This window comes from Euleptes europaea, chromosome 5 (assembly GCF_029931775.1).
Source record: "Euleptes europaea isolate rEulEur1 chromosome 5, rEulEur1.hap1, whole genome shotgun sequence".
Lineage (NCBI taxonomy): Eukaryota > Metazoa > Chordata > Lepidosauria > Squamata > Sphaerodactylidae > Euleptes > Euleptes europaea.
In genome coordinates, this window is record NC_079316.1 from 80,319,178 (window position 1) to 80,463,356 (window position 144,179).

At 43.7% G+C, this 144,179-nt stretch overlaps 2 protein-coding genes across 3 annotated transcripts; one reads left to right on the plus strand and one right to left on the minus strand.

Moving 5' to 3' along the window:
• Positions 1-2,485: 2,485 nt before the first annotated feature.
• On the minus strand, positions 2,486-93,234 carry IDE (insulin degrading enzyme). 2 transcript variants are annotated; one of them, XM_056849649.1, is made up of 25 exons: positions 93,215-93,234; positions 74,140-74,324; positions 72,952-73,159; positions 71,578-71,747; positions 68,054-68,176; positions 65,582-65,694; positions 64,767-64,929; positions 59,270-59,362; positions 57,021-57,112; positions 55,585-55,665; positions 54,359-54,462; positions 43,463-43,565; positions 39,942-40,064; positions 38,394-38,476; positions 29,765-29,909; positions 27,929-28,039; positions 26,769-26,889; positions 21,127-21,218; positions 16,857-16,968; positions 14,924-15,091; positions 12,588-12,860; positions 11,977-12,038; positions 6,045-6,117; positions 5,633-5,700; positions 2,486-3,357 (listed from the first exon to the last, which is right to left on the minus strand). In XM_056849649.1, the coding sequence occupies exons 2-25, from the start codon at positions 74,297-74,299 to the stop codon at positions 3,262-3,264; spliced, it is 2,937 nt and encodes a 978-aa protein (XP_056705627.1). In that variant the 5' UTR covers positions 74,300-74,324; positions 93,215-93,234; the 3' UTR covers positions 2,486-3,261. The 2 variants fall into 2 exon arrangements, with proteins under 2 accessions (XP_056705627.1, XP_056705626.1); XM_056849648.1 differs by lacking the exon at positions 29,765-29,909 and adding an exon at positions 30,395-30,539.
• Positions 93,235-107,756: 14,522 nt separating this feature from the next.
• Positions 107,757-132,327, plus strand: KIF11 (kinesin family member 11). Its single transcript, XM_056849838.1, has 22 exons — positions 107,757-107,830; positions 108,997-109,129; positions 109,712-109,809; positions 109,886-109,964; positions 111,081-111,266; positions 111,346-111,470; positions 113,199-113,289; positions 114,381-114,623; positions 115,197-115,292; positions 117,115-117,203; positions 118,618-118,705; positions 122,074-122,262; positions 123,627-123,834; positions 123,982-124,154; positions 124,614-124,736; positions 124,953-125,111; positions 127,461-127,576; positions 129,091-129,370; positions 129,979-130,201; positions 130,317-130,471; positions 130,670-130,780; positions 132,217-132,327. Exons 1-22 carry the CDS (start codon positions 107,757-107,759, stop codon positions 132,325-132,327), a joined length of 3,150 nt encoding a protein of 1,049 aa, XP_056705816.1.
• Positions 132,328-144,179: the final 11,852 nt, after the last annotated feature.

Here is a 144,179-nt window from a genome sequence, read left to right on the forward strand (position 1 = left end):
AGCAGTTTTAATTTTAAAAAAATGCCATCCACACCTGCCTGATTGTCTTTGGGTCAAGCAGGGAATCCCACAATGGATGTCATCCTGAACACTAATCCTTCAAATCCATGAATGCTCAACCTGCGTTTTAAAACCCCATTGAAGCCCCTCCCATAACTCCCATCTTGTTAACTAAGCTACATGGACATCTAAGAATCAAGGTGTGTTGCCATGAGTGAATACAGAGTTGAACGTACATAGTCACTGAGTGCATGACCAAGTTCAACACATTACAGCACACTGTGGGCAAAAGTCATCAGACTGCTCAACATACAAACCAGATCAATTTTCAACCATGCGATGAGAAGAGTAAAAAAAAAAAAAGCTACCGTCTTCCCCATATGTTTGAAAAAAGACATATTGTTGTATGATGAAACAAACCCATCCAGCTTTAACACACAGTGAACGTGGGAGGCACTAAGGATTGACCTTCAGAACACAAACGCAACCTGGGAGATTATGTCTTAGGCCTTTTATGCAGGGATGTTTCCCCGCGGTCACCCCCGTTGAATGCTTTGGGGCTTCCTTTTGATTATGCATGCCTTTTTCTGCCCGTCAGAGGCTGCCTCACTCTCCCCGCATGTTCTGCCCACATTTTCCAGATTCTGACAGCATCCGGAAAACATGGGCAAAACACGTGGGGAGAGCGAGGCGACCTCTGATGGGCGAAAAATGCATGCATAATCAAAAGGAAGCTGCAAAGCAGTCGGTGGGGGTGACTGTGGGGAAACGTCCCTGCATAAAAGGCCTTCGTTCTCTCCGTAAACCGACTGGTCTTCCTACATGTGGGGAGATGGGTTTTGTCAATTTTAACTCAGTGAAATACAGCAACGATGCCATACAAATACCTTGACAAGATATAGAAGAGAAGTTCACTCAGTGGCCCAAGGTTAACAGTTTATTTCCTAGTTTATTAATGTAAACAACATATGGTTATATACTTTGCTCTCCAGGTAGATGCGACACGCAATTTTATTCGGGCAATCAACAAGACAATCACATCAGATGGCATCAATCATAACAAACAACATGGAGGGTGGGATGACGAAAGCACCCAGATGGCAAACTTCAGCCACCAATGCTCTGAATAAGATTAGCATTTTGCAGATTCAATTTCTCAGTTAAAAGGCACCATTTCTCTTTGAAAATTGTTGTTGTTGTTATTGGGGTTTTCATATATCTGGGTTCTTTTACAGAGCAAACCAAAGGAGAGTTACATCCTAAGTCCACTGAAAGCCAGTGAGCTTAGAAGGATGTAACTTTGCTTAGGATTTCAGTGGTAGTGTCTGAACTCTCCATTTTAAATATTCAGTACTTCGAATCTGTCTAATGAAAATAAGAAAGCAAAATAAATATCTGAAAGGCATGCTTGTTTAATATATATATCTATATGAATGCCTTTCACTTCAAGATACCCAATAAAATACACTTTTGTGTTTGTCTTCGAACACCTGGTCTCTCTCTCTCTCTGTGCTTTTAGTGGCAGAAGCCCACTAAAACCAATAGGCTGAAGACCAAATAGTTAAACCAACGTATAAGCGTTTTATATTTTCTGTCTTTTTAATATTACATATACATGTCTCCCCTTTGTGCTGTTCTTCCTAGAAATCAGTTGGTGTTAAGTTTGTTGCATTTTCTCCTGAATGGAGTAACCCATTGTGCTATTACAGCATGTTGAATACCTGAAAATGCTAAAAACGATACAAGATTAATGTGTGAAGGACAAACGTTTAGACAGTGCGCAAAATGTCGCATGTGAACTTTTTAGGCATCCAGGATTGTGCCCTGGCCATGCCCAGTTTGATGCTTCACTGTGAAATGGTTGAGTAAACATTACGTTTGACCTAACCACGATGCTGGAGAGACAAAAGTCCTTTCCTGTGCGACTTTGCATCATGTAGCCACTTTGCACGAGTAACAGCCCAGTTGAAATAACGGGCAAGAGCAAAGACTCTCATGAGGGTGCTTCTGCCTAACAGCATCTCTTAGTTTAAAAGTGTAGCATCAAGTTGCTTTTTTTTTTTGCCACTTCAACATCTGAACCTTGAGGAAGAACTCTGAAATTCTGCATCTAGGCCTTTAAACACTGGTAGGGGCTGGTTAACACACAGCTGCTAAGACTGATGGATGTCAGCTATGCCAGCCAATCTTGGACATTCAAATGGTGCGTTAGAGAGATCCAGACATATTTTGGCTGGGCATTCCCCACCCCCAGACTAAGGATGAAATCCAATGCACACTTGCTTGAGAATATGTCTCACTGAACTCAGAAACTCATTTTTCAGCAAAATATATGTAAGGAACTTGGATGCACAAATCAGTTTCATTTTCCCACACTTGGAATGCCTTTTAGTGGTCACCAATAGCCTTTTGTACAGTCATATCATAATCAGATTTGCTGCACCATCTAAAACATTGCATAAACAACTGGAAGAAATTGAAAGTGCCAAAATTATTTAATTTATGCAGATGAAAGGAAACATTTTTAGGGCAACCCTGAGAAAATGAAAGGTTTATAAACAATCAAACTAATACTCTTGATAAGAAAAAGATGGCTACTCAAGTGTTTCCAGCATTTTACTAGTCTGAATATAAAATGTCTTCAAATGTGTATAAAGATTAAAACCATCTCAATATACCTAACAAACTCTCCTTCTGTTAGCCACATTTGTTGCCAAATTCTTTTGTTTCCACTGATCTACCCAAAACCTAGATGTTTGGTTTCACTGATAATCAATTTTTTGACGATATCATTCAACAGCTTTCCTGCAAAAAGGTCAACATGTTCCTCTTAATAACGTTTTGTTCCTCCACATCGAATAAAACATCTACCCAAAGGCTTAATCTTAATTACCTCTCATAAGGAAAACATTTTAAGTAACGCCAGTTTGTTCCGAAAGCTTCTTCATATTCCATTATGCAAAACAAAACCTTTAAAAAGGACACACTATTGTAAAATATACCACACCTACAAGGACCTTTGAATATACCACTTGATTCTGATTTCCAAGAGTGGCTCTATAATAAAAACGACGCATGTCTACAGCCTATTTGCCTAATTGCTGTATCCCTACCACACCATTAATGTTGAATGGACCTAGAAGGAATCAGAGACCCTCATAATGGAAGGGACTGTTTGTCCTCGGAAGATGTTTGTTCATTTCAAAACCCACTGAAGTCACACAAGCACTGATCCACTTCTAGTTCTTCGCCCCAGAGTCTTCACAGTTTTGCAGCCATGAAATTGATATGTGGCTTCACCAGAGGAAAGAGGGGAAGGCTGCGCTTGAACTCTGTCATATTTTGAATCACGTCTGGCTGCAAATAAGCATTTTAGAAGGGGGAAAAAAGAGAGACACTGAGATTCTGGCACATACACGAGTATTTACACGCTGTGGTGAAGTCAGTGTTAAATTATAAACTGGAAGACGGACAGATTCCTTAGTCTGGGTTACAAAACAGATACAAAAAAAAAAAAAAAACCCTTAGAACCTGGTACAAATTTAAGACCTTCCTTGAAAGACTGAAGTGATGCTGGTTGAAGAAGCTGATGTCCTAGACGAGACTGATCTTCTGACCTTGATGGGGTGATTTTATCTTTGCCAGGTGATGTAACGAGTTTGGGAATATTTTTGGACCTTGGCCCTGCTAATACAGAAGCAGGCTGGTACCTTTGCTAAGAGCACCTTCTTTCACAGTGATGCTTGTAATTTGTCTCCCTACCTAGACTTCTCTGACATTCGTGGGTCTGCTCTTTAAGATCAATCAAAAGCCTCAATTACTACAGAAAGTCAGTGTTTTTAATTTGCTCTGCTCTGCTTCCGAATGGCCAGTGGGCCATAATAAAGACTGACCAACTACAGAATGACACAGCCCATCTTTTAAACAAGAGCGAGGTACTTTGAACATGCAACACCAACAGGCCTGGGGAAGGACTGTGGCTCAGTGGTAGAGCCTCTGCTTGGCATGCAGAAGGTCCCAGGTTCAGTCCCCTGCATCTCCAGTTAAAGGGACTAGGCAAGTAGGTGATGTGAAAGACCCCTGCCTGAGACCCTGGAGAGCCGCTGCTGGTCCGAGTAGACAAAACTGACTCTGATGGACCAAGGGTCTGATGCAGTATAAGGCAGCTTCATGTGCTCATGTGTTCAACACTGGAATAAGTACCTTAGCTGCCTAGCTGCTTCCAGACTCAATCCAAGGTGCTTACCTTTAAAGCCCTTTGTGACATGAGACCCACATATCTAAAAGGATCACATCTCTCCCTGTATTAACCCATGTGTGAGCTGCATTCTCCCAGTCAGCTTTTTCTCATGGTGCCCTCTCATAAAATTGCTCACTCTGCTTCCATTCCTCTTAAGCCTTCCTTGGTCATTTAACTGAATCTTCGGAAAGGCCCATTAGAAGAGGTTCAGAAGAAGAAAAAGAGTTGGTTTTTATATGCCGACTTTCTCTTCCACTTTAGGCAGAATCAAACCGGCTTACAATCACCTCCCCTTCCCCTCTCCACAACAGACACCTTGTGAGGTAGGTGAGGCTGAGAGTGTGTGACCAGCCCAAGGTCACCCAGCTGACTTCATGTGTGGGAGTGGGGAAACTAACGCGGTTCACCAGATTAGCCTCCGCCGCTCATATGGAGGAGTGGGGAATCAAACCCGGCTCCCAAGTCAGAGTCCTCCGCTCCAATCCACTGCTCTTAGCCACTACACCACGCTGGCTCTCTCAGAAGGTGCCTTCATTGTCCAACTTGAGGACGGTGCGCAAGGCCAGCCTCTTCCAGAGGGCTTTTAGGCTGAGGCTGCTTCTTGTGAATAATGTTGAGTATATCAGTAAGATGGAGACAGAGTTATTACTTGTCAGGCCTGTATCTGTACTAATGTTGTTCATTTTCTGATTTTGTGTTTTTTTAATTGTACGTTTTGCTATTCTGGGCAGGATACAAATATTGTAATAAATAAATAAATAAATGCACATTCAGCTAAATGAAAGCTTCCTGGAAGATTGTTTCCTCCAAAGTTATGTATCAAATAGATCAGGGGTGTCAAACTCAATTGTTACGAGGATATGACATAAATGTTACTTGGTTGGGCTGGGCCATGCCTTGCTGCCCCAGATCAAGAGTGGGGAGGAGGGTGGCTGCCTCAGCTGCCTCGCGGGCCGGATAAGTGTTCCCAAGGGGCCAGATCCAGCCCGCGGCGCTTGTTTTGCACCCCGAAATAGATGCTTAGAAAGCCATTTTCTGCTAAAGGAATTTACATTACTGAATCCTGTTTTTTTTTTTTTTTTGCCATCAAGCCGCAGCTGACTTATGGCGAAGCTGGGCTAAGAGCGGGATATAAGAATGATAATAAATAAATAAATCTGAGACAGCCCTTACAATTTCATTGATCTGCATATGAATCAAAAGGCCAACTAAGCAATATCAAAAGATTCTGAAAGAAAAGTTAAAATGCAACTTTGCAGACCTGTCCCTAACTTTAGACTTGTCTCTCATAGGTAACTGTGACCCAATGTGGTAATTATGTTGGATGGTGTCATATGTTGGATGGTCTCCATTCTTTTAAAAATGGTTATGAAAAGACTTTTTTTTTTTTACCTGTGGCAGTGGTGGTGCTGGTGCCAGATTGACATCATTTTGGCATGGAAATTCTCCCACCACTGGGCCTGTCAAATTTAAAACAAACAAACACTTGTTAAAAACATCCCATTATGAACATAAAAACTCCAAAGAGACCATTCCAAGCCAAGGATTAAGATTCACAATGAAAATGCCAGGTTGTTTCTTGCACTACCTAGAAATCTACAAATTCCCAATCTTCTCAAACTTTACTTCTTTTTTAGCTCTTGTCTGCGTGCAAATACTTCCACCCATCCACCAGAGGTCATAAAAATCCTACCAGAACTGAGATTTGCAGGACAAGTATCTATGGTGCAATTTTTTTTTTTTTACTGTGCTTACTTGGACAATTTTTTTTGTTTTTGGAGAAATAAATACACTCAATACTTACAGGAGTCCATTTCCCTTGCTAGTACATGTACGGATACTTTATGTCTTCTTGAGGCATCTACAGCCAACATTCTCTACAGAAAAAAAAATCAAAGCCAGTTATTCCAGCAGAGACCAATGCAATGTTTTACTGAGGACTTCAAAGAATGAAGAAATTGGCCTTCCCTGATAGACATGAGCAAGCCAGAGCATCTATCAAGTAGAGTGGAATATCCAGATCTGCCACCACGAATATGTAGCCTATATCCTATGCATTATGCAGACACTGCTACTTCTCTCCAGGATCATGAAAACCCTTCCACATCAGCTATAAATGAACTGCTTCTGTAGATTGATTCTCAAATATAGGAAAGCACCTGCTGGTCGCCCCCCCCCCCCCCCACGACCCTTGGTAATAGTGACCTACCAACGCTTTGGTGCATCAATGAGCCCGTTCCCCCTACTTCAGGTCAGCTGCTATGTAATGGGTGTGGCCAGGCAGAGAAAACTGCAGCAGACTCTCCCCAAAGCCCCCTTATAAAGTATCAAGAGAAACGAAACTACAGTGCGGGAAGTTAAAAGTATATGATAAAAATGAAATGACTAGAACGAAAATTCGACTTGAAATGTTAATACAAAAAATACTGAGCAATATTTAAGGCAATATTAAATGTATTAAATCAGTAAATACAATAAAATCTAGAATTAGTTGTTTTCATCTCATTGCAGGCGTCATTAACTGAATCAGTTGGGTAGGGAATAAATCAAAGCTCTCGGACACTAGACAGTTTAACCACAACATTTATGTCAGTAATTAACATTTTCTGGATCTGTTGTAACAAGAGGTCTATCAAAACGAACGCAATACATTGTCACGTTCTGTTAGTAGTGCCATGAAAGCAACGAGCTTTCCTAAAGAATCTTAGAGCAGTTCTTACAAAAAGCATCTTCCAAAGGTAACAAGAAAGTTAATTACAAGTTCCTACTTGCAGCTATTTTTGCACATATTGTAGTACTGAGTTTTTAGAATTTTACTTTTGATACGACAGAAAGGCAATTGCCCTTCTAATGGTCCTCTTCTTCTTCTTAATAATAATGATTGATTTTATTGTTTTAATGAAGACGTATTATTATTATGACTGTAGGATGGTTAGGGTTAGGATGGTTTTACTGTTGTTACCTGCCCTGAGCCTGGCTTCGGCTGGAGAGGGCGGGATAGACATTTAAAATAGTAAACTTTTTTTAAAAAGCAACTACTTTTATTATGTTTATTTTAATCACATGATGTTACTTAGTAAAATAATTTTCTGCATGTATAAGATCTAAACCATGCGTCACTGACCATAAGTGAGGATCTCTTTGTGGAAATGCTATTAGCAGAACACAGACTAGATCTGGAAGAGCTGTAGAACAAGTCTGCTTTAAAGAATTGGAAAGGGCCCCGGCTCAGTGATAGAGCATCTACTTGCCATGCAGTAGGTCCCCAGCTCAGTCCCTTGCATCTCCAGTTAAAAGGGCCAGTTAGTAGGTGATGTGAAAGACTGTGGCCTGAGACCCTGGAGAGCTTTTGCCAATCAGAGTAGATAATGCTGGACTCGATGGACCAATTCTGTACAGGGCAGCTTTATGAATATGAGTAATTTGCCTGAAATTCTTTTTCATAGTGTTGAATTCGTCTTTTTTTTTTTAATGTGGTTTGCTAGTCAGGCAACTCTGTGTTCCTCGAAGATTATTTATTTATTGTTATATTTTAGATTTATATCCTGCCCCTCCCTCACTACAGCAGGGCTCTGGGTAACAACAAATCGAATGAATTTAAAAATCAGAAACAATTAAAATAGATTAAAATACATAATATGCAAATAAGATGGCACCCTAAATTTGCAGCAGAGCAGACTCCCGAGAATATCAAACCCTCCACAAAGTAAATGAGGAGGGGGACTGAGGGGAGCATGTAGAAGGGGGGGGCGCTCTGCCCGTTTACCGGTAGATGTGATAGAGCAGCCGAAAGTTCTCAACCATGTGCCTGGCAAAACATCTCCATATTACAGGCTCTGTGGAACTCAGACAGGTCCTGCAGGGCCCAGGTCTCCTAAGACAGAGAGCTCCAGCAGGCAGGGGCCCTGGCCCTTTTCAAGGACACCCGGACTTTGGGAACTAGCGTGAAGCATCCATGGGGGACATAGTGGGTGAGGCGGTCCCGCAAGTATTAGGGTCCCAGACCGTTAAGGGTTTTAAAGGTTAAAACCAGCATCTTGAACCTGGTCCGGAAGCATATCAGCAAACAATGCAGCTGGAGGAGAATAGGGTGAACAGAAACTCTTCAAGGGGTCCTTGTTAGGACCCTCGCAGCTGCATTCTGTACCAATTGAAACTTCCGGAGTAGTCTCAGGGGCAGCCCTACGTACAGCGAGTTACAGTAATCCAGCCTGGAGGTGACCATTGCATGGATCACTGTGGCCAAGTTGGAGCAAGACAGGTAGGAGGCTAACTGCTGAACACTGCAAAGATGATAAAAAAAAACTGTCCTTAATTTTTCAAGGAAGTTTGTTTTTATTTCTGTGGCAACTGTGGATTCTGATTCCAAGCAGCACAGGCCATCTGGCTGAATATGGCTTGCTGCAACATCAGTATTTGCCAAATACCTTTATTATTTGAAATGCAAGAGACACACACTGTTCCGTATAAAATTCACAAAAACCTACTACAAGGCTGCCCTCTGCCCTAGATAATGTCAGCAGAAAATACACGAAAGGACTCAGAAGGCCTCTGGTATGGTGTTTCTACTCAGCAGAGTTTACTGTGTATATAATATAAAAACTGACCCTAAATTATCTGGTTTCAAGAATGTGAGTTCACTTCAATGGTCAGCAAGGCAATGGTAGAAAACAAGATTCTACTCAAAGGTGTCTTTAAGCAAGTTCTGCCAATTTTGAGGGGTAAAGAGGAGGCAATAAACGCTGTTCTTAAGTATAGATTGGTTTTAGTAATATCCAGAATGTTTCATAGTACTTAAATCTGAAAAAAAAATCTGCTCAGTAAGTTTTAAGCGGACAACTCAAGTCATTTTGCAAAATTCATGGGGATGGATCTTGTGCCTCTGTTCCACTAATGGTGGTACCTTCCCATAGTGCAAGTTGCCTTCCCGTGGGAAGGGATTCCCCAAGTGGGCACACTTGGAATTCTGAGATCAGGGAGTTGATATGACCAGAAAATCACTGCAATGGGGAACATGGACAACCCCAAAATGGCTGCCCTGAGGTGTTGGGCTTATCGCAAAGAGTTAGGAGGTTGCAAGCCAAGCCTCCTCCTATGAAGGAAGCAACTGTTTCTGAACAGCTGCTGCACCCTGTGTTGCCTCCTGGATTGTTCCGAAACACCTGCTTCAATTACACCTGGTATACTCCCCAGAGAAGGTTAAGATCATCTAACACTAATTTACTGGTGGTCCCTGGCCCAAGAAGTGTCCGGCTGGCCTTGTCCATGGCTTTTTCTGCCCCGGCCTGGTGGAATAGTCTTTCTAGTGAGACCTGGCCCCTGCAGGACCTTATGGAGTTCTGCAGGGCCTGTAAAACAGAACTGTTCCACCAGGCCTATGGTTGAGGTCAGCTACGGTTCTACTGTACATGCTGGCTACCCTACTTTACCTGCCGCTGCCGAATACCCACCTGCAGGCCAAATACTTTGGCCTTACATGACAATTCTATGCCCCATTTGTAATTCTAATCTTAATATGTTAGGGTAGCTTTAATTTATTGTTTTACATGATTTTATAGTTCTGTTGTATTTTTATGTGAGCCGCTCAGAGCCCAGCCTGCCAGGGGAGAGTGGGTGACAAGAATGATAAATAAATAAATAAATTAGGTGGCGGTAAGCCTGGACTGGTTATTTTGTTTTGGGGAAGAAGCAAATGGGCACCGAGAAACCCACTTGCAGGCACCAGGTTGAGGAAATCAATGCCCTAGGAAGAAGAAGAGTTGGTTTTTATATGCTGACTTTCTCTGCCACTTAAGGGAGAATCAAACCGGCTTACAATAACCTTCCCTTCCCCTCCCCACAACAGACACCCTGTGAGGTGTGTGACAGGGAGAGAGAATGACTTGCCCAAGGTCACCCAGCTGGCTTCATGTGTAGGAGTGGGGAAACAAATCCAGTTCACCAGATTAGCCTCCGCAGCTCATGTGGAGGAGTGGGGAATCAAACTCGGTTCTCCAGATCAGACTCCACCACTCCAAACCACCGTTCTTAACCACTACACCATGCTGGCTCTCCAAAGGTTCTCACGCTAAAGGCCCGTTGCATCCACGGAAGATGCTTTGGCCCGGGGAAAAGCACCACCATTTGCAAAACAGATCCACAGGAGACAGCCCCAGAACTAACATCGCTCCCAGAGCTGAGTGCAAGCCACAACAAGCTATTATTATAGCTTCTTATGCAGTACAAACACTGTGCAGGTGTTACAGCTAACTTTATGACAATGACAGCTGCAGTATCCAGTGATGCCTACAAGGTCACTGTGTGCCTTGCATAATTCAGCAAAGAACAGAGGAAGAGGCGGAGGTTCTTCCCCCCTCCCACACTATACTGTAAAGCCTTTAGAAGGTTAGTGCTGCAATTCTAACCCACAACGGACAAGGACTGGATTATATGAGTGCTTCCCTAAAGAACTTCTATTTCTTTAAAAACCACAACAACAAAAATGCACTCACCAAAAATGAATAAAACACCACCACTCTTTCATCAGATTTTAATCTTGCTGGCTGTGGGAACACAAGCTTATTTTCCCAAAGCCAACTACCTATAGTGCCAACCAGAGAATATAATTCTCTAGAGAAATGGTACCCACTCTGCAGCTTGTGGAAAGCCACATCTGCAATTCCCATCAACCCAAACAGCTGCATTTACTTCTATCCCTGGTATGAGGCCTGCACCTCAGGAAGCCTTGCAGCGTGCCTTACGTTAGACAGAGCTCGTGTTCGTCTGAGTGGGTCATCTTTGTGCAACATTTTGAATGCTTTTTTGAAAAGAGCCCTCGGGGGCATCGTGTGCTCCTCCAAGACCGCGAGAACGAATGGAGGGCAGAGTAAATAAATAGTTAAATTGTGGAACTCCCTGCCCCAGGATGTGGTGATGGCTGCTAACCTAGAAGGCTTTAAGAGGGGAGTGGACATGTTCATGGAGAATAGGGCTATTCTTGGCTACTAGTCAAAATGGATACTCGTCATGATGCATACCTATTATCTCTAGTATCAGAGGAGAATGCCTATTATATTAGGTGCTGTGGAACACAGGCAGGATAATGCTGCAGTTGTCTTTTTTATGGGCTTCCAAGAGGCACCTGGTTGGCCACTGTGTGAACAGATTGCTGGACTTGATGGGCCTTGGTCTGATCCAGCAGGGCCTTTCTGATGTTCTTATGTTCTTAATATGTTGTGGCTAGACCAGGATGTGAAGTCTCAGCCTAAGAGGTACAACGACTCGCGGTAGAAGAGCAGCGACAATGAAGAAAAATACGAGAAAGAGCTGGAAGCATCCAATCTCAGCAATGGCAGAGAAGGAACTGAGGGGTGAGGGGATACCCTGCCCAGAAGCATGTGACTGTTTTGGCAGGAGGCCGTCCTGCTCGCTTCTAAGGGGAGGGGCATCCCCCTGAGTGAGCTAGAAAAAAATCCTCTGGGGCAGGCGCAGTCCCAATGCACAGCTGCACCAGAAGACTGAAGATGAACAGTACATTTACCTTGGCCAAAAAACAAAATTCAGAATAAGGGGGAGGGGAGACTGAGAATACTCTCCTAGACTCTGCTGGAATGCTGCCAGTTAGGGAGTTATGCAAACCATCAGGATTTACATTTGGTTTATCTGAGCTCTAACTCGATCCAACCATTCCAAATATACATTATCACACTGCCTACCCCAAAATATTAACTAAAATATATATATTATGATCAACTTACCTTGTAAAAGTGCATGATATCATCCTTAGTGAGAGTTTTAAGGTACGCCACTTCAATGTTATCTGGATAGCAATGTTTATAATTAAAGTCAGCAAATGATACTTATTTTAAACTTTTAACGCCAATATGTTAGCTTCGCAAGCTACTGATAGTCTTAAGAAATGAGAGCATTTCTCTGAGTCTGTGCATATAAAACAAACCCAATCCTTAAGGTTAAGAAACCAGTAACGTTACACCTGCATCAACCTTCATTTTTTTCTTAGCCAGATTGAAAGGAAGAGGTAAGGAATTTATTCCAGTGCTGAGATTTCCAGAATGCACACCTCTTTTTTTCACAGACATAAAGTATTATGTTATAGCATCCAATCACTATGTAACAGATTATAAAAATCCACAGTAGGCATATTTCAGTCACAAAGAACTGTCCTGAATTGGTGAAAAAAAATCACTGAAACTGCTATGCATTATATTTCATTGCTGAGATCAGTATCAATAAATCTGATGAGTATATTATAGAATTAAATATGCTGGGCCTGTGAATCAAACTTTTTAGGCTTTAATCCACAAGTGTTTATATTTTCAGTTTTGAAAGGGGTTTCAGCTTTTCTTACCTCTGTCAAAGTTGTACTGTTGGGAAATTATTTCCCCCCAGTATTTGTCACACTCAGCAGATAGCTTCTTTGGTTTGTCAAGGCGGCGAATGGCTAGGGCCTGGATGTGCTTCTGGAAGGCTTCCTCCGACATTTCCTCTAGGCCCTTCTCCATCGTTTTTAAAAAAGCTTCAACCCTGCTCTCCAAGTAGTGCGGGGGCTTTTCTGACTGGATGATAAATCGCAGTCCCTGGATACCATTTGCCCTGCGTGGACCACTGAACACAATGTAACCTTGAAAGAAAGAGAGACAAAACCCCAAACCAATTCAACTGACGAGAGACTGCAATTTCATATCAATTACATCCCCCCTCCCAAAAAGGAGATTTATATTTCTTTTGTTGAATTCTAGCTTTTCTTATTAAGCTAATAAGAACATAAGAAAGGCCATGCTGGATCAGACTGAGGTCCATCGAGTCCAGCAGTCTGTTCACACAGTGGCCAACCATGCGCCTCTAAGAAGCCCACAAACAAGACACATGAACACACGAAGCTGCCTTATACTGAATCAGACCCTTGGTCCATCAAAGTCAGTATTGTCTACTCAGACCAGAGTGGCTCTCCAAGGTCTCAGGTGGGGGTCTTTTACACCACCTACTTGTCTAGTCCCTTTAACTGGAGATGCCAGGGACTGAACCTGGGACCTTCTGTATGCAAAGCAGAGACTCTGCCACTGAGCCCCAGCCCCTCCCCACACAACTGCAGCAGCATTGTCCTGCCTGTGTTCCAAAGCACTTAATAGGCATGCTCCTCTGATCCTGGAGAGAATAGGTATACATCATGACTAGTATCCATTTTTACTAGTAGCCATGAATACCCCTCTCCTCCAAGAACATGGCCACTCCCCTCTTAAAGCCTTCCAAGTTGGCAGCCATCACCACATCCTGGGGCAGGGATGATGACCACTAGTCCCATAATGGTGTCATATCAAGCAAATAGAAGTCATAACCAAGCTAACTTTCAGGCTACTGGAGGGATTTTATATTATGTGTTTTTGACTATGGGGGGAAAGAACACAGTTTTAAAAAATCTAAATAATTGCATTCACAATTCTCCTGCATCTCTCTGAAGCAGTGACTACTAAAACAATTTGATTTGTCACTATTTGTAAAGGAATACAAATAGTGAATCACAGCCACCATGATTACATTCAGGTGGCTTGTCCAAACCATAATGTCAGCAGCTTCCTCCCACACGATGGCTAAAAAATACAAAAAGCAATGGGAAAAGAGGGTTTGAACCTCCCACCCACATTAATACAGTAGTTAATGCAATTGTTTTTTAAAAACTTTATTACACAAGGATGTCACCTGTGCTGAGGGATACAAATTTAATCATACTTTGTGTGTGTGTTAAAGCGCCGTCAAGTCACTTCTGACTCATGGCAACCCTATTAATCAATGTCCTCCAAAACGTCCTATCCTTAACAGCCTTGCTCAGGTCTTGCAAACTGAGGGCCGTGGTTTCCTTTATAGAGTCAATTCATCTCTTGTTGGGTCTTCCTCTTTTCCTGCTGCCCTCAAGTTTTCCTAGCATTATTGTCTTTTCCTAGCATTACTGTCTTTTCCAGTGACTCTTGTCTTCTCATAATGTAACCAAAGTATGACAGCCTCAGTTTTAGCTTCTTGGGTCAGTTCAGGCTTGATTTGATCTATAACCCACTGATTTGTTTTTTTGGCAGTCCACGATATGCATAACACTGTCCTCCAACACCACATTTAAAAAGAATCTACTTTCTTCCTATCAGCTTTTTTCATTGTCCAGCTTTCACACCCATACATAGTAATAGGGAATACGATGACATTAATTAACTTGATCTTGGTTGCCAGTGACACAGACCTACTTACTTTAGATGACACATCATACTTTAGGTGCACATAAGTGACTTACAGCTCTTCATTTGCTGTGTTAACTTTGAAGGTATGTCCAACAATGCAAACCCTAAACAGAGTCACATCCTTCTAAGTCCATTGAAGTCAGTGGGCTCAGAAGGGTACAAATCTGCTTAGGACTGCACTGCAAAACACCTATTATTCAATAAAGTAAGCCACCTTGAGTTCCTATAAGGTAGAAAGGCAGCTAATAAATGTTTTAAACAAACGAACGAGCAAACAGTGTTGAGTGACTGCCAACAGACAGGCAACCATACTGCAGCTTACCATTTGTCATCTGTCCGTGAACTGTATCAGTGGGCTTCTCGGTAAAATTTAGAAATGAGACGCCTGCCAATCCCAATAATGTGAGGATCTATCCTGTTCTGTGCAAGCATGGGGAAGGGGAGTCAAGCCAAAGCTTACCTAACTGTTCCTTAGTGCGCAGGGTGTTGAAGCAAGGCTCTGAGATAATCTGACAGAAGAGCTCCAGAAACATGTTCTCCGAGGTGCTTTGCATATCTGTTTGATAATATATTTCTATGCCGCAATTATTATGAACGTCGTTCCTCTGCTGATAGACAAACCAACCCCCTGCAAGACAAAGATAAGCCAAGTGTGATTTTTAAAAGACGGCAAGCAAACAGCCTTCTATTACAAACATAATTTGTATTGAAGGAGGAACCTACACTGTCTGCTCAATGCAGAAAGCTAAACAGCCAGCTCCCTTTTCGTGCACATAGACAACCGAGTGAAAAGCCAGTTGGGTGGAGCGGGGAGGGTGTTGCACTAGGAATGGGCAGATCTAGGGCTAAATCCCCACACAGCCACGAAGTTCACTGGGTGACCTTGGGCCAATCACAGACACACTCAGCCTAACCAACTTCACGGGACTGTGGTGAGGATGAAAGAAAAGAGTTACCCTGAACTGTTTTGGAGTACAACTGGGATGAAATTTTTTTGCAATATAACAAATCCCATGGACTAGGATGATGTGAGGAGCATGATTTCCGTCTTCCAAGAGTTTCTAGTCACATCAGTTCAGCTGCATAAATATCTCAAACAGCGTTCTGATAAAGTGTGACGGGAGATTTACAAATTAACAACCAGTCGCCCATGCTATGTTATTTCTCAAGCTGCACTTCTACGTTTTACTATCAGCGTTACTGTTCTGCATTGCAGAACTATTTGTGTGCTTCATACGAATCCCCGGACATGCATTTTTAAGGTAAATACTGGAAATTACAAGGTTTCATTTTTGTAGCTACTCTGCACTGTATTCAATGAGGCATAGTCTTTTCCTCCAATACTGCACACAGAGAATCACCACAGATTTAGAGACAAGATTCTTCTGGCAAGAAAAACCACTTAGCCATTTTATTCTGCAAGTTCCATGATACAAAATGGAATACCAAGTCAGAGTCAGTAAAAACAAATTAGAGATGATGGAACAAATTATGGATTTTAAACTGAATTTAAACTAAATTTAAAATCAAATCATAGATTTTAAACTAGGGTTTTTAATGTATTTTATTGTGTCTTGTTGTTGTTTACACTGTAAGCTGCCTTGAGTTCCTGTAGGGTAGAAAGGTAGCTAATAGATGTTTTAAATAAAATAAGGAGATAAAAAATAAGGCCAAGGTCATTGGAGCAAAATAAGGTTAAAATATATTTTATTACTCAGTTAAAACAGTTAGAGCAGTTCCTCAGTGGAACAGGCTTCCTTGGGAGGTGGTGAGCTCTCCTTCCCTGGATGTTTTGAAGCAGAGGCGAGATGGTCATCTGTCAGCAATGCTGATTCTATGACCTTAGGCAGATCATGAGAGGGAGGGCATCTTGGCCATCTTCTGGCCCATGGAATAAGGGTCACTGGGGTGTGTGTGGGGGGAGGTAGTTGTGAATTTCCTGCATTGTGCAGGGGGTTGGACTAGATGACCCTGGTGGTCCCTTCCTACTCTATGAGTCTATGATTCTAAAATTCCCTATGCATTTTGCCCAAGGGGCTTCTTCAGTGGAATGTTAGTCCTGCAGTGGGTTTAAAAAAAAAACTTATACTTTTCTTTGAAAAAAACATTGCAAGACTAACAGATTCCACTGAAGAAGCCCCTTGGCCTAAACACATAGGGAATTTATAAATATAAAATACATTTTTTATACAAAATATATTTTACCTTATTTTGCACCATCACCCTTGGCCTTATTCTTAATCTCCCATGACTGGTGGGGGCCCTGTTATTTCTCCTTAAGTAAAATAAACAAATTAAACAAAACCCCTTTCTGAGTCCAACTCTTGGGCACTACAAATCTCAGCTTTAAATGTGATGTTTTACAGCTTCCCCCATCCAGAAGGACAACTTACTGTCGGGCAGCTGTACTTCTCTGTATCTCACTAGCTGGCTGGGAAGCAGAGGCTTTGTATGAGCGTGCTCAATGAGAGTGTCTTCTACCATCTGCATAATTCCTAATGCAGCCTGGGAGAGAAGAAATCCATTACAGTTGCCGCAACAATTCTCCACTTGGTAGTACACAGAGAGATAACAGGTTATTAAGGAAATGGCAAACAAGAAAAGAAAGGGAGATGATTAATTGAAACAGATTAATTGCAGGTGTGAACAACAGGGAAGGCGAGATATATTTCATGCAACGGCTATGCAGAGTAACAAAACTGATGACAGAATCCCCAGATGGTTTCTACTTTACATTTAAAATACTAAAACAACCAAAGGGAGCTTGAAATTGTATACTGCATGCATACATACGTTTGTTAGAGTTTACATGCTATGACTTCTGTGGAATTATAACTGACACAAGTTAATGTTGCAATAATTCTTATAAGTTTGTTCTACCTATAATTGTAGGGGGCTAACAGTGAATGCAGCAGGAGGAACCATCATCCAAAGGCTGCCCTAAAACCTTAAGTAGAAATTATCTTCAGATTTCTTATGATTAGCAAGCAAAAGCTCAGGAACCAAAGGCTTAAGAACGGTTCACTACTAGCCAGCCTCTCCTAAAGAGAAAAATCATCTTTAGGGTTTTGATAAAGGATAGAGAAGCTCTTTCAGACCGTCTGGCTACAGAAAATCTGTAAATTTCTATCATGTATTGGCCAAGAAGGAGGGTGACCAGGAAAAAAAATCCTGTCACAGGCTGTTGTGCAAAGAATCCAGATGTCACTTCTTTTCTATAACCTCCATCTCCTACATGTTAGGACATACTTGGGACCGAATGGTCTTTCAAGCCCCTTTCCTCTTCATTTATTGGAAATTTTTCAAGTCACTTCCTCCTTCCACACCTTTACCAATTACCTATGGCAGAAAGACTCTAAACCACCCCCAGTCACTTGTAGACGGGTCTCTGGAAACCTATCAGAATTGTCCCCACCCTCACTATATTCTACAATGGCTTAGTCCTCTTGAACCTGCAAGCAGCAAAGACTCATTTTGCGTCATGTTCATGGGGTGTTATAGTACAGATGTACTAGCAGCAAAATTGTGCTCACTCCCTCAATACGGTAAATGCCTTTTACCATTTCTGCAGAGAGAAATCTTAATTTCTGGTCTGGATAGCCAGCTCTCTTTGAATGACTTTCTACTTCAAATAAAACTTCACAAGAATCAGCAACAAACTTACAGGATGTTTGAAGTTACTGTAGCAAAAATTCTTTTTAAATAGAAACCAATCACCACCAGGTTACACTCAAATGATGTACGCAAAGAATCCAGGCCTTTAAAACTCAGCTGCGATTACAGAAATACAAAATCCCCAAAACATCTGAGTGGCTGACTGCAATTAGAGGTACAGCTTCAAATGGAATATCCGTGAGAATGATCAATTTTTACATGCAAGAAAAATCTTTATGGTGTACTTGAAAATTTTCCAGTTTAGAACTTCTTTATCTGTACTCTAAATTTCATTTAAAATAGGTCTGCAAAAAATACACACAACTTCTAACCTGCAAAGCAGGATGAGGTTTGATCACACAGATAATGCCAAACAAAGCCACTTCCTCTCCGCCCCCTCACCAAACTACCACAGAAACAGTTTTACCACTGCGGCTAGAATGCAACTCCAGCTCTTGGCTAGCATGTTAACAATCATGTCTGTTCAAATAAATGCAATTATCTGCATGCTTAAATGCTTCTTAGCCTAAAGTTTTCAAACTGGGAGATGCGACAAGCACCTGGAACCTAATGAAGACACAAGCTCTTTTTCCCCCACTTTAGGTCGGAGTCTCTCACCTCATTAGACTTAGAAGAAGAGTTGGTTTTTATATGCCGACTTTCTCTACCACTTAAGGAAGAATCAAACCGGCTTACACCTTCTCTTCCCCTCCCCACAACAGACACCCTGTGAGGTAGGTGGGGCTGAGAGAGCTGTGACTAGCCCAAGGTCACCCAGTTGGCTTCAGTTGTAGGAGTGGGGAAACAAATCCAGTTCACCAGATTAGCGTCTGCTGCTCATGTAGAGGAGTGGGGAATCAAACCCGGTTCTCCAGATCAGAGTCCACTGCTCCAAACCACCACTCTTAACCACTACACCACGCTGGCTCTCTGTCCTAGGCACAGAGCCTGTGTATTTCAAGTATCATACTGGGCCTAATGACATACCCTCATGTGTTATTCCCCCCCTTTTTTCTGCCTTTCTGTAATCTCCCTTAGTAACTATTATAAGAGTGTCAAGAGAGTGGTTATGAGTCACCCTCTCTTTTGCTCTTAGGATCTAATTTGGATGGTCACAAATGGGGCTGTTTTTCAATCTATACAAAGGTTTCCCCCTCCCTGGAACAAAAAGTGGCATGAGGCAATCGTTACAGCTCTGCCACCGTGTACACAAATTGCCCGTTACTGCACTGAACCCTACCAGCTCAGCTGGGCCAGTGTGGTGTCGTGGTTAGAGTACTGGTCCATGCTTGGGGAGTCCCAGGTTCGAATCCCCTCTGTGCCACAAAGCTTATTAGGTGACCGTCTCTCAGCACAGTCCCGCTTAGAACATAAGAAAAGCCCTGCTGGATCAGACCCATCAAGTCCAGCAGTCTGCTCACACAGTAGCCAACCAGGTGTTGGGGTTGTTGCAAGATAAAAAAGAGGGGGAGTCACATATACCACCTCAGACTCCTTGGAGGAGTGTCAGGATAAAAGTCTCAGATGCAAAACTAAAACAAATAAATACTTTGCAATTGCTAAGCATGGGGAGGCCCCAGCAGTTTCACTTAAACACTCAGAAGCCTCCCTTTAAGGTTGCCCTTCAGTTAAGAAGAAGAAGAGTTGGTTTTTATATGCTGCCTTTTTCTACCACTTAAGGGAGAAGCAAACTGGCTTACAATCACCTTCCCTTCCCCTCCCCACAACAGACACCCTGTGAGGTAGGTGAGGCTGAGAGAGCTCTAAGAGAGCTGTGTCTAGCCCAAGGTCACTCAGCTGGCTTCATGTGAAGGAGTGGGGAAACCAACCCAGTCCACCAGATTAGCCTCCGCTGCTCGTGAGGAGTGGGGAATCCAATCAGGTTCTCCAGATTAGAGTCCACCGTCCCAAACCGCCGCTTTTAACCACTGCACCATGCTGGCCACTTTTGAAGGGATCCATCACTTATAACTGTAAGTACTGCTGGATTCTCAGAAGAAACTGGTTGCATGTTTATCCACCGCTGTTCCCTAACCAACAGTTGCACAACGGCAGCAGAAATGCAGACACAGACATGTCTTGCATTTACAAAACCTGGAGATTTTTCTATACTCGTTGCTGTCGGCTTCTTTCACTTATATGTGGAGGGCCTCTACTCCCCAAGTGTGCGCAGCAAAGATTTCAGAAAATACACAGAGCTAACCTAATTTCACAGGTTGGATATGGAAGCAAACTACTTCTGCCACAGCATCAAGATTACGGTTATCTTTGCTGCATTAAAAAACCGCGGCCAAGTTAATATTCAAATCTCACACAAAGCTGTCGCATGCCTATTACCACCAAATCTTCTTATGCTATAAAAAGAAAGTAAAGTCTATTATTCCCAGCTCATACACTGCCATTTTAATTTTGGACACGTACTTCACTGCCAGCTATTCTCAGTTCCTGCTCTCTGTTCGAGTCGTATGCCATTAGCTTGTGAACTTAAACGGGAGCTCTAGCACAGAGTTATTTTTACAGACTTGTTTTGCCATTGCAATGGCGCGTATAAGATATTATACAGCATAAAACTGCCTCCAAGGGAATTATCACAGCCAAACGATTCTAGGGTGTGAAAAGTAAGAATACTTAAGATGAAACACAGAAACGGCTGAGTGTCCATTTTGCCCAAACTCTCTCTTACACACACGAACACATACATATATATAAGGAATCAGAGACCCTACTGATATATGCATCTTCTGCTGCTTTGACTTTAGATTAGAAATGATCTCCAGTACATGCATCTGACATTATATATTACATATATTTTAAAACAGAGATATTAATAGACAAATTGCAAAAAAAAAAAAGCATTCTGAAAAATTTGTTGACAATAAAACTGATGAAAAACTACCTGGATTTTTAAAACATAAAATCCTCATTGTTAAAGAGAGAACTGTGGGCCGTTGATTTTAAGTACAGTTATCAATATAAATCTGCCTCAAATGAAAAACATATCAAACCAACCTGTTTTGTTATATTGCCATGGAGAAGGGCTTCAATGTGTAACCGTGACAACAGCTGAGATATAAAGGCCTTGAGGCGGGGAAGAGTGACATCTACAATAGATATTTAGACATTTAAAAATCGATTGCATTATTATTTTTTTCTTTTAGGGAAAAAACGGCAATTATTGTAAGAATATAAAAGCAATTCTTGGAAGAAAATTATGATAATCAAAAAAAGGCAGTGGGGTTCTTTTCTGCTTCAGAAATATTCATGTTTGGGAAAGTTTCCAGGTCTAAACTGCTGTGCTCATTGCACATTTTGCCTTGCTTAGAATTCACATGCCGTTTGACCCAGATTCCAAGATGGGGTGGGGGGAGAACCCTACTCTGCGCTGCAATCAAGCTAAACACCCCCCCCCCAAAAGTAACCGTCATTCAGGTGCTGGCTGAAAAGATAAAGCTTAAGCTTTTAAGACTTAAAGAATATACAGTTTATAGTTCTTCTAAATTTACCTTTATGATCGTCACTGCATTTTTTCTGAATAGCAGTTTTGAAAAATTGGGGATAATTCTGAACTCAATTAACTTCTAATGTGAACGTGCATTATTGGTTGCCACAAACAGTGTGGATACCTTTTATCCGTGCTGCATTGCTTTCAGTGACATATTAATTCAAACGTAATATATAAATGAGCAACCCTATCCTGGAGTAATTAGTCACATGCAAATACCTGGGAGAGGAGGGGCTATGGCTCAGTGGTAGAGCATCTGCTTGGCATGCAGAAGATCCCAGGTTCAATCCCCAGCATCTCCAGTTAAAGAGACTAGGCAGGTAGGTGATGTGAAAGACCCCTGCCTGAGACCCTGGAGAGCCTGAGTAGACAATATTGAGTAGACAATATTGACTTTGATGGTCCAAGGATCTGATTCAGTATAAGGCAGCTTCATGTGTTCATGCATACCTTTCTAAATGCATCTAAGTAGATCAGGTCCACCAAAGGTAACCATAGCTATGGGATTGGGTTCCAAGTACCATCGCCAACACTGAGATCTGGGGTACAGCCCTCCAAAGGCTGTGCTCCTTTTTCCATGGTTGAAGACAGAAGGTAGCGCATGGGGAGAAGGTATCACCGCGTCACCCCTTTGGTGTGTGGGGTTCCGCAGGGAGCAATCTTCTCCCCTATGTTGTTTAACATCTATATGCATCTCCTCTCCCAGCTAGTCCGGAGTTTTGGGCTAGGCTGTGATCAGTATGCTGATGACACCCAGCTTTACCTGTTGATGGGCTGCCAACCGGATGCCACCCTGGACACACTGGCCAGATGTTTAGAGGTTGTGATGAAATGGTTGAAACAGAGCCAATTGAAATTAAATCAATGGAAGACAGAGGTCCTGTGGCTTGGTCGTGGAGGACTGGAGATGGTGCACCAGGTCCTGTTTCTTGACAGTGTGAAATTGACACCTGCGCCCACCATCACGAGTCTAAGTGTGATTCTGGATGCCTCCTTGTCAGTGGGGTCACAGGCATAGCCATTTTTACCATTTCCTCCAGGCTAAGCAGCTGGTGCCTTTCTTTCCCTGCCCTGACCTAGCCACAAAGATCCATGTGATGGTCACCTCCAGGCTAGATTACTGTAACTCGCTCTACGTGGGGCTTCCCTTGAGACCGAACCAGAAGCTCCAGCTGATCCAGAATGCAGCAGCGAGGGTCCTTACTGGAGCCCTGCTGAGAGCACATATCTAGCTCCAGATGGAGTATGGGATCAGGTTCAAAGTGCTGGTATTAACTTTCAAAGTCCAGTATACCCCCAAAGAGCATTATGCTCAGCAAATAACCTGCTGGTTGTCCCCGGCCAGAGAAGCATCCAGCTGTCCTCAACCAGGATCAGGGCTTTTTCGGTGGTGGAACTCTCTATCTAGTGAGATCAGGGCCCTGTGGGATCTGGTGCAGTTCCGCAGGGCCTGTAAGACCGAGATGTTCCACCAGGCCTATGGTTGAGGGCATCAACAGTTTCCATCACAGCTGGCCTCCCTTCTCCTTCCTTCCACCTCATCTGAGCTGACTTAACTTGGGACCCTGACTGCTGTTCCTCGGGCTGGCTGCGAACCTGTGTGCCAATGAATGGGCGCCAGCTGGATTTCAGCGTCAGAGAACGTTAGTTTTAAATTGAAACTGAAATTATTTTTGTATATTATATTGTTGATTATTGCATGATGTTTTTAAGTGTTAGCCGCTCTGAGCCTGGCCTTGGCTGGGATGGAGGGGCGGGATATAAGTCTAAAAATAAAATAAATTTTACAAATCACTGGAACTTCTAACCAAACAAAGCTTTCCTCCTCCTCCTTGCAGCCCACCCCCCCTCACAAGCAACTTGAAATGCTGCTCCTGGGGGGATCCTGTGAAATGGCAGGAGAGGCTAATTGGAGATGCTGTGGGAGGAGGAGGAGGGAATACATGAAAGTCTTCCTTTCTCTGTTCTATTTGGCAGAAGGGTCCTCTGCCAGTGGAAAATGACCTCCGCCCACAATCCAAGTTCATGCATCCAACCCCATACTTGGAGGGGGGCATGCAGAAAACAGGAAATCACAGGAGAGGAGGAGGAGGAGAAGAGTTGGTTTTTTATATGCCAACTTTTTCTCCCACTTAAAGAAGAATCAAACCAGCTTACAATTACCTTCCCTTCCCCTCCCCGCAACAGACACCCTGTGAGGTAGGTGAGGCTGAGAGAGTGTGACTAGCCCAAGGTCACCCAGATGGCTTCATGTGTAGCAGTAGGGAAACCAACCCAGTTCACCAGATTAGCGTCTGCCACTCATGTGGAGGAGCGGGGAATCAAACCTAGTTCTCCAGATCAGACTTCACCACTCCAAACCACCGCTCTTATCCACTACACCACGCTGGCTCTCAAATACAAGGAGCAAATACAAGCAAGGACAAAGCAAGAATATTTGAAAGAAAAGGGCCTGGCCAAGGCAGGAAATGGCTTCTGACCTCCTGCCTGTCAAGTGTGCAGATCAGTAGAAGAAGGGACTCACAATAGGTGGAGTGGAGGTAGGGAGAAGAGCCTTTTTTTGCACTGGAAATCCTTTTTCTTTTTTAACTTTCTCCCTTCTCCACTCGACAGTACAAAATAAAGTAAAAATGTAATTTATTACTCAGTTAAAATTTTCAAAATTCCCTACGTATTTCACCAAAAGGCTTCTTTGGGGGAATCTGTTAGTCTTGCAGTGATTTTCCCAAAAGAAAATCTTTTTGGCCCAGATCTTGTACTCTTTTTGGAAAATCACTGCAAGACCAACAGATTCCCCCGAAGAAGCATTTTAGAGAAAAATGTAGGGAATTTTAACTGAGTAACAAAACATATTTTTACTTGATTTTGCACCATTGGCCTTGGTCTTATTTTTTATTTCCTAGTTTATTTCTCCCTTCACCACCCAATTACTCCTCCAATTTTTAATATGTGAGTGTTTTTTAAATTAAAAGCACCAAGTTACACGATTTCATAATCACCCTCTACACTTTTTCTATTTGAATTTACATATATGCTTAATAAAGCTGCCTGAAGTTTCTGGATTAAGGAGTTATAAGAAATCACTACCAATCTTGTCAAAATGTAGTTTCCACTGACGCTTTGCTGCATTAAGACAATTTCATTCATTTATCTAAATGCCGCAGAGAACACCTGCACCGTACAGATAGCAGGAATGGAGACTGCATACTGCAGAAACGTGTAAAAATGTGGCTCAGAACCACCTCCATGTTTTCCCAAACAGCAGCTTCCTCCACATGAATTTGCAGTTGTGGCTATCAAGGACATCCTTTTTCAAAAAAACAACAGAAAAAACTCTAAATTTAGAAATGTGTGCGGAATATTCGTTCCAGTTTCATCAGTGCCAAGAGGAAGTTTGGCCTTGACCCCACAGCAGTAGAAGCAAATTCAGAAGCAGAGGAATTCTTATGGTGTAGATCCCCTTTGGAGAAGAGGGGTGCTGGAGGGCTCTCTTTGGAAGAAGGGCACATTTCGATGCGACAGTGGTCTCTTGTCTAGACATCCATAAAAGCCTAGTTGGTTGGCTTAAAGGAAAGGAACTGGAGAAATTCATAGAGCAGGGCCCCCCAATGTGGTGCCCTTGGGCACCATGGCACCCACTAATACCTTTCCTGGTGCCCGCCAAGTGCTTTTAGAAAGTGGGTGGGGCCAGATGGAGCTTCTGCCCAGCAAGGCTTCTGATTGGCTGCGCAGATACTTTAAAATGTTGACTTTGGCCACAGCTGCCACCACAGCACAAGGATCTTCACTGTGTGATTGAAGTTAAGTTCTGACAGCCATTTTGTGACTGGGCTGAATTTCCTGCGGCAGCCATTTTGTGGCTGCACCCACCATATGGTGCCAGAATTCCAAAGATACACATGAACACACGAAGCTGCATTCTACTGAATCAGACCCTTCATCCATCAAAGTCAGAATTGTCTACTCAGACTGGCAGCGGCTCTCCAGGGTCTCAGGCAGAGGTCTTTCACATTACCTACTTGCCTAATCCCTTTAACGGGAGATGCCGGGGATTGACCTGGCACCTTCTGCATGCTAAGGAGATGCTCTTACCACTGAGCCACGCCCCCTCCCCTGCAGGCTCAAAAAGACTGGGGATACCTGTCACACAGAATAGGTCTATCAACAGGTAGTTCTGGGCTGGGAAATACCTGGAGATTTTGGAAGTGAAGCCTGAGGAGGGTGGGGTTTGGAGAGGGGAGGGACTTCAATGCCAATTGCCAAAGCAGCCATTTTCTCCAGGGGAACTGATCTGTCGCCTGGAGATCAGTTGTAATGGTGGGAAATCTCCAGCCACGACCTAGAAGTTGGCAACCCTAGCCATGATAGCAAGATTAAACCTCCACATACTTCTGAATAGAAGAAGGTGCAGACAAAGAACAGGGAAGGGCTACTGCTCCATTCATGCCCCGCTTGCAACCTTCCCAGAAGCAACTGATTGGCTCCAGTGTCCAAATCCATACAGTCACGTGGCTTGGGAAGTTACAAGATTCTATTTCCCGCTTCACTGTGATCTCCTCAGCTGGCGCGTGACATAATCACACTGTCACCAACACATATGCCCCAGAAGGGCGTGATTCTGCTCTGCTTGGAAGCTTTAGGAAGGGCAGAGGTGACTGGGGGGAAAAGATACCATGCGCCTCACCCATTCTGGTTATCACTTGACAGCTGTAGATTACAGACATAATAAGAAGAGGATACCTAGTCCTACAGAAGGAGCCGCGACTCTGAATGACATGCTAAAACAAGGGTCCCTAATGTGGTGTCTGTGGGCACCAAGGGGCCCGCTGACACCTTTTCTGGTACCCATCAAGCGTTTTTAGAAAGCAGGCAGGGATTTAGCCCAGCAGGACTTCTGTTTGGCTGTGCGGATTTTTTTTTATAAGCATTGCTTTGGCAGCAGCTATCCCCACAGCACAAGGATCCTCACGGAGGCAGCCATTTTGTGGCTAGCTCCACCTCCTGCGGCAACGGTTTGGCGGCTGCGCCCACTATGCTGCGTTAGGATTTCAAAGGAGCCCTCGGGCTCAAAAAGGTTGGGGACTCCTGTGTTAGAACAAGATAACGTATCGAATTGGACTGAGGAAAGGGTCAACTGGCAAACACTTACCATCTAAAGCTTCCTTTAATTCATCTTTGGTCCAGGCAACTTCTGTCATTAACAGTCGGAGGTAATACATGGCATGCTGGTGTGGCTGTTCAGCTCGAAAGTTGTTAAGTGATCGCATGTACTATTAAGATTAAAACAAATCAATGGTATAATAGTTAAGTGAAACTTCTGTTGTATAATTAATTATCTTCCATTTCTGTATTCAAATAAGAACAACAATAATAATTTTTAAAAGACCTTCAAGAATTGGAACTACATTTTGTTGCCTTGGCCAACAGTGTCTCTCAACCCTGAGTTTTTGGGTTAAAATATGTCCTCCAGGTTGTGTGTACAAGTGGGAGTGCTTATAGCTAGAATTTGAGCGCATAATTACATTTCAATGCTGCCTCTGTCATTCAGTCTGAGGAAGCTTGCAATGAATGCAATGCAAAAATCATCACGGGATCTGTACTGGTATGGGCCAGGGTTCCCCAACATGGTGTCATGGTGCCTGAGATTCTGAGAAAGTGGGCAGGACCATTGTACCGCACAACTTGTTACTGGCTGTCTTCATTCAAATGAAAGGGCTTTCCATGGCTGCCATAGCAGCCACAGGGAGTGGAGGATCAAGAGACTGGTAAGCTCTTGGGCCTTCCTTAGTGTGTGGTTCCATTCCCCCTCCAGCCTGTGTTTCCTTTTACGCCCTTACAGCTATAGCCTTGAGCAGAAAATAGAGGAATAAAAATGCCTTAAAAAGGTAAAGGAGACCCATTACTGACCCATGGGGTGACGTCATATCCCAACATTTACTAGGCAGACTGTTTTATGGGGTGGTTTGCCATTGCCTTCCCCAGTTGCTACACTTTACCCCCAGCAAACTGGGTACTCATTTTACCAACCTTGGAAAGATGGAAGGCTGAGTCAACCTTGAGCTGGCTACCTGAAACCGACTTCCGTTGGGATCGAACTCAGGTCATGAGCAGAGCTTTTGACAGCAGCACTGCAGCTTACCATTCTGTGCCATGGGGCTCTTCTAAAAATGCCTTAGTAATAGTTTGGCTTATGCAATGTCTTTATTATCTGACTTGTATATTTTATGCCATTAAAGGTTTTGGTATTGGTGAGATGTCTACAGTTCTGATTTACAAAGATCAGGGTCCCATCCATCCCAGATGCCTTACCGCTTCCTTGATAATTTCAAATCTTTTCTCATCAATCTCAAAGGTGGCCATTTTCTCAATAATCTTCTTTAGCAAAATATGCTGCTTGTCATTGTAACCTTTAACAGAAAGCTATACAGAAAGGATAGATAAGCCATTTTAAAACTTTGCATACACAATTGTTTTAAACTTATAAACAGCCTTCACACGAATATAGTAAAATCTAAAAACACACAGCATGCTTCATGCGAATCTTAAATCCAGTTTCCCCATTAGTTTAAGAGATTCCAGCTACAAAAAACAAACAGCAAAGTCCTGTAATGGGATTGAACACTATTGCTTAAAGACTGCTAGATTATAATACTGTGGAGTTTAAAATACTCCTTCAGTTAAATTCAAGATTTTCCATCTGAGCAGTCAAGGGCAATTGCATAACGCCGGGGGAACAGTCTCCCTCTTTTCAATAAAAAATCCTGACACAAAGGCAAAAAGAGAGGGGTGAGTGGAAGCCTATACGTATAGGATTTAAATGTTTACTAGGCAAGGACAGCAGTAGGGAACAGAAGTCACAGTGGAAAACTAATCTTTTTCCCAGGTATCAAAGCGAAAGAGGAAAGGCTGGCTACAAATGTTAGATAACAAAAAGAAACTGCAAAATCTCATTATGGTTTTCGGAGTTTCTCATAGAAACATAGTGTAATCATCTGGAGAGGGGAGGTGACTGTTTTTGTTTCTAAAGAAAAAATAGAAGTATTCTGGAGAACCAAAACAATTAGAGCAGATCTTGACAGTTAAAAAAATAGAACAGAGTACCATATTCTTGTTAAAAAAAAGTAGGGGGTATCAAGCCACAGGAACAGGTACATAAAAACTGTTGCAAAACTGGGCAGATCATACATATCATAAGCACTTCTACTACACTAGTGCTTTAGGTATTCTTTTCCTATATTATCTGATTTACACCATTATTCACTTATCCCATGATATTTTATGATGTGGACAATATTTTACGAACTGGTGTAAACTCCATTTAACAGCGCGAAGCTGAAATCCCTGAAAAACTAACAGAATAGGTTTCCACAGTAACTTTGACTGTTGATAAAGAGAAACAAAACAGAAATGTTCACATTTCATAATCAGGGAGAATAGAAAAAACTTTGACCTAGGTGTTTAAAGAAGCAAACAAGATTTTAATATTAAAACAGTGCTTGCACTTCCAGCCAATTTTAGCCCAAGTCATCCTATACCACACATGCCAAACATTTATCAGAACTCTATCAAATATCTTCTATCTATGACAGAATGTCTAAGAAAGAAGAGCCAAGTAGTAGAGGACACAATTTAGAATGTCTGTCTGTCTGTCTCTATCTCGAAGAATTCGTAACTATCATCATCTCTTCTTCACCTGCCATATTTTCAAAGTTAATAATGAAAAGTTAGAAGTATTTAGTTAATTTTACTTCTGATGACGTAAGCTGACAAAAGTTCACACCTCAACAAAATTAGTCTAAGGTGCCAGTGAATAATACTGGTTTTAGTACACTGAATCTAAATGACTGACAAAAATGTTTTAAAAATAAACATGGTCTCTTTCTCAAGATTAACTTGACAGATGAGCAAGAAATGCAGATTAGAGATGCAGTCTCAACACACCAGTCACAAAAACAGACCAATCATAGCCAAACCATTCACTCATGGTTATAAAACAGCATGGTTTCCCCTCACTTTTGATATAGATGCAAGGAAATGCAAAGACGGTAACCATTTTGTTTAGAATGGAAGCCACAATTTCCCAAGCTGCAAATTAACTTTCAAGCCATCTCATTTCTTCCTGTACTTTCCCCCGATCTTACTTACAAGGATTGCATTCATTCCTGATGCAATGGCATAGGCCAAACCTGAGAGGCGTGCTGCATATGTATACTCTTTTAAATCATCCTTCAATAACCTGAGTAACAGGTAGGTCATGTTGCAATGGAGAGGGTCAGCATAAAGGTAGCGACTAACAAAAAGGGGAAAAAAAAGGATGCTTTGATACTTCAAGCCCCGACATGGTAACCGATGAAGAAACATGACTGAAGAGTATGCATATGCAGCCTCATATTCTTGGGAATGAAACACTGAAAGCATATTTTTCTGCATTAGAAAGTGACAGAATAGAAGAAAATCTTTATTCTGATTGAGATTTTTTTTGGGGGGGAAAGAAAATCTTGCAACTAATTTCATGAATGATGTAAAATGAATGAGCAAAATTTGCTGAATGTGAGTGGAAATGCTGAAGACTGGGGAAAAAAGATTTAACTTAAAATTCAAATTAAGAGAAAGTATAATTAGAAATCAAGATTTTTAAATGGAACCAAAAAAACAAATTAGACCCTCGGCGGGAAAAGCCATTTAAAAATTGCTTCCATCAAATCAAACAAAAATTTGTTGATTAGAGGAAGAAAATTCAAGGCTTTTGAGATTCTCCTTCATTTGGGTACTTACATACATCCCATAGATGGTATTTTGGAGATCATAGTTCAAGCCAGCTAGTTCTGCTGCATATGCATACTCGTTGAGGGAGTCTTTGAGTAGCTCAAGGTACAAATAGGCCATGTTACAATGCAAAGGATCCACGTAAGCAAATGGGCTGGAAGAAAATTTTGAAAGTGAAAAACCCTGATATAATTCCTTTCCAATTCTGTTAGGTCCACTGATGTTGGCTCTCAAGAATGCAATTAAATATGCCATTTTAACGATTCCTGTTACAAGTATATTAAGACAGTGAACAACATGTGTACACGCATACCGACTTACACAAAGATGAAGGGAAAGTTAAATTAAGTAATTCCAGACAACGACAAATATTATGCTGATTAGGCCTACTGCTTAGACTTTTTAATCCACTCCGTTCTCAGTTTGGTGATGATAATGCTGAAGGATAATTACAAAACATACCGTATATACTCGAGTATAATTGGCTTATACTCGGGTCAATACGGTAATTCGCCTGCTGGGCCCTCTCCCAGCGCGCTCCCGCTGGCCAGCTGATGGGCGGGCTGTCTCGCCTTCTCCCCCCCACCCAATCGTGCCTTCTGCGCAGTGGCGGTGGCGGCTTCTCCCCCCCACCCGATCGCGCCTTCTGCGCGGCGGCTTCTTCCCCCACCCCACCCGATCGCGCCTTTTGCGCGATTGCGCCTTCTGCGCGGCGGCGACAGTTTCTTCACCCCCCACCCCGCCTTTTGCTGGGCGGCGGCAATTTCTTCCCCCCCCCCTCACCCAGGCCGGTCCTCCCGCTTGCCAGCTGACCCTGTGGGGCCTCTTGCGCGCAGGGAGGGGGCCGCCGCCTGCCTGCGCGCCTGGAGCCCAGTCAGGTAAGCCTGCGGGGGGGTGCATTTCCCCCTTGGCTTATACGTGGGTGCCTAATTTTCCCCCATTTTTGGGGTGAAATCAGGCACCTCGGCTTATACTCGGGTCGGCTTATACCCGAATATATACGGTATATTTTTTAAAAACAGGCCCAAAAAGTCTGGACAGAGAGGGTTTTAGTTCCCTAAACAAGGACAGCTTTGCAACTTGGAGTGGTGTTAGAGCTTGGACTAAAGATGGAAATGTGGGTCTCTTTGGGGATGTATAGCACCTTCAGGCAGTTTTGGCTGATCCACCAGCTGTGGGCCCATCCTTGCGTAATTTGGCCAGATTTATTCATGCACTGGTCACATACTGTAGTAAAAAAGAGCAAGAGTCCAATAGCACCAGTCCAGTAGTCTTTAAGGTGCTACTGGACTCTTGCTCTTTTCTACCGCTAGTGACAGACTAACACGGCTACCCATCGTGATCACATCCTGGTTAGATTACTGTAACGTTCTGCATGAGTGGCTGCCTATCTAATTTGGAAGCTTCAGCTGGCATAAAACACAGCAGGTAACAAGGATTACATCTTGCCAGTTTAAAGAGTGCTGCGGTGGTCGCTGATCGACTTTTGGGCATCACATTTGTGAGTTTCCAGCACCAGATACAAACACATTTATTTCTACAAGGATTGCTCTTGATTGTTTTATGGGCACCCAGTTTCATGGGAGAGACAGCATGGTTTTGTGGGTAAGAGAAGTGGACTCTGCTCTGGAGAATCGGGTTTGATTCCCCACTCCTCCACATGAGTGGTGGACGCTAATCTGGTGAACTGGATTTGTTTCCCCACTCCAGCTGGGGAAAGTCAGCTGGGTGACCTTGGGCTAGTCACAGCTCTTAGAGCTCTCTCAGCCCCACCTACCTCACAGGGGTCTGTTGTGGGGAGGAGAAGGGAAGGTGATAGTAATCCAGTTTGATGTTTTCTTAAGTGGTAGAGAAAGTCAGCATATAAAAACCAACTCTTCTTTTTCTTCTTCTTACCTTTGTTAGGATTTCTTGCCATTTTACCTCACTGATTTTATTGGCCCTCATTAAGATTCTAGGTTGCCTGTTGTTGAATTATATATAGTGCTTTTAATTCCATTGATCTGGCTGCTATTTTTCTGAGCTCTTCCGTGGTCTTATGTTGTTCATTGCTTTAGGTTATGAACATTATTTACTCTGTGGTGATGCTTCAATATATGGTGAAGTTTTAAAACATAAACAGATCATTAAGAAAACTGTGGAACACCCCCTGGTCACATTACTGGCAGGATGCATTCAGAAGTGGCATTAACAACTTGATTTACTATTGTGTAGGTGAGAGTGTCCTAAAAAGAAAATGTCCTTCAAATACAGGCACTTACAATTTTCCTTCTGTAAACAGCAAGATACCTGGGGGCATGAAACAACTTCTCAATAAAACGACTAGTTTTGACTTTGGCTGGGTGGGGGAAGCACTTCAATGTAGCACATTGTAGTCAAACCTGTTGTTCCATACGTTTTTGCCAAACAAAATTGATCAAGATGTATTACAGTTGAAGATTAGTGCAAACAACTAGTCACTGGAGAACGTTTACCTTAGTATAGACCAGTGGTTCCCAAAGTAGGCAGTACCAAGCCCTGGGGGGCGGTGGGATTACCTAGGGGGGCACTAAGATGCAAGGGGGCAGCAGAGGGGCACTAGAGGTGGGCCCCTTCAACTGTGTTGTTGGATAGGGTAGGGGGGCGCTGGGGATGAGTTTGTGGCGCCAAGGGGGCGGTGGCCCGAAAAGTTTGGGAACCACTGGTATAGACAGATATATGCTTGGGGTGAACGCCCCCCCTGCCAACTGCAAAAAGTGCGATTTATAATAAGATATGTTTGAAACAGGCACTGGGTATTTCAAACCAACTCCGAAACACGCTGACCTGTGCCACCAACAACACAGGGTTGGAGCCTGACTAAAATTTCCACACATACATGGGAGGGGCAATTTACACACACACACACACACACCCCTTGACAGACTGCTGACCGCCTTCCCCCCCCCCCCCCCCCCGCCAAGTTATTCCTGGGGATCCATTAACACCCAGGAGCAGCATTTCGGGAGCATTTTGGATTGTAATGATAGGGTGCAAACAGAGAAGTTCTGCTTCTGCAGACAGAATCCTTCCATTGGTGGAAATTGTGGGTGGGATCCAAGCCAAAGATTTTGTTTGGTGACATTCTACTATCCCAAGATACATTGGAATTTGACTAGAGGTAAGGACCATACCATACCTCTCATACAATCTGTATAATTTTTTTCCACACTGAATGGTTATTGTATTGCTGAGTTGTTAGCCACCGTGTGGATTTTCAGATTGCAAAGCGTGGATATAAATATTTTAAATAAATACCATTAAATATGAAATGCATATTAAAATACAAAAAAAATAAGTTAAAATCACTATGTTCTAGGATTAATGCAAGCTGCTAAGAGCTAGTCCAAACAAGACGATCTCTCACTTGCTCGATCTCTCTCATCAAGATGAAACTTCATTGAACACAGCTGCTGGTTTCACAGAGTCAGAAAACGGTGCAGCTGTTGGTTTTATTTTGTTACCCAGCCATTATTTTCTAAACTCGAGAGCCCAAAAATATCAAGCCAAGTTTCATACCCAAAGCAATATAGATTTTTGAAAAGGTAGACAACTCAAAGACTCAAGCCATGTTTCAACAATACGGCTTAATACCAGTACAATCAAGAATGACAAACCAGGTTAAAATTGGAAACAAAGTGTGTACAGCCTTGGTCCGGTATCTATGAAAGGAATATGTGATTACTGCAAATGTAGCTGATGAAAATATTGGTTTTACTCAAGTATCCCTCTGTCAACAGTAAATAAAAGGTACATTTATCACATTCAAGGCAGGGGGAAAGCATTATTCGGAGTATACATTGAGCAGCATGAACGATATAAACCTGTTTCTATAACCTCTTTGGTAAGACGTGTTTTAAGTTCTAAAAACAGTGTTAAAAATAAGGCAGGACCACTACCCAAAGCTGTTCATACTACGGCCATTTATGCATAGGAAGTTTGTCTCGGAGTTGCCGCTCTATAGAAGCACAGTTCCCCCATCTAAATTCTCACAACTCAACAATAAGCCCCCATGCAGAGTTTTGAGAATTCGGATGGGGAAAATGTGCATCTAGAGAGCGGCAAATCCAAGGCAAAACCTCCCATGCATAAATGCCCTATGATATCCGATTTAACAGTTTTACTACCCAATGGACAACGCTGAAATATAATTTCACTTAGCTCTTACTTCACTGTTCTCATGTACCTACAGTGGGAGATAAATTTCACCTATGCATCTCCTGGAGTCATCCTCTAGCAATGGAACCATTTTTATAATGGGTTCCTTGGCAGCCAGACTCATATAAGCCAACTATTTACCTGGGGTAAACAAATTATCCTCCCTGCCAAGGCTCTTCCCTGACCTTTCAGCTCTCTGCGGCTGCAGCTTTACGGCGGCTCAACCAACCGCCTTGGGTATGTGTTTCCAAGGGCAAAGGGCCCACAGATTTGCACAGGTCACTGAATCTAAATTGCCCAAATACACCAACCATGCTACGCCTCTTACTGAAATCAAGCCTCTTCTTCACTACCAGGTCCCATACATGAACCTTATTTCTTGATTACTACTCCTGACTTTATGACTACTTCTTGACTATGAGATATTGATAACTGTACTTATGGCTGCAATATTACACCCCCTTATTTAAGAGGGAAAAGCACACAAGAGGATTAGCTTTCCTTGCGGATGGAAGCCTAAAGCAGAGGAAGAGGTTTTGCCATTATATTTTAATTGTTATCTTGCAAATCTACACACACATAGTCACAGATTTTTTTAATAGACCTGTGTATATCTTTGAGTCTGAAATGTTGATTGCTTAGACCACTGAAGGAGACTGTATGGCCAAAACGCGTATGGTCAGAGTCTAATGGTGTGATTTTATGTCTTATTGCGTTATATGAGCGTGTCAATTTGGTAGGCTTTTACAGGGCCCTGCATGTGTTATTAGATGTGGTATTAGATTTTATCCTGAAATAAATATATGCATATTTTGTACTTACATCATTTTTAGACTGTATAACCTTTGGCCCTGGATGTTTCTTTATTTTTTCTTGACCTTTTGGGTACTTAATCCCATACATGGAGGACAAGACAAGGAGGTACCAGCAAGAGGTACTGGGGAAACGGGTAAGCACTCCTAGTAACACCCGCATTCACCACCAAAACAGCGTGAGCTTGGAGCTCCCCCAGCTATGCAACAGTCATCTTACCTCTATTTATCTACTTATCTATGTGGCAGGCCCCCATACACCCCAGTGTATCATTCCAACTGGCATAACCCTGTAATCTCTACAGCTTTCTCCACTTTTATCCACTATTGCTTTGCAAGCACAAGAGGGGGACCAATGTAAGCTGAAAGCAATAAACAAGAGACCCAGAAAAGGGACAGAGCTTGTTTCTAGAATGTTGTCTCCTTCAAAATATGTCAAATCAGTGAGGCATGAAATTATCTGTATTTTTTTCTTAATACAGGATTGATCATTAGGGAAACTTCCAGCGATTAATTTTTTCCTCTATGCATTTCTTCAAAATGAACACAACAAAATAAGGAATAAAATTAAATGCAGATGTTTCTTGCTCTTATTTTACATGCATGCCTTTTGACAGCAAACATGTATACCAATATGAAGAATGCTGTCTAGCAGGGGATACTGGTATTATAGACATATACCTAAGTTATCTATTTTCTGCTAAAGTTCATCTTTAAAGCTGTACATTTAAGAAACATTTGTCTATAGGACAGTCTATTATTTCTGTGAAACAAAGGTGGCAATTTCCACCTTCTTTGCTACAGGGGCACTAGCATTAATTCTGCTTCAGCAGCCTGATAACCATTTGAATGGAATAAAACACGGGGAGGAGGATATTCTGGGGGGGGGGGCAGATCCCTGTCTTTTCCTTTAAAAAGGTAAAAGCAAAAATGAGAGACATTTGCTCTTATGTTAGAAGCAGGGAGTGTACTATCCAAAGAAAAACAGATTAAAAAGTAACGGTCCTACAATGGCAGATGGAGGGAAAAGGTAACCAGGTACTTAAAAAACAGAACACAGAATTACAGGATTGTTCCAACTGATGGACCAATGTTTCCTAAACTTCCAATAGCTGAGACATACTTCTGTTCGCAGCTAAAACTGGAGACATGCTGGTTTTCCCAGTAACTATGCATCCTCATACATGTGGAACAGGCTTCCTCGGGAGGTGGTAAGTGCTCCTTCCCTGGAGGTTTTTAAGCAGAGGCTAGATGGCCATCTGTCAGCAATGCAGGCTCTATGACAGGCAGATCATGAGAGGGAGGGCATCTTGGCCATCTTCTGGGCATGGAGTAGGGGTCACTGGGGGTGTGGGGGGGAGGTAGTTGTGAATTTCCTGCATTGTGCAGGGGGTTGGACTAGATGACCCTGGTGGTCCCTTACAACTCTGATTCTATGTTCACATGAGTCACCATTTTGAAACGGGTCTCCTGACTCGTGTACAGCATCCATGGAGGGGGGGGGGCACAATTCTGCTGGATCTCTGCACCAGGAGTGACTGGATCATCTATCTGCACTCAATACAGACGCGCAACAGAAATCACCCAGTGCTAGCAAAGCAGTAAGCTGATGGTGTGGGGAGCTGGCATTGTGGCTGGGTACTTTTGAGTTCATGAAAATGCGTCATCTTAAATACTGACATTTCCCTGGGAGTTATTTTTGGCTTTTCCCACGACAGACCCTAAAATGCCGTAGGATTTAAAAAAACGGTCAGGACACACAAAAAGTCTGTGTGTACAGCTGGCAAGGCTGGCTCTACAATATTCCCACAGACTTCTGAAAACCTACTGCCTATACAGTCAGTAAGGAAGAAGTTAGTTTTTGACCTGATAATTATAATTGCAAGGGTATTATTTCCCCCAGATACAAGAGTCCTGCATTCTACCAACTGGTGAGTCCTCAACCCCTAAATAACTTTAGCATTTAAAGAAGGGCAATGACCGAACTGCATATACCAATCATTATTGCACCAATGATGTGGCATGTTAAGTTTAATCTATCAGGACTACAATTGTATTCGAGCAGATTTGTCTAAAGTCAAGGCAGGCACATTCATCGAGATGACACTGTCTGACTGAAGAAACTAAAAGATTTGAGGATGGAAAAACCCCAGGATAGAAACCTCAGGGAACGTGTCAACCAGAGCTGCAAAGGCTGCATATGAATAAGTAATACACAGGTGAACACACACAAAGCTGCCTTATAGTGAATTAGAGCATCAGTCCATCAAGTTGAGTACTGTCTACTCAGACTGGCAGCATCTCTCCAGGGTCTCAGGCCGAGGTCTTTCACATCACCCACTTCCAGACACTTTAACTGGAGGTGCCGGGGACTGAACCCGGGACCTTCTGCATGCCAAGCAGATGCTCTGTCACAGAGCCACGGCCCCTTCTCTTGGATCCAATTATGGCCAAGGGTGTATAGAAGGCCACCTATGCCGACATGTTCCCCCCCCCCCCAGCTGAATATTTCTTGTGCTGAAAGGGGGTACGCAATACAGCCCACCTCTATACATTATTTTTTTTTGCCATCAAGTCACAGCCGACCTCTGGTGACCCTGTAGGGTTTTCAAAGCAAGACAAGTTCAGAGGTGGTTTGACATTGCCTGTCTCCACATCACACTCCTGGTATTCCTTGGAGGTCTCCCATCCAAATGCTTGCCAGGGTCGAGGCTGAGAGCGTGTGACTAGCCCAAAGTCACCCAGCAAGTTTCCATGGTAGAGTGGGGATTCAAACCAGGGTTTCCCAGATCCTAGCCCAACACCTTAACCACTCCACTACGCTGGCTCTCTCTATACATGCCGGATTGAGGCAAAAGGAAATCAGGTACAGAATGAAGCTTCTGGGTGAAAATGAAGTGGGGGTGGATAATCTTGATATACATTATTCATACATATATATCAATAAAATGTTTCCTTACATTAAAAAAAACCCTGCCATATTCAGCACGATACATTTGGAGGCAAAAATAATTGCATACCTGAAAAATTCAAAGTTGAGACAAGCTTTAGGTAGGAAAAATTTGTCATCTTGCTTGAACCACAACTTGCTCATAGCAGTGTCCTGCGTTTAAGAAAACACATCTGTTACATGACATTACTGACTGTTATCATTTTGTCAATATTCCCTGGAGCTGCTACGCTTGAGCCGGTTGAGCCTGGGCAGTTCCCACACTGGCAGAGGACTCGTTGCCAACCTGTCTTCCGGCGCCTTCCACAGTTGAGCGCACGGCTGTATGAGTGGGAGTGCTAGACGACAATGCAGAAAATAGGCCCCCTGTGTACACCTCCCATATCCCAATCAGGGAGAAGAGATGGAGGATGGGACTGGAGTGCACACGGACCTCCCATTCCCTGCATTTCCCGAAGACCTCTACATGCATTCTTATGCCGTGAATCTTACGGCAAGGAAGACAGGCCCTGTGTTCAACTGGATCATGCCTCAAATACTTAGGTGATATTTACATAGCATACCATAAATGTTAGCCAATTAAAACAACCTTTCTGCAAATGAAAAAGGCAGCAGGGAGTATTACTCAAAATTAAATGTTTATGTAATCTGAATACAGGTTAAAAAGTCAGGAGTTAATCATCTTTAAAGTCAAACAGATCTAGCCAAAACATCAAATTTCATTATTAGCGAATCCTGCAGGTACCTTACTACTCCCAGGGATTATCTAAGCAAACTTGAAATTCCAAAACATCGAAGAGCTTTCACCTTGGCCAGATGCCAAGCCCTCCCCTCAGCCATCCAGGAAGGCCGCTACAGGAAGATGCCATATGAGAGGAGAAAATGCCCCCATGGTTCTGGATACATAGAAACCTTTGAACATGTTCTTCTCCACTGCCAATATTATACAGCTATCAGAGAAAGGTTCATCCTATCGTTAATTCATAAATTTTCCAGCCATATGGGACAATTACATATTCCATCTCTGCTACAAGATGTAAACTCTGATACAATGTATTCAGTTGCTAGATTCTGTGACGCTGCAACTGATTTACGACGGAGGAGGATCTGTGCTACTCAGCAGTCTTGAAAATGAAGGGATACAGTTTAATTATATGTGCTCCCCTTTCTCACCAAGTGGTAAATCTATATTAACAAATGAACCAGCATGTTTTATTCAGATGTATATTTTAGACGTATGTAAATTGGTATCTTACCTGTTTTACCTGTGCTGGTCATTGGCCGTAATAAAGAATTGTATTGTAATCATCTTTTAAAATGCTACTTAGGTGTATAATTTAATTCTTTATCATCTAAAAACACTGCTCAAGCAGTGTTATAGATCAAAGTTAGTAAAAAGCTTTATCTTTGAGTGTGTGTGTGTGTTAAGTGCTGTCAAGTCGCTTCTGACTCATGGCGACCCTATGAACCAAAGTCCTCCAAATGTCCTATCTTTGACAGCCTTGCTCAGGCTTTGACTAAATAACCTTAATCTTTCAAACAGCACTTCTCAAAATAACGGGAACAGATTCCAGAAATTCCAACACAGTATTATTAAACAGAGAAGACGTTTACTTACCTTAATGAGAGTAGGGCACTGTGGTGCATCCTTTTCTAGTGGCACAATCTCAAAGTTCGTAGGAATAAATTCATTCTTCAGTGGGAGCTTGAATTTCCCATTAAGGTCAGCATTTTGCCATTTCTACATGAACAGTGTAAGCAAGAAGAATGCCTGTGTTATTGTCTGGGGGTGGGATTCGCTAAAAAGAAACGCGGCAATTCGGTCTTGCTGAGAACTTCTATCTTAACTGTTTAAAAAGCAAAGTCATGTTTCTCCAAAAGTCGCGTCAAAACTGCAAGGGGCATCTCAGCCCTGGAAGCAGATTCTCGTATGTGTAATTCTAGCCAGATGGATAACTTCTTGTGCAACGAGGAGTTTGTGCATGGCCTCCCTCTAACCCAGCAACAGGAGCTGCACATGTAGAGTCCTTTACTGAAAAACTAAAAGTACCGTAAACTGCTGCTTGGGAGAAGGAACTGGGCACAGGACTGAGCTGTTCCTGCTCCCCTTTCCTGGCCAAACAGATGATATGAGTATTTTTTTTAAAGCTCCACATATACAGCCCCAGCTGCTCCATGTGTGTTCTCTTTGATGTGAATCTGAAAGGTTGAATAATCAAAAGCCAAAATAAATATTTTAAATCAATGCTCAAATCACAGAGAGAACAACGGTGCAATTTTAAAAATCTTGGTATAATTTTGATAGGCGGTGATTTGCCCAGGATTACGCCAAATCCAGAGGGATGCTTCCATCTCACTTGGCAAGTTAAAATACTTCCATGGGTTTGGCAGACCTGTTTTACTGACTTCAATGGCTTGGATCAAGAATGGAGTCTGTGCAATCAATCACTAATTGTTCCCCCTGGCTACTGATGCCCCCTACACCAGTGGTTCCCAACCTGGGGTACACGTACCCTTGGGAATACGAACCAGGACATTTAGGGGTATGCAAAAAAAAAAAAAAAAAAAAAAAAACCCTGAACAATGGCAGGAAAAGGAATTTAAAATAACAGCAACTATATTAATTACAAACATTTTGGTAACATGAGGGGTACAATTTATGGAAATAGGCTGCCAAGGGGTACACAACCACTGCCCTACACCATCAAAAGTCATTACAGAGGATTAGGAAGCCCTCATGAGCTTTTTGGGAAGAGGTGGGTGGAGTGCACCGTGTAGGGGAAATTGGAAGAAGTGGCCCACCCCTCTCATATTAGTTGTTACACAAACAGAGCAGGGGGTTTAACTAAGGAGGGAAAGAAAATATAATTTCCACCAATTCCACCTCCCCAGTGAAGCCTCCTACCCATTAATAAAGGTTCCTCAGAGACAGGAGTGGTTTGGGAGGTGGTGGGGACAGAGGGAATTGTCAAGCATCCCATTTATGGGTCTTTCAACTCAAGTTTCTGTTTTACCTTTTTTACCTGGCATGTGTGTGTGTTAAGTGTTGTGAAGTCGCTTCCGACTCATGGCGACCCTATGAATGAAAGTCCTCCAAAATGTCCTATCTTTGACAGCCTTGCTCAGATCTTGCAAATTGAAGGCTGTGGCTTCCTTTATTGAGTCAATCCATCTCTTGTTGGGTCTTCCTCTTTTCCTGCTGCCCTCAACTTTTCCTATCATGACGGTCTTTTCCAGTGACTCTTGTCGTCTCATGACGTGACCAAAATACGACAGCCTCAGTTTAGTCATTTTAGCTTCTAGGGTCAGTTCAGGCTTGATTTGATCTATAACCCACTGATTTGTTTTTTTGGCTGTCCACGGAATCCGCAACACTCTCCTCCAACACCACATTTCAAAGGAACCTATTTTTTTCCTATCAGCTTTCTTCATTGTCCAGCTTTCACACCCATACATAGTAATAGGGAATATGATGGCATGAATTAATCTAGTCTTGGTGGCCAGAGTCACATCCTTACACTTCAAAATCTTTTCTAGCTCCTTCATGGCTGCCCTTCCCAGTCTCAATCTCCTAATTTCTTGGCTGCAGTCTCCCTTTTGGTTGATGGTGGAGCCAAGGAATAGAAAGTCTTGAACAATTTCAATTTCCTCATTGTCAACCTTAAAGTTGTGTAATTCTCCTGTAGTCATTACTTTTGTTTTCTTGATGTTCAGCTGCAGTCCTGCTTTGGCACTTTCTCTTTTAACTTTCAGCAGTAGTTGTTTCAAATCTTCACTATTTTCTGCCAATAATGTAGTGTCATCAGCATATCTCAAATTATTAATGTTCCTCCCTCCAATTTTCACTCTACCTTCATCTAAATCTAATCCTGCTTTCCTAATTATATGTTCTGCATATAGATTGAAGAGATAGGGAGATAAAATACATCCTTGTCTGACACCTTTTCCAATTGGGCCATTCCGTTTCTCCATATTCTGTTCTAACTGTGGCCTCTTGTCCAGAGTACAGGTTGCGCATCAAAACAATCAGATGTAGTGGCACACCCATTTCCTTTAAAACCAGCCATAGCTTGTCATGATCCACACAGTCAAAAGCTTTGCTGTAATCTATGAAACACAAGCTGATTTTCTTCTGAAATTCTCTCGTACACTCCAGTAACCAGCGTATATTTGCAATATGATCTCTAGTGCCTCTTCCTTTTCTGAAACCAGCTTGAACATCAGGCATTTCTCGTTCCATATATGGTAACAGCCTTTGCTGTAAGATTTTGAGCATCACTTTACTTGCATGAGAAATTAATGCAATGGTCCGATAGTTGTTGCAATCTTTGATGTCTCCTTTCTTGGGAATTGGAATGTAAATGGATCGTTTCCAGTCTGTGGGCCATTGTTTTGTTTTCCATATCTGTTGGCATATTCTTGTCAAGATTTTGATGGACTCCGTTTCTGTGGCTTGAAATAGCTCTATTGATATCCCATCTGCTCCTCGTGATTTGTTTCTCCCGATTGCTCTCAATGCAGCTTTCACTTCACTTTCTAAAACTGTAGGTTTTTCTTCAAAAGATTCTTCTTGGAAAGAATCTTTTATCCTTTCGTCTCTTCTGTATAGTTCTTCAGTGTATTGTTCCCACCTTTTCTTTATTTTGTCCTGTTCAGTTAATGTATTTCCATGCTGATCTTTCAGCATGCCTAACCATGCTTTAAATTTCCCTTTAATTTCTTGGATCTTGTGGAACAGATCTCTTGTTCTTCCTTTTTTGTTGTTCTCTTCTATTACCTGGCATACTAGCCACAAATTTATTTATGTATAACTCAAGTAACTATTTTTGAAGGACATGACCTCCTCCACTTTTAAACAGAAGAAACCTAGACAAATATTTAATAGAGCAGTTCAAACATGTATTAAATATGGTGAGCCCACTGCAATAAAGCTATCCACAGTACCACTGGTGCAGTGGAATCTACAACACGTTCTTTATAACACCAGCTAACCTCCACTGGTGCAAAGTACTTGTACAAGCAACAATCAGTTGGAGTTATGAGGTTAAAAAAAATCTTCCTTTGCAGCAGCATGAAAATAAAGGCCACATATTTGGGATCACTTTCAAGAATGAGACTCTACCAATTTTCTTAGCACACCTTAACGACTTCATCAGTCATAGCTTCTTGCTTGTATTGGGTTCCGTACCATTGTTCCGTTCTATCGGTTTTCCCTTCAAAAGACTTAGAAACTACTGCAACCCTAAAAATAAAACCAACACATAGTAAGTAACCATGTTTTCCCAAAAGCTGTACAAATCATTTCATTGGGTCACATTGATTAGGTACATTTTCATTAATGTTGTAATTTTTCATGTCCTAATATATCCAGATACTCCTTTTAATACTCTTGACTGAAACAGCAAGCCAACCCACATTTGCCTAAGCTAAAGGCCCACGTAAATGGACATTACTTCGACAGAGATTGTACTGCAATGAAAAAATTAAATGCACTGCTCTGGCAATAACAGTAAGGTAGTATCTTATATTTCATTAACCTCTTGTTCTTGCAAGCATGGTGTTCTAGTTTTCATAAAAATACACAATTTGTAGCTCTCGCATGAAGGTGCTTGAAATTACAGATTATGCACACACCTTAGAAGCAGAAAACGGAGCCTTGTTTACTTACGTGAGGGCTCCTTCTGTTCTGGGATCGAAGGCATCTTGCAACTGTGGGTTTTACCATCACGTGCCCAGGGAGGCAGGACTAAAAACTTCACTTCCTGTCTTCCTGGGCGGGAGCTCCACCCATATCCAGTTTTTGGACTCGCCGAGCTAAAGGAGACAGGTAAGTGCAAAAAACAGCAACAACACTACCCGGGATTATTAGAGTGTGAGAAGGAAATAAGAGGAAACATATCCACATGAACAAAAAGGAAACAAGTTGAGAGCAAGTTAACAGGCGAAGGAGAGGGTATAGTCCCCTACAGGGTGCCCCATGAAACCCCTGAAACTGATTTCCTTAAATTACTACGTCTTGGAAGTGAGCTCTGGGTGGGCAAGATGCCTTCGATCCCAGAACAGAAGGAGCCCTCACATAAGTAAACAAGGCTCCGTTCTTGTTCTGGGATCTCCAGGCATCTTGCAACTGTGGGATCTCCAATAGCTACCCTGTTTGGGCGGGCTGAGGAGCTTCCAAGACGTATTGCAGAACTCTCCTGCCGAAGGCTGCATCGACAGAGGCCATGGTATTAATCTTATAGTGCCTGGTGAAGGTGGACACTGACGTCCAGGTGGCTGCCTTACAAATTTCCTCCACCGAGGCTTGTCTATCGAAGGCTGCCGAGGCAGCGCTGCGCACTGAATGAGCCGTGATCCCTTCTGGGACCGGTACCTTACTGGCTTGGTATGTCTTATGGCGTAGCTGATAGCCGCCCTAGACATCTTAAGACCCTTGTTGGGGTTGGTTAAGGAGATGAACAGAGAGTCTGATCTTCTCAGGTGAGAAGTACGCTTAATGTAGACTCTGAGGGTTCTCTGAAGATCCAAGTTGTGCCACTCCTTTTCCTTTGGATGGCTGGGGTTGGGGCAGAAAGACGTAAGGTGGATTTCCTGCTTTCGGTGGAACACTGAATTAACTTTGGGAACGAATGTAGGGTCCGGTCGCAGGACAACTTTATCCCTGTGAAAAACACACAAGCCTTTCCTAACTGACAATGCTCCTAATTCCGAGACCCTCCTGGCCGAGGTAACCGCCGTTAAGAAGACTGCTTTCATTCTTAGCATCTTCAGCGGGATCTCCCTGATGGGTTCAAAGGGAGGTCTAGTGAGTGCAGCCAGCACCATGTTGAGACGCCACGTAGGGAAACGGTGGATGGCTGGAGGACTGGTCTGGAGCACTCCCTTCAGGAAGGTCTGCATGTGTGGGTGCCTGGAGGGTGCGATGCCATTGATGGAAGGAATGACAGAAGACAGAGCTGCTACCTGCCTGCGTAGAGTAGCTGCCTTCAGTCCCTGTTCCACCCCCTCTTGCAAGAATTCCAAGACCTTGGAAACACTAGGAAACAGGGGATCGACATCCTTTCTTCTGCACCACAGAACGAAGGCCTTCCACGACAGGCCATATATCCTTCTAGTGCACTGGTTCCCAACCAGGGGTCCATGGACCCCCAGGGGTCCGCGAGAACTAATTTAAGGTCCGCAAAACAAAGTTCTAAACCCATAACAAATTCATATTTTCAATTAAAAGTTCTCTATTATAAAAATATATATTCAAATATTATTCTAAGTTTAATGTTTCACTAACAGCGATGATTTAAGTTTATTTTCACATTCTCGGAATTTTTATGTTGAACCTTGGGGTCCCTGCACCGAACAAAAAAGTCCTAGTGGTCCCTGGTCAAAAAAAGGTTGGGAAGCGCTGTTCTAGTGGATGGCTTTCTAGCCTCGATCATGGTATTGATAATCGTTGTGCTATATCCCTGGTCTAGGAGCCAGTTCCGTTCAGCTTCCAGGTGGTCAAGCGCAGCCATTGAGGGTCTGGATGACGCAGGCTCCTTGAGACTGGGAAACCATGGCCTTCTTGTCCAGAATGGAGCAACCAGGATGACTGTTGCCCTCTCCTTCCTGATCTTTCTGACTACCTTTGGAAGGATGGGAAGAGGTGGGAAGGCGAAGAGGAGCTCTGAGGGCCATGGGGACACCAGGGCATCCATTTTCTCTGCTTGTGGATGGAAGTACCTCGTGAAAAACCGTGGGAGGAGATGATTCTCCCCCGAAGCAAACAGGTCCACTGTCGGCTGTCCGAATCTCTCTGTGATTTGGAGAAAGATTGATTTGTTGAGGGTCCATTCCCCTTCATTGAACATCTGGCGGCTCAGCCAGTCGGCTTGGAGATTTAGGACTCCGTTGACGTGTTCCGCCGAGATGGACTGGAGGTTCTGTTCTGCCCAGGTGAATATCAGGACTGCTTCCTTGTGAAACCTTGACGACCTGGAGCCCCCTTGCTTGTTTATGTGTGCTTTGGCTGACACATTGTCTGTTCTCACGAGGACGTGACGATGGCGAAGTGCGTCTTGAAACTGGATTAGGGCTAGGCAAATGGCTCTGAGTTCGAGGACGTTTATGTGAAGACCTTTTTCTGACCTTGACCACGTTCCTTGGGATATGCGAGATTGGCATGTCGCTCCCCATCCCTCCATGCTGGCGTCCATGTGACTCTGGATCTGATCCTCCATCAGGAAGGCCAATCCCTTGCTGAGATTCCTTGGGTTGTGCCACCACTGTAGGCTGGACCGGAAACTCTGATCCAGCACTAGGCTCTTGTTTAACGTCTTGGCGATCAGCTGCTGGTGAGGCTGTAGAAGACTCTGCAGTGGTCTCGAGTGGAACCTGGCCTAGGGAACACAACTCAGGCAAGACACCATTAGTCCCATCAACTTGGATAGAAACATTACTTTTCCCAATTTCGCCCTTAGCAATGGTAGGACGACAGATCTGATCTTTTGGGTCTTGTCCGGGGGTAAGAAGACTAAATTTCTGTTGGTGTCCAAAATGACCCCTAGGTGGCGTAGGCTCTGAGTGGGTGTCAACTGGCTTTTCTCCAGATTTATCAGGAAGCCATGATCTGACAGAGCCTGCACTACCTTGTGCGTGTGAGCCTCCACTTCCACCACCGATCTGGAGCAGATCAGAATATCGTCCAGATAAGGGAAAACTCTTATCCCCTCTTGCCTGAGGGTGGCCACTAAGGTTATAAGTACCTTGGTGAACACTCGTGGGGCGGACCCCAACCCGAAGGGGAGGGCCCTGAATTGGTAATGTTTCCCAGCGTAGCAGAAGCGGAGAAACCTCCTGTGCAGCAGGTGAATGAGGATATGCAGGTAGGTCTCTTTCAGGTCCAGGGACATCATGAAGTCCCCTGGCGGCAAGGCCTCCATTATGGACTTCAACGTCTCCATCCTGAACCTTCTGTACCTTACAGCCCTGTTTAAGAGCTTCAGGTCCAGGATGGCCCTCCAGTCCCCGTTACGTTTTGGGACTGTAAAGAAGATTGAATAAGTCCTGCTGCCAATCTCTGCGGAGGGAACCGCTTCTATAGCCTGAATGGACATGAGATGTGTTATGGCTGCCAGGGTTCTTTGGTGCTTTTCCCTTTTTAGTGATCTGGGGGACCTCAGGAATCTGCTTTTCGGTGTGCTCACAAACTCTATTCGATATCCCTCAGAGACCACTTGGGATACCCAAATGTCTGTGTGGGGAGGGATCCACTTGTGGCTGAAGTGCTGCAATCTCCCCCCCCACACACACACACACACTGCCAGTTGTCTGGCGTCATTGCTTATTGCCCTTGGAGAACTTGTCTCCCTTGGGGTGGAAATGCTGTTGGCCCTGTTGGGGAAGAAAAAACATTCCGCTCCCCCTGCAAAAGGAGCCCCTGGAGCTGTTCCAGCTGTCCCTACGCAGGTCAGGCCTGAAGCGCGGTAGTGCGTGGAAGGACCTGAAGGTAGGGTAGGAAGTGGTGGATCTCCTATCCTTTCTAGCTGACTTTGGTAGTCCTTGTCCTCGACCAGGATCTTTTCTAGCCTATCCCCAAACAACTTCCCTCCTTTGAAGGGGTAGGAAAGGGTAAGTGACTTGGTTTTGAACTCATTCTGCCAAGGCCTCAACCACAGGGACCTCCTCACTGCTATGTTGGAGGATAGGCTGCAGGCTGCGAAGGTCATTGAGTCAAAGGACACATCTGCCATGAAAGCCGCCACTTTGGAGAGGCAAATAAGGCCCTCTACAACCCTGCGGTTCTCGCCTGAATACAGCTGAGCTATCTTTCTAATCCAAACTATGGATGCTCTGGCCATGATTGAAGTGGCGGCAGAGGCTTGAATGGCTAGTGCCGAGGAGTCATGGATTTTTCTGGTCAAATTCTCGGCCTTCCTGTCCATGGGGTCTCTTATGTTGCCCATGCCATCCTCAGCAGGCAGGTCCGGGGAGTGGACTGCCGTGACTGGGGCATCAATGATAGGTACTTGTAAAAGCTCCATAGCCTGAGGTGTCATGGCATAAAGCCTCTTGACACTGGCTGGAAACTGTCTGTTGGCCAGGGGTTTGTCTAATTCTGCTTTGACCTGGTTTTCGAAGTATTCCGGGAAAGGAAAGGTATGTTGCCGGGGCTGGGATCTGGGGAAAAATTCCTTACCACCTTTTTTCTTAGTGCTCATAGCAACTGTAGCCGGATCTGGCTCTTCGTTTAGATCTAGGGCAACTAGGGCCTTTGTTAGTAGGCTCTGAAAATCCTCTGCCCCAAAGAGGTGAGGCTGTTGTTCCTCCCAAACCAGAATCAAATTCCCCTTCTTCTTCTCTGCTTTCCCCTTCAGAATCGCCCATAATGGATGAGTCATCCTCCAGGGAGGCCCTAGTCTGGAATGCGCGGGAAGATTTCCTTGCCGCCTTTGTGTTCCAGCCCGACCCCTTAGCCTCTAAGGGGCCCTCGCCAGATGTGCCTTGAGGGTCCCCAGAATCTGAACTCGTAACACTATCCTGGGATAATTTCCCCAAGGACCTGAAAAGAGGGGAGAGAGAATCGCTAAATGCCTGCAGCATCTGCGCCTGCTTTTCTATAACCTCCGTAAACAAATTAAAGGCTTCCCTGTGGGAAAGCGGAGAGTCTGGGGTAAACGTGCATGTGCCCCCCCCCCCGCTTTTGAAAAACGCGCCTTCCCCTGGCGGAGTACTCACGTCCGGCTTGCCGCCGCTTGACTCGCCGCCGCGTGGGACCCCGTGGGCGTCATTTTCAAGCGGCTCGGCCAAGCACTCTCTTTGTGGCGCCAGAAGCCTCCGCGCCTGAATCTGTGGTGCGCGCCTTTTTTGAGGCGCCTAGGCTCTCCGCGCCCGATTCCGCGGAACCGCAAAGGCAGCCGTTGGAATCCCTCTTGCGACTCCGCCCTGTCGAGGCGGCGAGGGCTCGGTCGTTCTCCCCCTTGGAGAGGAGCTCCTCGTCCGAGTTGCCCCGTTCGCCCATCACCTTGCTCTCCGGAGCGAAGACGGAGGAGTGGGAAAAAGGGGGGGGGAACAGTAAAAGAAGCAGGAGGGAGACTGTCTCTCTCTCTCTCTTTTTTTTTTAAAGACCGAGGAGGAATGAGAAAGTGACGAAGCCAAGGGATCAGAAGGTAAAGGATCAGAAGATAGAGGAAATCCCGGGTAAAAAGGGTACTCCAATGGCGGAGCCTGTTGGCAAAGCTGCTTCCCTGTACAAGGCAGGACGGAAACTGGATATGGGTGGAGCTCCCGGCGAGGAAGACAGGAAGTGAAGTTTTTAGACCTGCCTCCCTGGGCACATGATGGTAAAACCCACAGTTGCAAGATGCCTGAAGAGCCCAGAACGAGAACCAATGATTCTACATTTGCAAAGAAAAAGCAGGGCGGAGGTGAGAATATTTGTCCTCAGTTGGAGACAGGCTGCTCTTGCTTCATGTTAGCTTCCTGGCAACCAACGAGAAACCTGAGCAGTTTAACGCAGCCACGATTCTTTGTCTAGAATACTAAGAAGCAACAATATCGGAAAGGCCTTCTCGGCTGCCTGAGAGCGTCCTTGTTACACTTCTCAGCTAGCGGGCAGATCTCCACTGAATGTGAAATGGCCACACAGAGAACTAACTGCCTGACTGTTTTTTCTTGTATCATTTCCCTCGGAAACCCACAGCCCAAAATTCTGCTTCAAACATTATGCAGTCTGCATTTCCAACAACACACAAAATAAAGGATTAAGAACGTTGCAAGAGAGAAGGTCCAAAAATTCTGCAGGCAGTTTACAATTATGTCCACTGCATCTTTTGTTATTACTTGATTTCAGCACACACAAAAATTGCTAGTTGGTGATATTTTAAAAAACGAGAGAACCAATATAGCTAGGCCGTACAGAGATCAAGAACTGCTGTTACTTCTTATCTATTCAATTCATCTCTAATTGTCTCGTCAACTTGCCCATCTGGTCAAGAATGATTAAAAGTCCTCCACTCCTGCCTTTGCTACTAGAACAAATGCAGCAAAGTATAATTTCATGTAAAGTTTGCTGGCTGGAGAACGCTGTGCAGTACTATCACTTCTGAGGGTGTGCAGGCTGTCAGTCCGTGGCAATCACAGAGGTTTGCTTCATTTCCCTCACTAAAAGGAAAATGCTAAGATGACGACTTGAATTTTATACTCCGCTTTTCTCTACCTTAAGGAGTCTCAAAGTGGTTTACAATCCCCTTCCCTTCCTCTCCCCACAACAGACAACTTGTGAGGTAGGTGGGGCTGAGAGAGTTCTGAGAAAACTGTGACTGGCCCAAGGTTGCCCAGTGGGCTTCATGTGGAGGAGTGAGGAATCAAACCTGGTTCTCCAGATTAGCATTCACTGCTCTTAACCACTACACCATGTTGAAGTACTGTTCCACTACATACATGCTTGTGACAGAAGAGAGCACATTCACGGACTTCAGAGGTGGAAAGGGACCAAAAGAGGGGAGGGCAGTCAATCCCCTTCCCCATTAAAACACGCAAGAATCATTTGCTTTATCTACTAGTTGAAATGAGTAGGGTAATCCCTGGGGTAATAAAAGCCAGTGCACACTGAAGGGAAAAGGCTAAAATACTGTTTGACAATTCCTTTATTTCCGTAGTTCTAAATCACCTTCTCAGCACTTGTGCAATATATTCAAGCCATTCCTGCATCCACTTTCTAGCATTTCTGAAGATATTCAAAAAGATACATCAAGCCAGGCACATTTCTTCTATGACTGAAAATGCAACATGATTTGCTGTTCATGCTATCTGCAGTGTTCTCATGTTGGGTTTCTAATTAACATTTCTGAGTTTCATAGGCTGCAAATTTACAGGAAATCCCTTTAATAAAGAGCTGCTGTTTATATCTCTGGTGGGGGGGGGGGAGAAAGAGATACTGTAAAATAGGAGCAATTAAGAGTCTCTACAACCAATTACATGTGAGAGAAAACATTTACTATCAACACTGCTCTGCATCTCAGATCCAACTGGTAGTTAATTAGAAGAATATAGGACAGTTGGATCCATGGAACACTTAATCAATTTGAACATTTAGTACCAACAACGCCTTAAAAACAATGAATAGAACTGAACCAGGGACATAAATAGCTAACAATTTTTCATTTTAACCTTCTTTTTGGCTGCCAAGTAATATCTCAAGATGGAAGATTCTGTGCTATAAATGAAGCACCCCACACAGCCTCCTTTCACATTATGTATGAATACAGGCACAATACAACGGTCTGAGAGAAGCTTATTTCCCTTTGAAATTAGTTTCTATGGCAACTGTTCTGTCATCGGCATTGAGAGAACACTGCTTATCTAAGTGTTTCTAGTATACATGCCAGCAGAACCACGGTTTCAGCAAAAAACAAAAAAACAAAAACAAAATGAAAAAGCCTGATTTACGTACATACAAGCTTGAAGTCTATCATTACAGTATGAATCGGGGGGAGGGGGGGCTAAAATGACGATAATATTTACCACAATGGGAAGGAGTTAAGATAAGATGAAGCTTCGTTTTGTAAAAACGATTCACTTGCCACTAATTAAAAACGAGAACCTCTCTGTTGCCACTGAACAGCTGTGTTTTTCTCTCTGCACAAAGCAGATAATATAAATCCCAGGACAGATACAGACTACGTCATTACATCAGTAAGGGTGGGGCAATACAGAAGCGAGAGTCAGCTTACATGAGCATCCTCATACAAGCCTTGGTTATGCACTGGCTGGGTGCAAACTGGGATGTGAATTTATAAGCAACGGTGGAAACCCAGAGTAACTGCAAAAAAGAGCAAGATGGGCAAGAGCAAGTTCACAGCACACAACCTTTCTGCTCCTCTAGAAATGCCAGGTTCAATTCAGATGGTTTTCCAAACTATAGTCTTGGAGGTCAGGAAGGAGCTGCAAATTCACACGGTCCCTCTGCCTCCCGTTACGTGCTGAACACATGAAGCTGCCTTATCCTGAATCAGACCCTTGATCCATCAAAATCAGCACTGTCTACTCAGACCGGCAGCAGCTCTGAAGGGTCTCAGGCAGAGGTCTTTCACATCACCTACTTGCTTAGTCCCTTTAAATGGAGATGCCGGGGATTGAACCTGGGACCTTCTCCATGCCAAGCAGATGCTCTACCCACTGAGCCACGGCCCCTCCCTTCCCTAGCTTTCCATGATACCCAAATCAGAAGTACAGTTAGTCCTCCAAGCAATCATATCTAATTCCTAGCGTGGCTCCACTGTGCAATTCTTTTAAAAAGCACACTGATATCACCTAGGGCTAGGTTACATATTTATGAAGAATTGGGGAACCTTCAGGTTGGTAAAATAAATTACAGGGAGGGAGAATAAAGCAAAGAAATTTCAAAAGTGCTAAGATCTCACAAGACTATCTCGAGAAGTTGTCTACACAACCTAAAACAGCTACTGATATCTCAGTTGTTTCATTTTGACTCTCAAGGAAGTGTGTGAAGTGGAATAGCTTCATTTTGAAACTTAAGGCGGTATGCGTTGTGGGGGGGGGGAAGGATCGAGCAGGAAGATGGGGACGGAAGGAAGCAGAGCTGGACTGAAGGGACGGGGAAATGTAGCAAAAGGGGAAGGAAATTCCACTCCTCCGCAAGTCCCCCCACTTGCAATTCAAACCAAGATTAGACAAGACAAGAGCTAACTACAGTGTGCCAATTAAAACGTCAAGGCAAAGTACGGATAACATTAAAGAAAAAAAGAAGCACTGTACTGGTGGGGTGGGGGCGCAGCAAAGCAGGCAATACTTTCCTTGGCATGGAGAAGGTCCCAGGTTCAATACTTCCTAGGAAAGTATTGCCTGCTTTGCTGCGCCCCCACCCCACCAGTGGGGGTGCAGCAAGGAGAAAGTATCACAGGCGCAGCAAAGCAGGCAATACTTTCCTAGGAAAGTTACTAGACTTCTTCTGGGGTCCCAGGCAACCCGAAGGTAAGGATTCCCATGGCTGAAGACTCAACACAGTCCAGGTGATTGGCCGGGCTAAACCAAAAGCACAACACTAATGAATCCCTGGGAAGCGAAAACAGGCCAAAGCCCTGAAGGAGAGGAGAAAACAAGAGTGTGTGCAGACCTGTGGTTCACCTCTAGCCAGGAGCTGGAAGTTCTTCTGAGCTAAGGCCAAGGGTAAAGTACACAAAAGGAACAGCAATGAGGAGGTGAACCATTCAAAATCACACTAAGCAACTTAAGCTGTTCCTTGTTGGCACTGATTGGCACTTGAATAAAACGTCTGTTGTCTCAAATGTTTTAACGCCTTCTAATATGAACTCCTATGAGATTACTAGCCAGTGAAGTTAAATCTAAAACCTGTTCTGTTCTTCATCCCTCCTTTCCCCAAAGCCATGTTCTGCTAAGTATTTTTCTCCTGATAAATTAAGAGGCAAAATTAAATGCCTTTGGCAAACGTGTGCAGTTCTGTGTTATTTTTTAAAGCATTTAATACAGTATTGGGATTAGATCCCACAGAAGATTTCTGTGGATAAAGGAGGGGGCAGTTTTCATTCACGCTTTTTTTTTGGGAGGGGCCCCTGTTGTCAGAAGCAGCATTTCAACATGTAATCTGAGCCACAGTAGAAGGGGGAGGAGAGAAAATCATGCTCGAGATATTTTCAGCAGGATCCAAGCCCTTATCCAGCGTGGTGTAGTGGCTAAGAGCAGTGGTTTAGAGCAGTGGAGTCTGATCTAGAGAACCGGATTTGATTCCTCACTCCTCCACATGAGTGGCGGAGGCTAATCTGGTGAACTGGATTTGTTTCCCCGCTCCTACACACGAAGCCAGCTGGGCGACCTTGGGCTAGTCACAGCTCTCTCAGCCCCACCTACCTCACAGGGTGTCTGTTGTGGGGAGGGGAAGGGAAGGTGATTGTAAGCCTGTTTGAGTCTCCCTTAAGTGGTAGAGAAAGTCAGCATATAAAAACCAACTCTTCTTCTTATCTACTAACATTATTAAGCATTAATTAGTACAGAATATCAGGATCTGGCAATATAACTTACCGGACATTTTCAGGTCTCAGTTTATCCAGCACCATTTCAATTAAATCAGGCCTAAAATCTTCTAGTAAATATTCAGCAGCAAGAACTTCTTCTATAGGATAGTACTAAAAGAAAAAAAATTGAGGTGGGAAAAAGGAAAGTGATACTGAATAATATTAAGGAAACAAATTGCAGTCACTAAAATTGTACAAAAGAAATCCCAGACATTTGGTCCTATAGCAGTATACTAGATTTCAGAACAAAAGGCCATCCACTCCAAAAATACTTGACATTAATCAAAAGAAAAAATAGTAAATGCTGACCCCTGGAGGATATTTCTGCAGTATATAAAGTAAGCACTTAGTAAATGTGCTCATATAATATCTTCTTAAAAAAACAAATACAGCTACAGGGATTCACAAGAATTTAGACTAGCCATAGTTATGAAGGAAGGTGGGAGCAGGATGGGTTTCTTAGAGGTTCCCTAACTTGCAAACCACGGTTTGCAGCAATCCTTGCCTGTACAGGATCTTACCAGCCAAGGCTGCTATAAAATAGTGACACTTCAGAAGCAAGTTCTGAACTCCCAGTACTGAATCACTGATAGATAACGTTCAGTTTAGTAACACTATAGCAGGATAATAGCAACCCCTTCATTGGATCAAGTCCCAAGTAAGCACCGTAAAGGAAAACTCATTAAGAGATAAGCATAAACTATATATATATTAAGTTATATTTATATTGTAATCTATTATTGTTGGAAGCTGCCCTGAGCCCAGCCTGGCCAGGAAAGGGTGGGATATAAATAAAATAAATAAATCTCAACACACAGATAAAATTATACTGATTGCATGTTTATCTGAATACATTGACCAACAATGCTAGGGGAAATGAAACCACATAAATTCTTCAGGCACATCCAGCATAAGTCAGGGTTCCAACCTTGACTTCACAACTACCCACCTTGTTTCACTGTCTATACATGGAATCATTATTTTGGAAACAACAAACATGGATACTGTGACTTTTTACAGCAGCAACTATATGGTATATCGGTACACTACTAGTCCTTTTCTAGATCGCTCTGCCTGTCCAATGCAAGATGCTGAGTGAAGGCAAAGAAATATGCTTTCCCCCTCCCCCCAAACACCTCATTAATGCCTACTATTCTGCTAAATTTTGGAAGCATACGTAGTCCAACATCATACTCAGTCTTGCATCCTATATATCGCAACATTATCACTCACGTGCAGCATCCCTGCAAGTTTTGATGTGTAACCTCGGGGTCTTTCCTTATCTTTAAATCGGAAGGCTACAGCATTTAGATCCTAAAAAGAGAGGGGGAAAGAACAGACAACACAGCAATGCAATGCAGGTTTCGGTGCTATAAATAATTGTCAGTCTATTATTTTTATCTAATAAGGGAAAATGGAGCTTGGACATTTACTTCATTTAGTTTCTGAAAATGGCAATCAATTGAATATACTGGCAGTGTAATGAATACTGCCAAACACAAGGAAATAGGGCGGGGTGACTCCAACTCGCCTCCCCCTTCCTCCCTGCAGTCCTTTCTACAACATCCTATGTGGTTTTTGGGGCGGGGGGGGGGCTCTGATGCCCAGTAGCTGTTTTTACAGAGGGGGCAGGAGGTTGCAACAGCCAGGGGGAGGCAGCGTAGATGCTGCAACTTTCCAGCTGCAACTTTGAGTTCCTGAAGTTGTATGGATCCAATCATACAGATATAATAAAATAGCTGGAAGATACTATTGTCTATGGGAACAAGTAAGAAAAGTGTGCAATTAACAGACTAGCAGCCCATTCCTGAGGGGGGCTGAAAGTGGAGTGGAGGCAGCATGACCCCATTGCTAGCTTAAGTGAATTCTTATCATGGAATAAGAGGCACTTACACTGGTGGCGGGGGGCAGTTCCATCAGTGCCTGGGTGTTGCGGAGCTGCACGGTGCTCCTCCAGTGCCACAACCACTCTGGGACTTAAATCCCAGAAGAGAAATGTGGTGCTGGCCTCTGGGGGGGGGAGCTTTCCCAAGGGCGGAGCTGACTGTAGTCAGCTTCCTATGCCCCGCCAGCCCAGGAAGCCTCCTCCAGCAACAGTGTTGCTGCGCCAGGTTTTTCTTGGTGCAGCATCGCTGTTTTCAATGGGGCTTTCCCTTCATTTTTAATTTTTCTTTTTTTTAAAGGTTTTTTTAAGGCTTGGAGCAGCCGGGAAACCTCTTTGGAGGCGCTGTGGCAGTGCCTTGGCCATGCCATCCCCGGCTGCTGCAAGGCTCAGGAATGAGCTGTTAATTATGACAACAGTAAAAAATGGGCAACTGCAAGCTACAAGCTTCAGATCTCGCAAAACACAATCCCCCAACCGAACCTTGAGAAGCTATTGATTGAGGAAATCGGACAAAGTTAGACCTTCAGCTAGTGTATTTTTTAAAAGAGAAATTAAAAAATTAAATCCAGATGTAGGAGGTATTTACAAGTGTGCTGAAAGCAAAAATTACTCTATTTGAAATTAGCCATTTCAGATATTTACATGTTTTTTTGTTCAAACTGTTATTCATTCATGGAGGAACACTTTATCTGAGATAATCTTGTTTCAAGCCATAGTGTTTTTAAGCCAAGAAAACCCAGACGGAGTATCTATAAAAATGCTTGAATGAAATTCCATATCATACCTTACATTCCTGAAAGACCCACTCTTGGGGTCCTTCTGTTCTCAACTTCTGTATATACTGGAACATGTGCAAAATAATATCATCCACGTGTACTAAAAAAAAAAAAGGATTACATGCATGTGCAATTTTTTTCACAAAACTATTTCACAATTTTGTGTTTCTTATACTTTTAACACTTCAGGTTTATGAAAAAGAACAAACTAATGCAAAACAACAACAACAACCCTACTTGAAAGTATCGATTTCTTTGTTTTAATACGCATATAGTACTTTAAAAGCAAGTTTATATATAAAAGAACACAGTAATACATATACACAATGTACATAACATAACTTTAAAAGATACAGAAGAATTTCTGGCAACAGAAATCAACTGGACACATACGGGATTGGCTCCTACTAAGATCCATAAGTAAAGCTTCATTCATGGAAGGGAACTCGCCTATCTCCCACCACCTTCTGTATCTCCAAGGGGCGTGTGTTTGGATACCCACGAGCTTAAAATATATCCCGTTTTCAGGTATATTCAAGGTCTCCCAAATATATCTGGGATTTTTCAGGAAACCCCCCAAAAAATGGTCCTGAAAAATTCCTGAAATATTCGAGATTTACCGGGAAGATTGTGAGCCAGCATTTGCTGACTTTTGGGGACTCCCCCCTACACACACTGCTATTCTTCCCTTTGTTTTTGTGCCTTGGGGGAGTTCTGTGGGCTTGCTATGCTGCTTCTGTTAGTTTCTGGTTTCTTTGTCAGTTTCAACTTTTTTTTTCCTTTGCAAGAGTTGCTTTGTTTCCCTTCCCAGTTTTTACAATGTTGCTTGCACTGCTCAGTGCTTGGATTTGTCCTTCTCTGGTTTGACATTAGTCCTGTTGAGTTTGCACTGCCACAGTGCCACTGAGTTCTGCTAGGCATTGTGTACAATGATGTTTGTTTTGTTAGGTATGCAACCCCCCCTCCCCGGGCTTGGATTTGTTCGGCTATCTGTGATTCTCTTGATGCACATTAGTCCTGTTGATCTTGCACTGCTACATGGCCCTGGGTTTTGCTGGGCATTCTATACATTGCTATTAATTCTGCTGGGCTTGTACTGCCACACTGGCCCTGGGTTCTGCTGAGTATCAGTAAATTGTCATTGGTTTTGCTGGGCTTGCAAAAGTGCCCTCTCCACCCTAAATTTCAACTGCAGAGATTCTCTGGTTTTACATTAAATTTGTTAAGCTTGCAGTGCTAGAGTGGCCCCGAGTTCTGCTGGGCTTGTGCACATTGGAATTGGTTCTGCTGGGCTTGCAGAAGTGCCTCCCCACCTTCAGTTTCTACTGTAGAGATTCTCTGGCTTGACCATAGTTCTGTTGGGCTTGCACTGCCACCCATGGTGGCCCTGGGTTCTGCTGGGTATCAGTACATCGTCACTGGTTTTGCTGGGCTTGCAAAAGTGCCCTCCCCACCTGGAGTTTCCACTGCAGAGATTCTCTGGTTTGATTTTGGTTCTGTTTGGCTTGGCACATTGGCTTGTGGTTCTACTGGGATTACTGGGTTCTACAATGGTTCTGTTGGGCTTGTTGTGTCGATTCTTCCCTGGCAGGCATGATTTGACCAGCGACTGCTGCTTGCAGGCAAGGCTTTTGCCTGGAGGGTTGTTGCTTCTCCCTCCCCTCCGTAGGAAATCATGGAAGACAGCTGATGGCATCCTGTTCAGGGCCCCATAGAGTTGGACCCCTTGGTCCAATCTACTTCAAATTTTGGGGTTATTTAAATGACAGGCACCAGTAGCTCCATTGCCATTTTGGTGCTTGTATTTTCAAAAACACCCCCCCCCCCCATCATTCGGAAAGTTTCCCCATAGGGAATAACGGACACGAAAAAGTTTGGATTCCTGAAAAAAACCCACCTGCATCCAAATACCATCTCAAGCATTGGAATTTGGGAAAACTGATATATTCCAGGCACAATATACCTGAATCCGAAAAATACCATTTTTTTTGCACACCCCGAGTAGCTCCCCCATAGCCCCAAAATGTTATCTTTAATAACAATTCAATCGCCAACGTGTTTTGTTTCCAAAATGATTTACTTTGGAAAAATTAGCCTGATGCAGGTTGATTTATATCTAGCACACTAAATTTCATATGGATTTTTCCTTAATAATTTCTCTCTCCTGGATGCATAGAATAAGCCTGGTTAGAATAGCCCATTGTGTTAAGATTACCTAAATGCAAATGCAACAGAAGGAAAGGAACAGTTTACTCACGAAGTCCTTCTTCAGTGAGGTCAACGTTAATTATGAAAAACATGAAACCTCTAGCACCTTCTTTTTGTCCTCCATCCAGTGTAGTTACCCAGCCTATGAAAAAAATAAATTATATATAAACATTTATTTCTGGGTCAAATTTTTTTTGCTCATATACAAGACACAGTATTAGAACACGTCTGTGTGATACTACCACTTAATGATATCAAAGCAGAATATGTGAAATGACAAAATCAGATTACATGTACACAAAAACAAAGTGCATTAGCCTGAAATGTTACTTCCTTAGACAAAGAAACCTACATTCCGTGGTCTAATGCCAGGGTTCTGTTTGCTGTCTTTCCTCACTAGATAAGGTTAGGGTAACATGTTCGGGCACAAGGGAAACACTAGAGAATTGTGGGTTTAATTCACACAACCCTCTGAAAGCTAGAGGATTGTGAATGTGTCTGCCCATGTCTTCCTCCTCAATCATGACTGTTTACGCATTAAATAACTGCTTCAACGGAGTTTCTAATTCTGCTTTGGAGGCAAAGTGCCAATTGGATCCCGCCTAAAGTTTCTGGATGGAAGGATTTCCATCCATGGAAGTGTGACTTCCCCACTTCCCTGCTCCTGCAGCAGCCTGAAAGGTCCCCTCAAAATGCTGCCCCTGGGAAATTCTCAGAAATACACAGGGAGGGGGGAACTTGGAGGGTTGCCACAGGAGAGGGGAAATCAGTAAAAACCACGCACATGCACAACCTTGCACATGCAAAAAATTTGGGCAAGATTCAACTCACAGTTTACTGAGACACACGACACAGCAAACTATGATTAGGTCACGGGGTGGAGAAAGCGCATGAGTCTGAAGCTCATTCACAGTCCTTCAAATGGTTTGGAAAGTTGCTTGAAATGAACCTCAGTCTGATCCAATGTTTCTTATGCACCCTAGCTGGCCTCCCATCTCCTCTACGGTCTCCTCCTCTTTTCCTTTCCCCTTGTTCCCCTCCCCCCTTTCCCCTCTCCCTTTTCTCATCACTTTTGTGGGCTTGCTAGAGGCACCTGGTTGGCCACTGTGTGAACAGACTGCTGGACTTGATGGGCCTTGGCCTGATTCAGCAGGGCTTTTCTTATGTTCTTACATTCTCCCTCTCCCTCCGTTATTGTTCTTCCCCATTATTATTAGTATTAGTTTTACAGGGGCGCTGTCTTAAATTTTAATATCTGCTAAGGATTCGGAATGTTGCCTATACGGTCATGTAGGATATTTGTTTAAATGCATATTTTACTGGTTTTTAGCCGCTCTGAGTCTGACTTTGGTCGGGAAAAGGCAGGGTAAAAATCAAATAAAAAAACTCCAGTGCACACACAGAGCTCTTGCCCAAGTGGCCCCACCTACTTCATTTAAACACTAATGACAGGGCTGCTTGCACAATAACGGGAATATATGCACAAAACTATCCCTGATGTTGAAATTGATGGGAAAGTCCACAGATGTAAATACAGGTCTTCTCCATGTAAGGTTACCCTGGGTCACACTGGATGAGTCTTGTTTGGACATGATTCTACTATCACAGTGATCGGCAATCCTATTAGTCAACAGAGCCAAATATCAACAGTACAACGATTGAGATTTCTTTTGAGAGCCAAATTTCTTAAACTTAAACTATATAGGTAGGTACACTGTTTATTAACTTAATAAACTTTAATTAAAGTTTTAAGTCTTAATTAAACTATAAGTACACTGAATAAAACTTGATATCATACTTAATAATGATCTTATTTATTGATAAAAATTAAATTGTAAGTAAGGTATCCATAAAATTAAATCATGACAATGACTGACAAACACTTAATGTGAACAATGTGAGCAAACTTTTCTCTAGCTTCACAGACGCAGTAAACACATGAGAACATAAGACTGCTGGATCAGATCAAGGCCCTTCAAGTCCAGCAGTCTGTTCCCACAGTGGCCAACCAGGTGCCTCCAGGAAGCCCACCAGCAATACAAGTGCAGCATCATTGTCCTGCCTGCGTTCCATAGCACCTCATATAATAGGCCTGCTCCTCTGATCCTGGAGAGAATAGGCATGCATCATGACTAGTATCCATTTTTAGTAGTAGCCATGAATAGCCCTCTCCTCCATGAACAGGTCCACTCCCCTCTTAAAGCCCTCCAGGTTGGCAGCCATCACCACCTCCTGGGGCAGGGAGTCCCACCATTTAACCACGCATTGTGTGAAGAAATACTTCCTTTTATCAGTTTTGAATCTCCCACCCTCCAGGTTCAGCAGACAACCCCAAGTTGTAGCATTACGGGAGAGGGAGAGAAGCTTCTCCCTGTCCACTCCCTCCACCCCATGAATAATTGCATAGACCTCCATCATGTCTCCCCTCCTTTCCAAGCTCAGCAGCCTTATGCGTTTGCGGCGCTCCTCCCAGGGCAGAGAGTCCGAGAGGCGCCTGCTTTCGGGAGGCGGCTCTGCCACCCCGAAAAAGCGCCTTGGCGAAGAGGCAAACGCCCCCCCAACAACACTCACCACCGAGTATTGTCGTAGTAATGATCCAGCACGGAATATCCAAAGAAGGAGTCGTTGGGCCCCTGGCAAACCACGGGCTGCTCCAGGTCGACGTTGTAGGCGTAAGCCAGTGCCACGGCAATGGTGGCCACCAGCACTTTGAAGTTGCCCTGCTTGCCCGGCCAGGGGGACCCGGCCATTTTCCAAAGGTGGGGGGAGAGAGCGCTCTCTCTCTCTCTCCGTCGCCGGCTCCGGACAGGAAACTCGCCTCCGCGCTCTCTCTCTCTCTCTCTCTGACGTAGGCGTAAGCCAGCGCCACGGCAATGGTGGCCACCAGCACTTTGAAGCCACCCCGCTTGCCTGGCCAGGGGGACCCGGCCATTTTCCATGGGGGGGGAGAGACAGAGTGCCCGCTCGCCTGCTCTCTCACGCTTGCTCTCTCTCTCAGGCACACTGGCTCTGGACAGGAAACTCGCCTCCGCTCTCTCTCTCTCTCTCTCCGGCGCTCTCTCTCTCTCCGGCTGCTGGCGCAAGCGGACGCGAGAGCAGGGGCTCCGAACCAAGTGGCAGAGCCGCACTCAAAAGGCCAAAGAGCCACATGCGGCTCACGAGCCGCGGTTTGCCGACCACTGTACTATCATCACTGCCTGACAGCAGCATTTAATTTGGTAGATATTTGCTTAGAATGTATCTGTCAAAACACGGAACCTGACTCACCAGCTAGTTTGGGGGGTGGTAATTTGAAGAGGCAAGGTAACAGCTGGGGTAATTAGTAGAATATAAATGAGAGAAAGGAAGCAAACTGTTGATGTCATTTTTTTTGGGGGGGGGGAACATTTCCCCATCCTCAAAAGAAGGACTGTATCTCAGAAGAATGCTTACAATCTGTACACAAGACTATGAAAAGGGGACATCTAGTATTGTGGGCATAGATGTACTGCAAATAAGAAAATGAATGCACAACTCCTATTGGCTGATGCCAAGATTTGGGGAGTAGAGAACTCAGGGAATCCTAAAAATAGGAGGAACTGAACAGATCCTAACTGGACAGGGAACATGTGGCACAGGATAAGGGGGCGATCTTTACTGTGGCATGGTAGAGGGTTATTTTATAGGTTGCATAAGGTGTTGGGGAAAATGATACACACCATCAGCATCATAATGAAGCCTTTTTTTTCTAACCTACACAATGTCAACCTGTATGTCAGTTGCCCAGCACATAACCTGAGATGTGAATGGCTCTTTTTTAGTTTATGACTATTAAACCAAATACCTAATTAAAGCATCATGGGACATTAAATACTGAGGTGCTAGGTTTTTTTAAAAAGTGTACTTCACTCATAGTTCAACACTGTACACTCTGAATTCTTTACAGTAGCTAAACTTAGCTAAAGGTGACATCATCCACTTATAACACAAAGCTGTTACTACAAGAAAGAGATCCCAGGATTCTTCCATGTTCCTCCCTGACAAGTAATTGTAGGAAAGGCACTGCCGGTTTCAGTGGAATATTACCCAATCATTTGTCTATGAAACAATTTATAAGTGGGTTAAGAATGAGGAGGAACATGGATTTCTCACCTTGTTGTCATCTTTCTCTGACATTTATGTCAATTCAATCTCAATTTCTTACTTCATTATATCCTTTCTTGCCCCCTGCATGATGTTCCTAGGGCCAAATTCTTAACAGGAATATTATCTGTCATCATGGTATATTTGGATGAGGATAAAATTAAATTTCTGCTGTCTGACATAAATGCTTATGTAACACATAGGGTTTCTCTGTTTGCCCTAGCGGCAAAGAAAATAAGATCTAAGGTTTCTGAAGAAGTTATCAATTAAGTTTAGAAAGGTGAGTTAGTATGTTTTGGTATCTGTTATAATATTTTAATCGCTGATTTGTTTTATTTATACTGCTGTACTGCTAAGTTTTAGCTATTTGTATGTATTACTATTTGCTGTATTACTATGTTTTAGCTATTTGTGACGGCCAGACGGCCATATACAATAAATTTTCTGGATCATTCCCAAGTTAGGTATATTTTCACAGTATCCCCAAGAGCACCCAAAATTCCGACAAGCGTCAAAACAAAACAGGCTTGAATTCACATTAGAAATTTTGTCCTGAGCTGCTGAAGCTTACGTTTATGTTCTGAGAAGAGCATTGAAGTACAATGTTTAGTGGTTAAGGCTCACACAGAAATAACACCAAACCACAGTTTGGCAAACACGAGCACTCCCCTAGACTCATGTCCTTCCTTCCCAACCCTTTCACGTAGAAGGTTCCCTCCTCTGCTTCCTGTTTGTTACTAACTACAGCTTGTATTAATGTCTAAACTGTGCTTCACACCTGCCTCCAAAGCCATCGTTTGTGAACCCACTTCAAACTGTGGTTTCCAGTAATGTGTGGCAGGCAAGATGCTAAACACACCTGGGCCTCACTGTGGTTAGGAAACCAGGAAGTGGATGCGGGAACCTGTAAGTCTGCACGACCAGTCTCGGTTGCCAAAAGATGGCTTGATATTACATCTGAATTAAGCCAATAAGTAGCAGGTTGTGTAAGTTTTATAATTAGTAACTTATAACACGTAAGCCAAAGTTATCACCCATGGTCATGCAAGTGCTTGTAGCAAAGGCAGACAATATATGTGACTTTGTAATCAAAGTAAGGAACAGCATGCTGATTATAAGGGAAAAGATGAAAAGGCCACAGACAGAATACCTTACACTTTTTCAGATGCACAGAACATTGAACCCTTGATTTAAAAATAAACTAGTAATTCAGTACAATAATAAGAGAATTCAAAAAATGCATTACAACTGAAACTAAGGATTTTTTTTACTCTACTTACCAATATAATGAAGCATTTATGTTTAACAGCTTCATAATATGTTTACAGTGCATTCCTATTCAGATGTCAATAAGTTTAAACTGAAGCAACTTTGTATAGGAGTGTGCCTTTGATACCTTGATGACACGTCATTGCTAAACTTACCTTTAGCTTTGAGTTCCGATAAAAGACTTCCTGGACCTTCATGTCCAATAAGGTGACCGAGATAATGTCCAGGGTTTGACTTATAGTACTTCTGAAGGTCTGGTATAGGAAACGTGACATAAAGATTTCTGATGTCTTTAATAGGCACCACTTTGTAAAGTTGCTGCAAAATTGAAAAAATGAAAAGTCAAATCAGATTCTTAAAAAGTAAACACAACATTTTGCCTTTATGTTTACCATGTTTTTGCACATGTACCAGATGTTATTTACTTCATGAATAATTATTTCATACACAGATTATAATGCAGTATTAATATTGTGTGCGTGTATAAAGTGCCATCAAGTCACAGCTGACTTATGGCGACCCCTTATGGGGTTTTCATGGTGAGAGACTAACAGAGGTGGTTTGCCAGTGCCTTCCTCTGTATAGCAACCCTGGACTTCCTTGGTGGTCTCCCATCCAAATACTAACCAGGGCTGACCCTGCTTTAGCTTCTGAGATCTGATGAGATCAGGCTAGCCTGAGCCATCCAACTACATTTTCAATCCGAACAATTATTAAAATTTCAGGAAGTGACTGGTTATACCTGCACTAACCACCTCCACCCAAATGAATAACAAACACACCATGCTTCCTGATTATGCCACCAGTTCTAATCTCCAACTATCACACCACCCAAATTCTCTCTTTAATCCTGATCATGCTTAAAATCCTACGCGTATTTAATAGTAATGGATATAAAACTAAATCATATTTTCCTACTTAAGTTTGCATTTCTAAAATGACAATGTTACATTAATGTTGCAAAACGCACCCGGAGATGTTCTTCCTGGAAGGGATGTTCAGGGAATTCTGGTATTGGAACATTTTTGTTTTCTACTTCAGAGAACAGCTTTATTATCAAGTTGGTCAACTCATCCAGCGATTCTACATAAAAACAGTTTAAGACAACACAAAAGTTACTCATGCTAAGGCGGCTTTCTTGGGGTCGTCCTTCCTAGAGTCAGGGCTAATAAACACATGCCCAATAGGAAACTGGTGTGTGAACTATGAGAAGTTGGGGGAGGGGCTGTGGCTCAGAGGTAGAGCCTCTGCTTGGCATGCAGGAAGTCCCAGGTTCAATCCCTGGCATCTCCAGTTAAAGGGTCTATGCAAGTAGGCGATGTGAAAGACCTCCGCCTGAGACCCTGGAGAGCCGCTGCCGGTCTGAGTAGACAATACTGACTTTGATGGACCAAGGGTCTGATTCAGCTTAAGGCAGCTGCATGTGTTCACTAAACATAGTATAGTGATTAAAGTGCTGGACTAGTTTCTGGGAGACCCAGTTCTGAATCCCCACTCTGCCTTGGAAGCTTACTTGGTGACCTTGGGCCAATCACACACTCTTAGTCTAACCTACCTTACAGAGTTGTAGCAAGGATAATATGGAGGAGAGGAAAACAATGCAAGCCCTTTGGGTCCCCATTGGGGGAGAAGTGTAAACAAAGCAAATAAATAAAATCTCAGCCAAGCTCTGCTTTAATTTCTGAAACACCATATTTATCCTTTATATTTTCTCGCTGCAAATATTAGAACTATCCCCTTTTTAAAAAGGGAGGCTAACATTTTCAGGATGCCAAATTTTGGAGGAGGAGGAGGAAGAGGAGGAAGAGTTGGTTTTTACAGCCAACTTTCTCTACCACTTAAGGAAGAATCAAACCGGCTGATAATCACCAGCGGGGGGCTGGGCTTTGCTCAGAGGGTTACGGTCAGGGGCTGGGCTTTGCCATCGCCCTTCTGCCTCCCCCCTCAGGCGGACGCAACTCCGGAGGAGACCCCGCCACCGTGTTCCTTGCCGGGCGAGGGGAGAGCGCCGCCGCCTGTGATCCAAGCGGCTGAGTCGACTCTTTGCCGCCCCTCCCTTGGAAAGTCTGAACTCCCTCCCTTGGGAGGGGGGCGCCTGCAGGGTTGCTCTCTCTTTCTGCCACTCTCCCTTTCCACCCGCAAGCTTGTGCCTGAGTAAGGGGGGGGGGCTCCACAAAGCAGGGGTTGTTCCATAAGCCGCAGAAGGCCAGCGCCTGCTCCAAAGGGGCTGCTCTCTGGGACCACCACATGTTGGGCTTTGGGCCGAAACCATGGGAGGTTTTGCTGCCTTGGCTTTGCCACTCTCTAGATGCGCGTTTTCCCCATCTGAATTCTCAAAACTCTGCACGGGGGCTTATTTTTGAGTTTTGAGAATTTGGCTGGGGAAAATGTGCATTTAGAGAGCAGCAAACCCAAGGCAAAACCTCCCCTGTGTTTTCGCCCTTTGACTTCACTGTTAAAAGGTGCTCTCTCTGGTTCTGGCAGTAATGAAGAGGAAGAGTTGGTTTGTCTGTGCCGCCTTTCTTTGGGGTTCACAGAAGACTAGAAGAGTACTAGAACCTTAAAGTCTCTCTTCATTTGTTAATGACAGTGATGATTGTTCTTAATACCACTGTTGACTGCTGTTCACTTTACATGGTTGAAATATTATTCTAATATACCGGTAGCTTATTAAATAGTTTAGTACACCATTTGATTCAGAATATATTTTTTCTTGTTTTCCTCCTCTAAAAACTAGGTGCGTCTTATGGTCAGGTGCGTCTTATGAAGCGAAAAATACGGTACACACACCTGCATGCAAGCCCTTTCCATAGTTAGAGATGATATTACAATAAAATTCACATTAAACAAGACCTTAATCATTCGCCAGAACTAAAACCACATTCAAAATGTTTATTGCTGAAAATTATATATTAGTTTAGCACACTGCCATGTTTACTCCCGCATAAAAGTGCTTCCAATTGTAAAAGGAAAACAGTAAAAGATTTGCATAGCAATTAAAAGAAACTTTAAAAACCCCCAATAAGAATAGTATCAGGAAAAGTTCGTCCACCATCTGGGATACACTGGATCGCTTCTATGTGCGCACAGGCAAGGCAGTTGCCAATTTTTCCTTTCAGGACTCATGCCCCATATGCAATATCATGGGGCGGAGGATCCCTTGGAGGAAGGAGCTTTTTGAGGCATGTAGGACTGCTGCTGGAAGGGAAAGGCCTGTAAAGCACCTGTGAGGAACATTACCTGCGGATCCCAGTTTTTCTATTGTAATATATTCTTACCCAGATGGAAGGTACTCATGAAAGCATGTTTATTCCGTTATCCCTTTTTGTGGTTCAATCTTAGAAAATCTCGAACCATTAACTTCATGCCATTAACTACAGAATAAGTTCCAATAGATTTCTATTTTTTAAACCTACCCCCATAAACAGTTTAGCGTTCTTACCTCGTCCTAGAACACAGACAGCCATTAAATTTGACGAATAATATGTGGAGTGAAACTTCAACAGCTCTTGTCTGACATCTACCCCTTCTTGGTTTGGTCTCGTTTCCAAAGTGAACTTGTTTCCTATAATGCAAGTCAGTCGGTCAAGTCTAAGGCATTTTAAGTCATGCAGTCAAAAAGGAAAAGGGAGAGAAGGCAGTACGAGCTTTCCTAAAAGGTGATAATCCCTGCAATCACAACAGAGGCGTGGATCCAGTTTAACATAAAAACATAAGAAAGGCCATGCTGGATCAGACCAAGGCCCATCAAGTCCAGCAGTCTGTTCACACAGCGGCCAACCAGGTGCCTCTAGGGAGCCCCCAAACAAGATGACTGCAGCATTGTCCTGCCTGTCTTCCACAGCACCTAATATAATAGGCATGCTCCTCTGATCCTGGAGAGAATAGGTATGCATCATGACTAGTATCCATTTTTACTAGTAGCCATGAATAGCCCTCTCCTCCATGAACATGTTCACTCCCCTCTTAAAACCTTCCAAGTTGGCAGCCATCACCACATCCTGGGGCAGGGAGTTCCACAATTTAACTATGAATTGTGTGAAGGAATACTTCCTTTTATCTGTTTTGAATCTCTTACTCTCTAGCTCCAGCAGACGACCCCACGTTCTAGTATTGAGAGGGATAAAAGCTTCTCCCTGTCCACCCTCTCCATACCATGCATAATTTTTTAGACCTCTATCATGTCTCCCCTTAACTTGTGGCCAGGCTTGGGGAAGGGAACCCCCTGGCCTCCCCTCCTCAGCTGCAACCTGCCTTATTTCCACCCCCACGTCCTGCCTCCTCAGGGGTCAGCAAACCCCTGTATACAGTGGGGAGGGGAGACAGTGAGAGTGGGGAACCTGTGGAAATTGGACCCTCCGCCCCACCAGCAGAAGTGCCTTCCGTGAGTGGAAAACACAGATAGGATCCAAGCCAGAGGCTACAAGATGTCAGTCTTCAGTCGGATCACAGAATCAAGACGAGAAACGTTCCCGGGTACATGCTGTTCTTATTAGTATCCCTATCAGATGAAGTCATGCTCCTGTCATTTATGTATTTATTCAAGTGGCTGTTTTATAACTTCAGCAAGACCATCTGTGGCTCAGCTGAGGTGCTTGGAGAACGTTGACATCTGGAAGTGTGCAAAACACTGGCTCTCAAAGGACTGCCTGTGCGAGGAAACCTATTTTGAGTCTTATGGAGAATGCCCATGTTATGAACAGCAGGAGTTAGACAGGCTGTAGGCAGGAGTTCCGACTGCCAAAACAAAACACAGTCGAGTGAATCGGGAAGTTGTGGGAAAGGATAGTGCAGAAACAGATGGTGGGGAGGGGATGGAGGGGGAATAGGAGACTACTCTCTTGTAGATTCTACTCTAGCAGTCAATTAGCACTATCAGACTGGGGCCAAGGAAAAGGAAACTCCCACAGCTCAATTCATAAGATGTAACATTATTATATGAATACAGCAATATCAATTTCTAAGACATTTGACTTCTCAAGGTTTAAAACATGCCATATGATGCTAAAGAAATTCACACTGCAATCCTAAAATCTACTTCCAGGGTATAGTGGGAATTACTTCTGAGTAAACATTATAGGATTGCATGGCACATGGGCAAGCTGATCAGAGTCTGAGTCTTGTCATGATTACTACTGCTGAAAATACTTTTGTGTTTTTCTAGCAGTGAAAAAAACACAAATCAAGGCTAGAATTTCAGGTTTCATGATGCTGACGTGAAACACCTGCGCCACGCAAAACATTTCAAGTCAGCAGAACGCAGTCATGAAGTTGGCTTCAGGCAAGAAACCATAACATGAATGAGGTGATGGGCAGATGACGTCATGAAAGAATGAGAACAGGAGTGTTCAGAATGATCAACTCACGTCACCAACAGTAGCAACAAAAACAGGGAAGCACAAGCAACCTGGATAACAGTACTGCTCAGTTATTTGGAAATGTAGAAAATTGTCAGGCCTTCATGGGAGCGCCAAGCTATCACTGTAGCATCCTATCACCCAAAATGCAAGTATCCGGTGTCACTGCTTTTCAATGAAAGGGGCAGTTTTATTTTTAAAACCCTAACATCTACATTTGAAAATAAAAGGAACTTTCAAAACAGCACTTGAGGACAGAATGTGTTCAGTTCTAGCGTATTCCTAATGTACATCAGGGTTCTCATCCAACTGATTTCTGCCTCCATTCTCATTCCCACAGCCCTGCTGATTCCATCTGGAAAACGCAATTGTGCGGTTCAGCAGGGTGTGGGTCACTGTAGGGAAGACAGGCAGAAGAAAGACGCCTCCAGAGCATGCACACAACTGTTACTGCATACACGAAGGACAAGCTGAACTGCAATGTTTCCTACAGCCCTGCTTCCAGTTACTCAAGGATAAAGCCACTGACATCAACGGCTCTAACTACATGTAAATAGTGCGAATGAAAGTTGCCGCTGTCTGCTCTAAAATGCTGACGGCCATTGTCCCTTATGGTCGTTTCATAAGGAACAATTTGAAGCAGTTCTACACAGTAGTCAGTCTAATATTATTATAAAGTGGCCATAGGATGGCAGTCATGATCACTTTGGCTACTCAGCGAGAGAGAGAGAGCAACAAATATAAACGTCAGCTAAAAAAGGGGAAGCCAACTTCTGCTGAATTAAATCTACCAAAACCTTGGCGAACTTGAAATTGTTTTAAATGAAGAGCAGTTCAGATAGTTGTTAAGCAAACAGAAAAATAGGCTTCTAATACCACCAACTATCCAGTATTAAAAGGTAAAGGTAATCCCCTGTGCAAGCACCAAGTCATTCCTGACCCATGGGATGACGTCACATCCCGACGTTTATTAGGCAGACTATATTTACGGGGTAGTTTGCCACTGCCTTCCTCAGTCATCTACGCTTTACCCCCAGCAAGCTGAGTATAGTCATTTTACCGATCTCAGAATCGGTAGAAGGCTGAGTCAACTTTGAGCCAGCTACCTGAAACCGACTTCCGTCGGGATCAAACTCAGATCATGAGCAGAGCTTGGACTGAAGTGCTGCAGCTTACCACTTTGCACTACGGGGATCTTTTCCAGTATTATATCCCTGTATTTGGGTTCAATTATGGCTTTTACTTGCCTTATTTGATTTAAACAGCTTAGCTTGCACTCCTAACTGTTAAATTAACGTTTCGACTGAATAGATCAAAATGCACGTCATCCCCTTTCAATTTATGCGACATATTCTCAGTTACCTTCAAAGGTGAATCATGTGTGGTAATTATCATAACAGTAAAGGCTGTATCAAATAAATGCCACACTTCCCGCTACTTTTCAATCCTTATTTTGACAAGTTCCCTTTTTTGTTTATTTGATGCAAACAATGTGCTGAAGCAAGACATTTCTAAGGTTGAAGGGGAAAAATATCTGGTTCAGTCTCTTCCCTCCCCATCCAAGGCAGAGCATGAGTAGGTTGGCAGAAAACTATGCACTCTCACACACCTGTTCCAAATTTGCTGAAGGGGTGATTGGGATTTCCAGTAGCCTTCTCCAGTTGAAAGAGTCTCCAGGCATCATTCATTAAATTCTTCTCATGCTCAGAATCAACAGCGTTTACTTCTCGGTCTTTGCAGCTTTCATCAAAGAGAGGGCATAGGAAAAACTGTGCAAACCTGTGTGAAAGGTAGATGTTTTCCGCATCAGCGCACTGAACACATAATTGCAGTTTTTAAAAGCTAGATAACCGAAATACAAATTTAACAATGTGGAAGAGTGCATCTCTTTTTGTTACTCAGCTAGGATGAACCTTAGGTTCTGAATGTTCTGGGAGAATGCCCAATTTTATATTAGGCTCTTGCCTGCCCTGAGCACCAGCACTGAGAAGAACAGCAGCTGGTCCGGTTCAACGGGTGCGCTGGGCTTCTGACAAGGCAGGCTATATACTACCACATACTGAGTGGGTGTATGCGACTAGATTCTTATTACCCCAGCTCTTCTTCTTTCCTATTTCTATGTAGATGTCTCTTAGGGATGCCTAGTTCTATGCAGATCTCTCTTAGGGACCATGGTTTGTGAAATATCAACTGCTGGGAAACCTCCTACAGATACGGCTTTGGAACTCTTCCAGAAGCTAATTTTAATCTGTTAAGGGATCCTTGTACTTTCGTAGGACTTGGCCATGATCCAACAAGTCCCATCCTAAGCCTTGATCTTGAAAGGCTTTTTTATTGAACCTTCCATTAACTAGGTTTTTACCTTCCCTTTTGAGTTTTAAATGGTTAGGTGAGTCTTATAAACTGGAAGCTGCACCCTTAACCAGAGCCAAGAGATTGTTTGGTACGTTTGTAGCCAACTCAGAAGTTCAGTGGGACTTGTTTAATGGCAAATATTCTTTAAAGAAATGTAGCTTAAGCATGAATACGCCCCTCTTTCTCCAAAATACAAGCATGTCCAATGCACAGAAGAGCCTTTACAGAGCCAGTTGATAAATACACAGTACACAGAGAGCATAAGCAGAACGTATTTATGCAACATTCCTATGTAAGTAACATTTTTATAGCTTGGTAAGCAAGCAGTAGAATATTAAATAAAACATTAATTCTTTTAATACACACTATACTATGGACAAACAAAAACATGAACACTGAAAATATATTTCTTATGCGGAGGCGAATTCCATAAAAACCTGTCAATTTACTGGTATAACTAAGATGTTAAAGTTTTTTCAGTCATAGTCTGTACCACTTTATTAATTTCAATATCATGAGCAAAACATACTATGAAACAGTGCTGCTGTGTTTCATACAACTTGATGTCATTGGTGAGTGCCAAAAGCCAACAAGAATACTTCCTGGAATAATTTGTAGATATGCTTACCTGTCCAGGGCTCCTTCCAGATGTTCGTGGGACACATCAAAGTAATAGTTGGTGTGTTCTCCGCTGGTAAAAGCATTTGAACTCCCTGCGTGCTCACTAAGAAACTGGCTGTACTCATTTTCTTTGGGGTACTTTTTTGTTCCCAAGAACAGCATATGTTCACAAAAGTGACTTAATCCCGCAATATTAGGTGGATCTGACAGTGACCCTTATGGAGGAAAAAATGGAACAGGTCATCATACAACATGTACATTTTTGAAGAGGCTCAGTTTCTGAATGTTTCGTGAAACTAGATTAAATGCAATGAATGTATGATCCGATACTAAAATTTAGCTTAAAAGGTAGCAGCATAATGCAATCAAACCAACTTTGGATATTTGAAATCTGCCAGTATTTAGCAAAGCTCTTTTTGCCTTTGCAGTTGGGCTATGCTGGCACTTGTTGGTATGCCACTATTTCTACATAAACCTATACTGGTGGATCATAAATAAAGATAATGAATAGAAGTGGATGGCGTGTTGCTTTTAGAGGGAGAGTTAATCCAAAGGAAAGAAGTCTAATACAGCAGGATCCACATATTGAGCATAGCTAGACCATTTAGAAAGGAAATCCATGTATACTCTTACTATGCAAATACACCAACTTCAGGCCTGCTCTTGGACTACCACAAAATTAGACAGAGTTAGCTCCTCCCAATTTTTCATGTGGTATTTCAAATTCCATTAATAGCTCTCTCTTGTATTATACTGTTTTCTTGCATATAAAATATAAAAGAAAACATTAAAACGCCGAAGCTGCAATCCTGCACTCAGGGTATATAACTTAAGTCAGGGGAATTCTGACATAGAGTGGTGAGCGCAAAAGCAAAATGGCCACCATGGTCATAGCAAGCATCTAGATTGCTGTAATCTGAGTGACAGCCAGATGACAGCTGTTGTCACATGACTGCTCATGACTTAGCAGTAAAGCTGGACTGAACTGGATTAAGCAGGATGAGATCTGACCACTGGGTGGCTAACTGTTGATTGGCTGCTGGACAGGGCCAGAAATGTATATATGTTGTACAGAACTTGTATAGGTGTGGTGTGTGGATTATTGATGGCTAAGCGGTGTGGGAGAAAGGTAGGGTGTAAATACTTAAAACAAATGATTAAAACAAATGATTAAAGCAAATGATTGCTCAAATACCTATGTGTACGTCAAGTGCAGCTGAAGACTTGTCTGTAGTGGGGTCACTGATAAGCACTGCCTTGATGCCATTTGCAAGTTCTAGCCCACGATACTCTCGTTTATCCTCAGGTGATTTGATAATCTCAGTTGCTATTCTTTTGATAGCTGGATCATTCATTTTGTCTGGCGTCTGTTGCTGAAGTCTAGAAGAAAAAAGTCAAAATTAAAACTCAAACCCCACCCAAACAACCTAAGACTGTGGAAAAGGACCAAATCAGTTAACATAGGAGTCTGAGGTTTTTGAGTAGAAAGGTTGAATACACAACAGAGTAGAAGCTGATGCCTTAAGTAATAATCCCTAGCAGGATCATTTTCCAAGGTAATTCAGACTCTTCCTGGTTTCTCCCTGCTAGTCTTTTAAGGAATTCTTATACCCCACCCAAAGAGGAGGCAAAACATTTGGGCACAAGAGGGAACTAAGACTTTGGGATCCCATTTTTCTTGTTTCTAAAGTGTCAAAATCATTTTACTCCCAAGTCATGGACAACCGTTTACTAAAAGAGGCGGCAAGTGGCTAGTTACAACAACCTAAGACAGAAACTGGGAAACACTAACCATTCTAAAAATCCAACTCTATAATGTCCAGATACAAAATACATTGCCTATAGTTCAACACCGAGTAAACCATGCTTAAGTCTATTGAAGTCATGGATCCGTAAAGCTATGCTGCCTTGCAGACAATGAAGTTAAAAGGAATCTTTCCTAGAGAAGCAATGCTAGAGATGATGGGCTGGATCCTTACTAATTCTTCCACTAACAGAAGGGGAGGTGTAATTTCCACCGATCTCCCCTTTCTGCTGCAGACCACGAATTTGCCCTTCATGTCGTTCTTAAAAGACCCTTGTCCCTCAGCAGAAGCATTTTGGAGAGATTAGTGGCCTGCAGCGCGAGGTGGGGAGGCAACTGCAGGGAAGTTCTGTTCTGCTGTTGGAAGAACCTTCTGTTAGTGGAAAGCTTAATCTGGATCCAACCCAATATCTTCCTCAAATGGAACTCTGATTATCAGGACTGTTTGCCCTTCAGTCCTTGGGTAGTGCTGCTCAGTTCGGCTTCCACTAACTTTTTACCTTGTATAATGCCTAACATTAGTCTAGGACTAATAATAAGGAAAGAACTTCAATGTTCCCTTTTTCTCCCTGTCTTACAAAGGACCTGTTTGTTTAATTTAGTGCTGAAGAGACATGAATATAAAAAAGCAGCAGTTAATCAGACAACAGGAGTAGAGCTGCTTCGAAATTTTCAGAAACTGTTTTTCCCCTGTATTTTGGGGGGAAATTGACATTTGGGGGGAAATTCAAATATATGCTACTGTTCTATCAAACCAGTAGTAAGCTGCAGTACTGCAGTCCAAGCTCTGCTCACGACCTGAGTTCGATCCCAACAGAAGTAAGTTTCAGAAGCCGGCTCAAGGTTGACTCAGCCTTCCATCCTTCCGAGGTCGGTAAAATGAGTACCCAACTTGCTGGGGGTAAAGGGAAGATGACTGGGGAAGCACTGGCAAACCACCCCGTCTGCCTAGTAAACAAAGTCTGACTAGTAAACATCAGGATGTGACGTCACCCCATGGGTCAGGAATGACTTGGTGCTTGCACAGGGGACTTTTACCTACCTTTAACATAAAATGCATCATTTATAACTTACTTAGCATATAACATTGCAATATTTGACATATTTATGGAATTTAAAAGTTATAAATGCCTTAGTTTTGTACAAGAAAAACTGCAAATATATGCAATACTTGACAGAAAACTGCAAGCTGATGCACCCTATGCTATCTAAGCACATTTTTGCTATCTGGTTAGAGACAGCTCAGTTCTCAGTTTGAGTTTTTCTCTGAGGCTTTGGTGCAGTTTCTGCCCCAACTCCTTCTGGTCCTTTTTTCCAACCTGCAAGGTAGGGCAAAAGCTACTTTTTTATTCAACCTGTGGGTATATGGGTCATGGTGGTTTGAGGGAGTGGTGAAAAGGTCAATTACAAGTCAGGTCAAAAGGGCTACAGAAGGTACGTGACAGCTGAAAAGCACTGAAAGCCCTGCAAGCTCCCCTTAGGAGCTTAGAAGATTAGGTATCTTTCTAGGTGCAGAAATGCATATTGGGTTTAAGAGCTGTATATGTCTACAGCAGGGTTTGGGAGGGGAGGGACTTCAATGCCATAGAGTCCAATGGCCAAAGTGGCCATTTCCTCCAGGGGAACTGAGCTCTATTGGCTGGAGATCAGTTGTAATAGCAGGAGATCTCCAGTTAGTACCTGGAGGTTGGCAACCTTATACCTAGTCCTGACTATTCACTTCTATATGGAAGACAGGAACAAAATACTCTGCACAGGACAAATTCTAGGCCTGGCCTTGGCCAAAATCTTCTCCTCAGCTACTGTTATGTACAAACTTGATTTTCTCTTACATAAATCTTTCTCTGGAACAACAGCGGAGCTTCTTCAACTGACCAACTAAAATGCTTCAATGCACTTTCCTTCTATTTTCCTAGACTATTTTAGCCTCTTTCATACAAATTTCTTGTACTTTCTTGTAAACTAAAGTGCTGAATGACTTGTTTCCAGTGCCCATTTACTTCCTGGCAGGGTAAATACTTTTAGCTAAGTAGAAAAGGCCCTGACCTGGATGGCCCAAGCTAGCCTGATCTCGTCAGATCTCAGAAGCTAAGCAGGGTCAGCCCTGGTTAGTATTTGGATGGAAGACCACCAAGGAAGGCACTGGTAAACCACCTCTGTTAGTCTCTTGCCATGAAAACCCCCAAAAGAGGTCGCCATAAGTCGGCTGCGACTTGACGGCACTTTACACACACAAGTAGAAAAGACTACAAAAAACAAGTGGAACAGAACATTATTACATTATATGCCTGGTCCAAATATGTCAATATAAAATATGCCAACAATGTTCTAGTAACACCCTAGTAGTAACAATGCTCTAGTAAAGCAACATTAAAAGGAAAGGAATATCAAAGTATATCAGCATGTCATTCTGTGATATTTGCTCAAAAAGAACAGGGAAGAGAAAAGACGAGCAAAACAAGGATGCAGAAGAAGCATCAAGTGCCAGGAATCTGGGTATGTTCCTGCCTTGTTACGTTTCTGGGCTAAAATCAGGCGTTATCAAATTAAAACCACACACTTAACATTATATTCCACCTCTGCAATTCCCCACCCCAAATAGCTAATAATTGTTTGTTTGTAACAAGGTGAAAAATAACTTTTGACCTGTACCTGCTATATAGTGCCCCAATTCTATAATAAAACCTACAGAAGAATCTTTGAGAAGGATCCACCCATATAGAACAGGACTACATTTTTAAACACTGAATTTCTTTAGGTTTTTTTTTTTTTAATAGTATAAATATTTTTTACACTCTTCAATTAGCCATCTGCTAAAAGTTACAGGAAATCATTGCTGTTTATTAACACTTTCAATTGTCTTAACTCCCATCTGCTAAATATTCCTCATTGACCTTTTATGTCAACCTGTATAACTTCAGCCAATGTACATGGTACAAAGCACAGATGTAACCGTGCTAACCTATCATTTGAGGCAGAAGTCAGCATGGGAGAGTTGAGAGAAAAAATTGGCAGCTCAAAGATAGCAAGCCAATGAGTAGTGCTATACACTAATAGCCCAGAATAGTAGTGTATACACTATACACTAATAGTCAAGCCACTAAAATTGGAAATCTGCAATATCAAATACTGCCACAGTTACACAAAAAATTAACACTTTACTAGGGCAGGTACCAATATAAAACAAGCAACAGGAAATAAATCATATGATAAAGGTCTGAAAAGCAGTATGACTATTATTCGCTATACTGTGCAAGTATCTGGTGCAAACAGCAGCTGGTATTATTTATTTAGTTCGGTCATTTTTGTTCAGTTATTGCTTTCTTAACAAACCAGTGCAAGAGCAGTGTACAATTTGACCCCCACTCCACCAGCACCCCATACAAAATTCACAAAACCACAACCAGCAACAGCAACTCAGAATTTTGCAGAGACCATGAAGCTGTATGGACACTTAAGACCATAGACCTCTATGTCTTAATTCAAACTGAAGATGCTGTGAAAAAGAAAGGGGTTTAACCCAGGCTGAAAGGCCTGAAAAGGCTTAACTTTTGATTTAAAAATAAGGCAATCCGCTATGGGGGGAATGGGGGTGGAGAAAAATCCCTCCCACTGGTCCCAGACAATCTAACCCTAACTGTGATGGCACATCTATGAAAACCACCTTGTATGGACCTCAACGCTCAGGCAAGTTGACATGGCTGCAGGCAGTCCTTCAGATCCCCTGAAACCAAACCAGGACTTTTGAAAGTTAACACCAGCACCTTAAAGCGAGCTTGGAAACAAATGAAGCTTCATTTACATCGTCTTCCCTTATCCAGTCCTCCGCTATCCTCAGGCTTAGTACTTCTACCACCTCCCTGGATTTTACCGGAAAGGAGAGTGTGTGGTCAAAATATTGGAGACAGCATACCCCAAATTCCTGGGTGATTTCTCTCAGCAGTTTTATGTAGATGTTAAAAAGCATGGGGAACAAGCTCAAACCTTGGGTTACCCCACAGACCAACTGCCACGGGGGGGGGGGGGGAGGAAAGAGGAAGAGGAAAAGAAAGAAAAAGAGGAAGAAGAAGAGGAAAAGCTGGTTTTTATATGCCAATTTTCTCTCTTTTAAGGAGAATCAAACCAGCTGGTTGCAGTCTTACCCCTCTTCCCTCATCGAGCCAGGTTTCAGTAATATAAACCTAATAGGCTGTTCTTCCAGGATCAACTTGTGGGTTATAATTGTTCTATTGGTTATCAACCTGGCATTCAACAGATGTGTGCCTTTGTTTGGAGAGCCAGCGTGGTATAGAGGTTAGGAGCAGTGGACTCTGATCTGGAGAACCGGGTTTGATTCCCCACTCCTCCACATGAACGGCAGACTCTAATCTGGTGAACTGGGTTGGTTTTCTACATGAAGTCTGCTGGGTGACCTTGGGCTAGTCACAGTTCTCTCAGGACTCTCAGCCCCACCTACCTCACAAGATGTCTGTTGTGGGGAAGGGAAGGTGTTTGTAAGCTGGTTTCGTTCTTCTTAAAAGGTGGAGAAAGTTGGCATATAAAAACCAACTCTTCTTTTGTGATCTAGGGATCAAATGGGAATCTTGTAGAGGTGTCAACTACCCAGCCAATTTTCTGGCTAAATTGATGCAGATGATCTTGCAACTTTTGTTGCAAACTCCCAAATTTGTGGTGCGGGAAGAATCCAGTGTTCATGCGGGGGCCAACTAGGCAAGCATACCCAAAACTTCACGACCTGTTGACAATAATGAAGCTGGGTTTTTGTTTTGTTTTTTGAATCACAAGTAAAGGGTGATACTTGGGAGTTCCTCTGTGCTGGCCAGAATATTAGGGAACTGATCACTGGAGGCACTGAAATGAGACAATTGACATAATCTGATCAAGATAACATGGACACGGCTGACCAGTTCTGCTGCTGTCGGCTAATTACAGCAGCCTGCCCATGAAATCTGAATGCCTTGGAGGATTTATGAAGTGAAATTAGAGATGGTTCTGCTGATACCCTGCCTGGAACTGGCAGCTCTTCAGAACTACTTGCAAAAGCATTTTATAGCACCATCTTCCCCTGGTCTTAGAGAATTCTAGTTGCTGGGTTTCGTGAGGAATTTGGGTATATAAAATGAATTTGGAGATAAGTTGAGTATGTGGCAGAAAACTCATGTGATGGTGGCAACAAAGAAATCTTTTTACTGTGTTACCATTGCATCCAGTGGAGTTATTTCTGATGGAGCATTTGCCCTGAAATAGAGGCATCGGAGAAAAAGACTTTAACTCATCATTCACTGTAGAAACTGCTTAGATCCAATCCAGCTTGGACACCAACACAGCTAACATAGCTACTATTCCAGAAGTGGTGGAGCCAGCCATTTGTCATAGACAGATCGATCCAGATTTTCCTTGAGGATGTAGGTAAAGTAACTGAAACTTAGCGCAAGACTCCTGAGCGGCTTGGTGCCCCAGTGCAGCAAGTTGAAAGTGTAATTTGCTCAAAACCCTATGAAACTGCTCCATTCAGTTTTACAGGGCTACGCCACCCTTTTTGCAGGCGCAAGTTTGCACTGGCAAAACGGGGCATTCCTGAGGCAAAAGGGCTCAGGGAGCTGACTAACGTCAGCCCTGCTCCAAGACCACCCCTTGGCACCGGCCCTTGCGCTGGAGAATCACTGCTGCATGGCTCCCCAGCACCGGCGTAAGCGGCGCTGCACAGGTGTTCGTGCCATTTTAGCCAGCACAAGTGGCAAATAACGCCAGCGCAAGGGTCACACTGGCTCCTACGGCTATTCAGCCCCCCCTTCAGGATTGCTCTGTAAGTGATTTAAATAAATAGTGTCATTATGAAAGTTCCTTTGAGCTCAGAAAAAGTGATCCACAAATGTCATACGCACCAGCACAAAAATCGAGCTAGAAGGCAAAAATAAAGTAGGAAGGGTCCAAGTGCGGGGGGGGGGGTGGGGGGAAAGAGATTAGCAACCTTCTCTCAATCGGATAGCAACTACAGTATTCCCCTAGCGGCTTGAGATCATCTAAAAATAAATCTGTGGGCTTTGTCCAATCATACTGCAGCGAAGAGTCTGCGTAACAAATACTGCATTGGCTGAATGGCCTCTGAATGCTGACACTATGAAGTTTGGCCAAAGCACTGCACTGAAACTGTTGTTATTTACCTCTCAACCTACATTAAATATAATTCCTAAATACAAAGTATTGCAGACTGTAATGAACAGCAGTAAACTACAGCATGCCATATTGCTCTGCTGATTGAAGAACTCAAACGGATTGTCAGATTTCGGTACTTAACAAAATTCTTTGTTTCCAGTGGGAAATCACCAGCTCTCTGTTTACCATCGGATGGAAATCAGGATGGTATAACTTCTCACCTTTTCTACAATGAAGACAGTATTCAGAGCTTCGGGGAATTTATGAAAATGTACTACTTGCTGGTAAAAGCATGAGATTAAACCCGATTCTATTCCCTAACATGGCTTTTGATCTATCCTTTCCTCCTCACCTTCACTATTGCCCTTGAAAACTATGCTTACGGACAGAGAGTGAAGAAGAGGGCCGAGAATGCGACATCTTCCTTAAAACAACAGTAACAATAGCTGTTAGCCAATAACAACCAGTTTCTTTTCATCACTGAGACTGATCTATATAGTACATTCTTATCAATACATCTGTTAAAGTTACATAAATGTATTCAGTCACATTTTATTCATTCATTCATTCCATTTATGCCCTCCAAGGAGTTCCGGGTGATGTACTTCAGTGATGTTATCCCAACACAACAATCCTTTGAGACAGATTAGGCCAAGGGAATGTGTGTGACTGGCCCAAATGAGCTTTACGGCCCTGCTGGGGTTACCAACTCAGAGCTAAGCCTAACACTCCAGTCAATCATTACACCACACTGGCTGTCATTTAAATACTATTCACAGAGATATGACACAGAGGTTCCCTGTACTCAAAAACATTTCGCTTGCTCATCCCACACAGGGGCAAAATCAGACTTTGCCCGAGGCTGCAAAATCACTCATGTCTTCTGACATTTAAGAGACTCTGTAATTTGGGAATTAGGGTTGTCCAGTGTATTAAATCGAGTGCCTGTAAGTCACAGACCATACCTAGTAATCAATATCACCTCATAAACAAAAATGAACAGTCTGACTATGAATTACGAACTGGAACTGCTTGAAACCTTTAATTTTTGCAAGCTTTTTCTAAGTATACAAAATAAAGCATCAACAAACTAAACCATAAAAATCATCTCTATAATTCGTGAACCCTAGTCATAAATATAAAATACCTGGAATTACCCATTAGAAATGTCTTCCAAAACTTCTAAATGAAAGACTATATTATTTTTATTTTAGTCATAAAGCTTTCTTTTAATTTACAACTTCTTTCTGCACTGCGTTAGACCCATGATTCTTACACTAGTTCAAAATATTACAAAGAGGTGGGGTAGGCAAATTACTCACTGCAGGTAAATCTGTGTCTCTTTTTGAATGCTACGGAAAAAGCACCCACATTTCTGTCATCCCCGCTTGTACATAACTTACGATCAGATTTTCAGTGTGAGAAGGTTTTCCTGGCAGAGGCTTTGTCTTTTAAAATGTGTATGACAGGCGGAGATTAAATAAGTGCTTGTTTTCTCACTGAGTGATAATTCCAGAGGGGTAGTCTGCCATGGAACCTTGTTGGGTGACCTTGGGTCAGTCACTCCCCTGCAGACGCACCTTACTGGGTCATTGCAAGGATAAAATGGAGGAGATGAGAACAGTATGAGGCACATTGGGTCCCCACTGAGGAGAAGAGTGGGGTATAACTAAAGTAAATACATACACTTTTTATTCTGTTGTAAACTTTCATGATCCATTTCATTAGATGCACACAGTAAGCCTTCACTATATATGCATATGAAGAAAAAACACTGTAAAGGTTAAGGGACCATGAAATTCAAGGAGTATGGGTATGACATAATTAAGTAAAATTCAAATATAGTTAAGGCAAGTCCAGAGACAATTCATAATGGCAGTAATTGGTGATAACCAGCTTAGCAAAACAAGGACAATTACATTAACTCTTGTAATGACTAATGAATCCCAGGCTCTCATTAAGTCCTCAGAAGATGGTATCAAGCTGCTTGATGAATTCAGTTCAGCAGTTTCACATTAGAGTCTTCATTTTAAGCTCTTTTGCTGAAGATTGGCAAATCAGCAAGTGTGTCCTGGGAAACTGAAATGTCCTCTCAGTGGTTTCCAAATACTGCCATTAATGTCAGATTTGTGCGCATTTGTGATTTCATGTAGGAGCTTACTTATCTGTCCTATGAAAGTAGCAGAAGAGTACTGACAAGCATTGATCACACTGAAAGATGAACATGATGAGCCCATGATGATATGGATGATGTTATTAGGTCCTGGCTCAAACGCTAATCTTGCTTGCATAACTATATAGCTATCGTGAACAAATGAAGTCTTGTTTAAGCCAATATAGTCTTGCTGCTTGCATAAAAGCCAACTAAGGTTCAGTCAAGACTCAACCCATATAACACAAGGGTTGGATGAGTAGAACAAACAACCTTCCTGAGTTGAGATCATGGGTTCTCGAACTTGGGCTATACTTGGATTTGATTTTCAGCTAGCTTATTTGGACATGTTCAACCTCGTCCTAGAAAACCAAACTAGATTTTCATGTTTAATCTGAACTGAGCCCATAAACTATCCTCAGTCCATCTCCCAACTCAAGACTAAGCCAATTCAAATAAAGTACACACCTACATGTCAAAATATAAACACACATTCTTGTTTAGGGTGGCATCTAATAGTTCCTCTGAAAACATATTATACTGTCATGCAATACTCTGTGTAATCTTATATTTATCAACATTTAAACTCTCACCAGCGACCCTAATAATGAGATCAGCTAATTTACAGTACAGTGAAAACAAGCACTTGCAAGTGACTTTTCTTCCATTTCTGTCTTTAACCTCTTATATAGGGAGAAGAGCTACTTTCATGCCAGATATTCATAATAACACGCATCATAAACGTCACAGAGAAATCCATGTCATGGGCTTTACACAATGGCCTCTACACAATGTGCTGAGCCCTTGCAAACTGCCCAGAAGCTTCATTTCCTCCAAATTCTAGCAGCCGGGCTGTTGTTAGGAGCTGAATACATGGATCACATCACCACTGTGCTGAAAGATCTTTGCTGACTGCCTGTCTGTTTTCAGTGCTGGTTCTTACCTATAAGGCTGTAAATAGCTTGGGGTTGGGGGTACGGAAGGATTGTTTCCTGCTGTTCTGGCTACCCTGCCCATTAAGAACTGCCTCCCAAGCTGTGCTCTGTGTGCCCATGCTTGTAAGAGGGGAGGTGGGCCGTAGTTAGAGACCAGGCTCTTTTTTGTGGTGGCTCCTTGCCTTTGGAATGCCCTTCCTCTTGAGGCTCACATGGAGTCTGCCTTGCTGTCTTTTAAATGTCAAGCCAAAGGATGTTTTTAGGCTGTTCGATCATGATCTAATTCTGTTATTTTGAGCCCCGGGCTCGTTTTTAATATTGATAATTTTATGCTATTTTTATGCATTTATGGTATTTGTTTTTACTTGCCAGCTGCCTCAAGCATTTCTCTGGGCGGCTGACATATAAATTTTATAAATAAATAAGAGTCCTGTTATTGAGAGGCTTCAGGAAGCATCGGCACCTCTCTTCAAGTTGCATCTTACTGTGCTGGCCTACCGGAAAGGGTGCTCTTCGTTTGTGGGGCCTAGTTTCTTCCAGGTAAACTTTGGAACTAGTTGGTGAAAGCCAATTCTGCTGTTAGATCATCGTTTCAAGGAACAGTCGCAGCTGGAGCATCAGTGAAGCTGATACAAGATGCTACAGGCCACAGAGTGAACCTGAGCTCCACTGACAGGCCAAGACTCAGCAATGAACCTACACCTTCAGGAGGTGTGCAACCCCCTCCACAAAAGGCTGACTCCGTCTTCAAGCAGCTTTTTCGCTGACCCATTACCCAACTCCGAATGAATAAACCTCATCACACAGGAACAGCTTATAAGGTGGCACGCTCTGGGAATGCAAGTTCAGAGCTGTTTCCCACCCAACATTTTTTTATGGCGTGAGTTGCTCTTGCAACTAATATCTGTAAACTAACAAATGGAATGAATCATACCTGTGACTACCCGGGGGGAGGGGGGAGAAAGATACTTGTACTGCTAAAGTGATTGATAGGAACACTCATGTCATAAATATTGATCTCCAGAGGTTATAAAGTGCTTGTACAACTACTAGATATAAAAGAATCCAAACACCATCATAATAAGCAACAGTAAAAATACAAGCTTAGTAAGGACATTACTTGAAATCAGAATGTCAAATCAAACCTGAACCCCAGCTCAAAAACCGATTCAGAGAGATTGTTTTCTGTGAACCAGAACTGGACCCAAACCTAAAAAATGGAACAAAACCCTGAACAGGAAAATTTAGACTTTATTCCATTTCAGATTCAAGGCAACCTAGAGATTTTAGATTTGGGTTCAGTGACAGTTCATAGGAACCACTTTGCTCAATTAGTTTTTCTGTAGTTCAGGTTCAGTTTGATTTCCTACTTGAAATAAGCCACCTTGAGTCACGAGGAAAGACAGGATATATTTTAATAATAAATAAATACCAGTGGGGCATGGAATTCATTCACACTATCGCTCTAACAGTCCAATCCTATCCAGAGTTACTCTAGTCTAAGCCAACTGAAATGACTGGAATAACTCTCTTTAGAATTGCACTATAGGTGTGCCATTAAGAGGGACCCATAGCATAACACAGGGACAGTAGCACTCATGAAAGGTATTTGAGAGATTAAAAAATTGAAATGCTAATCCTCTCCAAAACATGTGGTAAAGTCATGGATTAGCATGATTGGAGGAGGAAGCACATAAGGGGAATGGTGATAGGAGGAGAAGGAACCTGAGCAGATGCAAGAAAAAAAATGCATGGTAATTACATTCTTTCCTACTATGTATAAGCATATTGATGTAACAATGGAGAGGATTTACACTGTCCCAAATAACTTTTGGGAGCAGGACTGAAAGGTTTCATTTACTGCAGCAAACATACAGTGCTTATTTGCACCATGATGATTCAGAGATTGCTCTCATATCAACACAAACAGAAACTTGATTCAGCCAGTCCTTTGTTGACAGTGTTCAAAGGTTTCTCTCTGGTATTGTGAATCACATCCACCAGATACAACAACGACTGTAAAATAGGCACTGCATATGATCACTGTTCTCTTGGGATGAAATAACAGGGTCAAGGACTTCCAATCTTAATAGAGGCTGCTGATTGTTTTTCAAATCACTTCAACTCGAAATTTACTCCAAAAGCGTAAATAAGAACATAAGAAAAGCTATGCTGGATCAGACCAAGGCCCATCAAGTCCAGCTGTCTGTTCACACAGTGGCCAACCAGGTGCCTCTAGGAAGCCCTCAAACAAGATGACTGCAGCAGCATCCTGCCTGTGTTCCACAGCACCTAATATAAAGGCATGCTCCTCTGATACTAGAGAGAATAGGTATACATCAGGACTAGTATCCATTTTGACTAGTAGCCATGGATAGCCCTCTCCTCCATGAACATGTCCACTCCCCCCTTAAAGCCTTCCAAGTTGGCAGCCATCACCACATCCTGGGACAGGGAGTTCTACAAATCAAACAGTCTGCAGCAAATTCAGGGATTGCTATCTTAGGATACTGACACACATAAACAAGAACTCCCTCCATCTCGGTTTACAATACTAGTTCCCCCAACAATAACATGTTCCTTCCTGCAGCTACTAAAATTATTTTCTTCCTAAGAATAGGTGTATGGAGAGAAGGCAGCATGGTATAGTCTGATCTCATCAGATCTCAGAAGCTAAGCAGGGTTGGTACTTGGAAGGGAGACCTCCAAGGAAGACATTGTAGAGGAAGGCAATGGCAAACCCTTTCGGCTTAATCACTTCCCTTGAAAGCCCCTTGCTGGGGTTGCTGTAAGTTGGCTGGGACTTTACAACACTTCACACACACAAGCATAGGTGTTGCTTCTACTTTCTTACACATGTCTTAATATTTCCCTATATGTTTCTCCCCAATCTCTCTTCTATACTGTATTGTATACTTAGATTTCTTTAGGTTTTGCAACTATATTTATTTCCCATTAGTTACGTAATCTAACATCCCAGTGACACAAGATGGAAACAGATGACCACTAACCATTAGGCCACCCCTAAAGAAGTGCCCCAGGAGCCCTGTGGCGCAGAGTGGTAAGCTGCAGTACTGCAATCAAAAGCTCTGCTCACGACCTGAGTTTGATCCCAACAGAAGTTGGTTTCAGGTAGCCGGCTCAAGGTTGACTCAGCCTTCCATCCTTCCGAGGTCGGTAAAATGAGTACCCAGCTTGCTGGGGGTAAAGGGAAGATGACTGGGGAAGGCACTGGCAAACCACACCACAAACAAAGTCTGCCTAGTAAACGTCAGGATGTGACGTCACCCCATGTGTCAGGAATGACCCAGTGCTTGCACAGGGGACCTTTATCTTTTAAAGAAGTGCCAGCATGACAGCACTGTGTAAAGAACTGGTCATCTGTAGGTTCTACCTACTTGCTAAACAGGACACTTAAATATATATATATCATAAGATAAGTTGTTTTCTGGATGGAAGCAAACAATATGTTTCAAAATATTATAAAACTACATAAATTTATGGGTTGCAAATGCTTACTGTTCCCATTTGGCATAATATTTAATTTTAGGTATTTCAGCTGTTCCTTGTTTTTTTAGACAAACTTCAAGTAACATCTTATAAATATGAAAGAGAATCATACGCTTCTTCCTGGCTGGTTTCCACATAAGGAAAAAAAATGTTTCAGTTAGTACTCTGGAGTTTTCTAGCAAAACCCAGTCATGGCTGTAGAGTCACGCCCAACGCAGTTTACATCTGAAACATACAGTTCAAATCCAACCATGTATCACATAACGCTATTATATTATGAAAGGGACATATGCATACAATTCAAGCAGAGTTTAAAACAGCAACACCATACTGGGAAGGGGCTCTTCGTAGACTTCAGGACCACATCACCAACGGGGTGTGGCACCTTGCCAACCCAGCAGCATTTTCTGAATTAGCTGCATTGAAAACTTAAACTAGGGTATTCCAAGGGGCCACACAGTTAAGACTCTATTATTACTTTTATTACTTTCCTTGTTGATCAGAGTACAAACCTGGCACATTTCTAGTTCTGTACCCATGTTCCTATAAAGATAACAAGTTATTCTACAAAACCTCTACTTTAGAAACATTTAAATATATCTCCAGCCACTACTGCCTCATGCAGAAAAAAAAAACATTGCAATTTGAAAGCAAAATTATGAATCATCATAGACTAGAGTAGAAGTTCTGGAAAATCTGAACTGTCCCATTCATTATAGGAATATTAACTTCCAAATCCACAGAGCCATTTTTACTATTAATGAATATTAGCTATTCATTTCCTCTTAAACCCAGTTTCTATGACTGATGTTTCGTCTGGATGCATAACAAATGGATGGCACCAAACAAAAAATAATTCATTTTGTAATGCCACATTAGGAGTCAAGCAAAGTGGAGAGAGCTAGACTGAGGGACCCCTCCAAAACGCTACTCTTTAATGAGACCCTGAAACAGAGGGGAAAGAGGGTGAGGGAAAGTTATATATATATATGCTGTCTTTGATACTGCAATGGAGATACACTATAAACATACTCCAGTAATCCACCGTCTTAATTATTTTGGTGGGTTGGGAAGAAAAAAAGGGGGTCAAACTCTTTCCTGGCAGTAACACTATTTCCTGTGAATAAGAAAAACGAGGAGTAAAGGGATCAAAGACATACCAGTAAAGGGTGGGAAGTTAGATGGATGACCTCTTTCTTTTTTATTGTATTAGTACTGGCTATACCTGGACATCCATGGTTTAGTGGGAACCTAACTTGTAATATACACTGATTGAGAAAAGAATTAACAAAATGCTGAAAATAATCAAAAGTGTTACTAGTACTTTTGGGAGAGTATTTTTAATTTCCATTTTGTGGGCAGATCTTTCAAAAGCACAATCATATGCTGAACATACAAATCATGTAAGGCATGACATACCACAGAGAAGAATTGTTACTCTTCTTGCTTCCCTTACCCTTGCTCCAAATTTAACATGATTTTCGAGTCCTTCAGCTAAAAGAGTGTAAATACTACCATTGCTTTGGCCTTCTGACTCACCCCACCCTTGTATTTCTATTTACACGCTGCCAAGTTTTTCACATTCAGCTGAGCAGATGCTAGTCATTATTGCTGAGGCCCATACTGAAAGCCATCAAGACTGTCTGGCTGACAAATAATAGAAATTAAAGGCACTTGAGTTCCTTCTCTTGAGGCCTTCATAGTGCCATCCTAAGAACACTCTTCCTGGGAGTAAGCCCCACTGAATAAACCTGAGCAGATGAATCGGAAGTAGGGTCATGCAAAAAAAAAAAAAATCGGTAAATTTTGGGTTCAGGCCCATTTTAGTCTATGTGGATTTTTTTTCAAAGCTCCTGTGGGGTGACTTTTGGAGGTAGAGTCACCAAATTTGCAGTGCAGCTGCAAGGAAGTCTCCTTGGATGGACACCGAAGTTTGGTGAACTTTGGGACGGGGTGGTCCAATTTTATGGACCCGCAAAGGGGTCGTCCCATCCTCCAGGCATTGCAAGCCAAGCTGTCAATCAGTTTTCAGGTTCAGAAGATCAGCATTGCTGAGAACTGACGGAAAGAGCCGATTGGCAGGCTGGCGCCTCAAAGTCTGGGGACTCCATTCGTATCTGGGGCACATAGCATGATGTCCATGCAAATAGGCTTTCAAACTGAGGAAAACGGCTTACATGCAAGAGAAATAAGGCATGGAAAACATTTCTTTTGGTGGCAAATGACTTCCTGTGAACTATGCTTTAATATAGTTAATCAAAAATCTGATTTCAAGAGATGGTCACAGTGCGGGGAAACAACGCCATTATTTGGGGCAACCTTCAGTTTGAGAGCAGGTTTTCAGGGGGGATGGATATTGGAGCCAGCTGAAGTCATGACCAAGGCAGCTCTTTTGAAGGAGATTGCTCATTCGCGTGGGTGAGGAGTCTTCTTCAGAAGCCTGTTCAGCAGCTGTTGAAGCTGGCACTTTTCAGTTGGAGGGTCTATCCCTCCAGATGGGACTGGGTGAGCCCTGTCTTTTAAATGACCTTTCTGCCTCTAGACTATCCAGATTACTCTTCTGAATGGTGATGGATAGTTTGGTCAGACCAAGTTGGCTACGATTACACAACCCCTACCTCAAAAGACCCCCAACTATAGGGCCCTAACAAAACCAGTTGAAGAAAAATGGGAGAAGGCACAGAGCCAAGCATCTGAGCAAAGGTGAATAGCCGAAATACCCATTTGGCTTTTCAGGAATTGTCTATTCAGCTTAGGGTAGATTCCCAGGTTTTGGTATTCAGCCAAAATGAAACCCGAATATGGCCGAAATGCTAATTTTGGGTTTATTTTCAGTCCAGGTTTATGCACAGCCCTAAAGTGTAGATGACTGTGGAAGGCAATGGCAAACCACCCCGTATACATAGTCTACCTAGTAAACGTTGGGATGTGACATCACCTCATGGTCAGTAATGACCTGGTTCTTGCACGGGGGACTACCTTTACCTTTAGTCAGAAGTGACTTGAAGGCACTTACACACACTATGCAAAAATGAGCAGGCACACCTAACTCAAAGGATACAGCTGTTAATTTTCCTCCTGTCACACGTACCAAATAATATTTTAATCTAATAAACTTGCCATCACATCACACCTGAAATTTTTTACCACTCACGACACATAAATGAAAATTTTAAACTTTACTACTACACCATATACTTGAGAGCCGGTTCTGTGTAGTGGTTAGAGTGTTGGACTAGGATCTGGGAGATCCAGGTTCAAATCCCTACTCTGACATCTTGCTGGGTGACCAGTTGCACATCCTCAACCTAACCTACTTCACAGGGTCGTTGTGAGGATAAAATAGAAGAACTATGTAAGCCACTTTGGGTCCCCAAAGAGGAGAAAATCGGGCCATAAATAAGGTAAAGAAATACTCATTAAAAATGTGTGCAGTGTATTCCTCTATACCAGGGATCCTCAAACTACGGCCCACGGGCCGGATCCGACCCATCAGGGTCCTAAACCCGCCTCCCTCTTCCCTCCGGAGCCGCTGCCGCCGCGCCCGTCCCTTCCCCAAACTAAGGCGGCTGTTTGCCGTATAAAGCATTGGCGGCAGCCGCGGAGCGGCGACACCCGTGCCAACCCGGGAGCTGCCGCCTCTGTGCCTTCCCCGCCGCAGCTGCCCTGAAGAACCGCCGCTTTCCTTTCCCCAGGCACGCGCGCGGCTCGGAGAACAGATGGGGCCACCTTGGACTGCAATGTGCCCCTCGCCGCTGCTGCCCCTCCTGCCACAGCAGCCGCCACAGCCCTGAAGGAGCCATGTCGGGCTGGAAGAAGAATATCCCCGTCTGCCTGCAAGCCGAGCAGGAGCGAGACGAGCGGGCGAGAGCAGGGGGCTTGGGTGGTGGCACCTCCGGGGAGGGGAGGGCTGAGAGACCCCCGTCTCCCGCTGGCCTCCTCCCGCGCCCTTCCCCCCAGATGCTCTTTGCCGAGCAGGGGACCAGCCCAGCATGCCTCCTGCTCCAGGAGGTGGGAAAGGAGGGCGCACGGTGGCGGGGGGGGGGTCTCTCAGCCCAGTGAAGGGGGGAGTGTCGGCCATGGAGAGGCACCTGGGGGAGGGGCGGCACGTCCTCCTGCTGCAAGTTAACTTTTCTTTGCCTGGGCACCTGGCTGCCTTCCCGTTTGGGCGGGGGGGGGGAACAGTGTTTGAGGGACAGTGAACTGGCCCCATTTAAAAAGTTTGAGGACCCCTGCTCTATACAATTACCTGGAAGTAAGCCCAACTCAGTGGAGAGTGCTTTCCAATAAGTGCACACATTGCATCCTTAAGTTCCTTCATAACCTTTGGCTACATTAAGCTGAGCCTCCTCATTTTCTGAGTACAGGCTAATCTTATTATATTTAACTGTGATGTACATCCAGGTTCTTCATGCACAACTATTAAATCACCCCACAACTTTAAAAAATGCACAGCTCATGTGCCAATAAAGGTGTTGTTGAATACACAGCTATTGAAGTTCTGAAGAGGAGCAGAAAACGCCTCTCGGCTAATTTCTTTGGAGCAACTGAAAGATTTCTAGTACACAACCTCAAACACATAATATTAGAGTAGACACTGTCCAATTTTTTTCTTCTCGTTAAAGTTGCCTGAACTGTGCATTTAAGCCTTCCAGACAGACACATAAGCCCCAGAACCTAATCTCCTGTGACAACCAGTATCCGATAAGCTTATTATGCAGTGAGTGCGAGGAAGCAGTTTCATGAACCCGGCTGATAAAGCAACTAATATTGCCAACTCATACAAAGCCATCATACTCCAGTTTGAGCAAGCTCACTCAAATGATGGGTTGATAACCCAGATGGCAAGCTAACCCAAATAATATATGCATATAATACAACAACATTCAACTATTACATGGAAAACTTATACAATTTCTTCTTACCTTACGATCTACTTTGGGGGGGGAGAAGAGGAGAAAGAGAGGGAAAGATTCAGGCACTGATGCAAGTGTTTACTGAAACATGAGCCTGGTTTCAAAGATCACTCGTTTCTACAACCACCCTGGAAAACAGCCATTGTGCAGAAAGGCACAATGCCGATAAAATTTCAGGCAACTATTGGGTTTGCAATCCTTGCTCGTTTAGCAGCTGTAAGAAAACCCAGTTAGGATCACGGCGATCACACGATCGCTGTAGCTATAGTTCCCTCGCGCAAGCAGAACTCCAGAAGAGGGATCTAGTTAACAAGAGTGACTCCAGCTGTTTATCTCCTGCTGACTTCTACCTGCACGCTCGTCACTTATTCGGCCCTGGTATGAACTACAGGAAGCGATGGGGGGGGGCGACTTCCTCCCCCTCCCCCCCACCGGGGTCTGCATTTCACGAGAGGGAAAAACAGGCCGCCGCCCCCAAACTCCCTCCGACAACCCCTCGGGGCCGGAAGGCCGCCTTCCCTCCCCCCCACCGTGACAAGCGCTCATGAACGCTGATTCACCAGTTCCCAAACGGGGATCCCAGCCTGCGACGCAAGCGAGGCAAAAGGGAGGGGGCAGAGGGGCAGAGACGACCCCCCCGCCTCCTTGCGAGCGCGACAAAAAAAGAGGGGGGGCCGCGCTCTCACACTGTGGCGCGCGCGCGCACACACCAACGCACGCGCCAGTCGCACGCACCGCCGCCCCCCCCTCGCATTTTACGCAACGCCGCCGCGCCGCGTGGCACCGCAAAACCATACCCGGGAAGGAAGAGCCGCCGCTGCTGCTGCTGGCCCCGCAGAACCGGAGGAGGAGGAGGCCGGAGGGCACGCTCAAGCGGCACAACCCTGCCGAGGAGAGGAATAAGCCCGGGAAACCGCTGCCGCATATCCCGGCCCTGCCTGCCGCCGGCGCCAGAGCCCGGCCTACCACCTCTCGTCGCCCCTCCCCTCGGCAGAGGCTGCCTAGCGCCCCTCTGGCCGGCGGAGGCGCCGTTGAGCCGAGCGCCGCCGCTGCAGGGGAGGCGTCCGCGGGAGGCGGCGGAGGGAGGCGCTTCGCCGCAGCGGGACGGCGGCTCCGGCCCGGGAAGCGCCTGTGGCCGCCGCGGCGCGAGAGGAGCCGGAAGGCCGCCGAGGGCGGAAACGCACGGGAGGTTTCGCGTTGGATTTGCCGCTCTCCGGATGCACGTTTTCCGCAGCCAAATGGTCAAAGCTCAACAATAAGCCCCCAGGCAGAGTTTGGAGAATTCAGGTGGGGCAAAGGTGCATCTAGCCAGCGGAGTCGCCAACCTCCTGGCAGTGCCACCACAGGCCTACGCGCGCATACTTGGCGGCGAAGCCCCCGGGCCTCGGTGGGGCTTACTTCCCGGTAAATGCACCGGATCGGGTTGCAGTAGGAAAGGAACCGGCCTGTCGTGCATTACAAAGACATGCTCGCGCGCACAAGCAGCATGATCGTCACTCGGGCTACTGTATCCTAAGCACGCTTACCTGGAAGTAAGTCCACATGAACACCTGGACACACGAAGCTGCCTTATACTGAATCAGACCCTTGGTCCATCAAAGTCATTGTTGTCTAACCCCATTATTGGTTCAAACCCCAGCATCTCCACTTTAAGGGACTAGGCAAGTAGGTGATGTGAAAGACCTCAGCCTGAGACCCTGGACAGCCACTGCCGGTCTGAGTAGACAATACTGACTTGGATAGACCAAGGGTCAGATTCAGTATAAGGCAGCTTCATGTGTTCATGTGTCTACTCAGACTGGCAGCAGCTCTCCAGGGACTCAGGCTGAGGTCTTTCACATCACCTACTTGCCTAGTCCCTTTAACTGGAGATGCCCGGGATTGAACCTGGGCTCTTCTGCATGTCGAGCAGATGTTCTACCACTGAGCCACAGTCCCATTAACAGCTGATGGCCCTGACTCCAATTTAAACCTATGAGGAACGGGCCATATCCCTCGAGACCCGCACTCTCTAATTCTTGAAGCATAGTCTAATCCGGCTGTGAAAGCAGATGCCACAATATACCAGACCATCGCTGCAGCATCGTTTCTCTGCCATACTGATCAGCACAATCCTAGGCAGAATTGTGGCCCACTTTGTTCAGTGGTGCCTACTCCCAGGTAAGTACATGTAGGTTGCAGCCTTACACCTTAAAAGTGGGATTCTGCGCAAACCTAAGCCTATTGATTTCAATGAGCTTAGGCAGGTACAGTGATCTCAAACAGAAAAACCATCAGCGACCACAGTCATAAACATCTATCCAGAATGAAAGGGGCTCTTTCTCAACATCAGGACTGGGTAGAGAGTCTCCCAGGATCAGGACTGGGTAGAGAGTCTCCCATCCTGAGAATTAGTAGTAGTAAATATCTAACCTTTTATGTATACCAAAAATGAATGAAAAGGAGGGGGGGCCCTGAAAATATGCATCTGATGAGATTTCAGTAAAGGAACAAGATATTTTTCCTAGGGGACAAAGCATGGGTGCCTCTTCCCTTGTTTATTAGAGGCACAATAAATTATGCAACATAAGAGACTGGCTGCATATTTCATAACTTTGATTTATATATTATTCACATTAAGCAGAGCTCTGCTGGATCAGATTAGAGGGCCATCTAGTGCAGCATTCTGTGGCCATTCAGAAATTTCTGAAAAACCTATAACAAGGGTATGTAGGAAAAAACCCTCCTGTGCTCTCTGTCCCCAGTAACTAATAGCAGAATTCATATGACAAATCCAAGTTTTTGCGCAAAATTTAAGAATTAAAGTTTTTTTTAAAAAATGCAGACTGTACACAGCTCAGTGTACAAGCAATACGTTTACGTAAAGCGATCAGTATCTGCAATGCCAGAACAATTATAGTTCTATAAAAGTAATTTAAAAGCTGCTATTAATTTTAATTGCAGCTGACACACTATTCGGTGACCTTTCCGACTAGACGTTATTAAGGATTTTAAAAAGAATATAATTAGGAATGCTTATAACCTACATTACAGTCAAAATAAATCAGTACTGAAGGTGAAGATGCCACTAACAAAATCGTAACACCAATAATTAATATTGTAACTGCGTAGGACTGCACTGTGAAAATAATAAGCAGCAAACATTAACAAAAAAGCTAGTAACCAGTATCAACATCACAAAATCAGAACACCAGTTGAGAATTGTAACTATTCATCATCAGACGGTCGCACAAGATCAGATATCAACAGATGAAACATTAACCTCAATGCTTTAGAAAATAAAAAACATCCTGCAGTGCAATAATACGTATGTTTACTCAGAAGTAAGTACTATTTTGCTCAGTAGTACATTCTCCCTAGCCAGCGTGTTTAGGATTGCAGCCTTCATGAGACATGCAGTGTTGAGACCAGAGGAGCCAAATAAACATCTTATGGGAGAGCGGTACAGTCTCGGGTTGCCTCCATTTGCGAAAGCACGGAAAGCAGAGCCTAAATTGAAGATGTAAGAGTACAGGTCGGGGTATATGAGAGACAAGTTCTGGAGTTCCATGCTTCCCGTGTGGACCTGATTCAGACTGGGAGTGCAGCATGCAGGGAGAGGGAGCTCAGAGGAACCGCTGTGTGCCACACTGAATGCTCCACATACACTGATGGACTACACATTACACTTCCAGATGGAGCAAACTGAGGTTCTCCACAGGACCATTTCAGGTCAGATAAAAAACATGGGGGAAAGGTCTAAGCTCACTCTCTTATACACCAAAGTCCCAACTTGCCAGGACAGATCTCTGAAGCTGGCCTGTAGTCCCTGGGGAAAATGTAATGTGTAGTTGGGCTCCCAGACATCCACAGACTGGGGAACGCACAGCTTACTGTCCTGCTTTGCTGAAAGAAAGGCTAATACTTTCAAGAATAAGTTGATTGTTTAAATCCTGACTAATTTTATCAACAATATGATGTAATGTGTATGATGATAACACCACTGAACAATTAAATGTTTTCTGTTTCAAAGTTTAACTTAATATTGAAACAAGCTACTAGACCTGTGACTGCATGAGCCTGTTTCTGTTGAAGTAATAGACTTGCTTTTTTTTACTACAAAAATGGTTATTTATCCTATCTCTTAGATGGGAAAAACTCTGGTAATGCAGCAATTTGCAGCTCTGAGCCCAGCCTTTGGCTGGGGAGCGCAGGGTATAAATTAAATAAATAAAATAAACTCCCTTGTTTCAGTTTGTTTGCCCACATCCAGTCTTTCAGTTACTCCAGACCCCACCTCAAGGTTTTCACCAGTTCTCTGGAAAATGGTCGGACAGGCAGATGGCTTCATGTATAAGTTAAATAGCATGGGAGTCTAGATGAAGCCCAGCAGGACTTCAAAAGCCAAAGGCGTGACCCATCCACATTCTAGGATCTGCCAACCCAAAAAAGGCTGGAGCCACCATAAAACAGCATTCCCTAGTTCTGCCCTGGCTCAGTGATCTAGGGGGAAGCCACTATTAATAGGACTGAAAACTGCAATGGTGACAAAATGTAAACTTTCTTTGGCACAAAGACTACATGAGTTCATATAAAGCTGCCTTACGCTAAGTCAGACCATTGATCTGCCAAGGTTGGTATTATTCACTATGACTGGCAGCAGTTCTCCATGGTCTCAGGAAGAGATATTTTGTATCTGCTACTACTGCTCCTTTTAACTGGCGAAGCTGGGGAACCAAACCTTGGACTTTCTGCAGACAACACAGATGTTCTCCCCATGGGGTTGTCTCTAAAATGGGCTCTCATTCTTATTCAGTCAGTTTTGGTATAATCCCCCCCCACACACACACACACTATTGCTCTAGTTGCTGTCTCTGCTTTTTCATTGCCCCAGAGAACTAAACATGCTCCACATACACTGATGGACTACACATTACACTTCCAAATGGGGCAAACAGGCTCTCCATTGGACCATTTCAGGTCAGATAAAAAACATGGGGGAAAGGTCTACACTCACTCTCTCATACACCACAATCCCAGCCTGCCAGGAGCTATACGTGTCCATTGTCTAGATCAGTGATTCCCAAACTTTTTGGGCCACCGCCTCCTTGGTTCCACAAACTCAACCCCAGCGCCCCCTATCCAGCAACACAGTTGAAGGGGCCCACCTCTAGCGTCCCCTGCTGCTACCTTGCCTCTTAGTGCACCCCTAGGTAATCCCCCCCAGGGGTGGTACTACCCACTTTGGGAACCATTGGTCTAGATAATCTCTTTCCAGAGGCTGACTGGAGTTTCTAAAGTCCTGTCAATCAAACCAGTTGGAAATCCCTCAAAGCTGTGAGGAAATCATCTGGATCCATTGTTCTCTCAGATTAGACCATCTTAATACGTCACCAAGCCTGATCAAAGGTTCATAAATCTAAACCATATTAGGTAATTATCTATTCATGACAACAGAGTAATTAAAAACTCCTGCACCCCCCCAATCATTCTCCTCCCATCCAGAATAGAAACTCAAATTGAGCACATAGCTTGTAATGTGTGACAAGCCAGATGTCAATAGAGACGGTTCTATGGTTGTCCTGGCAGCCATGAAAACTGAGCTGACCCACATACTGAAATGCTGAATTCCTCCACAACCACAGTCCAGGGACCTTCAGAATGAACTCCATGACCTACCCTGTCAGCTAAGACTTCCTCAAACCAGGATTCAGTGATACTTGCCAGATTGGTAGGCTCGCCCTGGATTAAATCTTGAGTGGCATCACTAAACTATGAAAATAGTCACATAACGTATAATTCCGCCCTGATATAATTTGAGTCCTTCCCTCCTGTTTACCAAGCCAGTTTCAGTATCTAGTTACTGAGTAAAGTTGTCACCTGTTTTCTTCATAGCTCAGTGTATTCACTGTTGTATCCGAAAATGGACAGTTACACTATGTTAAAAATAATTTTCTTTTTACAAAGTATTGTAGAATAAAACCATTTTTTAAAATTAATAGTATATAAAATACTACATTTCAGCAGAAAAGTACCTAACCAACCAGATGGGCAACCTACCGGTATGTATTATATATAGTGCCATGATTTAAGTGCTAAGTAGTTTGTGGGTACTTTCAGGTAGAGGGAGAAGGTCTGTTTAGACCTTCCTTTAAGCCAAGAACACTGTCCATGTAATACATGGAATTAACCCAATGACACATGTGTGCAAGCTTTAGAGTTCCACAGAACTCTTCATCAGGCCAGATGTTCGAGATTAGAAGAAGAAAGCAGATTTTAAACAGATTTTCAGGTTATGGTGTTAAGTCCACCATGCCATTGCTATTCATTAGTCTATTCAAAATTCCTTTCCTCCAGCCATATTTCTTCATGTGGGTGCCCATACCACTTTGTGTAAAAGAACACAGAAAACCAATTACAGAACTATATATAAAGTGTTGTTTGATCCAGATATCTCAGGAAAGAGATATATGTCCTCTTTGGACAGGAAGGGTCTGAGCTATTCGTGGAAAAGTCCTGTTCGTCAACATGAAATGGGAAAGAGTCTGTAGTTTGGACTCCTCTGTTAAAGTCAGTGGACACAGAGGATTATATGGTAGCATTTCAAACATACAGGACCCATGCAGCTTAAAGCTTTAAAAGAGGCAAGCAGCATTTATAGCTGGAACCAGAAACTAATTACTAGTACATTTGTACATGCTCATCTTCACTGAAGTTTCCTGGTTATAGCAAACAATAGGATTAGGTCTCAGAATGGCTGGATTCTTGGCCTTAATGGGGTGGTGTATTGGGGCCCTTGGAAACTATCAGGAACTTACAGAAAATTCTCTCAGCAGAACATATTTTTGTATTTCCTTATCCCTTTTACCTATGTAATTTACTTCCTTATAACATATTAAAATATATTAAAACTTGTACCTGTGAATGTTTTTGCTTCCATGGGGTTTTCTCTTGTGTTGTGATATGCTCTTAGTAACACTAAAACTAACTCATTCATTGCAGCATGGAAATGTACATATAAATAGGAGCTGAACTTTGCATTTTATCTTTTAATCAGTGCTGCTCTTCTTATGCTTTAATAATTTGTTTATCTTACATTGTGTAGAGCTCAGAGAGGAAAGAGAATCAGTGCAGGGCCCCAGGGGTAAGTAGTGGGCAGATAGGGGGAATGGCTGCTACCAATAGCCTACTCAGTGGCAAAAGCCTACTCTGGAGTAAAAGCCTGCTCAGGAGTAGAGTAAAAGCCAGGAAGAGGTGAAAAAGCAGAAGTTGGAAGAAGAAACAGCTAGTTTGCTGGCACTGTCAAGATAAGGTTAGGTAGTCAGTAAGGCCGGAGCCCTCCCGGAGGCATGGCAAGGTGTATCCCTTGCCAGGGGAAAGGGAGAACTGCATGCTAATACAGCAGGGATACTGGAGGTATAGCCGACTCAGGGCTTAACCCTGTGGTAAGGGTAAAATGGCAAGAGAAAGCACCAAAAAGCACTTTGGACAGTCCAGCATCCTGTGGCTAACCAGTTCCTCTGGAGATCCAACAGGGCACAGAGGCCAAGGTCTTCCCCTGATGTTGCCTCCTGGCACTGGGATTCAGAGGGTGACTGCCTCTGAATGTGGAGTTTCCCTTTAGTCACCATGGCTAGTAGCCACCAATAGACCTATCCACCATAACCATGTGTCCCCTTTTAAAGCTGTCTATGCCTGTGGTTGTCACTTCATCCTCTGACAGTGAATTCCACATTATAATCACTCGTTGTATAAAGAAGTATTTCCTTTTGTCCAACGTGAAGCTATTGCCCATTGGCGTCACTGGATGTCCTTGAGTTCTAGTATTTTGGGAGAGGAGGAAAAGTTCTTGTCAGCTCTCTCCATCCCATGAATAATTTAATAAACCTCTATCATGTCGTCCCCCGCTTAATAGTCTCTTTTCTAAACTGAAAAAGTCCCAGATTCTTCAACCTTTCCTAATAGGAAAAGTGCTCTAACCACTTCCGCTTGATGTCTGGGTATGAACAACGGTAGATATGTTTGTTTAAAGGGTAGATATATATGTTTAAACGTGACTTCTGTTTGCCCATAATTGTTTATTAATTTATTCCCCACTTTTTTCTTCAGCGGGGACCCAAAGTAGTTTACAACATCCTCCCTTTCTCCATTTTATCCTCACAACTACCTTGTGAGGTAGGCTAGGTTGATATTGTATGACTAGTCCAATGTCACCCAGCAAGCTTTTATGGCAGAGTGGGGATTTGAACCTGGGTCTACCATATCCTAGTCCCACGTTCTAACCACTGTATTATGCTGGCTCTCACTATGTTATAATATAGTATACACTACTGAAATGTTTCCAGTGATACCAAGTTTAACTGACTATCCTAGTATGTATGATACTGTAATACACTTGTTTTTGGTTCTTGTAGGTTATCCGGGCTGTGTAACCGTGGTCTTGGAATTTTCTTTCCTGACGTTTTGCCAGCAACTGTGGCAGGCATCTTCAGAGTAGAAACACTGAAGGAAGTAGTAACTCTGACTGTGAAAGCCTTCGACAACACTTGCTTTTGTTTACAACAAAAATGTGTTTTTGATTTTGAGCTTTTATTTTCTCCCTATCTCTCAGATGGCAAAAATTAAGATTCATGTGCCTAGGTACCCATAGGATGTGGTAGTTTAGAACCCTCTTTCTATTGTTGGGTATTTTATCAATTTTGCTTATAGAAAATTAAGGCATTTATACTTTTGAATTTCTTAACACACCAAATAATACAGTTTTATAAGCTGAGTTATAAACTATACTCTCACTCAATGAAGGTACATAACTTCCTTTTTCTTTTTTTTACTTGTAAGACTACATTCTTGTAAGAAAGTTCTATTTTAATAAGTAGATTTTCCCTCCCAGCAATAATTCTCAGATGGTTAAATATCTTGCCACATACTGAAGAGGAAGTGCCAGTGAGTATCTGGGTGGAGCAGGGTTCCATTTGGTTTACTAACAAGCAAAACTGCACTGGCTCCAGCTGGAGTACCGGATCAGGCTCAAGATGCTGGTTTTGACCTTTAAAGCCTTACGCAGTCTGGGACCTTCGTACCTGCGGGACCACCTCTCCTGGTACGCCCCTCAGTCAGCTTTACAATCAGCAAATGCTAATCTCCTGGTGGTCCCTGGCCCAGAGAGTGTCCATCTGTCCTCGGCCAGGGTTTTCTCAGCCCTGGCCCCAGCCTGGTGGAACTCCCTTTCAAGTGAGACCAGGGCCCTGTGGGATCTTAAACAATTCCACAGGGCCTGCAAGATGGAGTTGTTCCACCAGGCCTATCATTGAGGACAACAATGGTTTTGCATCTGTGCTGGCCTCCCTCCTCCACTCCGGTTCTTTTATACTATGGTTCATCATTGACGGAACTGGGGCCCTGGCTGCCTGAGGGCTGCAGCAATTTTAAGATTTAGAGCCATCGGCTGTTAATTAACTGGTTTTAATTTGTGCAATTGCATGTAATTTTAGAAGAAGAGTTGGTTTTTATATGCCAACTTTCTCTACCACTTAAAAGGGAGAATCAAACCGGCCTACAATCACCTTCCCTTCCCCTCCCCTTGAGGTAGGTGGGGCTGAGAGAGTGTGACTAGCCCAAGGTCACCCAGCAGGCTTCATGTGGAGGAGAGGGGAATCAAATCCAGTTCACAGATCAGAGTCCACCGCTCCAAACCACTGCTCTCAACCACTACACCACGCTGAGATTGTTTTTATTGTGTTTAATGAATTTGTATGGTTTTATATGTTGTTAGCCGCCCTGAGCCCCGTCTTGGCTGGGAGTTGAGGGCGGGGCATAAATGGAGTTAAATAAATAAAAGTAAAGCAGTTGCACAACCTGCTCCTGTGTGTGCGCATGCACAAAAGTAAATCTCATTGATTTCAGTAGAACTTGCTCCCAAGCAATCGTGCAGGAGATTGCAACATTAGTCTCTAAATCATCAGCCATGGGTGGATGCAACCTGCAGGCTTTCCAGATGGTGTTTTGGAGTCGAAATATTAAGGTCCAGTGAAGCCTCTGGTTTTCCACAGAAATAAAGTAGCTGTACCAGGTGTTGTTGTTGGGTTTTTTTGCTTTCCCTGCCTACTGTGATTGATTACTGGATTTTCCTGTCCATATATAAACATCCCTTTCTTGTTAGACTTGATGCAACGGAGGTGATTTATATCAGTTGTCCTCATAACGTATGAAGTCGGACCAACTTCTACATTCACTGTATTACTTGGGACCCTCTGGCAAAGCAAATCCATGCTAATCTCCCCCATCTTAAATTGCAGAAATCTCTGCCCAGTCAATTTTGAACTCTATAGTTATGCACTGGCTTAGTTGACTAACTCTGCAAGCCTTTCAAGAGCCAGCGTGGTGTAGTGGTTAAGAGCGGTGGTTTGGAGCGATGGACTCTATAATCTGACGAACCAGGTTTGATTCCCCACTCCTCCACATGAGAAAGGGTAAGGTAAAGGACCCATGGAGTGACGTCACAGCCTGACGTTTACTAGGCAGACTTTGTTTATGACGTGGTTTGCCAGTGCCTTGCCCAGTCATCTTCCCTTTACCCCCAGCAAGCTGGGTACTCATTTTACCGACCTCAGAAGGATGAAAGGATGAATCAACCTTGAGCCAGCTACCTGAAACCAACTTCCACTGGGATTGAACTCAGGTCGTGAGCAGAGCTTGGGCTGCAGTACTGCAGCTTACCACTCTGTGCCACAGGGCTCATCCACATGAGGACACTAATCTGGTGAACCGGGTTGGTTTTCCTACTCCTCCACATGAAGCCTGCTGGGTGACCTTGGGCGAGTCACAGCTCTGTTAGAGCTCTCTCAGCCCCACCTACCTCACAGGGTGGCTGTTGTGGGGAAGGGAAGGCGATTGTAAGCTGGTTTGATTCTTCCTTAAGTGTTAGAGAAAGCCAGCATAGAAAAACCAATTCTTCTTCTTCTTTCCCTAGATCCTTGGATCAACCAATCCTACCTGGTTTCTCTCCTCACCTGCTGGGTTGATTTCTAATCTCAGTTGCCTCTTTGATATTTGATTATGCCTTGCCTGGTAAAACATCTTGTTCTGTTAATCTCATTGAAAGAAGCCTGGCCCAACCTTTCAGACACTGAGACCCCTTCTCTTCTACAGCATGGCCTGGGCCATCCAGTGATGAACAGGAATTGCTTGAGTGTCTAGTTCATGCTTGCAGAAGAATGAGGTGATAGTGAGGTAATACAATGGACTGAACCACTTCAGATTGAGACAGGAGATTATAAAATGTGTTCCCATGTTGAAACAGAAAGAAAGTGTATAAGGCAAAAAATATGTGGTAGAATCGCCCCCAAAAAACTGGTGCTAGTTTTCTAAGCTAGAATCCACCTTCCGCATTCTGAAGGGCATTCATTAATGTATCCATTCTACAATTTCATTCTCCTGCATTTGTAACGGGGGCCTTCATTGTTCACCATGTCAATATATGTATTTGTTTAATTTGCAAATACAAGGGTCATGCCAGGTTGTATAGGTTATATGGTATACAGATATTGCCTCCTGTTTTTCATTATCTGTTCAGGTATAAGGGATGACTCAGTTCTTCATGTTACATGATCAGGTGAAAATTAAATAGTAAGAGTGTGAATCATGCATTAGGTCATGCCATTTAAACACACACCCTCCTTTCATTAATTCCTACACTGGATATACTAGGAAGACACCTAACTGACATCAGTGATTTTTGCAACAGGCTGTGAATTAACTTGGCATTCTTGAACTAATTTGTATGCTAGGTGCCCTGTCTCCAATCTTGTGTGGCAACTCAGACACTGACCCCAAGGAGTCAGGCTCAGTAAACCCGCATATCATCAACAGGCACGGATCTCGGGGAAGGAGTGCCCGGGGCAGGGGGGGAGGGAGGGGGTGTGCCACTCGTGCACTGGGGCGAGGCACTGGGGCCCCAAGGGCAGAGGGCCCCCACAGAAAAAAGGTGAGGGAGAAAAGCGGCTAGTAGGAGCTGAGGGCAGGTGGCGTACACACCAGCCAGGCCACGGGCAGGCTGCTGCGCCCGTGCTGCAGCGGTGGCATTCCTTCTCCCCATGCCTGCACCAGCACCCTCCCTCTCCTTGCGCCCGGGGCAAGTGCCCCTGCCAGACCCTCCCCCCTCCAAGATCTGGACCTGATCATCAAAGGGAAATGATAGTTCCAACTGAATAGACCTGCTTCAATTCTTCACATTAACTCAGTAAAGTAGCCTATCTGAATGAGCAGCTGAAAACTTGAGGAGTCCACTTACTATTTGTGTTTTTACATTCTGTAAATCATTCCTTGAGGCACCAACAGACCCAGCCAGAAGCTTGCTACCAAATGCAGTAAGAGTGCAAGGTTCTAGGCCTGAGCATGGTCATTTTAAAGTCTGTATACGCTCCACAGAAAGCAGAATTTGGAATTGCAGGCACGGCGCTGGGGGAAAGTGTGCCCGGGTTAGGGGGGAGAGAGGGAGTGTGCCACAAGCATGCACTGAAACCAGGCGCTGAAGGCCCCAGGGTGGTCACCGCGATGACGTCATGTGCTTGCCCGCCCCCTGGCCTCACGCGCAGCTGCTGAAGGCGTGGTGCAGGCAACAAGGAAGGGTGGGAAGCTACATGCAGGGCAGTGGTGTGCACACTAGCCGGGAGGCAGGCGGGCAGCTGCGCCCATGCTGCTGCACCGCACCTCTTCTGCATGCCCGCACTGGCGGCCCCCTCTTTGCGCCTGGGGCCCTCGCCCTCCAGACCCTCCCAAGATCTGGCCCTATGGAATTGCCACCAGGTATACACTTAATTATAAGACTTCCAGCTGGAAACAGACTTCTTCCACCCCAGTTGAAGAAGGTTCAACAGAGTCTACTGCTTATGCATAGTAATCTCACATTCATTTTTACCAAAAGGTTTTGTGTTTGTTTCAGAAACCTGTAGAGCCAGTGTGACCAGAGGTGGCAGAGAGACCAAAAAAAAATTAGGCATACACCAGGTGAAGCCATGCCTCTTAAATTATTTTCAGTTCTTTAAAAACTTGTGCCTGTTGCTAGCTTCTGTTGAGCTCTGGCCATCTGGAACAAGTTGCCTAGCTGTGCAATCCTAAAGGGGAGGTGGTTAAGAAGCGCCTGGGGACAGTGCAGCCATGCCGCTTCCTGAGCAGCACCTGGCCCAAAAAAAGAAGGCAAAAGGTAATTTTAACAAACCCTCGTGAAACTCCTCCACAGGGTTTCAGGGGGCAATGCCTGCTGTTTTGCAGGCGTAATTTGGTACAGGCTAAAGGAGGTCTTCCTGGGCCAAAATGGTGTTTGGGAACTGAATAAAGCCAGCTCCGCCCTCAGGACTGACCCCTTTGACACTGGCACGAGCCTTGCACTAGAAAAATGCTGCTGGCGAGGCTGCACCAATGCTCATGGCTTGCGCGGCCGTGCTGCTACCCAGAGCCGATGTAAGTGGCCCTGCACTGGCGTTACAAGTTGCACTAATGCCGGTGCTGGGGTCACGCCAGCTCCTAAGCTGGTTCAGCCCCCCCCCAAAAGGATTGGGCTGTAATATGCTTGGAGCTGTCTGTCTGCTGACACATCCTGCATCTGATCTGTGGCTTGGTCATTGCTCCCTGTTCGGCCACCTATTCTTACGGATGGTTAGCTCCACCAGCTACTACCTGTATGCATCGATGTGTGCCTGACCACCCTCAGAGGACTGTACCTCACAGCCATACAGATAAAATAGGGCACTGGATCTGTTGACAGTAAATCCCTCTTAAAGATCTTGGGAATGCAGAAGAAATGGCTAATGTTAATTTACCCCAGCAATGTAATGTGCAGACAAGTAGGTGAAGTGCTGGTGGGCGAGGCTGTAGAACCCAAAACCAGGGGTAGGAGAACCTTCAGCAGTGGGTTGATGGCAGATGAAATAATGTTATCCCCCAACTGACAGCCCAGCTTTTTGTTGCATTTGTCCTCGACTACTCGATCCATATAAATGCATGTCCCCCAAAACATCTGAGCTTGTATTACAAACGTCAGATACAGTGGTTCTTGTAGGCTATCCGGGCTGTGTCTCCTGGTCTGGTAGAGCACAAAAATTTAGATCCAAGGGACAGATCTTGATGTTACTCAGTCCTGCTACATTATTACAGTTGAAGTCCATGGTGGTTCTAGTAAGTCCAGATTCTGTGGTGTTTACAATGACCATAGATGTAACGACATAGTGGAGTACATGTGACTAATAGGGTGGATTTGGATCATCTTCCTATCATAATTGGTAACTCCCAACAGCCCAGGGTCTAGAGGTTAATCATGGTGCGAACGTCACTGCGTACGCCTTTTATTCAGTAACACTGTGTAATCCGCCTTGACCCTGGGTTAGAAAGGTTGGCTATAAATAACGTCAACAAATATACAACTAAAACATCTTGACCTTTATAGATTTCTGTATGGCTGTAAAACTGGTCAATGGAAAATTAACATGAATAAACGAATTCACCTTTCATTTCAATCAACGTATGCAATCCTATGTCGCACCCTTTTTCATTTGCCCCCACCCCAGGCTGCTTTTTCAAACCCCCTTCAAAAGACAAATGGTTGTTTCCAGCATTTTAAAATACAGATTAGACGGCTTTTGTTTTTAGAATCGCTTTTTCCTAGTTCATAGCAAAGCGGCCAGGTAAGGGACGTCAGGGAGCGTTCTCATGACAACGGCGTACGTAACCGGTGACGTATGCAACAACCGCTTCCAACGGATAATAAAATTAAACCCCCCTAAACACACATGCACCGAAAAGCGACCTTCGGGGCTCCAGCATACCAGTCGCATGTCACAGGATGCTTCGCTCCGGGACAAATCGGACGGTCTTTTCGCGCTCCCTTCCTCCGACCGGCCTGCGGAGACGTTCGACGAAAAGAGCAAGAACGAAATACAACTCCCAGCATGCCGCGCAGTCTCGCCACGGACAGCGCCCGCGTCGCTGAGTCTCTACGTCACCCCCGAGGTTTGAACGGAGGAAAAAAGGACGGCTCCCATGTTGCCTCGCGCGCGCTCTTTTTGCGTCCCGCGGATTGGCTGAGGCGAGGCGGCGCGCGCCGTTCAAAGTTGTCGGGAGCCGCTGAAAAGTCCGGCGCGTTTGGAGGCTCGCACTCTTTTGCAAAGCGGGGCGTCGGTGAGGTGCGGAAGGGTTTGGGTGTGTTTGTTTTGCTCCGCCGCGAGTGGCTTCCGGCGGAGGCCGACCGAGAGGCAGTGCGTCGGGGTTTTATTGTCCAACGGGCTCGCGGTGGAGGCGTGTGGAGCGGCCGTTAAGCGAACCCGGAGCGCTCCTTCCCTTTCGGGGCTCGGCTCTCGAGGCCTGACAATGAGTTCCTTCGGCGCTACTGCCGTCAAGAAGGAGGAGAAAGGCAAGAACATCCAGGTGGTGGTGAGATGCAGGTAAGTTCTAGCTGGGGTGGGGGGGCACGCACTCCTGCAGGCCGCACGCAGGCACACCCCCCCCCCCAGTCTTGCGCGTCCATCGGAAGCGAGTCAGGCCTAGTTCGGGAAGGGCTGTGGCTCGGTTTGTAGAGCATCTGCTTGGCGTGCAGAAGGTCCCAGGTTCAATCCCCGGCATCTCCAGTTCAAGGGACTAGGCGAGCAGGTGTTGTGAAAGACCTCTGCCTGAGACCCTGGAGAGCCGCTGCTGGTCAGAGTAGACAATACTGACTTGGATGGACCAAAGGTCTGATTCTGTGTAAGGCAGCTTCATCTGTTCATGTGCAACTGCCAACTGAGCGCGTTGGGTGGTGGCTGCAGACGCGGCGGGTCTTTTTAAAAAGGAATTTTTAAAAACTTATTTTCAGATGTTAACAACACGCGCACCGTACAAACGCATCGCAGGCTTATTGCACAGCAGTGTAAATAGCAAGAAAAGAAAATCCTAGTCTAACATATAGCAAATCTTACTCAGGATATCGCTGTTCTATCCTATTAAAAAACAACAACAACAAAAACAGATTAATAACTCACCCTTATTAAGTGGTGACATTCTGAATTTTTGTTTGTTTTCTTGAATATGTTTTAATCTTGCCCTTCCACTTGGGGTGGTGTTCATTGTTCTGCCCAGTTTCATTCTCTGGCATCCTAATGGTTACACCGCCCTGGCATCCCATACTAACAGCACTTGTGAAGATCATGTGATTGTTGTCCCAATGAAAATCCCTTATTGCTAACGAGTAACACATAACTTTGGGGTTATTGTCAGAAGGTAAATTGTGATCCACTGGCTGACCTCTGGTTGACTTCCAGCGCACCGTCTAGTGCCTGCTTAATGCTGGGTTTCTAGCAAACAGTGATGAATGTTGCTAACATAGGTGAGATGGTACCTTGTTTCTAAGCACAAAGTGCATTTTCAGGATCACTTATCATTAATTTGTAGATCCTAAATGTGTACTTAGTTTTTAGTATGCGCTGGTAAGCCACAGAGATGTTACTTGTTATCATCATGTCTCACTTTATCAAAGTCATTCCTCTAAGAAAAAAATACTTGCTTTGAAGTATCATGGATCATGTAATGTATGTTTTTTTCTAAAACGCTGCATTTTTTTGCTGTCTTTTTAAAGGCCTTTCAGTATTTCTGAGCGCAAAGCTAGTTCCTATTCTGTAGTGGAGTGTGAACATGCAAGGAAAGAAGTTGTTGTTCGCACTGGAGGGATTACGGATAAGACAGCAAGAAAGACTTACACGTTTGACATGGTAATATTAGTCATGTGGGATACAGTTAACAGCTTTGTAAATACGTACAAAATCTTACCATTTCCCCTCTTCCCCTGTCCCCCAAGTTACTTGCCTTTTGTGGAGGATTAAGAATTTGGTTTGAATCTCATCAGCCCTGAATATTTAAGTGATAACTTTATAGAGAATGGCAGATCCCTAAAAAATTGGTTTCCTTTATTTCATAAATGGGAGGGAAGCTCCCTAGTATCCTCTTACAAGAAGCAAATTGTCTTCAGAAAAATGTAATCTGGCAATTCCAGAGGGGTATCTGTGTTAGTCTGTTAATGGGGCAAATTTATTTTGAAAGCAAAGTTGTCTACCATCAATGTCGCCCTTGGGCAATGCCTTTTAAAAAATTCCCTCCTTTCCAAAGCAATGGAGATTTCAAGTACTGGAGGGGGGAAGAAGGGTGAATTAATGGCAAACACAAACAAAAGAATTGGGAGATGAATATTAATAGTAGGACCATTTAGAAGATGATTAGTAGCGGCTAATCTTGGTCCAGAGGCAGTGTTATGGCTGAGGTTCATTCACACTGGGGTGTTTTTCCTGTTGCAATAGGTTTTTGGAGTTCAAGCTAAACAAATTGAAGTGTACCGAAGTGTTATGTGCCCCATTTTGGATGAAGTACTTATGGGCTATAACTGTACAGTGTTTGCGTAAGTGCAATATTACATTTTCTTCCAACTTTAAAATGTGTTCCTAGTACTAACAAATTTACTTTTATTTGTACAGATATGGTCAAACTGGTACAGGAAAGACCTTCACGATGGAAGGGGAAAGATCACCTAATGAAGAATATACTTGGGAAGAGGTAAAATTATTCTGTGCTCCTAGGAAAATATTCTGGAAGCATTAACCAATTATTTTTTCCCCAGCTCTAGCATTAAAACAATATTGTGAATTTTGTTGAAAAACACATAGCTTAAACCTGTATAATCATAGACGTTGCAAATTTGCATGTAATTCCATCAGTATGCGAACTGTCCTTGTCCAAAATATCTAGGGTTTTATATTTTTAGATGAGCCTGTCTTTGGATTTCTTCAGAGAGCCAGGTAGTTGCTGATCATGTATACTTGTTTATTATGCTATGGATCATGACAAAAGGTGTCTCTTAAAAGCAGCTAAATTAGGCTGGATATACTGCTTTTGCACCTGCACTGTTGGCAGGATTCCCTCTTCTCGTCACGACCAGCAAATGTTCCTGTGGTGTTTTTTTGTGGGGTGTGTGTGTGTGCTGCTCTGCAGCTAAGAAAGCCTTGTGCAATTTCATTTCAAGTTTTTTGTTTCAGAGCTCTCTTATCCATGCCGATGCATTCAGTGCTCTCCTGGGGTACTGAGAATAAAATTGATCAAGACTTTCATAGCTGTAGATGCACCTATCTTTAAGAGAAACAGAACAACAACAAAAGGTCTTGACTGAAGAGCTCATCCCTGGTTGAGAAAATTGTCTAAGCTGATTTCTCCCCTGAACACCTTGCTGCCTGGCAGGAAATGGTTTTCTTTGCTTTGGTATTTTTGGTAGGTTGTCTTTAATGGGATAGGACTACAAACACATGTGGTAAAGCATTGTCAACACTCATCTACTAAACTTTTTTGGAATGTTTGCTTATAGTTTACCTCATTTATAGTCTTCCTTTCTTGCTGAGACTCAAGGTGTATTACATAGCTTTTTAAAAATGCAATAAAACGAATATAATGCAATAATTGGGTTACAAAATCAGAACACAAAAATGACTGTACATGCCAAACAGTGCAAAAGATTACAAAACTGGAGAACAACACAATAAAAAGACAGTGTCATATTGAATCAGAGTGCTCCCAAACAGGAGTTATTAAGCATTCTTTAATACTTGTGTATGCATTGCTAGCCTTATAAATTCCTACACGTTTTAATGCTAGTAATATTGTGCTTCTGCCCTGTTATAGGATCCACTAGCTGGCATAATTCCCCGTACACTGCACCAAATATTTGAAAAGCTTGGAGAAAGCGGGACAGAATTTTCTCTGAAAGTGTCTCTGTTGGAAATTTACAACGAGGAGCTCTTTGATCTGTTGAATCCATCGCCAGATGTTGGCGAAAAGCTACAGATGTTTGACGACCCACGTAACAAGGTAAGAAGTCTGAGGTGGTTTGTCCATAAGATGGTTGGGTTCTTAAAGCTGCATCTAACATAGCGTTGTGTTTTGACAGAGAGGTGTAATCATCAAGGGTTTGGAAGAAATAACTGTGCACAACAAAGATGAGGTCTATCAGATCTTAGAAAGGGGAGCAGCGAAAAGAACCACTGCCGCTACTAATATAAATCAGTATTCCAGGTAAGAAATACGACTTCCTCTTCATGAGATTAGTCATGTACTATGATGCTACTGGCAAATAACTAGAGTAAACTACAGAAAAATGGTTCAAGTATGTGCTTGGCCCCTGTTCTAGGAGTCCATGCTTTCAGAGGATTGCAGTAGGGCATTTTCTGTGATGGCACCCAGGCCTCAAATGATTCTACATTCTCTTTGGCGTCAACTCAAATATGCCTCCTCTGGAAGCACTTCTGGAAATATTTATTTACCTCCTTTATACCTCACCTTTTTCCTCAATGGGAGCCCAAAGCAACTTAGCCTCATTCTCTCCTCTATTTTATCCTCACAGCATTCCTGTGAGGTAGGTTGGGCTGAGTGTGTGTGACTGGCCTAAGGTTCCCCAGCAAGCTTCAGTGGCAGGAGTGGGAATTTGAACCCAGAGCCAGCATGGTGTAGTGAGAGCAATCGACTCTAATCTGGAGAACCGGGTTTGATTTCCCCACTCCTCCACATCAAACCTGCTGGGTGACCTTGGGCCAATCACAGTTCTCTCAAAACTCTCAGCCCACGCAGAGGCAGGCAATGGCAAACCACCGATGAACATCTCTTGCCTTGAAAGTCCTATGGGGTCACCATAAATCAACACACACTCCCAGATCCTATTCCAACACCACACAGATAGGTAGCTTCGTGGTTCTGCTGGCTACCTAATTTTGTAATTGTTTGAATTGGCATACCATTTTAAAATTAAGTGTGTTCTACATTGTTTAAGTGTTAGCTGCCTTAGGGAGATGTGAGTTGAAATATTTTTACTAGAATAACATGCAATAATTTTGCCAATGAATAACTTGAGACACCATTCAAGCCTTGCTATAGCACACTTACTATGGGCAACACTGGAAGTCAGTATTTCTCAAACTTTATGGAAGAATAGAATGGTGTTTCTGACCCTCTCCTAAAGCCGTGGCTGGGGAATTGAGCAAAGTAGCTCCTTCTGAATTACTGTTTGAACACATTGTATTGAGTTAATGTGACAGTAAGATTGCAGTCATCCTCACATATCTGAGGTGGATCAGTAAGGGTCTACATGTAAAGGCTTGCAGTCTATTTTTTTGAGCAGGAGAGGAAGACGCCCTCTGCCTCAGGATCCTACCCTGCTCAAAAACTTGGGATAGGGGTAATCCCAGCCCTCCCCTTTTGAGTTATTGCCCTATGAAACTGCTTTCTACCTGCTTATGTGGAAGAATACATTTAAATAAGGCAGCCAGCAGGGGGCGTCTGAACCAGCAACACAATATTTCCTGCAATCCATAAGAGGCTGATTGAGCGTATAACGTTAGGGGAGGTAAAGCTGAACTATGACTGGAGAGGTGTGAATCTTGGCAACTGCAGTGCTAAACCCCAGTCCTTGCTGTTGTCCTCGGAAGCAGTTTGCATTGTCAAATCCCAGTTGACCGCATCAGGATATAGCTTGTTTTGAATTTGGTGATCTCTGAACTCAATTAACATTTTCTTTGTTAAATTGGACCAGTCGTTGCAGGTCTTAATCACAGCTCTTACCTTACTTGACTCTTGATACACCGCAATATGAAACGAAGAGCGTGGGAATCTTCCGCTAAAATGAAGAGAAATATTTATTTAAAGCTGATGAGCTGAGTTGATTCCTGCTGTGTTAGTATAAATGAGCACTGGTCTCGTTTTTAAGGGCAGCTGGAATACTTACCTGAAGCTGTTGACTTCCTTTTGTAGCCGGTCCCACTCAGTGTTTTCAGTCACCTTGCATATGAAAGAAACGACGATAGATGGAGAAGAGCTTGTAAAAATTGGGAAGCTAAATTTGGTGAGTAAGAGTGTCCATAAATGGTATTATACAGGTAGCTCCCCTGATCAGCGGTTTCCTGTATAAGTCGGTCGAGTTCCTGTCTAAGAAGCTTCTGATGGGGGAGACTCCTCATTTTTCGCTCCCAACTGCCAGATTTTGGGCCATCGCAGTTAAAATACACAAATACAGGGTGGAAAAAACCTGTTAAATTCTTTTATACTTTTAGTAATTTTAAAATGGTAAGCCTACTTTTGTGTTATACACTAATATTTTATATGAATATCAGAGTTTTATCAGTTTTTGTAATTTGTATTAATTTTACAGCCTTATCAAGTTAGATAATTTGATGGACTACTGGCTGGTCAAATAGACCGTATCAATAAACTTGTCTTGACTAGATTATGCATAGGAATAATTTGGGTCGTTAAGGGAGGGTAGGAGACATGGGGGTGTCCTTATGGCACCGTCAGAACTTTGGGTGTTAAAACTGAAGGGGTATCTTATCTCACTCCCTGACCTGGGTGGCCCAGGCTAGCCTGATCTCATCAGATCTCAGAAGCTAAGCAGGGTCAGCCCTGGTTAGTATTTGGATGGGAGACCACCAAGGAAGTCCAGGGTTGCTGTGCAGAGGAAGGCACTGGCAAACCACCTCTCTGTTAGTCTCTTGCCATGAAAACCCCAAAAGGGGTCACCATAAGTCGGCTGCGACTTGCCGGCACTTTACACACACACACACACACCTTATCTCACGCCTGCTAAAATGACACTTAGGGTGTTACCCCATTATGTATTCCCACCGATGTATTAAGAGTTTGAAACCGTTATAAAAAATACTGTTCGCACTTTGTTTGGCCCCTTTAGCTGTGAAGATGTCTTCCAACCATTTTTTAGCCGTGGCATCCAAAAACCCCTTTAAAGCAATGTTTTTTATAACATTTTCAAACTCTTAATACATCGATGGGAATACATAATGCGGTAACCCCCTTAGTTTTATGCAACAACAACAAAAACCCAAATTCTGTGGTGTACTTCTCTGCTGGCATATTAGGGCAGACTTTATTTCTGAATAGTGGTGACAATTTATTGACCAGGCAAGGCTTTGCTTATAGGTTGACCTGGCAGGGAGCGAAAACATAGGACGTTCTGGAGCAGTTGACAAAAGAGCTCGAGAAGCTGGAAATATCAACCAGTCTTTGTTGACTCTGGGAAGAGTGATTACCGCTCTTGTTGAAAGAACCCCACATATTCCATATAGGGAGTCGAAGCTCACTAGAATCCTGCAGGACTCCCTTGGAGGACGCACGAAAACTTGCATAATTGCTACGGTTTCTCCAGCGTCAGCAAATCTCGAGGTACGTTTTTTGTCTTCAGGGTACTTGTGTTAATTAGGGATATAGCAAATCCTTAAGAGGCCTGTATTGTACACCTGGTGGGAAGTGTACACGTGGGTTGGGTGGGTGGCAGCTGGTGACAGTGTCCTTAACTAAAATTTCCAGAATGCCCTGCTGGTCTGAGTGCTCTATTCACCTAAACAAAGGGGGGAAGGGAATGAACGAAAGTACTCCATTAAAAAAGATAAAAGTGCTGAATTGGAAAACATTGAAGAAGAGTTGGTTTTTATATGCCAACTTTCTCTACCACTTATGGAAGAATCAAACCGGCTTACGATCGCCTTCCCCTCCCCACAATAGACACCCAGTGAGGTAGGTGGGGCTGAGAGTGTGTGACTAGCCCAATGTCACCTAGCTGGCTTCATGTGTGTAGGAGTGGGGAAACAATTCCAGTTCACCAGATTAGCCTCCGCTGTTCATGTGGAGGAGTGGGGAATCAAACCCTGTTCTCCAGATCAGAGTCCACCGCTCCAAACCACTGCTCTTAACCGCTACACCACGCTGGCTCTTAATCGTCTGTTTCTTGTACAATAGGAAAGTCTGAGTACTCTTGAATATGCTCATAGAGCAAAGAATATAATGAATAAGCCTGAAGTGAACCAGAAGCTCACAAAGCGGGCACTTATTAAGGTTTGTAAGCTTTTATTAAGTACTAATGGCTTTCTGGCTGCTCTTTGGGATTTCCCTGTTGTCGTTGGTGCTTTTATCAATGCCCTGGTTGACCTCTGGAATGAAGAATGACTTCCGTGCTTCCTCTCTCAATAGTTAGAGCCCAGGTAGCCCCTTTGTTTACTGTGAGGCCTCAAGCAATGGCAAGACAAGGGAGATGGCTAGAGCAACAGTGGAGGAAGGCTTTGGACCAAGGACCAAGAAAAACTCATTTTAAATTGGTTCTTGTAGGTTATCCGGGCTGTGTAACCGTGGTCTTGGAATTTCAAATTCCAAGACCACGGTTACACAGCCCGGATAACCTACAAGAACCAATGAACTCTGACCGTGAAAGCCTTCGACAATATCATTTTAAATTGTTCTGTGGCAATGATGCCAGCAAAGGAACAATCGAAGCGGGTGTGGTCACCCCAGCCTTGACACAGGCTGTGGTTGTCCATTTCTAAGGAAGCTTATCCTGGACCCAGGAGATCTTGGTGACTATCAACCAGTCTCGCATGTTCCATTCTTGAGCAAGGTATTTGGACAGGAGGTAGCTGAACAACTCCGGCATTCCTGCTTGGAGCAGATCCGTTTCAATCTGATTTCAGGCCGGGTTATGGTACTGAAACAGCCTTGGTTGCTCTGGTGGATGACTTGCGCTAGGATATGGACAGACGAAACGTGATTGATTCTCTTGGACCTCTCAGTGGCTTTCAGCGCCATCAATCATGGTATCTTTCTGGGTGGCTTTTCTGGGTTGGGATTGGGAGGCACTGTTTTGCAGCAGTTCCACTCCTGCCTGGGGCGTTGGTTTCAGAAGATAGTGCTGGAGGACTTTTGCACAGCCCATTGGCCAGTGGGGTCCCAGAAGACTCCATTTTATCCCCTATGCTCTTCAACATCTACATGAAACTGCTGGGTGAGGTCAACAGGAGATCTGGGCTGGATTGTCACCAATACAATCCACTTGGCTCTGTTTTGCACTTCCGACTGATCTCATGGAGGCTGTAGAAACCTTGGAACTGATGCCTGGAGGCAGGTTTGGAGTGAATGTGGGCTAGCGGACTGATCCTTAAGCCTGACAAGGCAGAAATGCTACTGGCGTGGAAGGTCTGACCTGGGACATAAAGTGGCAACCCAGGAAAGAGAATTCTCAGTCAGCACCAAAATTCCTGACCTGTCTTCAAAGAGACTTGCCTGCCCTGTTGCCGTCTACCAGCCGGTTAAGACTTGTTTCATCTGGTGTTCTCCCAATGATCCCCCCTTATGTTTTAATCATTGTTTTTGTAGGGGGGTTACCGCACTTTGTATTCCCAGCGATGTATTAAGAGTTTGAAAATGTTATAAAAAACATTGCTTTAAAAGGGTTTTTGGATATGGACAGACGAATGGTTATAAATGGTTGGAAAACGTCTTCACAGCTAAAGGGGCCAAACAAAGTGTGAACAGTATTTTTTATAACGTTTTCAAACTCTTAATATATCGGTGGGAATACAAGTGCGGTAATCCCCTAGATTTCTTTTAGCTTGATTGTAATTATTTTAACTATGCATTTTTTCTTTTGTTTTAATGGTTTAAGACCTGTTTTATTATGTATTTTTCTAGTCTGTTAGCTGTTTTGCATTAACTGGCAAATAGCTGCAAATAAATTTATTATTATTATTATTACTTTAGTTTAAAGTTTTGCCTGCTGCACTACAGCTCATTTCAGTTGATTGCAACATGGAGTCTGAGTCACTTATTAGCTGATGAGTTTTGCAGAGAATGCATTCCAACACTTCATACTGAATGTTTTTGACAGGAGTACACAGAAGAGATTGAGCGCTTAAAACGAGATCTTGCTTCTGCGAGAGAGAAAAATGGAGTCTACATTTCTCTGGAAAACTATGAGTGAGTATCTAGTCCGTGTAAATTCTGGTTGCTTGGCACCAGTCGTTCATCTTTCTTTAATGTGCTTCCCAGGCAGCAACGCTATATGAAAAAAGTAGTGTGGTGGTTGGTCACTGTCTTCCAGCCTAGCCAACCTCAGAGGGTGGTGGTTATGAGGATAAAGTGGAGAAGCAGAGAACAACGTTGTAAGCTGCTTTGGGTCCCTACTAAGGGAACCTGTTTCTTTTGGAATGTCTAGGTAATTTGTAGACCGTTTATACTTAAAACCATAGTCTTCAGTCAAAATTGTACATCTGTATACATAAACAGTAAACCACATGTTTAGGGGAGGGGCTGTGGCTCAGTGGTAGAGTATCTGCTTGGCATGCAGAAGGTTCCAGGCGCAGTCCCTGGTATCTCCAGTTAAAGGGACTAGGCAAGTAGATGATGTGAAAGACCTCTGCCTCAGACCCTGGAAAGCCGCTGCAGGTCTGAGTAGACAATACTGACCTTAATGGACCAAGGGTCTGTTTCAGTATAAGGCAGCTTCATGTGTTCACATGACTAATAATATGAAAAATCTCTTAATTTCATTATAAGGTTAAAGCTGCAGTGGTGAAAAAGTCAAGCTCTAAATTGGAGATTATTAGGAAAAGGATTGGAAATAAAATGGCTGATATTATCATGCCCCTGTATAGATCTATGGGGCAGCCTCATTTGGAATACTCTGTGCAGTCCTGGTCACCATATCTCAAAAGACATTACAGAGCTTGAAAAAGTACAGAAGAGGGTGACCAAGATGATTAGGGGGTTGGAGCAACTTCCCTATAAGGAAAGGCTGAAGGGTCTGGGACTTTTTCAGTTTAGAAAAGAGACAACTAAGAAGGGATATGATGGAGGTTTCTACAATTATGCACGAGGCGAGAGAGTTGACAAAGAGAACTATTTCTCTCTCTCCCAAACTAGTGGAACTTGAGGGTAACCAACTAAGTTGATGGGCAAGTAGATTCAGGGCTCATAAAAGGAAACAACAAGTGATTAAAAGGTGGAATTCAGTGCCAGAGGATGTAGTGATGGCCAAAGGCATAGACAGCTTTAAAAAGGGATTGGATAGATTCATGGAGGATAGTTCTATCAGCCGTTACTAGCCCTGGTGATTAAAGGGAACCTCCAAGTTCAGAGGCAGTAAACATCTGAATCCCAGTTCCAGCAAGGCCTCAGCCTCTGTCCCCTATTGTTGGCCCTCTAGAGGAACTGGTTGGCCTCTGTGTGAGACAGGATGCTGGACTAGATGGACCACTGGTCTAATCCAGCAGGGCTCAGGTTCAAAGCAGAAAATCGTTTTGCTCTGTTAATCAGTAAGAATGTTCATCTTTGCCTTGTTCTTACTCTTGCAAAGAAAATGCTAATTCGTTCAATGGTGATCTTATTGTAGTGCTCTTCATGGGAAGCTGACCGTCCAAGAAGAACAAATTGCAGAGTACATTGTGAAAATTGCAACCATGGAAGAAGAACTAAAAAGAGTAAGTGAACTTGTCTTCAAGCCTGCTTTTGCAGAAAGATGTGGGGAGGCTTAATGTGTCATTTTAAGGAAGCATCAGTTTTCCTGACAGAAATTGAAACATTTTAAGAGGGACTCTTCCCTATATAATTGCTTCATTCAGCCTCTGCTAAGATGGGCAGTAACAGGAGAAAATATATTTTAGTCTCTCGATGGGAGATCTCGTTACAAATATTTTTTTATCTCACCCGCCATGGCATGGGTTTTTCAAGGGGCTCGCAGCTCAAACAATAAAAAGGAACTGCTACCTACAATAACCCATAAAATAACCCAAGTCAACAGACTTGTAGCTGCATTCCAGACTAATAGTTGCTTCTATGAAGTCTTCAAGAACAGCTCTACTTAGAAGAGATTATGGTAATGCAGCTTGGATGTGATTACAGCATTACTTGTCAGGACGTACTTTTACAGGGAAGGCTGTGCTGGCAAATAAAATTAAGTTGATAAACAGCGCTTTATGCTAAGGGTGGCACAAGGGGGTCCATCTGCAGGGCTCGATTGAATATTATTCCCCAAACTGTGAACCTGATCATAGATGGAGTTGCAATTCCCTGAAGAGCAGACTGAATTCTCAAACTTAGTATTAAGTTTGCATTTTGCATTTTGCCACCAACTCTAGTGTCTATTTTGAACATCCAGGGCCTTGCACAGATCCAATAATAAGAGTCCTGGTTGTCATCAATGTGTCCCTGAATGAAATCCTGGCTGGTTAAAGTCAGTGGGGATGTGGTGCAGGACCCCCTGGTTGAGATCATCAACCTGTCTTTTAGTACAGGGGTATTCCTAGGGGGTTTAAAGGAGTTCCCCTGTGAACTAGAAAAAAAATATCTTCAGCATTTGTAGCTTGTGCACACTTCAAACAATGGAATGGACTCAACTGCTTTCTTTTTTTATATAATTTTTTTATTTTTATAATATAAAACAAAACAAACAGCAAAAAAAAGAACAAAAGAGTACATATAAATTGTTTAAACTACATAATACAATAAAAATCACAAAAATTAAAGTACCCTTAAAACCCACCACCCACCTTGCTACCGTGACCCATCACCAGACTTCCGGAGAAGTGTCTAAACAGTTTTTTTTAATTATTCAATAATAACAATAATATAAAGATATAAACATTTGTCTCTAACTCATTAACTAAAAAAGTAAAAATCATTTTTGCCAGTTTGTCCCAATATGTGGCGGCCTTCGCCGATGTTTCTTAAACTCTTCCATATCATTTCCATGTAGGAAATCTGTTAACTTGGCCATCCGCATATACATCCATAATTTCTCCAGTCAATAATTGAAGGTTTATTTATTTGCTTCCAGGTTTTGGCAATTGTAATTCTTGCAGCTGCAAAGCTATATTGACATATGACTCTGTCACATTTGTCCATTTTATCTTGAGGAATTCCCAATAAACAAAAAGCCGGATCTTTTTTTACTTTGATATTAATCAAATTGTTAGTTTCTTTCAAAACTTTTCTCCAAAAACTTTTAATTTTTTTACAGAGCCACCAGGCATGCATAAAGGTACTCTTTTCAGTTCCGCATTTCCAACATAGGTCCGAATTTCCTTTTTTCATTTTGCTTATCACAGGGGTTATATACCATCTATAAAACATTTTATATAAATTCTCTAATTTTTATTAGTAATTGTAAATTTATATTGTTTTTTCCAAAGATTTCCCCAAATCTCCAGATCAATATTGTATCCTAACTCCTGCATCCATTTAACCATCACTGGTTTAATTCTTTCTTGCTCTAAGTTTAATTCAGTTAATAATTTATATATCTTTCCTATCAATCCTTTGTTTCCCTTACTTAATATAGTTTCTAATTCAGATTTATTTTTTACTAAATCCCATCAACTTATCTTTATTAAATATATCTTTTAATTTATAATACATAAACCAGTCTTTAATTTTAAGTTCTTCTCTACTCTTTACCTCTACTCTTTTATTTAGAAATAAAAGGTTTTTGAAAACCAAAACTCCTGGCTGGATTAATCCAGTAGAAGCATTTATGAAGAGAGGTATACAATTAAATTTGGATATGGATATTTATAGAGAAATGATGGACTGTAAGGAAGGGGAATGGTTTCTAAAGAGACTCAGCTGCTTTCTTGTAGCTTTTTCTTCACGTGGCCTTGAAGTGGATACAATCATACACACCCACACTTTTATGCCTTCTGCCTGGCATTCCATAAAATAAAGATGAGCTAAAAAAAACCCCCAACAAAATTGCATGTTCGTCAAAAGAAAGCATCATTAAATCAAGTGTGGATAATTTCAGAAAGGGCATTCAGTAAGCCCTTTCAGTAAGTTTGAAATTCCTTCTAGTTTCTTGCAGGTATAAATAGCATGTGTAAGGACTGATGTAACTTGTATTGCCGAATTAAAATGAAGCCTTCCACCTCTTTGCTCAGGTTTTAATGTAAGACTGATTTCATACAAACTAAAGAAACTGTTTGAATGGCTGTCTGGGTGGGAGGGAGACCGCACATTTTAGCTTGGTTTACCAGCTAGCCTTTATTTTTGGTCTTTACCGACCCTCATACTAGCTTTTTAAGCCACCCCAGACTGGCGCTTCGAAGCGCTGTGTGAAACGAAAAGACCCCCAGCTGCTCTCCCCCTCTTAGCTTCACTTTATGCAGGACTCCTCAAGAAGCCGTGCTTATATTGCCATCTAGTGGAGGCTCTGGGGAAGAGGTGAGCCACTCTGGGGGCTTCCGCAAATGGAGCGCAACCATCTCTCCTGCACTCTTTACAATCCCTGTGGAGTTCTGGGAGTGGCATTTGCCATTGTAAGTCTTGTGAAAGGGGTTTCTGGAGCTCCTTGTACAGGCCATTGAGAGTGTACATCCTCGGCCTTTACAGCATGCCCCTTGGATACAGGAGAACTTTGTGTGGTTAACAAACAAGTTCGGGGGGGGGGAATCACCCCAGCGCCCTCCTCTCTTCAGTTGCATCTTGTAGTGAAAGTTCAAGAGTTAGTGTGTATGGTATGGGTTGATTAACCCAAAGTAGCTAATTGCATGAACGTTGCCTACTTACTCCACTAGTGTAAGTGTGTAAAATCCCTAAAACCTGTCTCTCAAAAAGACAATTGCTGAAGCAATTGACTCTCAATTTTTTTTTTTAAGCTGAAGTTCACTTGTTAGGAGATAGTCCTGCACTTGAGGGTAAAGATCTTTACGGTTTAAAAATGTGCTTAAATTGGTCTCTTCTGATTCATGGCTTATCCCTCAGTCTGGAAAACTAGACCTTATATTCAAGATAGATTTCTTAATATTCCCTTCTGACTTTAATGTAGCTTTTAAAAATGTTTCTTGCAATATAGATCACTGAGTTATTCACAGTTCACAAACATGAACTTGAACAGTACATAACAGAGCTACAGGTTAAGGGGAAAGAACTGGAAGACACTCAAAAGCACCTGGAAGTGACCAAGACTCGTCTTGCTGAAGAAGTGTTTGTGGCATCAGTTTTGGAAGATACAGAAGAAAAGCTTCACGGAACAGCCAATAAGGTTGTGTGGTTCACCGGTCTAGATTTTCGCAATAACATTCATGGTTGATGCACTAAGGACATGGTCCTATATAAACTGTCACAGTCGCCCTCTTAGACGGAAGAGTGCATCCATTATAGAAAGAAGGTTGGATAGGCCCTTTGCCAAGAGTTCAAAGATAAGCCCGGGGCGGGGTGGATTTGACCCTTTGAGAGTTGGTATCTGGTCTGTGCGCCGAGGCAGCCTTCCCCCTCTTCTGATGCTGGGCTGCAGGGACCTCTGATCCACATCGCTTGCTGCCTGGTACCCCCACGTGGAGATCCGAGCCCACAGGCGGCAGGGATTGGACAACAGGGGGGGGGGGCCAGCCTAGCTTTCGGATCTCCTTTCCCCACTGCCCTCCAAGTCAGAGGCTGCCAGGGAGGGTTGGATTGCCCTCTCCCGCTGGCTCTGAAGTCGGGAGCTACTGGGGAGGGCGAAGTGCACGCTGGGCTCACCAGCCCAGTAAGCCATCCCCTCCTTCTCCTGATCTGGGCTGCCGAGCCCACTGTGGACTCACCAGTCGAGGCAGACACCTCCCCCCAGTCCCGATCTGGGCTGCCGAGCCCACTGTGGGCTGGTATACACGGCCTGATCAGATGACGTTTGTCTTATCCGGCCCTCGTAACAAATGAGCTCGGCACTCCTGCCCTGCACCCTTCAGGATGGTTATCATCCCCTTAGTCTTGCCTACAGAGCTAGTAGGCCACCTCCGGTCTATGGATAATCTCTAAACATAAGGGCTAGTCCCCTTCTATCACTGGCATAGCTTAGTCAGGGGCCTGAGGGGCCTTTTGGCATTGGGTGCCTTTGTTTTTCCTTTATGTCTAAGCTAGGGCTGCTTTGTTTTGTTTTTTAAAGCACTTTATCAACAAAAGGTTCTGTCTCACCTTGCCACGCTTTAGAGCCGCTAAGAAATGTTCTCCGCACCAAGCTGTAAGAGCTCAAAGGCACTTGGTGGCTGCCGTTGACGTTTCCCGCCCCCCCAGCAGTAATCTGAGGCCTGCTCTGAATGGCAGTGCAGATATCTTGCTGCCGATGGCGGCGCTTTGGCTCCGTGTTTCTGGAAGCCTCAGCGAAACTCCCTGCTCTGAGGAGGCTACTGGCTGGGAAGGTAGTTTGAGGCCACGTCTCAAGAGGAAACCTTCCCTGGTCACTACACAGAACCTGATTATGAAAACAGACCTCTACTATAAGCCCTGGAAGTATCCTACACCTGTTAATACTATAGAGCCATTCGTTTTAGAAAATAATGTTGGGTATAATGTAGTTTCGCGCGACTGACTGGTTGATTCATTCTGCTGCCTAGTGCAAAGCATGACCAAGTATCTCCCTTCCCGTCTTAGCTGCTTAGTACAGTGAAAGAAACTACCAAAGACGTGTCAGGTCTTCACGCGAAACTAGATCGTAAAAAAGCTGTCGATCAGCATAATACAGAAGCACAAACAAGATTTACGGACCACATGAATGCTCTCTTCAACAAAATGCAGAACTCTGTTAGCGAGAACTACTGGAAACAGCAGCAGACGCTCGACTACTATACCGTCTCAGTGGGTAAGTCTCATTTTTGTTTACACCCAGCGAATCTTTCAAATGGAGCTAGACTGGCTCTTGAGGTTAACGTTCATTTTGTAGCCAACCAGCTCAGTTCAAAGTGATTTCCTACATCTTTGCTCTTTATTAAAATCTTCTTTTGGATAGGTGACTTACTCTCCGCTAGCTCGTCAGCCTTTGGAGTTACCGCAGCAGCTATAGCTGAGGCGTTCAGTTCTGTAAAAGAGACGGTTGCCGCAGAAGTCTCTCTCTTTTCTGAAAAGCTGCTGAAGCAGGAATCGCTGACGTCTGAAATGAAAAACGATCTGCAGAAACTGATAGTAAGTATAGTTGCAGATGGTCATTGTATTATCAAAGATTGCTTGGCCATTTTTTTGGAGGAAAAATCCTCCACTTTTCTGGAAAAGCACGTGCACACAATATGGCTGACAATTTTCAGAGGGTTGGAGCAGCGTTGGTCTGCGGCAGCTGCAAGAACAGAATGTTATGGCACGTTAAAGATCGACCCCGGAATGCAGTTCCTTAGAGATGGAACCTGGGAGAGGGGCAAGTTGGTGAAAACTGCTCTTCCCCTTTCTGTAATGGTAAATAGCCTTTGGATCCAACCCAGTATCTTTGGGCAATGTGACCCTGATGAACATTAATAAGAAACCACTGATTATTCCAGCGGTGGCAATTCTTACACTTGTCGCAATCTTCAGTTTTCTGACCGAGCCTGCTTGTCTTTAAAAGTGGGAAAACTTCCTGTGGTGGTACCTTGCATATCTTCTTGCTTTCAGGGAGAGCTGACATCTGGAGTATGCGGAGCGTTAGGCAATCTTTCTCCTGTCATAAAGCTTGTGCTGAGCATAAATTTTCAACTGCAAAATAACCTGAAGGAATATTCATTGTTGGCTGAGAAGGTAATTATTTTAATACACCTTGTATCAGTTATTGTACCCTACTAGGTGCAGGCGAGATCAGTTCCCCTCCCCCCAAACCATCTGCAGAAGGCAGAGAACGTTTCCTATGTCTGGTTTCATCAATTGGTGGCATATAATTGCACTGTTAGTTTAGAAAAAGCCGCTAAATATTGACTATGTTTGACTCTTGGTGTGATATCTCCTTTTTATGTGAAGATGGAAGACCTCAAAGAGGAAACTACTGTCTTCTTCCAAAACCATGCTCGTGATTTGGGTAAACTGCAAGACGACAACTCTCAAATGTTGGCTGAACTTTATCATAATTCTGAAAAGTTGGAGAAGGAGATGGAACTGGCAAGGCTGGCCCATGAAAAGGTTTTTCTTTTTTTCTTTTTTTCAGTGCCACAAGAAATAAAAATATGGCCTTTTCTGCATGGCTGTTTCACTCGCCGTCACCCTTCCAATAACTTTTGGTCTTTGTGTTGATTATGTGTGCCGTTTCCCACTGTCAGAGGTTGCCTGGCTCTTTCCCTGCGTTTTAAGCGACCTGTTTTATCTCTATTTTGAAAATGCGAACAAAACGTGGGGAAAGGCAGGGGGAGAGCGAGGCGACCTCTGACGGTCAGAAACGGCACACACTTAACACAATGACCCAAAGTCGTCGGAGGGGTGACCGTGAGAGAAATAGCCATGCATAAAAGACCTGTCAGGCCAGTATCTGCTGCAGGTGGACCAGTGAGCTACTGGTTCTACCTTCTGGTGCTTTAATCTTTAAGTGTGCGTGTGTATACATATCCTATAGAAAAGAAAATGTCAACTTTTGATGTTCCTTCTGGTTTTCTTTCTAATGCCACCATACATCTGGCAGAATAATCAGGCAGGTCATCCTCTTGCTTTGCACAGAGTGCCTTGCATGTGGCCACACTGGATTGGGAATCAGGGCAGAATAATCAGGCAGGTCATCCTCTTGCTTTGCACGGAGTGCCTTGCATGTGGCCATACTGGATTGGGAATCAGGACTGCAGATGCAGTTTCATTTACTTATCCCTTGAGGATAAGGGTTATTGCAAAAGTGGAGAGAGGATCGGTTTCTGTTTTGGAATCTCATACGCACCCATGGAACTTGTACAGGAAGCAACTGCTATTGTGTGCAGAGAGGCTGGAGGGGCCACTGGGCCAACCCTGTACAACTGGCGCGCTCTCCTATTATGCTGCTTCTGCTGCTGCCAGTATCTGACCTCCATGTCAGCGATTGGCACCCAACACTAATTTGTTTCAAGCGTGTTTGGGTGGGTGGGGGTGCACTTGTATAGAAAGCAACTCCACTGAGAGTGGGTATGTGTTTATGCCTTGAATTTCCTGATTTGTGGTGACCCAGATTTGGGTCCTTTGAAATGTGGTGTTGGAGGAGAGTGTTACGGATATCGTGGACTGCCAAAAAAAAAAACAAATCAGTGCGTTATAGATCAAATCAAGCCTGAACTGACCCTAGAAGCTAAAATGAATAAACTGAGGCTATCGTACTTTGGTCAAGATGTGCCTTTCCTTCCCGTTTGTGGGGACCCCCATAAGGGGTCTTGGGATGGAGTACAACACCGTTGCCCAGCTGCAGGGCTTGTGTTCGGTGCTCCAATCCCAGGTGGCACTGACCCCACACAGAGATTCCCGTCCTGGTGGGGTCATCGAAGCGCTACTCCGGTGGTTGCCCAACAGGCGTTTGGGCCGGTTATCGATGCTTTCGATAAATCGGATGACAGGGTGGTGATCGATACTTGGATCCGCCCCCATGGTTTTCCGCCAATGGTCCATTCTGTTGTGATCAATAAAATCTGTGGCCATTTCATTACCCAAAAAGTACTGTGTGTGTTTATTTGGCTGTTTTATGTAACCCTAGGTGTTGTGGGTTATTTTGCTGTTCCCCCCTTTCTCTGGGGAGCCGTTCACCCGTGGGGCCACAAAAGGCAGATTGCACAAGTCTGCAGTCCCCCTGCCTTGTACTAGACTATTTAAAGCCCATCTCTGTTGCAACATGTGGACAAGCACCATATCCACTGGAAACCAGATGTCTTTCTAAGCTGTCCCACTAAAAAGTAGTAACCAACAGTTCAGAGTAGCTTATTACATGCCAGGCATAATAAAAACCTTTCACAGTAATGCAAAATCTACTTGGAAGTAAATTTGGATTAATTCAAATACAGGTTGAGTATCCCTTATCTGGACTGCTTGGGACCAGAAGTGGTCTGTATTTCAGATCTTTCCGTATATTGGAATAGTTTGGAATTTTTGCATACACATACTGCAATATCTTGAGGATGGGACCCAAATTCATTTGTTTCATGTGCACTTTATACACATAGCCTGAATGTAATTGTAAACAATATTTTAAATAATTTTATGTACACTGAACCATCAGAAAGCAAAGGGGTAGCTATCTCCCCAGAATCTCAGCTGTTAAACAAGAATAACAAACAAACTAGCAATGGCAAGATTTCAGTCTCCACCTACGATGCCGCGTACACTGTATTTTATTTTTTTAGGTGAGGAGAAACATTGAAACAGGTGGCACAGATCTGCCTGCATGCTGGCTCAAAGGGTCCAGGTTTTGGACCAGTCTGGATAAGGGATACTCTACCTGTCTCTAGCTGTGCTTTTAAGACCAGAGCTTCTAAAACTTCAGTAATAATTTTATTAACACTTCTGTTTTTCTACACATTTTTATACTAGGATATAGCCCAGGTTGTGGCTTCTCTGCAACGAACCCAGCAGGATATCCGTGGACTGCAAGAGAAAGGTGGCAGCTTGAAGCAAAATATTTCTGCTGTACAGAAAAACCTAACACTGTAAGCATCTCCAGCTGCTGATCTCCGAAATACCTTTTTCAAAGCTTATGCAAACATCTTGCAGTTTTTGCCAGGTGTTCTACCTTGACAAGAATACACAAATAGGAACCTTCTAAACTTAAACTGAGAGCCAGCATGGTGTAGTGGTTAAAAGTGGTGGTTTGGAGTGGTGGACTCTGATCTGGAGAACCGGGTTTGATTCCCCACTCCTCCACATGAGTGGCGGAGGCTAATCTGGTGAATTAGATTTGTTTCCCCATTCCTACACATGAAGCTAGTTGGGTGACCTTGGGCTAGTCACAGCTCTCTCAGCCCCACCCACCTCACAGGGTGTCTGTTGTGGGGAGGGGAAGGGAAGGTGATTGTAAGCCGATTTGATTCTTCCTTAAGTGGTAGAGAAAGTCAGCATATAAAAACCAACTCTCCTCCTCTCATTTTGAGGGGGGATGAGGAAGTGGGAGAGTATAACATCTAACACTAATGTGTGACATTTTCATACTTTAATTTTGGGACTTTCATCCTTTAGTTGAGTCTTCTACAATAACAAACAACTCCTATGGGGGACTACATGTATCCTGTGAAATCTGAGATGTTTTTCGAACTACTATTTAAAGGCATGGTGTAAAGGGACTTTTGGAGCTTTTCGGATCCAGTCTTAGGGTCATGGACCAGAAATTAATCTTGTTAAGCCAACACATTTTCTCTTAGACATGGTTCTGATGCGGCAGTACTCAGAGCAAGAATAAGTTATCCTGAGTGAAGTGCTATGTGTGTGGGGGGGTGCGTTCGAATGAGCTTACCACACCAGTTCACCATACATTTTATAATAACTCATCACCTATAGGGGTTGTGTTAATTTACTTTATCGCACTTGTACCTCACACTCCCAGCAAAATGCTCTCTAGGCAGCTTCCATACAAAATACAACCGTCAAAATCTGTGGGTTTGGATCCTCTTTCTTGTTTCTGCAGGTACCGGGGCTTCTGCTCACACAGCACAATTCCCCCCCCCTCCATGGGAGCAGGAGGACATTTTGGTCTTCTGCAGGGAGGGAAGTCTGAGGGGAAATCGCATTCTGAGCAGAAGCCCTTGTTACTGCAGAAATGGGAGGCAGGATCCAGTCTTGACCAACAAAATATTAAACTAGATACATTCTACCACATTAAAAAAAATAAGTGCTGTTTTTAAACAGCGGTTGCCACTTCTAAAAATTGGGAGCAGAATAGAAGATACAGTAATTGAGTCTGTTCATAGTAAACAATAAACAGGACAGATCAACACAATTGAGGGATTGGTGTGTGTGGGAGTGTGTGTGTGAATTGTAACAGAATTGCGATATGCATGAAGCACTTTAAATGCAAAATGCTAAAAACAGCAGTCTCAGTCTGGTATGAATAGTCTTGAGCAGAATGGTCCTGTGGTAGCTAACCGAATTCAGCCCTGCTTCATTGCAAAAAATTTTTTTAAACTGCTGCCTCAGTTCTAATAATCTACTGCTAAATCTATTCTTACAGGCAAACAGTGGGACTTGCCGACTCTGTCGCTTTCCAGCAGAACAACCTGACTCGGCCTCTGAGTGGCTTTTCCCAGGAGATCAAGCAATTGAGTGAAAAAAATATCAAAATATTGTTAGATTCAGTTGGCCACTGTGAGAGTCTGGACAGCAGCCTAAAAAGTGTGTGCCAAGAAACCAGCAACTGGGGTGAAATCGCAACCAAAAAAATAGGCTGCCTCATCGATCAACAGACAGACTTCCTCAAGAGCAGGAAGGAACACCTGCACAGGTTCTGCAAGGTAACACAGCCTTAGCTTATGTAGCGATGCACAAATTACCTTAAAGGAGCTTTTTAAGCAGAGAAGACAAGACTACTATGACAAGCATATGTAAAACTTCCTAAGATGCCATAAATCAGTTAGGGGTGAAGTTAAAATCTAGGATGTAGTAACGTGGAAATAATTTCCACTAAAATTCTTGGTGCTTCCTTTTGAAGGAGAAGAAGAAAAGTTGGTTTTTATATGCTGACTTTCTCTACCTTTAAAGGAGAATCAAACCGGCTTACAATCTCCTTCCCTTCCGCTCCCCACAACAGACACCCTGTGAGGTTGAGAGAGCTCGAAGAGAACTATGACTAGCCCAAGGTCACCCAGCTGGCTTCATGTGTAGGAGTGGGGAAACCAACCCTGTTCACCAGATTAGTCAGCTGCTCATGTGGATGAGTGGAGAATCCAGCCTGGTTCTCCAGATTAGAGTCCGCCGCTCTTAACCACTACACCATGCTGGCTCTCCCAGCAACTTGAATAAAGGCCTGTTTTGCTATCTAGAAAATTTGGTTCTTAAGAACATGGGATTTGCAGTTATGAAACTAGCAACGTGCTCTTAAAACTTTTTACTTTGTCTCCAGACTCTTGATGACAACTGTGGTGTATCGGCTGCTAAAATCACAGGCTGCCTTGATGGACAGAAGGGGGCTGCTGAGGTAGCCCTCAAGAGCGTCCTTGACCAGATGCAGAATGATTACGATGTGCTTTTGAAACAAAAAGAGGCGCTCCTCGAGGTAGCAGAAGACGGATTAACTCGGGTCAATGGCTTCATAAGCAAGGAACTTCAAACGGACGTCCCGACAGGTATTTAGAGAAGGGGGAGGGAACAAGCCAGGCAGACTTTTCTCAGACAGCTTCCTACTCCAAAAAAAGAAAGCAAAGGCTTATGTGATTACTTAAACCTGATTTATTTTCGAAGGGGCCACCCCACAAAGAAAAGATTACCGTTACCCAGTCACAATTAGGAAAACGGAACCCCGTGATCTCTTGCTGCAGACATTAAGGAAACAGCAGCTGGAACTGGCAGCTGCCCAGAACGCTGTGGAACCCGTGACTGAAGAGGCCTTGGATCAGGTACGTCTGGAACCTCTTAGGGGGGAGGGAACGGACCTACCTCAAACGGCTTTCCTGAAGATGCGACGCTGCATCACTCGTCAAAACGAGCTGGGCTGCCGCCTCATGGTGTACGAAGCGCATCCCCTAATACTCCGGTCAAGGCTGCTCATCTCTGTGGCCTCGCTGACAGCACAGGTGACTGTTGTGTGTTCCCAGGAGCCTTTGGAAGAGGAAACCAGAGACGCCAATGAGAGCCTGTCAAGTGAAAAATCCTTCCTGGAGACCAGCCTGCTCATCCATACCAACAGCGGTGTGCCTTTCTTCCAGGTAACTGATGCATTTTCTGTCCCTTCTGTAGATTCAGGAAAAGGCAAAGCTAAATGTCGATTGCTTTGGTGCCATTAAATTATCGCTGGCTCCAAGCTCAAAATGTGTTAAAAGCTTGCACCAGCTTTTAACACTATCGGATCTATTCTCTGCTCAGGCTTGGGTAAAGCAATGCCTGCAAATGTCAAAAATTAGGAAATGGTGCCAATCACTCCTATCTTCAAAGCCTTGTACTTCCAAAAACAAGAGCTGCATCCTGGCAGGATTCCAAAAACAATCGATGGGCTTGCACAAATGAGTAAACAGATTTAGACAGGAATGGGTGGTGCACCTATAAGTACAGAATTGGGAAAAGGGCAAAGTATGCTGAGAGAATTTGGCTGTCATTTTAAAAACCAAGTTGTAAGCATGTATAGCTGCAAAGAAAGGCTTGAAAAGCCACTAAAGTCTCAGAAGTCATACTCTATATCTCCCTGGCTGTCCCCAGGGCTAGCAGAAGAAGTTTGCGTTCTCTTGTTTCTCCTATGGAACACCAGCAAGGGTTTTAGGGCAGAGTATGCTCAGCTGTTTGGTGTTAGGTGGTATTTTTTATAAGTTTTGTTAATTTATTCCTTGAAGCTTTTCTAATGCGTTGACCAAAACTTTATCACCTTGTGAAATGAAACACACGTGGCTTTTTAATCTCCTCCAGCAGTGATAGACACAGCAGAAGGGCTTCTGTAGTCTCTTTCCCACCCCCGCCCTCCAATATTTGCGATCCTAGGACTTTTTTTTTTTTTAAATTAAAAAATATATATTTATGGCCTACCCTTCCCCTACACAGCAGGGCTTAGGGCAGGAACACTGAATAAATACATAGACCTAAAAACTAATTTAAAACAGTACAAAATAGATGGAGTTAACAAAACAGTTCTGTGCAGGGTGTAAGAGTACTCCCAGACAAAATACAGCTACAAAAATACTAATTTCTCAGCACTAGGACAAGTGATTAGCCCAGAAACCAATCTGGCAAGAAATTTAGCCCTGGATTCCACATATGTAGGGCACTGTAATAAGTAGTTCTATATTTCACCTCAGAGCCGAGGCACACATACCCGACCACTTTCATCTCAACCGGAAGTTCTCCTAAATAAGTAGTGGCCTAAGTCCTCCAGAGCAGATGCTCCACAGGTGCAAAAATGTTGATCTTCTGGAATTCGGCAATAACACCCAGTCAATACAGCCACTGGCTTTGTTTGAAACCGGTGACTTGAGTACTCATTCAAAAGATTAGCCAGAGTGGGCTACCAGGACTCCTAAGGCTGGAGTGTTTCGCTGAAAGCTGGGTGTGAGGGGCTAGAGGGAGGAGTCATGGAGTGCTTGGGAAAGGGTCTATCTTTCAACAAACACTGTATGAAATTGAATGAATGACCAGCAGCGCTTTTTAACTTTTGCAGCATAAAAGGAGCTGCAAGAAGGAGAAAGAGAACAAACTGGCGGGCGTCTGCGACAAGAAGGAGGCAGACCAATCGTCAAGGTCAAAATATCCATTAAAAGATCAGAATTAAGGATCCACGACATTCCTGCTTCTGTCGCCAGTCCCGTCTCTTCTCAAGTTTGTACATAGTGCTTCTAGTGTCATGGATTAGTAGGCATGTTCACTGTGACCTATATGCTGCAACTTGGGGTTTTTTATGCAGTTTGAAACTTCTTTATATAAAATAAAGGCTTTCTAAAATGCTGGCATCGTTAATAAGTATTTTCCTGTAAGTGAAACCAACAGAAGTGACTGGAGGCAGAACAGAGGGTTTCTGAATATGCTTAGCTTGAATTGTCATTAAGTCGCTCCTCGGTTTATTAACTGTATGTATCTTGTATAGAGCGAGTGTCTTGACAATCTGGAGATGGCTTCCATTAACGTTAGAAAAAAATCCTGAAATGTCAGAGATAGAAATGAACTTTTCAAGCTATTAAATGTCTGAAGAACAATTGTATGCTAGTAGAGCTAAATCATTTGACTGTATTTGGGGGGTATGGGAACTTAATTTCGAGGTCTTGTGAAGGGTATCTTTAACCCAGGGGTGGGGAACCTTTTTTCCGCCAAGGGCCATTTGGATATTTATAACATCATTTGCGGGCCATGCAAAATTATCAACTTAAAAATTAGCTGACCAAGCCACAAGCAGGCAGGCATCCAACCAGTGTCACACTCGCCCACCTGGTGGCACAGGATGGTCTGTTGCACCAGTCAGGCATAGCAGTCCAGCCGCACGCTGGAGTTGCTCCTGCTCCACATGGTCAGGGCTGGATTCTACAGCTGGTTCCTGCTATCTCCACCTGCAGGGGTGAAATGAGGACGCACTGGCTAAGAACCCCCGCATGTTCTGGCCCTGCCCCCTTTAACCCCTCCATTGTTGCTACTTCCGCCCCCAGCCCTCTTGTAGTACAGAGGGAATACGTTTCTCCATGGCCTGGGTGGGAAAGGGTTAACACAGTCTCTTGGGCGGTCCTAGCAGCTCCATAGCAAACGACTCTTCTGCAAGGGGGGAAAAGGCTCCTTTTCTCAGCAAAACAAACTCACATCCGCCTTGAATAGAGGCTATTCCTGTCCGCCAGTCTTAGATCCTTCTGAGCTAGAGATCTGCCAGGACCCACGAAGGGCCAGACCAAATGATTTCGCAGGCCTTAAACAGCCCCCTGGCCTGACGTTCCTCACCTCTACTTTAACCCATTTAATGGGAATTTGCTTAGGGACTAGCGCTCATGAAGCTGAAATCCATTCTGGAAAAATTGAAACGGAGGTTTGCCATTGCCTGCCTCCCTATCATGACCCTACTATTCCCATCCAAATACTAGCCAGGGCCAGGTCTGAAAGTGTTTAACTGGCCCAAGGTCGCCCTGTCAGAGTATCAAGTCGATTGTAATAATCTGACAGTAACAGCTGTGTGACAGCTGTCAGATCTGAGAGATCTGAGAGGTCAAAGATGATGTCAGCAGAAGCAATAGCCTTGCTGGTACCAAAGGGAACTGCAGGAATCCGGATCTGGGCAGTTTGCTGATGCAATGCTTTGCACAGGTCCACAGGTGGCCTAATTCAGATCAGCTGCAGTGAGTGTATATAAGGCTGTGTAACTGTGCTTCTGTAACACCAATTATACCAATTACAGCCTGGAAGTAGTAGTGGAGAAGTGTACGTGATGGTATGTTTTATCTGTGCACTGTAAATAAAAGACACTGTTTCTTATAAAGCAAGACTGCTGGTGGTTATGTCCTGGAGGAACTCCTAATCCACTTGCTTCCACGTCAGGGCTCTGGGCCCAGAATTTGCTTCACTGCGCAGGAGTCGTGTGGTGAGAGCTCGGCTGAGTTTCCAGGACGTCCAGAGGCTTTTTTGAAACAGTGAGAGATTGAGTGTGAGTGATGGATCAATCTGCAATCCCGGTGGAGCGGCTCAACGCTGACAACTATTCTATATGGTCGGTGAGAATTGAGCATTACCTAAAGAGAGAAGGTTTATGGGATGTTGTGGCCTGGACCCCCGCTGCTGATGATGATGAAGGGCAAGAGAAAGATAAGGCACTTGCCAACATAATACTGACGGGGGATGGCCAATTAGTTTACATTGCCAGTAAACTCACAGCCAAATCTGCGTGGGAGACCTTGCAAGGAGTTTATTGCAGAGAGTCGGCTGGCTCAATACTAACACTAATGAGGCGATTATACCGGACTTATAAATCACCTCACATTCCTATCTCAGAGCATTTGAGAGGTCTGGCTGACTTGTTTCGGCAGCTGGAACTGAGAGGGAAAGTAATTGCAGATGAGGATAAAGTTTACATCATGCTGGGTTCCCTTGATGCAAGCTTTGATGTGTTAGTGGCCTCACTGGAATGCATGGCCTTGCAGCAGCTCACATACGATTATGTGACTGGAAAGATCCTGGAAGACAAGGAGCGTCGGCAGGAGGGACGTTTTCAGATGACTGCAGCCCCACTGGGAACCAGACATCCCTTGATGGATAGAGCAGCGCCTCGTCCATCTGTGGTGACAACAGCCCACGAGTCTTACACCCCAGAATTCCATCCCCGGCAGAGAGGTTTGTCACAGCCAACGCCGTTGACCTCAGCCCTGTAGCGGAGACAGCCTGTAAGTGGGAATGAAACCTACTCAGCGCAGACTTCGGAGAAGCAAGGCTTTGGAGCGGGCCGGAGGAGTGGAGTCTTCAATCAAGAGGGGGAGGACTGTGTGCTCTATGTGAGAATATGTTATTCTTGTGGGAGCACCCAGCACCTCAGACGGAACTGCCCCCAGTTAAAGAAGAAGACGGCTAAGCAACAGGACAAGAATGCCACACACACAGCGGTTGTGCTGGCTGGGACTGCTAAGGGTGAGGATGTATGGCTGGTTGATAGTGGTGCAAGTAAGGTTTTTGTTCAAGACAGCTCCTTACTATCAAATAAACATGAGTCTGCAAGAATGCATGGAAGCTTGGCAGACGGGAAGCGTTTAGAGGTCCAATGTCAGGGCAGTTTAAACTTCCCTGAGTTAAGCCATATGTTCCAAAATGTGCTCTGCGTGCCTCGCCTGGAGAATAATCTGCTAAGCGTATCTGCCTTGATGGGGGCTGGTTTCTCTGTGAGTTTTACAGGAAACACCTGCCAGATAAGCAGAGAGGGAAAGACGCTGTTAGAAGGGCAGTTAAAGCAGGACATTTATGTGGTGCGCAGAGGGGCTGGGGAAGCCACAAGCACAGTGGGAACTTCAACCATTAATCCTCATTCTGAGTGCCTACATTTGTTACACCGGCGTTTAGGCCACACCTCTTTTTCTGCGATACAGAAAACCCTGAGCCTGTTAGGGGAAAATGAGGTAAAGCTTAACAAGTGTAATACCTATCTTGATTATACAGTGTGTAAATCTGTAAAGAGCAGGAGGTCCCCAGTAGCCAAAGTAAGCCAAAGAGTGACAGACAGACCCCTAAGGCTTGTCCATGTGGATATCTGTGGCCCATTCCAAGAAAGTGTGTCTGGGAACAGATGGGCTCTGGTTCTGATTGATGATTTTACTAGGTTCGGCTGGATTTATTTGCTCAAGCATAAAAGTGAAGCCTGTAAGACAATCAAATACTGGGTGAAGAGAGTGGAAAGGCAGCTAGACTTGCTGCTTGCCAACCTCCAGAGTGACGGGGGGGGTGAATTCCTCTCTAATGAGTTAGCCCAGTGGTTAGACAGCAAGGGAATACAGCACAGACTTGCTAACCCGTGTGTCCCCCAGGAAAATGGAGTTGCAGAACGAAGGATAGGCTATTTGAAATCCATGCTGCAATCTCTGTTAGAGGACGCTAATCTAAAGTCTAGGTTCTGGGCGGAGGCAATTAAGGTCTCAAATTACCTCATCAACCGTCTATGGACATCCAGCATAGATAACATCCCCTATGCAGCTTTGTATAAGAGAAAACCATCCCTAAAGCATCTGAGAGTGTTTGGTGCCAAGGCATGGGTTAATATACCTTTAAAGCTAAGAAGGGGGGGAGGAAAAGAGTCCAAGCCGCTTTTATTCCTCGGGTATCAGAATGCTGCAAAATCCTACCGTTTTGCTGATACCAATAACAAGATTACGATAAGCAGATCTGCCAACTTCGGTGAGTCATTTAATTGGGCAAAATTGCATGGCGCAGATGAGATCCCTGACACAGTGTTTATGCCCTCTAAAGAGCAGCAAGGAGCCAGAGGTAACGGTGGTTCTCTGGCTAGTACTCCCAGAAGGGAGAGTGTAAAAAGTTCAGACAGCTCAGAAGGAGAAAGTTCTGACACTTCAGGGGGAGAAGCTGCAGTCAGGAGGTCTGAGAGAAGCACCAAAGGTGTGCCACCGGTGAAGTTTGGTTTTGAAGATTGTGATCATGTTTGCAATATGGATGCTGAGAGCTATGAACCTGACAGCTATGAAAGTGTATTAGCTGAAACTGAAAGAGATAAGCTGTTGTGGTTCAGAGCTAAGAAAGCAGAACTGGAAGCTTTGCAATAGCTCAAGTTTTTTTTTTCTCACACTAATCTACCAGGTGGTGGTTTGGTAATTGGCTGCACCTGGATGTGAGACTGTGAAGTCATGAAGCAAATACCTGGTTTTGAATTAAAGCAGGAAAGCATGGTCCTAAAATTAAACAAAGCTTTATATGGTCTTCATCAGTCTGCTAGAGAGTGGAACCATTGTTTGACTGATGCTATCAAGAAATTAGGATTCAAGCAGAGTGTGTCTGATTCCTGTTTGTTTTCCAAATGTTCAGGACAGAAAGAGTGCTTTGTAATGTCTTGGGTAGACGACCTGTGTTTAATGACTAATAATAAAGGTGACAAAGAGCATTTTGAGAAGCTACTCGGTGAGCGTTTTAAGCTAAAATGTCTTGGCAGAATAAGTAACTACCTGGGAGTGCAAATAAGCAGAGGTGAAGATGGAATGTTTTCTTTATCCCAGCCTGATAAAATACAACAGCTTCTGGAGAAGTTTAAGATGTTAGAAGCTAATGTTGTAGACTCTCCTATGGTAACAGGTTATGTGACTGGAAAAACAGATGGACAGGCAGAGTGTGATAGAATGATGTATCAATCTCTGATAGGAAGCCTGCTGTATCTCACAACTGGTCTAGACCAGACACATATCAGGCTGTGCACTGCCTGAGTGAACAATGCATGTCTCCAACAGTAACTGACTGGAAGGCAGCAAAAAGGGTGCTAAGATACCTGAAAGGATCTATGCACAGGAAGCTGTGCCTTAATGCTTATGATGGAGAACTGGTTGCCTATTCTGATGCCCCATGGGCAGACCAGTCAAAAGCAAAGTCTACCAGTGGGTATGTGTTATATCTGGGCAAGGCTCCCATTCACTGGGGGTCAGTGACTCAGTCATTCGTTGCAATGAGTACTTGTGAGGCTGAGTACAGTGCAATAAGCGAAACAGTAATGCAGTTGGAGTGGTTCATGTACCTATTGAAAGAACTGTATGTAACTGTAAATGCACCTGTTAAAGTATATACTGACAATGCTGCAGCAATGAGCTTGGGAAAAAAGCAATGTTTCAGAAGCAAGAGCAAGCACATAAGGATAAGATATCAAAATGTGGCTGATGCAATAAACAGAAAGGATGTATATATTGTAAAGTGTGCAGGTGAAAGAAACGTGGCTGATCTGTTCACTAAAGCAGTGAGTAGTGACAGATTTAAACAACTAGTCCAATTATTATAACAACTTGAGAAGGAGTGTCAGAGTATCAAGTCGATTGTAATAATCTGACAGTAACAGTTCTGTGTCAGCTGTCAGATCTGAGAGATCTGAGAGGTCAAAGATGATGTCAGCAGAAGCAATAGCCTTGCTGGTACGAAAGAGAACTGCAGGAATCCGGATCTGGGCAATTTGCTGATGCAATGCTTTGCACAGGTCCACAGGTGGCCTAATTCAGATCAGCTGCAGTGAGTGTATATAAGGCTGTGTAACTGTGCTTCTGTAACACCAATTATACCAATTACAGCCTGGAAGTAGTAGTGGAGAAGTGTACGTGATGGTATGTTTTATCTGTGCACTGTAAATAAAAGACACTGTTTCTTATAAAGCAAGACTGCTGGTGGTTATGTCCTGGAGGAACTCCTAATCCACTTGCTTCCACGTCACGCCCAGCAAGCTTCCATGGTGCAAGTGGGGATATGAACCTGGGTTTCCCAGGTCCCAAACCGACACTTTAACCGCTACACCACATTGGCTCTCAATTATCCAGTGTATACTCTGTTCAACTAAATTTGACTGGGTCATTATTTGATGACCCAGGTTTGAACTGTAGAGCTTTCAGCAAGGTATACCTAATGCCTTCATAGTTGAGACTAATGACTAATTACTTGACTCAAGAGTTACTGTTAGATATTGTTAGATAATCTCATAGTTTCTAGTAGATAAGATACTGTTAGATAATCTCATAGTTGCTAGTAGATAATCTCTATACATTATCTACCTTCCTGCATAATTTGTCACTGTATTTCACACATTTTAACAAGTAGCTTCAGTCCCATTTTGTGAAAGCCATAGGCTACAGTATTGAAGAAGTTTTTTACTGTGCAGTTATAATACAGGATCATGGTTCATTGTTGGTACTACTGTTGAGTTACCAGTAGCAGTCTATCAGCTCCACTGGCTTGGTTGCAGATATAGCTGAACTTGAAGATAAACCTGGAAGCTGTAGCCAACCATTATTTTCCAGCAGTCCCCCATAAATTCCAGCCCTGCTATGCTATTACCTGTAAGAAAATAATTCTTAGTCAAACTTGGCCTTGTATTATGTTAATATGAGAACAATTCTAGAAACGTGTGGTAAGCAGGATTTTGGGCTCACTGCATACAGTCACAATTATAGGAACAAAAACAATGAACACAATTATTGTCTGCCTGGCTTTTCAGATTTGGAGGAGCTATCGCTATGGTAAAACATATATAAGAATGATCACTTGACATGAAAACAAGAAAGTTACAAATGTAAGTGTATAGTATTTGTCCTTGTTATAAAAGGCATGCATTTGTTGTTAAAAGTGCTAGTGTACTGTTTGGTTAAAATTCCTGTCCAATGTAATTTTATTTTGAAACTCCAGGGGGATGACGGGTGTTTTCCAAGAAGTGGGAGTTCTGGGGTAAGAGTTTATAGACCAGAGTCATTTTTCCCCCCTAGATAGTTTTTCTAGGTAAGAAGATGAGCTGTATTGTCATGCTGGAGCATATACTTTGCAAGAAGGAGACCCAGACACTCACATCTGCCATTAAAATAAATTTGAGTAGGACTGGGAACAATGTTTGGCTAAGACTCACTTGCAGTGAAGTCAGTGCTGAGCTACATGTATCAAGAAGAAGAGTTGTTTTTATATGCCGACTTTACCACTTAAGGAAGAATCAAAACCAGCTTACAATCACCTTCCCCTCCCCACATCAGGCACCCTGTGAGGTAGGTGGGGCTGAGAGAGCTCTAAGAGCTGTGACTAGCCCAAGATCACCCAGCTGGCTTCATGTGTTCACCAGATTAGCGTCCTCACGGGGAGGAGGCAGGAGGGAACACAGATTTTAATTCTTTATTCATGTTAAATTACAAAACACAAGGTGGGCTACTCTTCCTCTGCTACCCACTTCTTTCTGCTGATCCAAGACAAATTTCAGCTTTTCCACCTTGTGCAAATTCTGGCTTTCAGGACCCTTTTTCTCTTGATGGCTGTTGTACAACTTAATGCGAAATGACTGGGTGTTTTTTTCCCCTTGTTAAAAGTTCTTCCTGCTGCCAGTGGAGCTGGTAGGGAATTTTATACTTTCCCCTTTTGTTATCAATATATACTTCAAATGTGATGCTGCAGCCTGGTGATAGGGCCCAGGACCTGAACTTCTACCTTAAAGTCTAGCCCTAGCATGGCCATTGGTCCAAACAGCACGCCCGTCCCCAGTTCTGTCGAGTTTTGCCTGCTGCCTGTGAGCTTCCTGCTGCAGCCGTTGTTCCTAGAATGGGTTAAGCAGGTCCCAACCACCCTCTCTCCAGACCCAACAGGCTGAAAATAGCTGCCTCCTACTGTGCTCACATCCCTAAGTCCATTAGAAATCAACGTACAAAAGTTCTTCCCCTGACTGTTAAATTCACAGTAGAGTCACCTGGCCTGGATTTCCTTGCTAGAGGGGGGGGGGCCTTGCTGTTGATACGGTTTTGTTGAAGACCCGTCCTCATACCAACCTACAGTTTATTGCCTGATGAGCAATTTCCTTCTGATTCTACAATAATATCTGGCATCGTTCAGAGTTTCATTGCTGTATGCAAACAGGTGGAGCACTTGTAATAATGTGACTTTCCTGTGGGTACCACGACATAGGGGGTTTGTGGCTTACTGAATACAAAAAAAGTATCAAAATCAAAAGACTTTCTGCCATGAAAATGTTAATGTGGCCAGCTTGCCTTGTTTGAATATTGCGGATATTGTATTACAGCCAGTAGGGCCATGAGCGTGGGTGCGTGTTCTCTCTTTCCCATTTTACAGTGCTCCTGATGGCGGTTCTCAGATTTCTTGAAGCAGAACCCACTTCTAAGCTTACTTGGTCTTTGAGGACCCACTTGTAAAGTCTCTGTGCTACTTTCCCCCCTCCCCAATCTAAAATGTAGGAATTGCATATCAGTTAACACTAAGCCAGTTTATTTCCCATCTTTTGCATTAACATTTATCAATATGCAGTATCACAGAGCATTTCATAGCTGTTTTGTATACTAGTTGGGGCAAACCCATAGAAGCTGCCTCTGCCAGATGACCCAATTTTTCTTCTTCCTAATCTCACGACAGACCTTTGAGAGAGCTGCAACCAATTTTGGGCCCCCACCTAGTTTGAAAGCCACTAGTTTATGATCTGGCATGGTTTCCTCCATCTTCTATGGGAATGGTGCTGATTTTGGATCTGCGTGCATTATGTATCTGTTTATACCAACAAGACGACTGTGGGCCAACAGCTCTCAACATTGTGCAGCAGTGTCGCAACTTGCCTACTGAACATAAAGCCACTATAATTTATATAAAATATCGCTAGCGTTTGGGAGACTTTAACCCAAAATCCCTGCTCAGTCATGAAGCTCATGGGATGACCTTTGGGCCAGTTGAACTATACACGTAACCCTGAGTTTGGAGAGATTAGGATTAAAAATAGGTATCAAATCTTTCATAAATTTAAAGCTACTACCCCTCTGCATATCACACCTAATCCAATCACACCTAATAATGTCATTTGCTTGCTTTTGACATTTGCATGCTATTGCCATTGGGTGTCTAATTCACTCTTTTCTACTTAAGGACAGATGGACTCACATTCTAGCTGTATCTGAAGAAGTGAGCTGAGGCTCACGAAAGCTCATCTCCTGCCAGAAATTGTGTTAGGTAGCCAGCTCAAGGTTGACTCATCCTTCCATCCTTTCAAGGTCGGTCAAATGAGTACCCAGCTTGCTGGGGGTAAAGGGAAGATGACTGGGGAAGGCACTGGCAAACCACCCCTCAAACAAAGTCTGCCTAGGAAACATCGGGATGTGACGTCACCTCATGGTTCAGGAATGACCCGGTGCTTGCACAGGGGGACTACCTTTACCTTTTACCTTAAGGTGCTACTGGACTCTTGCTCTTTTCTACTGCTACAGACTAACACGGACACCCATCGTGATTTATAAACTTGGACAGTCTTAAAAAGAAATTGTGTATGGTAATAGTTTCCACATCATTGAACAGCTGTGGTTGCTCTTTGCCTCTCCGCCTCATCTTTTGTCATCACGTTTATATCAGCCAAATATTTCTTTAGGACCCTAATATCACTTAATACATGGCACATAGTGTATAAATATCTCTGGATTCAAGAAAAAAGGCCAAACCAAACCATGTGAGAAATGTTTGCCTGGACTCCGTATCCTATGAGTAAAAAAAAAAAAAAGCAATTGGAATCGTGTACTAAGTTTATTGATTTGCCAGGATAGATCCCAGTTTGGCAATGGAAGAAGAAGAGTTGGTTTTTATATGCCGACTTTCTCTACCACTTAAGGGAGACTCAACCCGACTTACAATCCCTTCCCCTCCCCACAACAGACACCATGTGAGGTAGGTGGGGCTGAGAGAGTGTGACTAGCCCAAGCTGGCTTCATGTGTAGGAGTGGAAAATCAAACCTGGTCCAAACCACCACTCTTAACCACTATACCAAGCTGGAGCTGTACTCTACAAATCAAATCAATTTGCACATTTCCCTTTCTTGTTCATTTCTGCAATATTTATTAATTTGCATAATTCATTCCAGTTTTTCCAGTCGAAGTGGTAAGGAGGTTAGACTTGGAAGACCTGGATTCACATCTCCACTCAGACATGAAATTCGTTGGGTAACCTTGGGCCAAATATTCTCTCAACTTCATAGCATTGCTGTGAGGGTCAAATGGAGGAGGGAAGAATCACATATTCTACCTGGAGTTCCTCAGAAGAAGGGTGGGATACAAATTGCCTCAGATTATCCTGGGGCAAGAGGCTGCAAGTGTTACAGTTTCATTAACTTCCCTCTGCTTAGAGAGGTACTGTTGTTCAACCATCTTTCTGAGATTTTGCTAAGCGTTGTTCACACATTTTCAAGCATACCTTCACTTTTTTTTCAGTTGAGATTATCAGAAAACTGAATTCTGTGTATTTTTGGTGTTCTACTTGAAATCTGTTGGAGGAGAGTGTTACGGGTACCATGGACTGCCAAAAAAACAAATCAGTGGGTTATAGATCAAATTAAGCCTGAACTGACCCTAGAAGCTAAAATGACTAAACTGAGGCTGTCGTACTTCGGTCACATTAGGAGAAGGCAAGAGTCACTGGAAAAGACAATCATGGTGGGAAAAGTTGAAGGCAGCAGGAAAAGAGGAAGACCCAACAAGAGATGGATTGACTCAATAAAGGAAGCCACACCCCTCAGTTATGCAAGACCTGAACAAGGCTGTGAAAGATAGGACATTTTGGAGGACATTGATTCATAGGGTCGCCATGAGTCGGAAGCGACTTGACGGCACTTAACACACACACACACACACACACAGAACTGTGGCACACTGCCCTGAATTCAACCTTCACCCAGCTTGTTCTATTAAGTATTAAAATTAAAGTATTGTCAGGCAAAAAGAAATAATCGGTATAGGAACAGTTTCCCTTCCTACATTTATCTTGTGACTACAGAATGTAAATGACGTATATTTGGATGGCTGTGTAGGATCTCAGGCCTCAGCCCTTACACACCAGGGCCTAATTTGGCTGAAGTGCCTTCCCTTCGCCTCAGACAGAGAGAGGCAGTGGTTGAACACCACCCTACTCCACCTCCTCTTCTCTTGCACTACTCCCTTCTGAGCTGGGATCCAGAACTTCTAGGTCCTCACCAGCCTTCCCTGTCAAGCCTTTTGAAGACCCTAGCCAGGCCCGAGAGCCAACATGGTGTAGTGGTTAAGAGTGGCGGACTCTAATCTGGAGGACCGGGTTTGATTCCCCACTCCTCCCCATGAAGCCCTTTCACCAGTCAAAGTTCTCTCAGAACTCTTTCAGCCCACGTGAAGGCAGGCAATGGCAAACCACTTCCCAACATCTCCTGCCTTGAAAACGCTATGGGAGGCCATAAAGTCAAGCTGTGACTTGAAGGCACTTTCTACCTTCAAGCATGGTTGAATTGTGGAACTCCCTGTCCCGGAACGTGGTGATGGCTGCCAACTTGGAAGGCTTTAAGAGGGGAGTGGACTTAAGATTCATGGAGGAGAGGTCCAGCAGTGGCCACTAGCCATGGTAGCTGAAGAGAACCTCCATGTTCAGTGGCAGTTGACCTCTCAATCCCAGTGCCAGGGGGCAACATCAGGGGAAGATCTCAGCCTCTATGCCCT

Excerpts from the sequence above, each read along its gene's own strand:
- IDE (XM_056849649.1), bottom strand. The coding sequence starts at position 74,299 with ATGAATGATCCAGCTATCAAAAGAATAGCAACTGAGATTATCAAATCA. Across the intron at positions 26,890-27,928 it reads TTGAAATTATCAAGGAAGCG|TACATGCGATCACTTAACAA; the intron begins GTAAGGCATCTG and ends TAATCTTAATAG. Across the intron at positions 12,039-12,587 it reads ACAGTACAACTTTGACAGAG|ATAACATTGAAGTGGCGTAC; the intron begins GTAAGAAAAGCT and ends ATTGCTATCCAG.
- KIF11 (XM_056849838.1), top strand. The coding sequence starts at position 107,757 with ATGAGTTCCTTCGGCGCTACTGCCGTCAAGAAGGAGGAGAAAGGCAAG. Across the intron at positions 117,204-118,617 it reads ATTTCTCTGGAAAACTATGA|TGCTCTTCATGGGAAGCTGA; the intron begins GTGAGTATCTAG and ends ATCTTATTGTAG. Across the intron at positions 118,706-122,073 it reads TGGAAGAAGAACTAAAAAGA|ATCACTGAGTTATTCACAGT; the intron begins GTAAGTGAACTT and ends CTTGCAATATAG.